This window comes from Chelmon rostratus, chromosome 10 (assembly GCF_017976325.1).
Source record: "Chelmon rostratus isolate fCheRos1 chromosome 10, fCheRos1.pri, whole genome shotgun sequence".
In the NCBI taxonomy this organism is placed as follows: domain Eukaryota; kingdom Metazoa; phylum Chordata; class Actinopteri; order Chaetodontiformes; family Chaetodontidae; genus Chelmon; species Chelmon rostratus.
In genome coordinates, this window is record NC_055667.1 from 6,248,970 (window position 1) to 6,358,276 (window position 109,307).

The 109,307-nt window shown below is 43.5% G+C and overlaps 7 protein-coding genes across 10 annotated transcripts; 6 read left to right on the plus strand and 1 right to left on the minus strand.

Moving 5' to 3' along the window:
* The first annotated feature begins 2,654 nt into the window (after positions 1 to 2,654).
* epha2b (eph receptor A2 b) lies at positions 2,655 to 26,551 on the plus strand. 2 transcript variants are annotated; one of them, XM_041946805.1, is made up of 17 exons: positions 2,655 to 2,807; positions 3,487 to 3,566; positions 5,116 to 5,764; positions 17,241 to 17,396; positions 17,653 to 18,003; positions 18,230 to 18,360; positions 18,586 to 18,757; positions 18,857 to 18,956; positions 19,652 to 19,707; positions 19,789 to 19,914; positions 20,597 to 20,794; positions 20,908 to 20,969; positions 21,126 to 21,335; positions 21,483 to 21,632; positions 21,759 to 21,952; positions 23,052 to 23,207; positions 24,693 to 26,551. In XM_041946805.1, exons 1-17 carry the CDS (start codon positions 2,723 to 2,725, stop codon positions 24,799 to 24,801), a joined length of 2,985 nt encoding a protein of 994 aa, XP_041802739.1. In that variant the 5' UTR covers positions 2,655 to 2,722; the 3' UTR covers positions 24,802 to 26,551. The 2 variants fall into 2 exon arrangements, with proteins under 2 accessions (XP_041802739.1, XP_041802741.1); XM_041946807.1 differs by having other exon boundaries at positions 20,597 to 20,782.
* A 10,458-nt stretch (positions 26,552 to 37,009) lies between these two features.
* Positions 37,010 to 46,791, plus strand: fam131c (family with sequence similarity 131 member C). Its single transcript, XM_041946698.1, has 6 exons — positions 37,010 to 37,089; positions 38,709 to 38,782; positions 40,297 to 40,381; positions 44,973 to 45,209; positions 45,502 to 45,591; positions 46,535 to 46,791. Exons 1-6 carry the CDS (start codon positions 37,059 to 37,061, stop codon positions 46,789 to 46,791), a joined length of 774 nt encoding a protein of 257 aa, XP_041802632.1. The 5' UTR covers positions 37,010 to 37,058.
* Positions 46,792 to 50,055: 3,264 nt separating this feature from the next.
* clcnk (chloride channel K) lies at positions 50,056 to 64,614 on the minus strand. Its single transcript, XM_041946784.1, has 19 exons — positions 64,467 to 64,614; positions 63,296 to 63,427; positions 63,013 to 63,141; positions 61,397 to 61,536; positions 61,205 to 61,282; positions 60,397 to 60,472; positions 60,032 to 60,157; positions 59,128 to 59,212; positions 58,757 to 58,858; positions 58,132 to 58,216; positions 56,997 to 57,143; positions 56,225 to 56,294; positions 56,015 to 56,125; positions 55,549 to 55,765; positions 52,754 to 52,887; positions 52,028 to 52,098; positions 51,495 to 51,575; positions 50,373 to 50,459; positions 50,056 to 50,094 (listed from the first exon to the last, which is right to left on the minus strand). Exons 1-19 carry the CDS (start codon positions 64,612 to 64,614, stop codon positions 50,056 to 50,058), a joined length of 2,058 nt encoding a protein of 685 aa, XP_041802718.1.
* A 6,033-nt stretch (positions 64,615 to 70,647) lies between these two features.
* On the plus strand, positions 70,648 to 74,467 carry hspb7 (heat shock protein family, member 7 (cardiovascular)). The gene is made up of 3 exons (XM_041946340.1): positions 70,648 to 71,034; positions 73,585 to 73,709; positions 73,825 to 74,467. Exons 1-3 carry the CDS (start codon positions 70,740 to 70,742, stop codon positions 74,002 to 74,004), a joined length of 600 nt encoding a protein of 199 aa, XP_041802274.1. The 5' UTR covers positions 70,648 to 70,739; the 3' UTR covers positions 74,005 to 74,467.
* Positions 74,468 to 75,328: 861 nt separating this feature from the next.
* Positions 75,329 to 84,189, plus strand: zbtb17 (zinc finger and BTB domain containing 17). 2 transcript variants are annotated; one of them, XM_041945739.1, is made up of 15 exons: positions 75,329 to 75,467; positions 76,558 to 76,823; positions 76,978 to 77,157; positions 77,712 to 78,038; positions 78,623 to 78,712; positions 79,049 to 79,347; positions 79,702 to 79,844; positions 79,954 to 80,254; positions 80,463 to 80,550; positions 81,166 to 81,282; positions 81,417 to 81,537; positions 81,677 to 81,807; positions 81,981 to 82,244; positions 82,425 to 82,514; positions 82,875 to 84,189. In XM_041945739.1, the coding sequence occupies exons 2-15, from the start codon at positions 76,619 to 76,621 to the stop codon at positions 83,309 to 83,311; spliced, it is 2,793 nt and encodes a 930-aa protein (XP_041801673.1). In that variant the 5' UTR covers positions 75,329 to 75,467; positions 76,558 to 76,618; the 3' UTR covers positions 83,312 to 84,189. The 2 variants fall into 2 exon arrangements, with proteins under 2 accessions (XP_041801673.1, XP_041801674.1); XM_041945740.1 differs by having other exon boundaries at positions 77,715 to 78,038.
* Positions 84,190 to 84,568: 379 nt separating this feature from the next.
* ddost (dolichyl-diphosphooligosaccharide--protein glycosyltransferase subunit (non-catalytic)) lies at positions 84,569 to 88,834 on the plus strand. Its single transcript, XM_041946261.1, has 11 exons — positions 84,569 to 84,815; positions 85,567 to 85,677; positions 85,783 to 85,869; positions 85,955 to 86,058; positions 86,165 to 86,259; positions 86,413 to 86,506; positions 86,702 to 86,850; positions 87,319 to 87,466; positions 87,604 to 87,724; positions 87,829 to 87,935; positions 88,185 to 88,834. Exons 1-11 carry the CDS (start codon positions 84,581 to 84,583, stop codon positions 88,332 to 88,334), a joined length of 1,401 nt encoding a protein of 466 aa, XP_041802195.1. The 5' UTR covers positions 84,569 to 84,580; the 3' UTR covers positions 88,335 to 88,834.
* Positions 88,835 to 89,433: 599 nt separating this feature from the next.
* On the plus strand, positions 89,434 to 106,798 carry plekhm2 (pleckstrin homology domain containing, family M (with RUN domain) member 2). Of its 2 annotated transcripts, XM_041945915.1 has the most exons (20): positions 89,434 to 89,997; positions 92,193 to 92,299; positions 92,515 to 92,624; positions 92,741 to 92,840; positions 92,959 to 93,046; positions 93,141 to 93,315; positions 95,603 to 95,662; positions 97,189 to 97,471; positions 97,572 to 98,378; positions 98,459 to 98,528; positions 99,058 to 99,148; positions 99,496 to 99,560; positions 99,760 to 99,848; positions 100,125 to 100,257; positions 100,622 to 100,812; positions 101,431 to 101,496; positions 101,647 to 101,806; positions 101,977 to 102,156; positions 103,174 to 103,290; positions 103,447 to 106,798. In XM_041945915.1, the coding sequence occupies exons 1-20, from the start codon at positions 89,938 to 89,940 to the stop codon at positions 103,582 to 103,584; spliced, it is 3,090 nt and encodes a 1,029-aa protein (XP_041801849.1). In that variant the 5' UTR covers positions 89,434 to 89,937; the 3' UTR covers positions 103,585 to 106,798. The 2 variants fall into 2 exon arrangements, with proteins under 2 accessions (XP_041801849.1, XP_041801850.1); XM_041945916.1 differs by lacking the exon at positions 95,603 to 95,662.
* Positions 106,799 to 109,307: the final 2,509 nt, after the last annotated feature.

Below are 109,307 nucleotides of genomic sequence, written 5' to 3' on the forward strand. Positions count from 1 at the left end.
GGCCTGGGCCACACTTGCTGCACTGAGTGTGTGTGTGTGTGTGTGTGTGTGCGTGCGTGAACAATGGCCCTGCTGTTTGCCCATCAGCCACTGCTGCTGTAGTTGCCTTACACCTGTGCTTGGCAGCCCTCCCATTACCCAACCCCTCCAACACACACATACATAACCCCAATCTACCCCCCATACACCAGCACCTCCTAGTCCTCAACCACACACCCCAGTCCACTTTAGTTCTCAGTTTACATCCTGCATTAGCTTTTAGTGCCACACTACAAAGAACAATGCATATTCAAGAGGCTTACGAGGTCGGATAGTGCACATGTGGCCCCTCGGGCGCGTCTTATCGCTTCATATCAAAATGGGAAAGGGACGATATGAAAGGTTTCTTCTTTCCCCTGCTCGACCACGCTCCACCCCACTTGTACCATCATCACCCGAACCCATAACCGAGCAGACCCTCCCTAACTGAGGACGAGGTGTGAGACAGTGAAGGGAATGTGAGGACGGCTGTGGAGGCGAGAGTGGGCGGGTGCGTGGTTAGATTTTAGGGGGTTCAAAAGCTCCCAGAGAGCTGTGGCGTTCTTCTGTGGTTTGAGGGGGCCTTTGTGAAACTGGAGCCCCCTGAAGGCGTGGGGGGAGGAAGGGAGGGTGCAGGGTGTGGGGGGATACAGCCCCTGCCGGCAGAAGCCCACCTCTTTTCCCGCAGTGTCAGCGTCACAGGTGTGTGAACGACAATGCATGTGTGTGTTTGGGAGAGAGACCCATGTCCAATCAATGACACACTGTATTGTAATCATCTATTGTGGGGACAAGGCTGGTGCTCAAAGGTAAACACCACTGGGAATAAACTCTTAGGAACCAGGTACAACCCTCTTGCTGGAGCGATGCATTCAGTTATCTGCAGCATGGGGGGGTGGGGTATTGGAAAGCAAGATGTAAAGGGCTGCACAGCACTTATCGTTTCCATAGCTGTTGCTCAACATTTGCCATAGTAACACTGAGCAACAAAGAGTGAAAGTAAGTCAGATAAAGCCTGACAGTGAATTCCACTCTGCACCAGTTGCTAGGTAAAGGACTTTTCTTAATTCCCCATATTCATACTGGACTCCCCCGCTCCTGCTCCCACATACCTCCCGAGGCTGAAAAACCAGATTAAACTTTTTTTTGTTCATAACTTGACCACTGTCTATCTACAGGACTGGCAGGGTGCAACATTTCTGGGATGCTTCCCATAAATTATGACGGGTTATCAGTAGGCCAGCTGTACTCTTGAATTCTGGTATTCAGAGTTGCTATTATGCTTATATGAATACATCTCTCTCCGCCTGTCACAGTGATTCTGCCTCTGTACGTGGGGATGCTCAGAACAAAGCGATGTCAAGTAAAGCAGCTCCCACTGCTTTTCCCTCCTCAGGCCCATTCAACGTGGCAAACAATTCCAAATCAATATCTCCATGCAAATGATACCGCTGCCCTACATGCTGGTTGATAGCCAGGTAGGCAAAACTGTAACCAGCGTTACGGTGCCTTCATGCGCCCTCTGTAAACTCCAACTCTTTCAGATTTAAGGAGGGGACCTGTAACTTTTCAGTTTGCACTTAAAAGTTACATAGGAAGAAATATAGTTATTAACATTATTATTATTATTGGAGTGAACGATGAATATTTTAGAAAAGATGATGAAAAATATCCATCACAGTTTCAAAATTCCCAAAAAAGATGTCTTGTAAATGCTGTTCTTCATTTACTGTGATGCAAAATGAGGGAAAAACAGCAAATTCTCACGTTTCAGGAACTAGGACCAGCAAGGGTTTGATATTTTTGGTTTTAAAAATTAACAAATTACGAAAATTGCTAATTTAATCTGGGTTAAGCAATGACAAAGTACTGGCCTTCTTATCAGTGGTGAATAGTAACTTTGTAACACAAGTACTGTACTTCAGTACAGTTTTAGGTTCTACTACTTGATTTCCATTTTGTGCCACTTTAGGCTACTTCTACTACTTTGCGTTTAAGAGGGAAATATTGTACTTTTGCTCTGCTACATAGGCCTATATCTGATGACTTAAGTTACAAGTTATTTTCCTGATTTTACACAAAGATATCTGATTGGGGTATAAAATATGATGCAAATCAAACCACCCAACAATATATAAAGCAGTTCAAATCAACTTGCCCTTCATTGTCCGCTTCATACTACTCTTACAAAGCTGCAACTGTATTGATAACTTGATTTAATCTAATTATAATAATGAAAAAACACTCACAGGAGCCATTTATCTGCAGAATGAGTACTTTTAGTATATTAGTATAACTTTTAGCTTTATGCTCAATAGATGCGCATCAGCGACCTGGAATTTAAACTTGTACATCTGAGTCATGCCCGTTCTCAATGTGCGAGAATATTTCCGACGGTCCGTGAAAGCTGCAAAGGTTTCTCATGCGCCACCATCCCCCCTCCACCCCCGCCCCTGAACACACACACACACACACACACACACACGCACGCACGCACATACACGCACATACACGCACACGCACACGCACACACACACACACACACACACACATAGATTCCAGTAGGCGGAGTCCGTGACGCGCTGGCCCGTTTGTGAATGAGCTGCAGAGAGTAGAGCGCTCACCTCTCAGAGCGGAGTCCCAGCCAAGCCCAGGAGCGGAGAGAGAGCCAGAGAGGGAGAGAGAGGAAGGAAAAGTTCGCCAAATGGATTTCTTTGCTGGAGTCAGACCTCTGTTATTTTCATATGTACTTATTAATGGCATACTAATTACATTGCAGACTAAAGAAGGTGAGTGTGTTTTTGAAATGATTCCCATAAGCTGTTTATCTGTCCTGTGTAAGTTTATTGGGGAGAAGCACGCGTGCCATGCGGGCACCAACTTTAAGAAATGTTAACCCCTGGAAACACACTGTCTCACTCTCATGAGAGTCTTAAATCGTATTTAATGAAAACGCGTTAATTGTAAGATAGAGTTTCTGGTTGAATTTGCATATTTAATAAGCAATCATCCGTTTTGAGAGTGACCCCTGCGGGTGCGCGGCTCTAAACTTTCTAACGCCAGCAGGTGAATTCTGCAGATAGTTTGTCAGTGCTATGCTGTCTGCAAAGCGTGGATCACTGTGGATTTTTTAAATGCCTTTTCAACTGTGCATAGTGTTTTTATTTAATAGAAATCAGTTTGACATTCCCATACTCAAAGTGGCCAATAAAACTAACTCTAAAGACTTTTTAAAGAGTTTTGAACAACTTTTTTTTTTTTTTTTAAGAAGTTGTTAGTTTTGTTAGATTAGATATTCACTGTAACCCTGTCAGCTTTTGGGTTATTCTTCAGCTAATTTAAAATCAGCCATTTATAAATATTTGTGTTTTTTAGATGACGTCCATTAATTCCCAGTCAAAGTGAGTCTCCTCTGATGAGTTTAATGGTTTGGTCTCATGTACTGATGGTGTTCTCATGTCTCCACAGAGGTGCTTTTGGACATGAGGGCCACAGGAGGTGAACTGGGCTGGCTGACATGGCCTTTAGATCAGGGGGACAAGCCCGGGGTGAGTATCGCTCCAGCTTCTCCTCCAGCTCCCACGTTTCAACTTGGAATCCGCCGCAGGATAAATGTGCACGGAGAAAAAGTACAGGCAGGGAGCTGAGCCGCGTGCAGGAATATTTGACCATTTGACTTGTGTGGTTGGCTGTTAAGTGGGCCTGGTGTGCGTACAAGTCAGGTTTCTGCACAATCAGGCAGTTAGAGCCTAATGGTTGCTTGAGTATGGAAGTGAGAAGGAGTTGTAGGATAGCAGCAGTTGCCTGCAGAGCATGTCTGGGCTACACCAAAGCTTAGGCAGACAGAATAGCTGCTAGCTCTGAACTGGGAATACTTGTGGCCTCTTGCGGTTTCAAGGCTTCAGCTCCAGAATTGTATGTTACAGAGCAATTAACTTTTAAAGTTTGCAGCATGTGGTACCTCTTTTTAGAGGGGGAGGGGTTTTAGATGGAGCCAGCCAGTCAGAGCTACCTTTTCCTTAAACCATTTCTACATTTAGAGATGCGTCAAGAGAATATTGCACCTAAGTGCTGCGGTTGTCTCTGTCCCAGTACACAGGAGGTATGTGTGCCGTCTCTCATATCGTGGTTTCAAAGTAGTTGACCAGTCAGGCTCATGCAAATTCACAGTAAATAGCCTCATTTCATGTGCTGATGACTCAAAGGCATGTGCAGGCGTGCTGCTCACAGTGGCTCACCCAACTTCCTCTAAGAGAGGTTTCACTGCTTAAATAATCACTTTGACACTTAAGTTTCACTAAGAAGAATCAGGCGTTAAATATAAATATATACATGTATTGAGGGTTGTTGGAAACATTTTTATGGTGCACACTTTCTCCCACCCTTCTGATAAGTATTATTAGAAGTTTTAAAGGCCCCTTATAAAAAATGTCCACCAGCTGTTTAATAGAGGTGTCGGTTCTGCTGTTATACGTCAAGCTTATGCGCGGAGGCACAGTCAGCCAACAAAGCACATTCCTTTAATTAATAGCACAGCGGCTACTTGCAGAGAGCAAACCACAGGATCTGCCCCCTGTGGGGCCAGTTGTTCCTCAAGAGGCAAAGTTATGTTAAAACACGCTGTCAATTTTTTTAGAAATATTTGCGGCAACATTTAGTATGCAAGCTTCAACACTGTTTGGGGAAGATGCCAACAGCAGCATCGGCATGTGAAAGACCGAACTGGAAATCGTTTGGTATCTTTGAAATGTCAGAAATGCTTTCTCACATAAAGTATGTGAGGTTTGCAGCGTTTCATGCTGTAAAGGCTCATAAAGTGGAGTCCTCCATGTTGCAGAAATGTGTTATTTCTGTGAATGATAGTTAAAACATTCACGGGGAGTAATTAGCGACATGAGGAACCGTGGGTTCCCCTGCACACAGACTGTTTTTGTTTCGAGGTTCAGATTACAGTGGTTGGACCTTCATGTGAAGTTCTATGGTGCCCTTTTATTTTTGCCTGCGTTATAGTCTTGGCTCAGCTCAGTGTGCGCTGGGACTGTCCAGGGGTCAGTGTTTGTACCTCTAACCTTGCTGGTTTGTGTGGTTCCGTTTCAGTGGGAGGTCGTCCAGAGGACCCTGAACGGCTCTCAGCTCTATACCTACTCTGTCTGCAACGTTGGAGAACGTGAGCAGGACAACTGGCTGCGCACCACCTTTATCCAGCGGCGTCCATCAGCTTCGCGGGTTTTCGTTGAACTCCAGTTTATCGTGCGCGACTGCAACTCCTTTGACGGCGCCTCGCTGACCTGCAAGGAAACCTTCAACCTCTTCACGTCTGAGTCGGACGCGGACGTGGGCACGACCTTCCGCAAGGGCCAGTTTAAGAAAGTGGCCACCATAGCGCCTGACGAGATCACCAGCAAAAATGAACTACGCATCAACACGGAGACAAGAGTGGTGGAGAACCTGTCCCGCAAAGGCTTCTACTTGGCTTTTCAAGACATCGGGGCCTGCATCGCTCTCCTCTCTGTCAGGGTCTACTACAAAACTTGCCCAGCCACGGTGAAGAGCCTTGCGTCGTTTCCTGAGACCGTGGCCGGAGGCGAGAACCAGGCGCTGAGGGAAGTGAGCGGGGTGTGCGTGGATAACGCTGTCAGCGAGGAGTTGCCTCGCATCTACTGCACTGTGGATGGGGAGTGGGTGGTACCAGTTGGACAGTGCCAGTGCAAGCCAGGCTATGAAGAAGTGGAAGACGCGTGTCAAGGTAAGGGCGTGCTCCTGAATCTGTGGTATTTGTAAAGGTCTTTCTGCCTCCAGGCACCTCGACCTGTCTTGGTGTAAACCCAGGATGCAGTTCCCATGAGTGTGATTAAAACGACCATTTGACGTGAGTCACCATTTACCTTCATCTGACTTGCCATGGGTTGTAAAACAGGTCGATATGACAGACTGCGGATATTTATCATAGGTGTTATTATCATTGCTTAGTGGAATTCTCCCCTTGGCTAACATGGCTCTTCTGCAATGGAAGGAATGCTCAGGCCTACTTGTACATGTCCTGGCATCATCCCTGACCTTGAACCGATACCTGTAAAATTAGGAAACATGCTTCTGAGTTTCAGCTATGATTTCGAGATGTACAGCTCTGTTTGCAGTTTGCACAAGCCACGATCATTCGCTTGTGTCATAAAATGAGACACCCCTTATGTCATCAAGGCTGAAGCTGGGCAGCGAGGACAGTTTTCAGTGCGGAGGAGCTCACATTCACGTGTCTCAAAAGCTAAATTTACCGTACACGTCTTCCAAACGCCCTTTGTAGCACAAAACGATGCCTACAAATCATCTTTATGGTGTTTTCTTTTTTGCCGCAGTCATGACTAACTTTGTAACCACATATTTAAGAAGCTGTTAATGAATATCATGTCATGTCACGCTCAAACACTTCGCCTTTCACAACACTCAGTTTATAACTTGCAGCCTGTTGCATCAGGTGATTTCCTTCTCTCTCATTATCATCTGCTCTCTTATCTTGATATGGGTGTGCTGCGTTGTCCAACCATAACTCAGTACTTTGACTTTGTAGCTGTGGTGTAGTTGTGTTTTTAAGACCTGCAAAGAAGGCTTTTATTGTTGTGGGAAGGGCTGTCACAGGGACTAAAAGTGATCAAAGCAGCCAGGGGGGCTACTGTACTGTGATGGATTAGCATCTTCAAGGCCGGTGGGGGGGCAAAGGGAGGAGGCAGGAGGAAGCTTCTGAGCCTCACTGACTTTGTTCATCTCAAGCATCACAGAAAACAGAGGCCCTCCTCTTGTGAGCGGGCATGCCGACGACATGTTTCCCCGTCTGCTTCTGCGTCCATCTCTCCGTCTTCCCCCCTCCACTTTCGCGAATTTGCTGAGCCTCAGCTTTGGGCTGCATTGTCTGTCTCCAGAAGTGTATGTGAATATACAACACAGGCTGGCATGCGAGGGCCTGTTGAGATCTGTTCCATGACAGAACTCCTAAAGGCTCCCATCTGCCCGGAGCACTCTTCCTCCTCCTCCTGCTTCTTCTGCAACTCTTGTTTGCGCACACGCACGCACACATGCATGACCTGAAACACACACACACAGGTATGAATGCCCTTGATCCCACTATGGAACACACACCTTGGACCGCAGTTGTAAATCCACATGCAGCCTGCCTATAATGGATTCGCTTTCCCACTTAGTTTCCCTCCCATTGGCAACAAACCGATAAAAGCGATGAAGTTTTCTGTCAGTACATCATTTTTAGCTGCGGGAAAGTGCCAGGTGAGATGATTAGGGAGCAGGCGGAGGAGGAGAGGCAGGAAGGAATGAAAGAAAAGTCATACAAAAGCCTCGGAGAGGCTGTGTTTAGTAGAGGGGTGTGATTTTAAAACAGAGAGAGGTGAGGAATGGAATGTAAAGGTAGGAGAACAATGAAGCGCTGTGTTTCCCCGTGAGTCCGGAGGAGCCCACCTCCACCTCCACCTCCTCTTCCCCTTTGGTTGGTACATTCCTGATCAGTTTGCCGAGGAGGAGCCTCTCCCAACATTACTCCAGACCTGTGGAATTCCCAAGGGGGGGAAGAGCAGCTCCAGGTCAGGCCCTCACATAAAAATGACCAAACAAAGAAAAACCCCCCAAAAACCACGAGATGAAGTCAAATGAGAGGTCGGAAGACGCACGAGGGCAGTTGTAGATGAAGGTGGAAATGAATCACAGGGTAGCAGCGCGGGGCCAAGATGAATGGTTCGAAGGGCTTAAAGCGGAATCTCATCCAGACACACAGTTAATCATTCTCCCCACTTCTTTCCTGCTCTGTGTGCCGTTCGGGGACAAGCCACAAAACTTCAATTGTGGTGTTTTTTCTTACTTAGGTTGAGAGTTTCCATGTTCAGTGATGTGTTCACTCAGTTTTATGGCTCCTCGGCCCGGTGGGACCTGTTAAAGTAGAGATCTCTGACTTTATCTGGTTTCTGTCTGCGTCTCCTCATCAGAGCTCGCCGCCGTGGTGTTTTTGGCTTAGAGATCACTCGTCCGTCAAACTGGGTTTCTAGGATCTTTTTTTTTTTTTTCTTTAAACTCCCCGTTGAGGTTTCTGTAGGTGGCGTGTGGCGCTCTTCTCTCGGAGGCCGTCATTGCTCATTTTAACTACAGAGTCCGTCTTTTGGACAAACAAACTCTAAAGATAAAATGCATCACTTCCCGTGCCGCAGAAGAACCTACCACAGTGTTTAGAGGAGCAAATGTAAAAGCTTTTATTGACTGGTTGTAAATCATATCAGTCGGCAGTAGTGAGTTACAAAACGGGTTTTGGTTTTTTATGAAAGCATCACAGGCCGCTATAAAAGGAAATAATTTTGGCTCTCAAAATAAATGAGCATCAGTCATAAAGTGCATCGGAAACAGAGTAAGCACAGTGGAAGCTGCTCTCAGGAGTTACGTTCATCACCACATTCCTGACAAGACTGATGAGGGCCCGGTGAAGACTGTCTCTGTGTTTTTTGTCAATTTAATGACTTTCTTGTTTATACTCTTTTTGCTGTCTGTTCCTCCCCTACCCTCTCTTAGTGTGCCGGCCCCACACTAGAGGATAATTGGGCAGATTTTGGGGCTGAGCCGCCCCTCCCGACAATCATGAGGGTGTTGCTGACTCGAGGCTGGTCTGAACAGATTATCTGGCCAAACGATTCTGTAGCGTGAGGCGTTTTCAGACGTAGTCTTAATGATACCAACTGGATCAGAGTCTCCCTGGTTCCAAATCGAATGCGTTTGATATGTGCGACTTGAACTACAAGCGATGGTAGCCAGTGAGAGCGCTAACCGGGAAGCATCACCAACCTGAATGTTAACACTAAAACTTTACTCCCAGCTCACCTCCGGCTCGCACTGCAAAATGTGTAAGCCGTGCTGATTCCGCCTTCTCGGCCGCGACTCCATCCTTTTTAACCTCTTGTTTTCCGTCGGAAAACGCAGCGCACACAAGTGCAACGAGCTGACGACGACAGTCTGCCTCCATGTTTGTTTTTTTCCTTAAGTCGTGTTTGATCTCACGGGTTTCTGTGAAGTTCCCGGAATCGACACTCTGAAATCACTGAGTAAACACCGAGTGTGTGGTCCTGCGTCTTCACTGAATCATCTGCCGTGTGCGTTCTTACGATTAAAATATTAAAAATCAGCTAAATCTCCCGTTAAGTCTGGGGCCTCCCATGTTTTTTGAAATCAGTCAAGATTTGAAAGTCACCTAGTGTTCACCAGGCATTGTGCAGCACTCAATGCTCATTATTAGTAAAAGTTCAAAATGCTACCTCAGTGAAATCACAGGAGTATTACCATTAAATTATACTCAAATTTAATGGCTCCTATCAGTGTTATAAAATTACATACATTATGTTATCATTATTAACATACAGTATGAGCAGCATTTAAATGTTGGTTGAGGTGGACATGATTTCATATATAAGTAATTAAATCTATACAATGCGTCATATTTATAAATGTATATATTTTGTGTGAAAAACCGTAATGCTAACTGTATTAGTTCAGTGCTTACTGGAAAGTCGTGCAGCAGGAGCACACAGCAGCATGAAGTGGAAAGTACAAGTAACCCAGACCTTTGCTTCAGCACAGTGATTGCGTTCATATAATTAGCCACTTTCCATGACTGACATTTGATAACAAAGAAGTATACTCAGTAATTGAGAATAATAAAAAAAGCATGCACCTGCTTTCCATCAGGACGCCGTGCTTTTGGTCTACTCAGTGACAAAATAAACATCCTTATTTTACATTCTGGAAAAAAATCGTAACTTTTTTGCAATTAAGCAATTGGCTGTTAAATCAACAGCAGCGCTGTGGGTTTCCACTTGTGACTCACTGTTGACACTGACAGAGTTTTCCTCCATTCCCTATCACGCCCTTCCTTACCCATAATCCTCCCTGGCACAATAGAACAGCATACCGCGTGTCACCCCACAAAGGACCACAGGCTGCCCCGGCTGGTCCTCGGGATTGTGCTCAACCGTCCAGGTCCGCACCTCAGCAGCGGCTCTAAAGCCTCAACAAATATGGCTTAATCCCGCATCATGGTTTTTCCACAGGGTCGTATATAAAAAGGGAGACGCTGTGTGGAATATGTGGACTGCTGAGGGCCGTTTTGGTGTCTTGGCAAAAATGGCATCCTGGTGGAACAACTGTCCACTGAGTTCCAGTAAAGTTATTATTCCTCTCGCCAAAGAGGTTCCAGTAAACTATTTTCTTTCTCCCCCTCCCTCCCTCTCATACGTGTCTCTAAACTCATCCTCAGCTGATGTAACAAACAGTTGGTGACTAAGTTGTAGTTGTGTGACTGAGCGCTGTGGTGAGTGATTTGTATGGGTAGTAATTGACTTGGGTGTGTTTGTGCTTTTTAAGTGAAGTAACTACTGGTTCTGCATGCTTTTTTGCCTTTGTGCAGTCTCTTTTGCCATCCTCTACCTCTCTCCCCACATCCTGCCTGTCCCTGAAGAGGCCTTCTATTTTAGCCTCAACTTTCCGCATGTCCTCTTGGATTTATTTGATAGTTTCTTATCTCAGCACATGATTCCCATCGCCGTTCTACCATTTTTCATGCCGTTTACTGAAGAGTCGTACACTGTTGCGCAAGCTGTCCCAAGTATAACAAACCGACAAACAAAAAGTTTTTGTTGTGTTCTTGTTGTGCGTGGAATCACAGAGCGACTGTTATTTTTGGCTGGTGTGGAGGTCATGAATACGACACCAATAGAGTTTAAACATCCCGTTTCACACGGCCCTGATGGGACTATTTAGACTGTGTACAGTTCTCCTCTTTCTCACTGGTAAATACATTTGTCCACGACTGACTCGTAAAGATAAATAGAGACTCAATTTGAACAATGCCGCCAATCAGAGAGTTTTTAGTGGAGAGGGAGAGAAAAACAACTGGTCCTGTTCACATAGTGATTAGGGCATAAACATCTGGTGAAGGTGAAACGTAAACTTCAGCTGTCAGTTTGTTTTTGTCTGTGAACCTTATAATGGAAGCTGGGATTTGGAATGATGATTGTTCACTTGGAAATACATCCGACAGGCAGATTGAGATCAAGTGGTTCCTGGTCAGTCGCCTTTAAATCAGCTTGTACCTGGAGCCAACTGGTTCCTCATAATCACCCCGTCCGTACCTTTTAAGAGCACAGTCTTGTGCAATTTCAGCTTATCTGATGGGGAGTATACAAAGAGACAGGAACACAGCACCGCACATCAGGATCTCAAGGTTTTGATTTAGTTGGCTTACGGTGGATTTCACATAATGAAATCATCTCAATCCTGCAGGATAATCCCCACACTGAAATTTTATGCTCTGCCGAATATCCTCGGCTCTTGATCCCTGGAGCCAGTCTGGGAAATGAAAAAAAAAAGTTGTAAGTCGCCGACTTACTCGGACAGCGCTGCTCATTTAGATGCACGGTCTGGCTTTAACCTCTCTTTTTCTTCCTCGGCTCTCAAAAGCCATCGTGATTACTTTGAATTTGCGGATTCCTCAGATCTCGTGCCAAGGTAACGTCTGCCTAGCGGGCTGAACTTGAGGGAGTTGGTTAGATAATGGGGGGACTCTGAAGGCACTTTCAAGTGGTGTCATGCACCGTCTTGTTGGGCCACGTTCGGAGTGCACAGAGCACTCGCAATTACTGTGAACAAGATGACAGGAAATGTCGAGATCGGGCGGCTCCTGTGGCTCTTTAATGTGGATCAGAGCAAATCGCACCGTCGTGGTTAAAAAAGTGCGATCGGTGTGATGGGCGAGCCTTCGAGGTGTCAGACTGCGTAGGACACACTTAATATCGACTACCTTGTGGATGCATTACGCACTGACAATAATGATTTTTGGGCGATTGTTGAGCGACATGTTAACATAAACCCACAGGTGGTTTTCTTGTTAGCATATACGGTAGCAAGAGTGACAAATAAAATAATGTGATGGCAGCCAAACATTTTCAGCTTTAGCACAAAATTGATTTAAAGCTGCAGTAACTAGTATATTTATTCATCTATTTTTGGCGAGTTGACAACAGAACATTCAGATAAGGTCACTCGTCCAGGAGACACAAAGCAACGTATGTGTTTAGTCTGAGATTTGTTAAGGGTCACGTGGTGAACTTCCAGCATTCACTCTTCTTTCAGCTCTTGTTTGGCCTCCACCAAAAATGAACTTCCAAGATGTTAAATGTCTTCAGCTAGCTGCTAACGAATTTGCGAGCTGCTAATGAGAGCACTGTTTTTTTTTTCCGGAAAGCTGAAACAGAGTGTGAAAAGAGTCCAAAAGCTGAGGGGACGTTGTGGAAAAGCTGCTAGTGACACGTTTCCCATTACACATAATTTCATGTATTGAAATCATAAAAAGTACTGGTTAGTGCAGCTTTAACCTGGTGTTGGTTTCTTCAAATTGAATTGTGCTTAAATGCAGTCTCCTAATTTAGTTTCTAAATGTCTGCCATTAGTCAAATAACTGTGTGTTGGTTGTGGTGGGGAAGTTGGGACATATTTCCTCTTGGTGACATTCCTGAGCCTGGAGTCTGTGTGTGTGTGTGTGTGTGTGTGTGTGTGTGTGTGTGTTGTGTTGTGTTGGGGGAGTCCGGAGCAATGTGAAGCACATTGTATTGTACTGCTGGTGTGTGAGGTCAGCACTTTCCTTCCCCCATGTCAGTCACCCCCCCAGCACCGCAGCACAACGCCACCCACCCACCCTTCACTGCTAACAGGACGAGCCCGCAGCGGAAACCGGAGGTCACCTAATCCCTCGGTGACTCCCCGACCCGTTGGCTCAGGGCTTTCTATTGTCACTCCACGCTGAGCGGCCGCGCTCAGCCACTTTCTATTTTGTAGTCCTGCCTGATAAGTCATTTTGTTTATTGGTGCATTTGGTCCCATTTTGGCCCCTTCCCCTAACCAGGAAGCAGACGGCTGCCGGCATCCAGCGTGTGACATGTTGGCTCGCCGTAGCGTAGTAAAACGGTGTTGTGTTTGCCACCTGGCAGGCTGGATTTGACCAGCAACATGGAGAAATGCGGCCAAATGATCATGACTGTGGTCCGGCGGAGGCCTCAGAAAGCTGCGACTTTCATGTCAGCCAGGATTGGTTTCCTCAAAGTATCGGCTTTGCTTTAGACCAGAAACCTTTGAGCCTCCTTGACTCCACTTTGCACTCGCTGCATCTGTCCTGCTGTCGGTGAGTGTGAGTGGACAGAGGGAGTGAGAGGAGAAAGGGGATCAGGGTATTTATTGTGTTGGTTAACGACCCCAGATGAAAGCCTGAGTGCAATTGTAAAACAGATGTAATGCCCTTACAGCTGCTCCATTGGTCAGCTAATCCTTTTGACTAATGGCTACCCCCCTCCCACACGCACACACTTCCATCAGCCCCTACACCTTTACTGCCCCCTGCACCCCACCTCCCCTCCTCTACCTCAGTGACCCCTGACTCATGTTACCGGCTCACCTCCCCCATCAGAGACCTCCATTGTTCCACCACAACCCGACTCCCCCAAAATGCTAATGACATGTTGTCACTCTGCATACAAACAAAATGACATGACATATTGCAATTACGGGTCTGACCAGCTCTGGAATGAAAATGGGGGGGTTGGGAGGAGAAGTGAAGTAGATGAGGGCACGGACAAAGTGAGGACTCACTTGGCTCCAGATACATTTGGGGAGCTGCCCCGATAAGGATCTAGACATTGTACTTATTTCTTACAGATTTATTTTTCCAAGATGTTTTTCATTCACTGGCCATACTTCTGAATTTAACCTCCCTGCTCATGAGACGAACCACCGTCTTCTGCTGCAACTCCTTCACCCTCCTCCTCCTCCTCCTCCTCCTCCTCCTCCTCACTGTGAGCATGTGTTTGTTTTACTTGGCCACTGACTCCCTGTAAGCTATACACAGTTTAACTCACAACTACCCTGAGGCAGACATGACCTTTCTGCCTTTTTAAAGCCCAGCGCCGAATTGGACTGTGGGCCCCCCCCCCTCCACTTACTCCTCCGGTCCTGAGGCCGATTTCTGCTGTCGAGCCACCATGTTACCCCATTCATCCATCTATCCGATCATGCATTCATCACTCGGCTATCTCATCCATCTTAACTTCTGCCGACAGACCGGAGGGGGGGTGCCTTGGGGGGCTCCCACTCCAGAGCCACTCGGGCTCCCAGAATGTAACAGGCCCCTGCACTCACTCTCAATAAACAAACACAGAGCCACTCAAGGCACACAGGGCCTCTCAAATGACAAACAGCTCTGTGCTCTGTAGCAATAGGGAGGGAGAAAATGGCTTTTCTAAGTTTGTCAGATGTTTCAACTCAGAAGAGCCTGAGAGACTTTTGTTTATGAGAGGGAAAGCAAGCCCCCCCTTTGGTTTTAGTGCCCACGTACGTGTCGGGTTAACACATTGCGGCTTCCTTTACAGTTATTCTGCCTCTGGACTGTGGTAGTCGCAGCACTGGTTCTTCATTTGGTCACGCTCCCCCAGTGTGTTTCCATGCTTTGATTGGCTGCTTTAGGAAGGAAGGCTGCATCAGCCTCACACTTCCTGCTTCCTGTTGTGTCCAGCAACAATCCAAAGTCCCCCTCCACCTTCTCCATGAAACCAAGAGGTTTCCTTTCACCGGACTTGCTCTTTTGTCGAGGAATCCTCTTATTAAATACCTCAGCAGAGAGTCATCTAGGTTCCTTTACTGTCACTGTGACTCATAAGTTGGAGAGACACAAACTCCTTCACCTTTGTAACAGAGAGCTGAGGCTGAAAATGAAGCAGCAACAGGCCTCCTGTTGGGTGGTGTGCACTGGAATGCTTCTTGATTATAGAGGCGGCTCACAGTGTAAGGCCATCATCTCCGCAGACCTGACCACGATGCATTGCAGCCTGAGCTGTTGCGCCAAAAAGAGGCTAGTCCTCCTCTATTCAGTTGCCATGTGGCATTTCGGCTATTCCCATCTGCAGTGCCTGTGTGTGTGTATGTTTTTTCTTTCAGCACTTGAATGGCATGGCATTCTCCTTGCCTGCTGGTCAGTGGTGAATAGCAATGTTAATGGGTTAGCTGGGAGCCTTTTTAGTGAGGTCTGGGAGGAGAGGAAGGAGGGGAGGAAGGAATTTGAGGATTACGAGGAGGAGAGGTAGGGGTATGAATTGGGGTTTGGGGCAGCAGCTGTTCCCCCTTCTCAATGGAAGAGTTCGCCCTGGCCTGTCTCTTTTCTTTCTCCTCTCTTTTCTTCAGTCCTCAGCAGGATACAGTATTCCTCTCTTTCTTTCTTGAACCTTCTGTTCCGCCATAGCACCTCTCTTCTGCCTCGCCCAACCTCTGCCTCATCTGCGTTAATGAGTAGCAGTGAAACAGCTGGACGAGGCGGAGGGGAGATGCTGTCTTGAGGGGAGGATTGAGCAGCATGCAAGCCTATTGGACAAACATGCAAATTCTTCTGGTGGCGAGTACGTTTCTGTCCACCATTGTTGTCATTCTTTTCAGTTAATGCACACCTCTCCGCTGCAGCTCCGCCGCATCTTGGTGAGCCGCGGCAGAAAAAAGCTGAATGGAGTCTAAGAGAAACTCACGGCCAGTCGAGTACGTAAATCCCCTTGATTTGACTGAAATGGAGCCGGAGATGTGTGCTTTCCGTCCTGTGTGTGGTCACTTGTGGCTTCCAAATGAGTTTCATTCAAGTGAACCGCAGTGAGGGGCAGCCATAGAGCCAGACAGTATCTCTGAGTGAATCTGATATTGTCTTTGTCCTTGGCTCTGCTTTTCAACTCGCCCCCGCTGGAACCTGACATCAAAACTGCGTGTTTGCCTTTGACTGACTGTTTCGTTGCTTCGCCACGGTCACTGGCATGAACTTCAATCTCTCGCACATGCTTTATTTCAGTTGGCCATCGTGTCCTCTTTCTACCTTGTCTGATTGTACTCTTGCCATACTCGTCTTCATTTCCATTCCTTCTTTTCTCTCTTGCGTCTTTCTCTTCTGCTGTCCTTTGGCCCACAAGTCGGCTCTCATTTACATTGTCAACATCTCATGACATCTGTCATGAGCTATTTAAACGCTCCAGGCAAATGACTTGGAGGAAGGAAGGAGGTGTATGTGTATGTTTATATACGTGTGTCTGTGTGTGTGTGTGTGTGTGTGTGTATGCGTGTTGCTGAATTGACTTGGCAGAAGGACATGAACAGGTGACAGGCAGCAGACATAATCCCTCTTCTGATGTCAGATTTACCCATGTGTCCACGGGTGTGCTTCGCATACATGTACGTGTATTTTGTGCATACATATGGGTGTGGGTAAATGTGTACAGTGCATACATGAACGTGTGTGTGTGTGTGTGTGTGTGTGTGCATGTGTGTGTGTGTGTGTGCAGATGAAAGTGTGATGGTGTGAGGACATGAGCAGCAGCCGTTGGAATGCTCCTGCAGAGTTAAAGGGGGGGTGTCTCATTTTCACGCTCCTTCATGGCGCGCTCTCTCCAAAATTTCACACCATATTAAGTTCATGTTTCACCACTGCTATGCACAGCTGGATCCTCTACCTGTATTTCTTTATCCCAAGCTGGACGTGTGAAATTAGGTGTCATCTTATCTCGGCGATACTGTTTCAGAAGTCTCCTGTGGGTGTCTGATAGAAAAAATACACATGATTGTTGAGTGTGAATGGATGCTCTTCTTTGGGCTGCTTCGCTTCTATTTCTTAGTGCTTTTCTTGATTTTTGTTGCCTGTTTTTCTGGCTGTTTTGGAATGTGGCCGGACTGGTTGTGTTTGTTGGGAAAGAGACAGTAAGAAAGCAGCAACAGGGAGGGGGGTTGGTGGTTGAAACAGCAAGGAGTAGGAGTGCCGCTCAGGCAGGGAGTCTACGTTCCTGTTGCAGGGTTGGGCCCATGTGAGCAGCGACTCTGCTGGAATGGACAGTGTTGCAATGAGCAGAGTCAACACTGTGCAGAGCCGTGGCTCTGTTTTCCCTCCCATATCTCTGTCACTTGTCCAAATCTGACCTTCAGCCTTGACATAATAACGTGTCCACTCAACCTTTCTGTGTTGCGTGCAAGGTGAAAAGTTCACAGCATTACGGATCTTTGGCAGAGGCTTGAATGAGCCAGAGGAACTGGCTGTGCACTGTGTCATACGGGATATTGCCTGAAGTCACTACCGTCCTCGCTCACCTGCTCATGCAAATGTCTTTTTGTGTTTGCAGAATGTCAGGCTGGCTTCTTCAAAGCAGCAGCATCCGGTGACAAGTGTGAACCGTGTCCTGCAAACACCCAGAGGCTGGACTCTGGAGCTTTGTTTTGTCCCTGCATGAACGGCTTCTACCGGGCCCCAACCGACCCCCCTACTGGACCCTGCTCAGGTAACAAGTCCCCTTGATGTCTACCTTGAACCTTGCAATAAGAAAATTTGGAAATATTAGCTGTTAGTGACCTTAACCCTGCCATGTAACATCATTTCCATGTGTGACTTTTGTAGTGTGACCTCAGAAAGTGACTTTTGTTTGAACCTTACTGGGTTTTCAGGGATGAACTATTGTTCTGCTCCTCTACATTTTGCATCCTGTGGTCTTCTTTCTGTCTAACATCTCATATCCTTTCTCAACCTGTGTTCATCAGGCCTCCCCTCTGCCCCACGAGACCTGGTGGCCACCACCAATGCAGGAAAGCTCCTCCTCTCGTGGAGCCCGCCTGAAGACACCGGAGGTCGGACAGACATCACGTACAGTGTTGAATGCCAGCGCTGCGAGGGACTTGTGTGCCAGTCCTGTGGAGAGAAAATACGCTACGAGCCAGCCAGCGCGGGCCTTATCGACACCAAGGTTTTGGTGAGCGAGTTGGATGCTCACCTAAACTACACCTTCACCGTGGAGGCACACAGCGGCGTGTCGGTGTTCACCGATCAGGCAGTGGCACGGGCTAGTAGACCACCATCCACCAGCGCTCTGACGACATCTCTGCTCTACACAGGTGAGTGCTGCTGATATGAGGCAGTGGAGGGATGTTATCTGTGCTGCAGTAATGACAGATCCTATCTGTCAGGCAATGACAGCCCTGCAAGGTGAGTGCAGTGGCACCCCTGCACAAATGAAATGAACTCTCAGATTAATAATAGAGAGTGCAGCCACATTTTTTGTATGTTTGGAGATTTTCACATGCCAAAGATACTGAAGTATTCTGTACCCTCTGTCCTCAGATCCCCCGAAGATTACCACAATGCGACTGGTTGAGAGGACCTCCACAAGCTTGTCCCTTTCCTGGGATGTGTCGCCCCGACCACGGGCCCAACCCCGGCCCATCCGCTATGAACTCACCTACCGCAAGAAGGTGCGTCATTCTAGTTTTTTCTGTCATGTCTTATTCTGCATTTACTACAGCACGAGTTTAAAGATATTTAAGATAAATAAGCTCACAGCTCCTGATCTGATCATCATCTTGAGTTAAACATATATTTCATCAGCAAAGACGTCAAACTTCAACATAAATGCTAAAACTGAATCTGTGGCTTCCATCTTTAACAGTAACATTGCTTCTTTTTATTGACTCTTCCAGGATGATAACCTGGATGTGACTACCTACATCGTGCTCATACAGGAGAAGAATTCTGCGCAGATCAGCGACCTGGCCCCGGGCACAGCCTACCTGTTCAGAGTGCAGGCCCTGAGCAGCGATGGCAGCCCCGGAGGCTCCAGCATGGAGGAGCAGTTTGAGACCTTGCTGGAAGGTACAGAGCCGAATCACCACGGAAAAAGTTTCACATCCTTTGTTCGAGAGTGGGATTTCTCTGATGTGTGCCTATGTTTTCTTTACTTGCCTTTTCAAGAGCGCCTTACTCAGAACAACACAGCAGTCATCTTCGGCGCAGCAGTTGGAGGAGCGGCCATGTTGTTCATAGTGATCGTGGTCCTGTTCCTACGCAGACGGTCAGTAGCCGCCCCCTCTGCTGCTCTCCCTGCCTGTCTGTCCTGTTAATCAGTCAGAATACACCCTCCTTCACCAGCTTCCTCTCTCATTCTTTTGCCTTTCCTTTGTGGGGCCTCCACATGGCCTTTGCATTCACTCTGTCCTCACCTCTCTCTTTCTTTCTTCCTTTAGCCAACTTTCTCTTTCTCTTTATCTGGATCTGTGTCCCAGCACTCGCTAGGGAGGAATTTGTGTTGAATGCGCCTTGTCATTGCTCAGTGGTTATATTCTAGTGAGTGTTGGGGCCTTTGAAAGGAAATTGGTCCAGGGTGTTACATTGTTGGTGATAAGAGGCGCTTAGTTCCCTCTGTACCAGACCACAGGCACTTTGTAAAGGTGACCTCGGCCTGTGCTGTGGCAGACTGTAGCCCGTCTGTCCACCTCCCTCCCGCCTGCTTGTCTGTCTTTCAGTCTTTAAATCGGCTTGGCAAACACAGTCTATCGTCAGCTTTTATCAAAAGGCCGCTTCGTATGAATGGACACATTGCACCAGTGTCGGTATCCTTTTGAAAGCTTTAGGACATCTTGAAAAATGGCTACAAAGGTTGCTATGTGCTATTGATATTAAAGCAGGCAAATGATATAAAGACAAAAGTTCATTTGCTCTTTGAAAGTGGGATATTAATTTGTGGATGGGTTTTATCTTTATATTTAGGAAAAGAAACTCTCACACCCGCCAAGGACCAGAGGACACTTACTTCTCCAGCTCAGGTAGACAAAAAAAAAACTCTCATCTCTTTATTTCACTTTAGTTTATTCAATTCTTAACAGTTTTCTTCCTTTTTCTCACAGAGCAACTGAAGCCTCTGAAGACCTACGTGGATCCACATACATACGAGGACCCCAACACAGCCGTCCTGAAGTTTGCCACTGAAATCCACCCCAGCCACATAACCAAACAGAAAGTCATTGGAGCTGGTGAGTGACAGCTCTGCTGAGACAATCTGCTGTGGGGCTTAACGCCGAGATGTTGAAAGATTTTTCCAATCCCCAAATTCGCTGTTTATATTGTGCCTTTTCCACAGCTTAACGGGCTGACTGACAGTGGTTACTTTAGTGAGATTAGCATCTATCTGGCTGAGTTCTCACACAACAAGTTGAGACATTTTTTTGTGTGGCAACTCTTGGCTGTGGGATCTATGTGTTTTGGCTCAAGCTGACACGAACAATTACACAAAGCAAGTGTTGCAGAAACAGCGCTTTGGAAGGATATCAGAGCACCTTCGCGGCCCTGCCCAGATCTTTCATACATGATACGTTTTTTCAAGCACCTCCACCTTTACCCTTTGAACCGACATCCACCCCCCTTCCCTAGTTCCCACGATTGTGCCCCCCACCCCCGTCTCCTAATGTGACAGCTGATTCTCATGCTTCTACACCACAGGCCATCCACCAGTTATACAACATAGGCTCTGTCTCAACACCCAGCCAAGACACACCTCTGTGAGAGAGCCTCAGGCAAAACAGCCACAGACACTTCCTTATTTTCCCTCTGTTGCAAACCCCCTGCAGCTAGAAACCTGAGAACACGTACCAAACGCTCACACGTCTGATATCCCTTTTCTAATTTCATACTCCCATTGATGTTGCTTTTCTGCAGGGGAGTTTGGTGAGGTGTACCGTGGTATTCTGAAGGCGCCGGGGAGGAAGGAGGTGGCAGTGGCTATCAAGACGCTGAAGCCAGGCTACACAGAGAAACAGAGGCAGGACTTCCTAAGCGAGGCCTCCATCATGGGCCAGTTCTCCCACCAGAACATCATTCGTCTGGAGGGGGTGGTCACCAAATGTAAGGACTTCTGTGAGTTTTGTTTGGGATTCTTTTTTTAAAAAAAAACTTTTTTCACTATTTTCTTTCATGTTTTGGACCAGGTCAGGCACATAATTTGTTCTTTTTTGTGTGTGTGTGTGCAGTCCAACATGCCATGATTGTGACTGAATACATGGAGAATGGAGCACTGGACAGGTACCTTAGGGTAAGTTCACCACACACCATTTTTTCAGATGTAAATGTCTCTGGTCTAACTTCCATGATCTAGAACTTCTTCAGGGCCATGGTCTCTATCTTATGATTTTGTTCTGTACTCTCATGTCTGTTTCTTTTTGTCTTGTGTTCCGTTTTCACCCATCAGGACCACGATGGCGAGTTCGCCGCCTTCCAGCTGGTAGGCATGCTGCGTGGCATCGCTGCAGGCATGAAGTACCTCTCTGACATGAGCTACGTCCACCGTGACCTAGCTGCCCGCAACATCCTCGTCAACAACACCCTGGAGTGTAAAGTGTCAGACTTTGGCCTGTCACGGGTGCTGGAGGATGATCCCGAGGGGACGTACACCACAAGCGTAAGTAAATATGGGACCTGTTAGCTTGAGCAAAAAAGATTCGCTTGAGGTGCAGCTGATATCTAGGGGCAGCAATGTCAGTTTTAAGATTCTTGAGTCCTTTTTTTGTTCCTCTGTCTCTAACTTGAATTTTTTTTGCCTGAACAGGGAGGTAAGATCCCCATCCGTTGGACAGCTCCAGAGGCAATAGCATACAGGAAGTTCACTTCAGCTAGTGATGTGTGGAGTTTTGGCATCGTCATGTGGGAGGTCATGGCCTTTGGTGAAAGGCCTTACTGGGACATGAGCAACCATGAGGTAAGTTTCAGTGATTACACAAAGTTTACAGATTGCACTTTGTCGTTAGAGCCAGCCTAACTGTAAATTCTTATGGTAAACGTACCAGCGACAGAAAGTCTAATTACTCACCTGAAAACTTTGCAGGTGATGAAGGCTATCAATGAGGCTTTTAGACTACCGGCGCCGATGGACTGTCCCTCAGCCGTTTACCAGCTGATGTTGCAGTGCTGGCTCCAGGATCGCTCCAAGAGACCCCGCTTTGGAGACATTGTCAACCTGCTGGACAAGCTGCTGCGGAGCCCCGACTCCCTGAAGACCATCGCAGACTTTGACCCACGGTAAGATTCATGTACACGCCTCTTTCTCCAGAACTGATAATTCAGTAGCTGCCACTATCAGCAAGTTCTTGGACATTCTTGGGAACAACCCTGTAATCAGACTTCTTGCAGACTCTTTTTTTTCCAATATAAACTCTATTTTCGGTGTCACTTCTTGTAGCTTCTCTCTCAGTTCCCCCTCTGGTTGACGTTATCTGCTTATGCAGCACCAAACCCTGATAGTATGCACCCAAAGTCCTGTGGTCTCCTTTAAGACGTGGAACTTTTCTCAATTTTAGAAAGAGCTCTGTTAGCCTAAAGAAAAAAACAGCAGCATTTTGAAGAGTGACCACATTCTTACTTAGGTCACTAAAAGAAAGACTGAAGACTGGACTGCAGTAAGACCTGACTTTGACGATCTAAAGACTTGAGACAGACAACAATCAAAGAGACAGAGAAAGGGGTATGGCATGCAGGCAGCAATCAAACCAGGAGCATTGTATTAATATTTCACACCTCAGACTTGTCTCATTTGACTTGAAACTTGAATTTGTCTGACTTGGGACGTGACTTGGACATTTCTTGATCAACTTGAAACTTCACTTGGACTCCTGGTTGGCCTACGGCCTGAATTGGACTTGTTTCAACTCTCTGGAGACTTGACCTGGACCTGCTTCAAAACACTTAAACACAGCTCTGGCAGCAGCTCTGCGTTTACTCTGAGTTATAAAGGGGCTGTGTGTTTTGGGGTTGTTTGGGGAAGAAAGGCGAATGGCTTTAAGATGTTCTACTTAAACCATTAAACTGACATACTGACACCTTGCCTGCCAGGTTAATGTGTGTGCAATCTTGGCAGGGGATTACTAGAGCTCTGTTGTTCGTGATCATGTGCATGAATGAATATTTTCCCTTTTGTGAGGGAGCATTAAAGCCAGAAAGGGTGAGAAAGGACAAAAGGCTGCGGTGCTTGTATCTTAATCGGCTCTCGCCCTGACTGATCCAACTGGTTTTTGTCACTAACTGGTTTCCTGCACAGTAATTACAGTCCTCAATCATCTGCCTTTGTTGTGGGAAAGCCTGTTGATTATTATCATTTGGATCTACTTTTCTTTGCTTGCAGCGTATCCATCCGCCTGCCCAGCACCAGCGGCTCAGACGGTTCCCCCTTCAGGTCGGTGTCTGAGTGGCTGGAGTCCATCAAGATGAGTCAGTACAGTGAGAACTTCACCTGCGCTGGGGTCGTCACCATGGACCAGGTCCTGCAGATGAAGAATGAGTAAGTGGGATGTGATTTCACATTTGGTTACACCACATAATAAGTTTAGATTTATTTATTTTATTGACTTGTGAAGTATGTTTTTGGCAAAGAAGAAAAACATGTTGTCAAATTAGGCCGTGAATTAAACCAACATGTTGCACAAGGATGTTTTTCCTCCCAATGCGAGGTCTGTTATGAACTTCCCTCTAGCAGTTTATGCATTTGTTTTCCTAAAAATGTTGCTTTTTAACAGCCATCTGAATAGTTTGCGCACAATATAATCTCCAACCTCAGTTACAACTTGAGAAATGTTTGAGATGGAAAAAGTAATGAAGGGAAGGAGAAGGAGTGGGCTCATTTGTGGTAGGCTGGCGGTGGTGGCTTGTGGTCGCTGCAGTCCTTATTCTTCTTTCCTCCCTTCGTTCTTTTCTCTCATCCCTCCCTTCACCCACACACACTAGCCGCCCCGGGCAGCACTTTTGCTAGAGCCCCCGAAAACCACCAGTTTTGCCTGGTAAGGGCAAAGGCCTTCTGTGGCTTCTTCAACATTAAAGGAGGGAAGGAAGAGGAGAGAATAGTGTGTGGAGCAGGAGAAACTAGAGGAGATTAAGGAACTGAACTAGATGGATGAGAGCTGAAGCCCCATACTCGGCACATTTGTACTTCTAGAAAGATTGAAGAGGTGCGCTCAGAATGTACCCCCTGAACCTATCACAGGGTAGTTTAAGGCAATTGGATCTTCTCAGTGTGTACGAGTGCTAAGGGGGCAATTTAATGAAATCGACTCAACCTTTGGACAAAAAAAGACTTAGTGAAGCACATTATATAAGGTTGTTTTGGGGCAATAACGAGGGCCAGAGATTTTCCTAACCGCACGACCAGCCAAAAGGAACCCCCTCCCCTCCTCTGCCATAATACACGTATCTCGTTTGGTCTCAGCTTGTGATTTGGGAAGATGGGCAGACTGTAAAGCAGACGACAAACCCTTTTGAAGTATTTGTCATACAGAATGGTGTGATTTCATGGCCCCACGTTTCCATCTCAGGGCATCTGGTAGCACTCTTGCAAAACCAGCAGTTATTTACAACCCACCCTCTGCTTGCCAGACAAGTGATTCATGGTCAACAGGGAGAATCCTCGTTAAGTAATTAAGGCTGTAATTAAGGCTTTGACTTGAGACTGCTGTGTTGCAGGGCTTTTGCAGGTTTGCATCATGTGCTCATGAAGAGCGAAACCCCCAGTGTTTTCCTTTAATGTCAAAGATAAATTGAAACCTCAGCACATTGCTGACTTGGAACACACCCCACCTTGCTGCATTGGTTTAGCAGTGACACTAAGCATGAATGGAGTCAGCTGGCGTTTTGTCGCGTTTGATGAGTGAGTGATGAGTACTACAAGGCTTGGGAGGCAGGAAGGATGTGCGAATGTGAAGTGTTGGAATGAGGCCAAAGTGTAAACCCACGTGTAGCTCCTCTTATATCCTGTCATGTGTTTCTTTTCCAGGGATATTAAGAACATCGGGGTGAGGCTGCCTGGCCATTTGAAAAGAATTGCCTACAGCATCTTGGGTTTAAAGGACCAGACCAGCACCCTGAGTGTGTTTGCAGTGTGATCGTGACAACGAAGGGAATTAAATTCGGGCACTGAAGCAGGCAGCCCTTTGAACTCTAAGCTGAGCTGGAGCGAAACTGCAGGGACGGCTTTGGATCGGCAGGACCAAGAGAACTGTGCCATCCTTCGAGGCCGACTGAATGAGACTGACTTACTGTACATTTTTCATTTCTTCATCTTATCCACACGGGAATTGAACAAATATACAATAGATGTATCAAGTAGACTCTGTATATTTAGATATCTATTTTTATTATCTATGTCTTCAGATTCAACTCATTGCTCATTGCTCATGTGCATTTATCATTTGTTTTCTTCATTTCGCATTCCTGCTTCATAAAAATCAGCAAACAAGCCAGTCCTTTATCAAACAAACAAGGGATGCACAGTAAGTGTGATAGTATGGGGGCAGTGGAGTCCAGCCCTGGCTCAGCGTTCTGTTGGTGCTGATGTCACAGCGTCCGTCTTTAATTGGCACTTTGGTCCGTTTCCTGTTAGGCCAATTAGGACGGAGAGTCGAGAGGGCTGAAATGAGCTTGAGCTGGCCAAAAGTTGAAGAGATGGTGTTGCTTGAGTGCATAAACACGGATGGACTTGGTGTTGTTTCTGGCCTTCTGCTGGCTCTATGCAGAAATTAAGCTATAATCATATAAGTGATGTTATATGAAAAAAGAGAGGATATACTGTATATGAGGTACTCTGTGTATACTTTTTTGTTTCCTCATGTTTGGGCAATTACCAAAAACATTGGGATTAAAACCTATAATGTAGCACTTGGATCAGAGAAACTCATCATCTTGGTTTGTCTCAGAATTGCAAGAAAACGGCTGTTATACTCAAAATCCTGAACAAGATGAAATGCTATCAGAGTGAGAAACTGCGTGAATGAAACTAGAATGCAATTCATCTGTTTGTAGCATGTCAGTAATGAAGAGGGGGGAGGGTGACGTTTGCCAAAATGCAAATGCCCTGAAAAAAAAAAGTTTTAATGATGATGAGTCTTGTTGTGGTTGAGATGATTTCATACTTAATAATAGTTTGGTTTGCAATTTCAGTGTCTCATTTAGTTTTGTAGAAGCTAGACAAATATTCCTGCATATATCCGTTGGTTGGAGTAACATGTTGACGGGATGAAACTATATGCTTTGACAATTTAGTGCCTGACTTGTCCCAGACATTCAAAGACATATTAAAGTGCCTGTCTGTGGAACATTAGCGGGAGGTCGCTTGTAAAGAAGCAGCTCTCCGGTGTAGTGAGAAGTATATAGTGGACAGTTTTCCCAGTGCTCTTAATTGATGACTGCAAATCATTGTGTTACTGATGTACACCTTCCTTTACTTGAATTTTTACTGTATTTTCAAATGTATCTATGATTCTATTGTAGCTGATAGCTCCATCTTTGGAAAAGGGATTTTTTTTTATTGTTTTTACTCTGGTTTACTGGCTGCAATTACATTTAAACACACTTTGTATGATTTCACTATTCACCATTTTACCAAACTGATTATTTTTCTAAATTCCCATCTTTTTCACATACAAAGCAATGTCTCCTACTTCTGCTGCCTTTCCAAACTTTTAGAGACTTCCTTCATCAAAGAGCAAACTCCTTCCTTTTTGCCTGTTGTTTTATACTGTATTTAATAGCCTATTTATTTTTTACTTTTATTTATTTATACTGATGAACACTGAGCTGGGATTATAATTGAAGGTTGTTCTCTCATTCTCAACAATAAAGAAAAGCTCTAATGTCCCTCTTGTACTCCTGAATTATTCAGACCTGAGATTGCCTTCCTTGCTTCTGTGGATCATAAAGTAACCCTAAACTGAATTTGGCAGCGCCCGCTGGATGATTGACACAAAACAGAGCAGAGGAATGCTTTATTTGTTTTAAACAGTGCCAGGATGTTTATGCTTCCACCTGGATATCCTTATAATGCTGCTGGATTACCTGTGATAAACATGCGAGCGCACACACACACACACACACACACACACACACACACACACACACACTCCCACAAGCAGATACTGTACTCTCATCACCATTTCTCTCTCAGCAACTACTGAGGACATTTTATTAGATTTGTGTTGTCTAATCAAATCAACCAGATATTAAACCGTGAGATAAAAGTAAACCTGAGCAGCTCAAATTTAGCTCTGATGTTTGTATGTAATAAACAGAGATCACACTGTCATCTGCCATTTGATTACTCTTGCCTTGGGAAATAAGCCGCTGCGTGACACCACATTTTCTTCTCCCATGAACTCTTCTGTTGTGTCACAGCAGAAGTCAGATGTCAGAAATTCTGCCTTCCGTCTCAGAAAAATACAGCGGAACGACCCTTTGCATTGGAATCTGGAGTAGTAAGGACAAGAAATGTGAATTTTTCACAGATGCAGTTATCCATAAGGCATAAATACTGTCCCACACACCTCACTACATTGCATTTCTTCAATATAATGACTTTAATATCATGTTTTCATATGCTCATAAGCATAATCACAATCCTTAACGTCTAAATGCTGTTTCAGCATTGCATGACCACAGATCTATCAAAACACTTGTGTGGTACATTGTTACAGCTTTCATAGTTTGAGGGATAATGGGTGTTTTTCACTGGAGATGTTATGACCTGGTAGCCAAAACTACACAAATAAACCAGAGTTGCAATAAACTGGAATCATCCTTTAAATCTCGTGGATTTCCACTGGAGCTTGGGATGTGTTAGCAGTCAGTCCAACCCAGATCCCTAAACTTAACCCCCACATGAACAGCCCTGACGTGACGCCCACTCCCCTCATTACTTACATTTGCATACCAACCAGGGGTCAGAGGTCAGACATTTTATTTGGCAGCTTCAAATGTCTGACCTTGAGTGGAATGTAGAGTTGTGTTGGGCGAGCAGGAGAGCGTGTAAATGTCCTCATCTAATGTTGCGTTAGCAGCATGTTGCATCAGTTAACTGTTCAGATTGCAAGGCTTGCACCTGCTGAGGGCAAGAATGCAAATAAAACGCAATAAAATGTGAAGGTTCATGTCAGAGAATTCAGGCAAGTCCAAACATGCCCAACGCTCACTCTGTGCCTCACCTTGACGGATCCACGTCGCCTTATCTCACTCGCTCTGACCTTGCAGTGGCAGGGAAGTCCCTGGCGCCGCGCGTTTTGAAAATTATCAGCTTTGGTTGATTGATGCGAGTGACAAAGCCCTAAATGCATTCCTAAGATAAGAGTCACACACTAGAAAGAGCAGTGTCAATATTTAGGTATTGAATTAATCTGCGGGTCAACAGAGAAGCAGTAGGAGAAAGCCCAATGCAGAGGGAGCATGGGAACTTGGATCTGACACTAAGTCCCTCATGAGTCTTTGTCCTTGACTTCCAGCTGGCTGTGTGTTGTTACCTCTGTGAAACCAAAGGGATGCCTCGAAATAGTCCCAGCTTTGTGTGGCCACTGTAAACTGAGAAAGTCTTTCACCATTTTCCATCTGCATCCATCCATTCCCTCAGCGTTTCACAGCGTGATGGATTTTTTTCCTCTCCCTCCATCCACGATGGAAAAAGAGGAGCAGCGCCGCACCGTTGAGCTGCTGACTGTACTGGTTGGATTTATGCAAATCCACGTCTGAGTGCGTCCATACTGGCTGCTGGAGGAGCTTGGTTTATGTCCCTGTCGTCAGCTGTGATGTGATTATCCTCGCTCTGCGGGGGCTGAATGTGTGGAAGTTTGTGTCTTGTCATTAGGACTGTAAATGACAGGGATGCATGGAGGGACAGAGAAAGAGCGGGGGGAGAGTGAGGCCTGGTGGTGTGGGTGGGGGTGGAGGGGGTGAGCTGGAGATTTGAGCCGTACCAGGGCTTTACTGCAGGCCACAATAGCATGTGTGGTGATTGTGTTGAAGGCTTGGCGTCCAGGGCCCGAGCCTCCCCCCGTGGACTGTTGTGTGTGGGGGCCGCGGCTTTCGCTTTCAGAGCTTTTCCCCTCCTTCTTGTGGCTTGTTAGATGTCTTTGTTCTCAGGGCGAAGGTCAATTTGAAAAGAAATAAGGAAGAAGGAAAACATTACCATGGCACTGTTCATGTATGACCTCTCCCTATACCACCGCCCTTCCATCTTTTTTTGTTTTATGCTCTCCTGGCAGCTCTCAGTGTCATGCGCGGATTCGAAAACCGGCAACGCTGAGGAATTTACATCCTCGCTAATTTTAGCAATGGGTTCCTGACCAGAAAACACATCCTCCAATTTCTGTCTATATTGGTCTCCCTGCGTCTTTCCGCTGCCGTTTCTCTCACCAGCGCTCCAGGGCTTTTGCAGATTATTCTGCTCCCTAAGTCTCCTCCAAGAATTTTCCTATTTTCACTCCATTCTCAGCTAAAAGATTTTACATGTCCTCAAACAAGATTACACTCTGAGTGCTGCCAAAGCTTCTCTCCAGGTTTAATCCATGTAAAAGCAAACTAAGCTCCTGGAACTAAATGCGTTAATGAACGCTAATGAATAGGACAGCGAGGAGCAAATAATTACTCCCAGCATCTTGCCTTCCTCAAACTGTGCTGCAGAGATCTGTTTGGTTTCAGTGCCAGGCGACACGAGGGCGAGTGGAGAGCAGAAACATGAGCCGCTGTTGACACGAGTCTCGTCCTTCTGCAGACTCGTTGTATATTTTGAAACGCCGGCCTAATTCACTCCACATTCCCGCTAATGACGCCGCTGATGTCACTCAACACATAAGAATTGTCGCTGATCCGGTCTTTACAAGAGCTCATAAACATCTCAGTGCTGCTGCTCCAAAGGTGCTTTTCTGGCTGCTGTTGTTTTCAGGAAGGTTTTGTTGAGAAAGAGACTCATCACGCTGGACCAGCAGAGACCGGCTTTACCTTCCTGGTTCTTAACACATCAAACCTAAAATCCTACTGTTGGTCTAAAAGGTCTGGTCCTGCAGACAGCAGGGTTGACAGTGCTACAGAACAAAAGACGTCATGTAGCTTATATTTCAGGAGTGTATTGAGGGCTGAACATATGGGAAGCAAGAAAAACACATGTTGTTGAATTTTATTTTTATTGTGTTGAATTTTTATGGAGACATGGTAGGTTATCTGAACATACAGCATGCCATGCTGTAAATAAGACAGACTGCAGGACTAAATGGACATTAAAGTGGATGCAGCTTCAACTAAAGCAGCTAGAGGCAGGCACAAGACAAACACTGAAAATGGTCTCTGTAACCGCAACATTAACATTAAAAACAGTTTAACCCAATCGATTCGATTGAATTTGCAAATAAAATTAAGTAGTACAATTGCAGCAGTAAAAGCAGAGAGAATATTTATGTGTGCAGGGTATTATATTGTCATATAATTGTGGTGCAAGTAGTCAGACAGGCTATAGTTCAGTTATTTGAGGTAATTAGGTATGAAGTGACCAGTAAAAGATACAATACCATGCTGTGTAAATACTCCACTACAAGAAAAAGCCCTGCATTCAAAAACCTGAAGTAAAGCTGAAGTAAATGTAGCAAAATCAGCAAAATGTACTCAGAGTATCACACGTAAAAGTATCCATTATGCAGGAAAACGGCCCCTGTCTATGTACTGTTTGGTAGTTTAATCTGCAGCAATGCATCATATTTTATAAGATCATCACGTTTGTAGTTTCACAGTCCTGTAAGAACTTTTCATGAGCACAGAAACAACAGCCTGTTTTCTGCTCTGTGATGCGTTTTCCAGTAAGAGTTAATTGTTTATTTAGTTGAAGGAGTCGGAGAAATTTCTCAACTCATAAAGGAACACTTAATTCTGTGGTTTATTAGAGAAAATCAGGACCACCAGACGCCTGTATATCCCCGAATCATCAGTGTCAACTACTGGCCAAGTATGTTGACACATGCAAGGAATTTGGCTCCGGTTGTCACTAGCTTTTCAAATGCTTTTACACAGAGAGCTGAAAACGAATGTGCAGGAAGACTTAAATGCATGCAGCTGAACACAGAGGGGCTAAACAAAGATAAAGCATACATAAACATATACATAAACACATGGCTGTTATCTTCAGGTAAACAAAACATACAGTTCCTACAGTATTTACAGCTTCTGCATACTGTACTACTACTACTGTACTAGCAGTGCAGAGTGCATGGCAGTGAAAAGAATGGTGATAAATATAAATTATTTTGATAATTGATTCATCAGCATCTCTAGCTTTCGGACTGTTGAATGATAAGTCAGTCAGAGATCTTTTGGAGGCACCATCTAGAGGACATCAGTGGTACTGCAACTTAAGTCAACCAGCTTTACAGCCACTGTGGTGGTTTTTTCTATATAAATGTTTTCTGGAGCATAGTGACGTTCACTTTTAACTGTATGGGTGGTACTGCATGTCCTGGACTGGTCCATAAACGTGCATCACATTACATTTAATTAAATGTTTTGCTTTTTTCTTTCAAAAGAACAAACAAAAGGTAACATTTTAACAACAACAAACTTCCCATAAATAAGAAAAAGACACGAAAGCACTGCCATTATTCTATTTCTCTTGCACAGCAGGATGTGTCTCTCTCTCTACGACTTTATGGCTCTTTTTTCTGCAGAGCTATTCTTTCTCTCAGGGCCCCCCTCTCTGAATTTCCGCCTGTCTGCATATGTTTTGGAGGCCATTAATCGTCCCCTGTGCAACATGCACCCCAGCAGATAATTACAGTCATTAAACCAATTAGGGAGCACATGGAGGGGAGGCATCAGTCAGGCCCCGAGGCCTCCCACTCCTGTTCTTCTCTACCAGGACGGCCGAGGTGGTCTGCTGAAACTCTGGCAAAGCCTTGAATAAAGCAGGGAGTGAATTACTTCAGCCCAGCTCTGGATTAATGCAATTTCCTGTTGGTGTAGCCTTGAGAGACCTTGCCAACTTTGCTGCAGGGCAAGTAACAAGAGCCATTAGCCAGCAAAAGTCCTCCCCATTTTCACATCCTTTTTTTTTGCAGGCTGAAGCAGCCATTTAGGTTGGTGTCATCAAAATATGTTTTCCTCAGAGCTAAGCTGGCTATTTCGGTGCTTCTGCGGCACAACACAGAGAAAGGAGAAAAAGAGATCAGAAGTGGCAGGAAAGGGAGGGAAGAGTGGTCAATCTGCAGACAGTGGTTTTCAGCTCGTTCAGCCTGTCATGTGATTCTAGGGCTAATATTATGGTTTCATTGTGCCTGACACAGTGGGAGTTCTGGCAGAAGGAGGCCATAACACACAATACATACAACTGTGATTACTTAGTTATTGAGACAAATGGCACTGAGACTCCCGCTCATCGTCCACATGTGCAGGCAAAGCCACAGAAAGTCCCTCGCACTTCCTCAGAAAGTCTCACAAGTTTAGTCATGCTGGACAACAAACTGTCCTCCCTTGTTTCGGCGAGATATTTCCCAGCATTCTTCATGTTGTGCTTGGCAAGTGCGTCTCTGAACTCTGCAATGAAAAGCAAAAGTGAAAGCCAGCAAAGAACAAGGGGCTCCACAGAGGTTGTCTCTGCTTACTTATGAATGACAAGTAAAAGTGAAGTGTAGATCTTGTAATGACTCCAGAATACATAAACAAAGAAAAACATATCAAATCCTGCAGGTTGGAGATAAGCTCCTGACGAGCACATTCCGCTCCAAACAGGCCAGAACTTCTACCTACAAATTCATGCTCAGCTTTTTCCACAGGCGCTCGGATTGAAGCAACGATGGCGAGAAACTAAACCACCTCCTCCATGGAGGTGTGCAGTTCTTCACTTTCCTTCCAAAAGTTAGCTGTGAAGACTGAAACCATTCTCATGTCTATTCATTAAGCACAGAGCTGGACCTGGGAGAAGATTAGCCTAGCTTAGCATTAAGACCGGGAGCGAGGGGAAACTGTAAGCTTGACTTTCTGCACAGTTCTACAGAGCTCACTAATGAACACATTTTCAGCTGCTAGCTTAGCTGTTGTAACTGGAGGCAATGAATAAACTGTTTGTCAAGAAATAGTTCATCTTACTGCTGTACAAGTGCTATAAAATTCAAAGCAGTGACTTGTGAATTTATGGATTAATGCCTAGCATGACAGAACTTTTTTCTTTAAAATAGTTGCATGTGATTGGTCTGTGGAGCCTGAGGTACAGAAGGAAATATCCTCAGTCATTTAAATCTTACCAGAAAATGAATACTAAAGCTGCTTTGGAAACAAACTTCTATTCATTTTCAGTGGTGCACCTCTAAAAACTTTATTTTACTGATACATGTTTTTACACTTCAAATTTGCATAGAAAATCTGACACCAGAGAGTTTTTTCTCCAGACATTTTGACTTGCCATAGCAGGAAAAGCAGGTGAAACAAATAACACGAGCGATGGCTCGGTTCCAGCACGTGTCCCCGTGAGCCAGCAGGCACAGTACCAGGAGGCTGGAATTGGCTCACCTGAATGGAATGCAGTCGTGTTTAATGTTATCAATTACACCTGTGTTTTTCCTGCTTTGACAGGCTCTGCTGTGAAAAAGGTCCACCAGCAGCTGAGCCTGAATCGAATCGTTCAGAGTTTCGTCCTATCAGGTTACGGTTTGCCAGTCACATGAGCCAAGCATCTGATCTATAAATACGAGCGGGAGGACTATCTTTGCTAACCTGAATCTTCAAGTTTGGCTTTTGATGTTTGAATTCAATCGAACATATGAGCAACTTGAACACGGCGATAGTGGTTAAATTCTGTTGCTTTCAGTTTACAATAATATTTTTGCAAGATTTAAAATATCAGCATTACAACTTTTATTTGCTTTCATTGTGAGATGGCCACTTTGGATACAAAACAGAACAGCAGCCCTCCAAAAGTACCAAAAGCTCCAAGGTCTTTGATCTCAGTTTCCTATTTTATTTCTAAGGCTTTTGCTATTTGCCAGACAAGCCTTCATCAGAGCCTCATCTGGGCTGATTTTGTTGCATGTGATCCTACAACCTCAAGTGGAGCTACTGCAGCCAAACCATGTTGAGTTTTCATATAAAACCTTTGACTCTTGTTCTGCTTGAGGAGCTGAATTTTCCTCAGCTCCCCCTGACCGACAGCAGAGGACTGTGCTGGGCAGCTCCGAGTGTGAATGCGAAGCAGGGTGGTTCTATAAAAAGCATGGTGGTCTGTCAGCTTGACCTTGTGAGACGTTTAAAATATACCTCAAAGTAAGTTTCTTTCCATCAAATGTTACTTGCTTCAAAGTGGGAAATTCCCACATTAACACAGACTGCAACAAAGAGAAGTTAAATTTCCCCAGAAGCAGGTTCGTTACCGTTTTGTGCAATTAGAGAATCAAAGCAATCACTCTTGTACTCCATCATAACTTGACAGTATAAAATGAAACCATCGTTTCATGTATGATGTGCAAACAAATGGCAAAATTTGAGAATCCAGTATTGAAAGGCATCCAGCTCCCTCTTTGCCTTGAGGGACCACAGAAATGATTGTTGCTGAATGTCTGTGGCTTCCCAATGAGGAGCATCACAGCGTATGTGTGTATGGGGATGTTAAACATTCCTCCTGTTCCCTTTGCTCTCTCCAACTACTGGGCAGAAGCCCACATTCGCATCTAATCAAGTTCATTTAGTTTGACAGAACATCTGAACCGACCAGAGATCCAGTCACACATATGGAACATGAGAGAGGCAGTTTTGCAGACAGTTATATGTAAGAACTGCACGCAAGGGCAAAAAGGATTGGCAGGGTCGAGACATGTTGAGGGATTACAGCCTGGAGACGTGAATATCTATGAATATTAACGGAGTCAACTTTTCTGCAACATGCGAGATGAGATGCAGAACTCGACCCTTGGTGGATTACAGAAGACTTTCTCCTGGTGGACTGAATTATTGATGAGACACTTTTCCTCTGCACTCACAAACCCTCCTGTGCCTTGTTTGGTTTGGCAATACATGGATCAGACACATGTGCAAGGTTGTGCCATTGCTTTCCAAGACATGCATGGGATATGTGCGCTTACAACTGTTGCACTTTTGCCTTTTAACCACAAGAGGTCAGACTGCTCCTAACCAGCCCTCTCCTATGTCATGATGAGGATTGCAACTCAACATGTGCCTCAGGGACCTGAAAGAGTCTCTGAAAAGGTTTCAGAGATCATCAGGAATATTCCAGTGGGATTTCATGATTCCTTAGAGGGGTGATGGAGTTCCTTGAGCTTTCTTGGGGTTTTTAGGGTCCCCAAAGTGTGTAACTGAACATTTTGTAGCCGTCCCAGAGGGCATTCATTGCTCCTTAAAGAAGTTCCAGGGTCACTTAAGGGCTTTCCAGGGAGTTTCCAGATGCCCCAAGGTTCTTCAAGTGGATTCCTGTTTTTTGTCTGTTGTCCAATGTTCCTTTAGGGGGACTCAAGGGATCACTGGGGGAACCCTGTTTCTTGAAGTTGCTCTATGTTGGCTTCAGTAGGGTTTCTTGAGGAGATTTCAGGAACTCCAGTAGTTCTTGATGAAGTTTTGGCCTTTTAAGAGTTTTTTTTTAGGGTGTTTTCATGGAGTCCCTGGGGTCCATTAGTTTCTTCAGGGAGTTCCTCAATTTCTGGGACAGGGTTTAATGAGCCTTTCAGAAAACCAACAAGGGACCACCTCCAGAAACCCATGGACCCCTATAAAGCAGCCTGATACACTGTTAATGACCCCTGAAAAGACATCAGAGCTAACTCCCCATGTAGGCTTCCTTGTGACCTTTAAAGCCCTAGAGTATGGAGGGTCTATGGATGGTTTGTATTGGTCTCCTTGTGCTCTTAATGTGAAAATAATTAGTGGCTAACTTAGTTTTTGCTGTACAAGAGGACACATGTGGGTATTGTGAGGAGAAGTGTTGAAATTAAGAGTATATTTATTTATTCCAAGGGCACATAGAGGGGAAAAGTACTCTTAATCAACACACTGCACGGCTCCTTCTGATGGAGCAGAGATTTCTTTGAATGTTGTCAGCGTGTGGTGTCTGGCTGACTCTATCAGAGCCATCGTCCCCATCCAACCATCAAATAATGCTTCTTCCCCGTCTTCCTCTTTACAATTAGTCTGTAGAAAAGCTTTAAAAATCATGAAGCGGCTTGGTTGCCATGGCAACAACATTTTCCCCACAGCGGAGGCAAGGGGCTGTTGGAGCAGGTGGTGTCAGCAAAGTCCTGCTTACGTTACTCCAGCATTCGCAGCAGGAAGACAAACAGGGACATGTAGGGTCATGGAAGGAACAGTGTGTCTGATTGTTTCATTACAGGTGTGTGTGCGTGTGTGTGTGTGTGTGTGCGTGTGTGTGTGTGCGTGTGACAAGGCAAACAAGGTCAGGGGAGCTACAGCATGCTGTGTAAAAAGGTTTGAATGTGTGTGTTATCAAGTTTATATGTCTAAGTTTTACTGAATAAGTGAAAACTCAAGATTGGGCAGAAATATCATTAAAAATCAATCAAAATCTGTTTGAAAAATTTTAATAATTTCTTCTCAGATTTGCTTGACACATTTGCTGAAATGCTTGACACACAGCAGTTGTTCTCGTACTATTCCCTCTGTGAACTTTTACTGTAATCTCAGTAGTGCACGAGTGTGCTAGATTAGATTATCTATTCCAGTAAATGTGGCTGGGTTTCAAAATGTGTTTGTAGTACAGAAAAGTAGGAGCGTACTCTATGTTGAATATGCATTGAATATATTCGGTGCAATGATGGTGCCCAGTGATACGCTGTATATTAGTAGTAGCGAGTAGACATGGTTGTTTACTGCAAAACAAGGTTTTGAGCTGTTTCGATGTATTGAAATAAAACTAAAATATTCAACATATAGCTCTGTCATCAAACCCTCCATTCACAGTGAGTCTCCTATATACAGTGGGATGGAGAAGAAGAACAGAGTGGGAGGAGAACAGAAGAAATAGAAGGGAGGGGATTCAAAATCGTCAGCAAACAGGCATTCATGCTTTCTCCCCGATTTTCTCTCTCTCTCTCTCTCTCTCTCTCTCTCTCTCTCTCCCCCTCCCCATACTTTGTCTGAGTCGCTCTCTCACCTCTCTCCTCCTATACAGAGAAGTCAGCCAATGCATCAGCCGGCATCTGCTCTCTTACTTCACCCCCCCCCCCCACCCCACCCCCGCCTCACTTTTCTCTGCTCCTCTGCCGACTGATACGTCTGCCTCTTTTTTCTCCCCTTCCTTCCTCCCCTTCTTCCTCTCCTTCACCCACTCCTCATCCTCCAGCCGCCATGGTGAACAGATAACCTGCCCGGCCGTCCTGACACCATGGGTGCCTGCTTCTGCAAAGGTCACAAAGGTCAGTGCCCGAGTCCACCTGTCTGTGTGTCCGAGTGTGTGTGTGTGTGTGTGTCTGACAGCTGGATGGACGTGCAGGATGAGCTGACAGCTGCCGACTGGCACACGAGGAGCCGGACTGTTTCAGAAAGTTACATCACGCTTTTGAGGGACAGCTGTTTGTGTGAGAATGTACTGAAGACATCTCCGAGGTGTCGACAGCAGAGATGGGGGTAAAAAAAAACCCCCACCTGAATTATATTTTTAGCCTGATTCAGAATGTGATGTGAATCCATCATGGGAGTGATGAGTATGAAAAGTGTGCAAATTCTGTCATGAAAGCATTCATCCGAAAACTTATTTTCATCCTTGATCTGTGTGAGTCTGTGGAGACTGCTTAGGAAACAAGACTTGGGGGCGGGAGGTTGATGAGAGGGATTGTGAGGATCAGCGGAGGACAGTGGTGGCTTTAGGATATGACCGCTCCATCTGAAGCTCACATCCAACTTGTCGTGACTTGAAGATGTGACTTGGGTTGCAATTTTCTCTGTAATATTTGCTCTCTGTCACTGCTTTGGGTGGAAATAAGGTGGGTTTGTTGCGGTGTTGCTGTCTGGATAACGTGACGGTGCCTCGGCTGGCAGCAGGGCCTCTTTCAGGACAAACACAAGTGCTAAATCTGTGCAGCCAAAACAGAAGATCTAATGAAATAAAAAGTTGTTTCTGAGGTGCGCCTGCTTTCTGTGATACCTCCAAACAACAATCCACTTGTTATTTTGTCAGCGCATGACATTTAACATCAGGTCGGATTCTCACACATTATTTCCAGCCTGAATCTGTGATGTATTTGTGAGACAATGTAGGCTATTGTTCGGGAAAGGTCCCTTTTAGCAAGGTGGAGGTTTTTGAGTGAAACGCTTTCAAGCTGGGAAGAAAGAAGGGAGGCAGATGTGTGGCTCCAGACAAACAGATAAGAGAACAGCGGGAGTGTGTACGTGCGTGCACGTGCGTGTGTGTGTGTATGTGTGTGTGAGAGAGAGAGAGAGCGAAAAGAGAGACAGCCAGGGTGGGACTAAACCCCACAGGGACAGTGGATTGGTCAGGAATCATGATGGGTTTCTTGACCTGCTAATAACATCTGATGAGGCCAGAGACCAGATACAGCCCTGTGCACCAGCGTGTGTGTCTCTGTGCGTGTGTGTGTTGGTGACCGTGACTTAAGTGAATGGAAGGGTATCACTTGCCTCCTGTTGCTGTAGCGTTTCTATAGCGACAGCCAATAGTCTTGACGACATCTCCCAGGGGAAACCCCAAGTGTGTGTTTGTATTGCTTTGTGTACAGTACATGTGTGTGTGTGAGTGTGTGTCCACTGGCCTTTCTAATAATGTTAATTATCCATTGCTCTGGACTGCACTTCATTTCCTCTTGTCGTTCATATGAACCTCATCTCCATCAATTATAAAGCAAATATGCGGAGAAGCTCCGGTTAAAGGATGCAAGAAGATTCAATCCTCTCTCTCTCTCTCTCACTCTCTCATCCAACATGTATGAGCCTCGCTGCCAACACACACACACGTCAACACACACAAAGGAAACTCACACGCATAGAGCATCAATAACACAAGTGTGTTTCCCCACAGAGCTCCACCGTCCCATGACAGCTCAGCAGGACCGCACTGGGGAGGGTCAGGAGGGTCAGCCGTCCTCCGTCCAGGTGATTAAAAGCCCTCACCTTTGCCTTGTAGGCCTGGGAAAAAAAAACCAAAACTGTCTGCCTTCCTGATCCCATTAGAGATTTGGGTGAAGTGACCCTGTTTGTCGACACAGTCCTGCTGATCGCATACAAGTGAAACAAGAATAATATTTAAGGGTCCTCATTACCGTCTCATCTCAAAATGATCTGGAGACTCCTAACAAAAACAGCATGGCTTGGATTTTGCCTGTAATTAAGCTAATTATCTGCCTATGAAATGTTTATTACACGATGAGATGTACAGCAGGACGATCGGCTCCATTTTATTTCACACAGCCGGGCTCCATCATGCTCTCTATGCAGGCGTCTGCAGTGAAAGTTCCTGCTTTTTACCAAGATGATTAAAAATCCAGAGGCTTTCTCTATATTTGTGTATTTTAAATATCAACATGAATGTTACCAGCATTTTACAAATTCTTAAATACTACACATTCAGGCTACTTCAAACAGAATTTATGTTTTGTTTTTGTTTTCTACTGTTCTGAAAAAAAAGCTATTTTCAAAGAATTTCAAATAAACCGAATGTTAACCAGCCAGACAATGTTTCCATGGTTACAGATATTAAATAATGATTGTAAAACAGTTACTGAAGAATAATTTCATTTGTTTAGTAACAAAAACTGTTTCTGAGATGGAAACACGAAGGAATTCAAAAGATCTCTCGGTTTTGACCACACATTTGGCAACGAAGCAGCAGTCTATTATGTGAAAAACAGAGACTGCATTAATTTGCCGAAGAGAATGTTTGGTTTTCGTACTCAATTTAGTTCCACGTGACTTTTAAGCAGATATTGATCGGCCCTCAAACTCAATTTTTTGAGGCCCGATCAACCATGTCCCATGCACTTATATGCATGTGCTTACTTAATGTGCTCTCTTTGCTTGTAACACATGGAAAGATGAAGAATATTAAACCAAGAGAAATCTGTCTTAAGTGCAGTTCCCCTTTCCATACTGATTGCAGCTACTTGCAGCTCAATACCATTCAGGTTTGAGCTTAAAATACCCGACTTTGATCGCAGTTCATTCAGTCTGAGTGTGCATGCTGAAGGATTTCCATAAATACTGGCTGTTATTGTCATTATCACCATTTTTCCTTGAGAGAAAAAAAAGCAGTAAATGTGTGGATTGAGTCATCACAGACAAGATGTGATTGCTGGAGGATGCATGCAAATGTGCCTCTGTGTGTGTGCTGCACAGTACGTGTGTATGTGCTGCTTTTTCGTGTGGAAACCTCATGCTGGAGTTTTGTCGGCTGAAAACATCACACAAAGGGTTACCTTCTCCTCTGGGGTATGAAAAATCTCTTTAGCATGTGAAACTCATTCAAAACCCACAGGAAATGACACAAAGGCAGTGTCGACAAGCTAAAATTAAGCTATTTTCTTTGTTCCCACTGGAAATCCAAGCTTATCACCTCCCATTAATGATCAAGATGTGCTGTTCTCCCTCTTCTTGTGCATCATGTTGCTCAGGATGGTCAGAATCCCTCCAATGGCAGCGTTGCAGATAAAACCAGCGGCTACGACATCGGCGAGCTGGCCACCTCCTCTTTAGTGGGTGAGATGGACACACAAGCACGCACAAACAACAGGTCTGGTTCATGTTGCGCTTCATTATGAATCAAATGCAGACTGGGAAAAAAGCAAGCTGGGAAATTGCATTAGAAACTGCGGGAGGTTAGTATTATGATTTCCATCTCCTTCATGCCCTCTCCTTCTCACACATGCTATAACACCAATATACCCAGACAGGCATGAGTAAACAATCAGCTACAAGAACACATATTCCTCTTGCTTTTGATTTTATTCTCTACTTTTGAGTGTAGCTTCCTCTTCTCTTCATGTTGGTGTCTCCTGCTCTTTTTCCTCCTCTCTCCCCCATCCTGTGTCTGTCTGCCTCATCACAACCGCTTCCCTCTTTCTACGGGAGGTTAATTATCTGCGTTAATGTGACATGCCTTGCTGAACTTTTCCCAGCGAAAGCTCCTTTACGACCCTGACCGTATAATTATGAATATGTTTGACAAATCCAGACATTCAGGCAGACCGCTAAGAGGCTGACACCTGCTTTGGGAGTGACAGTAGCAGTCCAGGGGGAAAAAAAAGAGAAAGCTTTTTATACTTACTGAGATTTAATTGCTTGTCACTCATCACTTAAATTGGGGAAACAATTTCTGTACAGTTGGGCAGTCACAAAGTGCAGCTGACAACCTAACTGCTCAAATCAGATCACACTGTGCAAACTCAAATATCATTGTACAAATATAATCATATTTAGGAGAATAACATAAAGATGTTATTGCTGCTTTTATTCTTCATGTACGACGCTGTATGATAGATATATGAGGCTGATTTGTTTTTAATTACAGGAAATGGCTAAAGCCCTGCCGGCGGCACCTAGAAACTGAAATGTTTATTATATTCCACAAATGCAAAACTGCTGGACCGAAACAAATGAGTTAATGTTAGAGAGAGTTGTAATGTTACAGCCTCATGCTGGGACTAAACATGCAGAGTTCATGGATTAAAGCATCCTCTGGAGAGGATGACTGTGCTCATTAAATTTCATGGCAGTTAGATTCGACAGGAACTGCTGATGCTAATCTGCCCTGCAGGTGTTGAACAGTAATTTATTTTGCATTGCGCTAGCTGCAGGGATGACAGGGCTGGTCTATCACTTGGCCCACCACTTTGGCAGAACTTGGTTCATAAGTTCATGGTCCCCTGAATTTTCCTCTTGCACCAGCAGCAGGTTGACATTTGTGGCTTTAAGTGAAATGTCTCAGCAGCTGCTGGATAATTGCTATGATATTCATGCCCCCATCAGGATGAACTGCAGCAACAGGTCAGAAATGTCTATTTGTCCAACACTTCATGACTGAATATCTGCAGAATTATATCAATAAATAAATAATTAGCAAATGTTAGCTAAACACAGTAAATTAAGATGATAAAAATGGTAAATAATATACCTGCTTAACAACATTTGATACAGCTGAAATGGTGATATGTGCCGAAAATCTGAGACAACGATTGAACAGTTAGTCAGAATACAAGTTGCCTTACTGCCTTCATTAGTGTTATTTTGTTCATCTAAACTCATCTTATAGAAACTGATCACTTTTAAACACAGTGTTCAGCTCTGTTTTTACTTACTGTTCACTGTGGCAGAAGAACGTGCCATGTTCAAAACCGGGACAACGCCTCTCTGACAGACGCTCGGGAAGATCGTATAATTTTTAGCGCCACAAAACCAGATATCAGCCTGCACAGAGTCTTCTGCTTGGAAACGCTGATTCTGAGTCGAGCATTCTGCTTCGACTGCAAGACATCAGCATGTTAGCATTGTCATTGTAAGCATGTTAGCATGCTGACATTAGCATTTATCTCAAGCCATTCTGTGCTTTAGTATAGCTGTTGTTTTTTCTACCACAGTCGCCACTTCGGCTTTGATTTCTTCCTTGCTGTTTTTTTTCTTTCACTGTTTCAGTCCAATGCTTTGAATCAACACGCGTCACTTGCCAACTGGCGGATTACAGCACTTGTCAATTTCACCCCCTTTAAGGTGTGATTAAATGTTATTTTCTAGAATGATTCCCACGTTGGCGTTTAAATAACTTCGCTCTGGGTGCAGCCCCTGCGGGTTTTATAACACCCCCGTGTTCGTACATCTGTCTGCGTTTGTTCACCCACTCTGTTTCCTCACAACATACAGCAGGGAGTCCAACGTCACATAAAGCGATGCATGTCTGTTCTTCCAGAGTGACTTATTCCTGACTGACTCTGGTTACTTTATTATACGTGTAACTCTGCGTTTATTGTAGCAACGTGATAAAAAAATAATCATTTCTCTCTGTGACTAAATGTGTTGGCAAGCTTAGACGTAGACCTGAGCCCACAGTGAATTATGACCTAACTCCTCAGTTCCCCTCAGCTCTACAGGGTTTTAGTGTCTTTTAGCTCATCGTTTTGGTATTACTGCCTTTACAACAACACTACTTTTGGTTCAGTCTCACTGCTCGTCTCAGTCTCAACCTCGTTTCCAGACACAGAAGAAGTCTGTTTTCAGCGAAACGCTCAGATGACCGTACACTACATGCTGCAACCAAACAGGAGACGGACTACTAGTTAGTGAACATAGTGGAGCATTTAGCAGGAGTTTCCTTTGCCCTCTACAGAGAAGAACACTAGACTTACATTTGCCAGGTGCTGGATGTGTAAACAGGCAGCTGTTAACATCACATCTACCTGTTAACAAGTCAGTCCTATCAACTTTATAAGGTGATAATAAGTCAGAGTTGTGTTTATGGCTTTTTTTTTCTGATGCCCCCAAGTTTCCAAGCAAACAGCTTTTGCAGGTTTAAGCTTCATGCTACAGTCTAACTGAGCAAACTCATGAAAATGTTTTAGTTGTCCACACAGACAATACAAATCAGACCAATAAAAAAAATCCACCATAAGAACAGCATCAGGTCACAGCAGTCAGTAGCCCTGAATTACCAGTGATGTTCAGCCCCCTCAGGAGCTGACAGTGTCTTTAATTCGGTCAGGTAATATGTCAGCCTAATAAGATTTGGCCCTTTTCACACTGTAGTATGGACACAAAGCCCAAAATATCTCATTTGAAAAACAAATGGGATTTTGCTGCTGTGTGCACATACAGTAAAAATCTCTTCCCCCCCCGACAGTCAGACAGAAGAGGGCCTCATAAGAGAGTCGTCACAGTGTAAACACAGGGTGAGACAGCAGTGGGTGTCACACCAACAAAACAGGAGTCTCAAGGTGTTGAGCCCAAATGAAAATAACATGTCGTGATATTTTTCTCAGTTTCAATTACAGCACGCTGCCAACTCTCCTGGCTCCGTCTTTTATTTAACTGTGTTCGTTCTGCTCCTCGCTTCTCTCGTCTTATGAGCTTGCCAGCCTGTCCTCCTCTCCTCCTCGTCTTGACATTGTTCTGCCTTTTCTCTTTAACTTATCCTAACCTTTCCTCCTTGTTCTCTTTCTCTGCCTTTTCAACCTTTCCTGTTTTGTCCTTTCACATCTCCTGTTCTGCAATATGACCTCGGTTTACTGTCACTGTCACTTCAATTCTTCATTTCCCTGGACCTTTCTACCCTTGTCTCATGTGATTAAAACAAATGATGGCTCATTGTAGTTTTGCCCAGTGATATTACAGGTTATGAAGGAAGTAATGAGGAGTGACTTGAAAAGTTTTTACCTAAAATCTCAGAACTAAAAAAAACTTGTTGAATGCTTAATTATTAAGAAATGTTAAGAAAAAAGACGACTGCTCAGAAAGTCAATGGAGGAACACAGAAATCAGGTGTGTACAGAAACTTGCTTCACTGTCTGTATACCTACATTATGCGCTGGCAGGACTCAGTTATGTGCAGAACGGCTTAGAAATAAAAAGTATTACTCTGCAGTAATTCAGAGGATTGAAGGACTTACAACTGACATGCAGTTTCTTCACAGACTTGTGACTTGACCTTCACCCCAAGGACCTCAAAACGAGTCTTAATGAGGCTCCTACTTAAACCAATAGAGGCTGAAATGACGATGATGTGTTGTGTCATTATTAATCAATTGAAATTTTAATTATTGTAAACTGTGAGAGAAAATAATAATAAGTTCTTTATTTTCATCAAGTTACAGTAAGATTTTTAATTAAGTTTCCATGCAAGTGAGTTCCACAGAGTACTGTGGAAGTGATGTCAGTAAGAAACACCAATTTTGTACCGTTTCTCCAAAATTACCTTGGGTGCTGTTACGCTCTCATTTTCAATCTTCTCCGATTTGTTTTCTCTGGAGCTCGACATCAGAAGGCAGCAGCAGAAATAACTCTTTCATGCTTCAGGTTATGATAATCAGCCTTAAATGTTCACCTTCAAAGCCTGAATGAATGTAATATTTCTTCTGAAGTATACTTCTCTCCCTCTACGTGCCTCCTTTTTCCATTTCTGTATCCCTGCCTCTCACTTTGGCATTTATTTGCCCTTCTCTTCCTTTCTGTCACTTTTATCTTTTCCTGAATTGAGTCGTTCTCTACTTCCACACTCTCTGTATATCCCATCTTCTCAGCCTGGCTTCCTTTTATCTAATCCACTTTATCAAGATGTTTCTCTCTTTCTCCTCACCTTCTTTAGGTCTGGTGGCCACGATAAAGGAGCATATTACCAAGCCGACGGCGATGGCCCAGGGCCGAGTTGCTCACCTGATTGAGTGGAAGGGTTGGGGTGGAGGCGGCGAGGCCAGGGGAGGTTGGAACGGGGCCTGGGGTAAAGGAGGTGGAGGCTGGGGGGGCATGGGGGCCGAGCTGCAGGAGGATGAACAATTCTACTCCCAAATGACGGACGAGATAAAGGAAGCTCGCTTTGCTGCAGGTGAGACAGAGGGATGAATCTAACTCAAGAAAAACAAGATGTGGTCAGTGGAGATGAAGTGGCGCTCTGGTCCCTCTGGACACGGCGTCGTGTCCATCTGGCTCGCGCCGAGGGAGCGTCTACAAAAATCGATAGCCCTGCCGACCTCCCATGACAGTGACTCAAAGCTAGTGCACTGATTCGATTTCCCCCAGTTTGAGACGGTGGTAGGCTGAACAAAACACAACGGGGGGGGGGGGGTACTTCTGTGAAAGGCGACATGAAATGAGTCTGTGTGCCTTGTGTCTCACAGGAGTGGCAGAGCAGTTCGCCCTGGCTGAGGCAGCCATGAATGTGTGGTCCATGAACGACAGCTTCGAGCAGCCCTCCACCAGCTTGCAAGGTTTGATCGTGTGAAAGGGTCACAAGTCTAAAATTTATCTTTCATTGTTAACTATTACTAACTATTTAAACAACAAGGTAGTGAGGCATTTCTGCTGCTCTGTCCTGGTTTGGCTGCTTATGATCCCAAAGCCCTTATTTAACCTATAAGTCTTATCTTTAATGTTCATGATGGATTATTGAGACATTAGAGAGTAGACATCAGTGATTTTATATATGATATGCAAATGTGTAATATTGTAATTAAATTGTAGCTGACTCCTTATTTATTGAAAGTTTGGTAAATGCACTATTTTGACCATTTCTGCCTATCATACTGTCAAAGTCCAAACAGTAGCTGGACAACTATACATTCAGCATTTAGATTAGACACTTGTTTCAGCACAGCCAGTCAACATGCTGAGGTGTCAGCTGGCTAAAGGCTTGCAAGTCGTAAATACAGGAATGTTTCTCATGCTTTATTGGTTTCCCACAAGTCCCAAACAATATAGTTGCCTGAAGCAACAGTCTTTTTCATTGTACATTTTCAAACGGCTGTGTTAATAAGCTGGTGGCAAAATTATGTGTGTGTCAACTGAACAACTAAAGAAATTTTTATATATTGTACATTTAAGTTCCACCTGTGAAGGAAATTCTCAGTATTTCATTCTTTCAGTCTTTGCACATATGCTCCTCGTGAATTGACATTTCCATACAGAAGTAGCTTTCCAAAAATACAGAAAAGCAGCTCGTTCAAACTAATGGCACATTTCTTTTCATCCAATTCAAGCACTGAGTGCATGTTTCTATCATATACCTCTCTCTCTATATATATATATATATATCTACAACCTGAGAAGACTCAGCAGTCACTGTTGTATTTGCATAGTTCATGTTTTCAGTGTTTCCAAGAAGCAGCCAGTATTAGTATTTTGACGACTAATACTGCTATTGTCCCTCCTCAGCCACACAAAGCCACTTCTTGTCTCAGTTCCTGCTGGACGCCGGGAGCGTCAGTGTTCCCCAGCACCTGTACAGCATCCACGCCCAGGCATACGGTGACAGCAGGGCGGCCCACCTGGTGGACTCCATTTCCCCGATGTCCAGCGCTCAGCAGGACAGAGATCGTCCCTTTGCGGACAGAAGCGCTGCGACTGCAGAGGCTGCCGTCCGACACGTAGACAGCAGCTCGCTCTCAGAGGATGACGTTTTTTATAACTAGGCTTAACGGGAAGACAAGCCAGCAATCTCGATGGCGACCTCTAAAGTGAACCTCGCTGAGAGGACTTGAGCCTCAACCACCAGCAATGACTGATACAAGAAATCAAGGCAGGCATCTGCGAGACATCTCAAGAGACAATTCTTCAAATGGATGGTCGGGAAGGTGTAAGCACCTTGTCTTCAGATACAAAGATTCAATCTGTATTTTCTCCCTGGTTGAGGCATATGCTTTTGTGAATGTACATAGTTCCCCGGTTACCTTGAATTTTTTTATTCAGTGTATATTAAACTCTTTCATATTACGTGTAGAACTGGACTGTGAAGAGTCAAACGACACTGGTGTAAATATCTTGTCAAAAGGCATCAGTTTTAAGACATGTGCTGTAAAACTTTGTCCAGCTCTGTTGTCGATCCTGTTTTCTTTCTCACTGATTAAATGAACAGATGAATTTGGTTGAGGGACAATAACGTGACGGCAGTCTGAGGAGAGAAAATGTCTCGAAGGAAAACAGAAAATGTGAAGTTCTTTGAGATTTCTCATCCGAGTCTAGGAAGAAGAACGAGTGTGTTGTAAAGAGCCAATTATCTGTCTGAGCCCCATCTATGATTAGCTATTATTCACACTTTCTCGTCTGAAAGCAACGGGTGCAGAGGAGCGGTGCAGAGAGGAGACGAGTGTAGACAAACAGAAAGGGGGAAGGACACAGGAAGTGTCAGTGTGCACGTGGCTGGTGTGTATTTGTGCATGCATGTCAGCTGTGTGTTGAGAGAGATGGTTGGAGAAAGGAGGTGTTAGTGTTAGCACAAAAAGAAGCCGTACCGTGTGGTGCGCCGTGGCTCTCTCCCCCTTTTGTTATCTCTGAATGGCGTTCAGTTGATTTGAAAAACCAAAAACAGCAACAAAAAGCACGGCTAGAATGATCACACAAACAAAACCCTTCAGCAGAACAGTCAGCTGATTCGAGGTTTAATTAGTTGCACGGTACAACGAAAATGTGACTCAGTAGAAAAGTGACACATAACAGTATCCAACTGGACAGTTAGACTCTGACAAGCTGCAAGTTATCACAGTGTTGTGTTAGTGCAAATGTACATGCATGAAGGCAGAATGTTTGATTTATCAAACTCAATATAGTGTCTGAAGACAACAGGAAACCAGAAACTAATCCAAACTGGAGCTGCTCTTCAGAAGTGGGACCAGATTAGAGTTCTGTCGCCTCGAGACAACTAAGAAATAGTTTCAAATTTTCTTGGAGAATTGTTTTTTGTCACTTCCTTAAATTAATGACAAATAGGTGTTATTTATCAAACAATTACTTAAAGGATAATTCCAGTTTAATAAAACTGTAAAGTCTGGCGTAGTGATGATCTCAACAACTACTCTGGCAAGTATGACGTTCATGACTGATAAAAATAAAGAACCAAAGCTGTAAAAAAAAACCTGTCCTTCAAAGCTACAATGTTTACAATATGGCTGGAATTTTAATTCAAAATGTTCAAAAAATTAATATTATCAAAATAACGTGAAGAAGAAACAGTTCTGACATTATATCTGTGCAATGTGTTGCAGAGATATCTACTGAAGTCAGCATGCTAACCAGCTAGCTGTGGCTAGCACTCTAATCTTTTTTTAGTCTAGTAAATAAACAAAATAAAGTCACAAAAAGACAAGAAAGGAAATATCCTTACACCAAATTTCCTTATTAAACAAATAAATACAACCGTACACCTTCTGTATTATTTTTACGTAACTAAGACAAGCTTAATTCCACAGAAACAAAACCAAACTAGTCAAAACTGGCTTATCTCTCCACTGTTAAAGCAGTCGCCACTTCTGGTTTGTCTCTGTGAGTTAGACGAAAAAGAAATTATTTTGGCTCTAGACGCTGCTGATGCCGAGCTTGCCGTCACTTCTCTCATGCTTCGCGCCTCTCCTGTCCAGGCGTGCCGGGTCTTCATCGTCCCCGGACTCAGAGTCCTGGTCGGAGTCGCTGATCACCTCGACACTTCTTACCCTGTTGTCAAACTGGCGTCTGTGGGTCTCGGAGGCTCTTTTTGGTCCTGATCCAGCCGCGTTCACTGGGAGGCTGCTGAGCCCAGTTTCGTTACCTATGATGTAAACACCAACAATCCTCCTGTGCTGTGAGCTCTCAGTCGGGCCACACTCAAATCAGCTAATAGCGCCAGTCGCGGCTAACTGAGCTTTGTTTTAGGTTCAACTAACAACACAAGCCATTCTTTTTATTTTAATTTGTGATGTTTATTTTATGATTTACATTTTAACAATCACACCAGCACTCACAAGAACGTGGACTGCAATCAAGATTTGATTAAGCTCAGCAGGAACCTTGTTACCAAGGCAACTCTTGATATATCCTTGACCCGAATGTGAGACCTCACTCAACATTTTACCTGAAAGCCACTATGAGCATAATTTTAGTATTGACACGGTCTATGTGTTGCTCTTCGGGGGGGTGTTGAGGCGAGCACTGCTGTATGTGACGTTGTATTTTTTAATCCTACCACTGGGGGGCATCAAAGCCTGGAATTTTAAAATTCAACACATAGTGACTTGGGACTCCATTTGAGGTGGTTGTTGCAATACGGTAAAGTATAATTCAGAGAAATCGTACGGTTAAATACTGACCACTAGCCATTTGCCTAAAGCTGCTGGTGCAACTTCGTCAAACCAGACAGTATGGGCGTGATGAATATGTGATGGTTGACTTATCTCAAGGACGTTTCAAGTGTTGAAATGGTCTCCTTAGCATACTGAAATGAATAGAAACCAATGGCTGAATGGTGGTTAACAGTCACCGTGGCGCTGACTTTGAAGAGAAGTCAACAAATACTGAGTCTGTGTGGTTTAGCAGGAGAAACACACCAGCAGGGTTACATTGTGTTAATTGGTGTACAAACTGTTTTACAGGCTTACATCCCCACTGGATGTTATTCTCGGCAGACACACTTTTAATAATGCCGTGTCACGAAGTGCAGATCACTGAACGAGATAGTGTGTAATCTCCTCTATGGATGAAATGCCGCTAATTACAATAAGAGGCAAAACAATAAGCTCTGATAAATGTTTATCATAGGAGCCTCCAGCTAATGACGGTTTTGTTTGTGCACAAATGTTGTTATGCTCAGGGAATGAAGAAGTGATGTCGTTGTTAGAGCCAGGCTTACGTTACAGTTAATCAGACAGAGATGGATTCACGTTTGCTTCAAAAAGGTCAAGGTGTGCTTATTTCCTGTGTGTTGCTGCTTAGATGTCTTTGGCCAGGTCCTCTATTATTCTCTTCATCTGGAGGAGGAAATGGAGAAAGAAATTGGGAGGGAGGGAGCGAGGCAGGGGGGGAAGGAGAGAAAGAGACTGCTGTGAATCTGTAAGTAGCCATTTTTCCTCCTACACCCTGCATAATGTTATCAAATCCATATAGGGACATGAGAAGTGCATATGGACCAGACAAACACCCACAGAGGAATGTAACAAGCTGCAGTGTCGTTAAGAAAATATTGAAGATTATATTTGTAAGTGTTGATGAGTCTAAATACACATATTATATTACAAACACTTCTTACCTCTGGCCATGTGATGAGCCCGACCAGCCTTCCCCTGTCTGCCACAAACACTGTCTGGCCTCCAACCAGACTCAGGACACTGTGGGCCTGTGACAACGCAGACAAAACTGGATTTGAAGCATAACATATTGGTCATGATTTTGGAAATACAAACCTCATTCACTTCCTGTTTGAGAGTTAGATGAGATGATGTAAATCTCATGCTATAAAACCTGCAATAATGCAAATATGTTGTGAACACACACCGACATGTCATCACCTTTTAAGTCAATAAGGAAAGCTTGTTAGGAAACAGTTGCCTGTTTCCACATCCAGCAGTTACGGAGCAGCGTTATCATTCATTTGGAGTCGTGTTTGTGACCAATATTCACTCTCTTTTACCTCTGTTTTTGGTCTCTACCATCTCCTTGAGGGAGATATCTGGTGATTCTTTAGCTGCTAAATGCCCCACCGCGTTCACCAGCTGGTCCCCAGGTGCTCAGCAGGTAATGAACAGTGGCTTTTTAGAGCTTATTTGCTGAAAAAAGCTACCTGCTGAGGCCAAAAACAATGCTAGGAGAGCTGTGGGGGTCAACCAGTAAACCCGTACCAGTACTCCGAGTACTCAGACAAGCTCAGTAAAACAGAGATTGCTCAGTAATTCTCTGTAGGTTCATCACTACAAGTGATTCCTCTCACACAGTCACATTGTTTGATAAATTGATATTGAACAAATAATCATGTCCACTTGAACAGAGCTGGAGTCAGGACGTGGTTAGCCTAGACTGGACTGGAGCATGCTCTGCAGTTCTTATGGAGATGACATCGACAGCCTCACGCACTGCATCACGGACTACATAAACTTCTGTGTGACTCGGAGGGTACGGTGCTTTTCCAACAACCACACCTGGGTCACCCCTGATCTCAAAGCCCTCCTGAACCAGAAGAAAAGTGCTTTTAACTCAGAGGACAGAGAGGAGCAGAAAAGAGTCCAGCGTGAGCTACAATGGAGGATCAGGCGGGCCATGCGGGGTAACAATCATCTCATCTAAGTCTGAAAAAGGAAGTGAATAACAGTATTTCCCAAAGTGTTGATTTTTTCCTTTCAAGTCAGCTGTGTGACATTTCCCAAAGTCTCCCTACCTCCTGAACCGTGCTGTGGGGCGATAACAGGACAGAGGTGGGGTAAATGCAGCAGACCTCATCCAGATGTTTATCCAGCGTCTGCACAGAGCAGCACAAAGATCTTCACGTTTGTATGGATTTTCTGTCAGGTGCATGCTTGTCGTGGAGTAGCGTTCAGTATTATTCGAGAAATTACGATTCACAGTGGTTTGTGTTGCCTGAAAAAATGACTTCCAGACTTGGTCTAGTGCATCCTTGGATGTTATTTGAAACTACAATCCCATAAATTGGTTTTCTAAAAGCATTTTTGATAAGTAGCTGAAGTATATAACTAGATAATGATTTGAAATGGATGTCAGCTGTCATAAACTGAGCTTGTGTCAGCCAGCTGTCCTGTCTGTACATCCTGCTCCTGCCTTCTCTCACGCAGCTGTTTTACATTCAGCCAGTGTTGAACAGAGTGTAAAGACATGACCTGCCTGTTAAACAGCATTAGAGAATTCACTCGTCCTTCTTCTGAACCTGCTGCTCCCGACTTACTCCATCCTTACCTCAGTCTTGCTGTGACGCAGGAACTTCAGCAGCTCCGACCGGAGGACAAACCCCAGTAAAATCAGCGACTCTTCAGCAGAGGAGAGGAGAGGAAATCAATTTTCTTTGCCACAGTCTGTGCTGCAGTTTAGCGTGTGTGCTGTCGAGTGAGCTGTGAATTGTCAGCAAACACAACATTTCATGTGATTGTGATTGCCGCTCTGAGCTGAAAGGCTCAGCCGGCCAATTGACTATTTTCTAACACTTGTCCAACACATTCTCACTCCCAACTCGTCACATGCGGACGCTTGGTCAGGACCCTGTGGCATCACTGTTTAAGGCACTGGGTACCTCTTTAGATTTGTTTATCAACCAAAATTCATGCTAAATGCGTACCCAGTGCCTTAAAAAGTGATGCTGAGGGTTCCCGATCAAGCGTCTATATGTGTGAGTTGGGAGTAAGAAGGGATTGACTCAGTTCCTTTCACACAGCTGAATTTCCACAGCTTTCAAAGTGGTTACAATTTTCCATCATTTCTCTCATCACGTTCATCCTTTTCTCTTCAGTGGCTCTCTGTGGTGTCATAGCTATGTTTTTCACCAGAATGTATCTGATGTTTTCTTAAGGATCCTGCTGACTTTGTGCCTATGTCCTTAAATATATCTTATTTTTTTGTGAGACAAAATATGACTCCTTAGCCAGAGCTTTGGGGTAAAAAAACTTTCAGATATCTTTGTGTGCGCACCATGTGAGTCCACCACAGGGATTTGTGTTTCAGTGCTGTTGTTGACAGCGTGCTGAACCTCCACTGGCCCAGCTGTCTTCCGAAGCTGCACTGATTTCGCTCCCAAAACCTGTCCGACAGGCGTGGAGGGAAGCCTGCGAAAGAGATGAACCAAGTCACACCTGGAACAAAAGCAGCTGCGGTTACATGAAATGATAAATGTCAGCGAGTTTATCTCGGTGAATTTATTCATCTACGGTGGGCCAAAAGGTGAAAGATTGGGCCAAAAGATCAAAGAGCACTTTTTATTTTCAAAACTATTCTCTGGATGTGAGGATTTACAAAGTGAATGGTTTGGTCTGAGGGTGGTAACAAAGAGGATGTGACATGTTTGTCACATCAGCTACTGACAGAGGTAGAACAGTTAAACTGCAGGTGCTGCTGTTGAAGTTGGGTCAAAGTGCACCCGACCAGTTCCAGGCAGGCTGACAATAAAGCCCATCAGATGGGCCCATCACCACTTTCAGTGTTTCTCTTTTCAAGCAATCAGCAGTAGATGCCAAAAGCAAAATCAACAGCCTGAAAATCCATGACGATAAGTGGCGGGTTATCAACCACCATTGCACTGTGCAATAGTAAAGAAAGTAAACTCAAGACAAGTGTGTCATCACTTCAAGGCACACCTTCTACTGGGTAGCCTTGTTGTAATGGAGAAGCAAATCCCTGCCGCACTTTGCCACTTTGAACCGGCACACGTGTATGGAAGACAGCCACTGGAGTGCATTTTCCTGCTGCCAACACATTCAAACCAGCACTGAAGCGTTTTGTTCTTCCAAAGAGACTCTGGAAATCATTTTCACATAATTTAAGCTGTCTGGCAGACAATAAGATGAGTGAGTTTGTCAGAACGCTGTCAACATGGAGCTGTTGGTAGCGTAACAACGACTTGATTTCTATCTAAACATATCAGTCGGGGCTGAAATCCAGTCTGAGTGAGAGAGAGATGTGGAAGAACAACCCTCAGTGGGGCTGCTACAGAACCGCTATCACCAGTATGGAGAAATCTTTTCCTTGGCATTTTACATCTAGATCATATTTTTCAGGACACTCCTGTGTCACAGTTCTCTACAGTCAGACCTGCAGCCACAAAGGGAATGAGTCAGCTCTTGATTTATATCTTCAATCAGCGCTTTCCAGGAGTATTTACTCACAGTGGAATGTCTGGTGAGGAAAATGACTGATCACGATTCAAAATGTCAAGGTCTCCCCTTGACACCTCATCAGTGACGCCTGCAGATTATTAACCCGGACGGTTGCGCTGAGAACTATCCCAACGTGGGGGACGTTTTCATCATAGCTTGTGGTCTATCGTACAAAAGACCACACAGAGGAAGGACGACGTGTTGAGTACATATTCTTACATGTCCATTTACACTTCACATTTGGATGTGGTAATAGAAAAAAAACAATCGACGTAAGTGAATCTTCTGGCAGGCGTACTGTCTGGAAACACCACTGAAAACATGAATTTCTGCAAGATGCTTAACAGGTTCCACAATCTGTTCTCAATAAGTGTCCCCATGTAATGCAATTTTTTTCCCTGCAACAGAGAGTTTTCCTCCCTTGGAACACAAATTGAGAATAACAGATTCGTGGGTGGTTGATGGGGTTCTTGATCAATACCAGTGACTCAGCCATTACTTGGCAGGCTGCTGAGATTTCTGGCTGCTAAAAAATCACAAAATCCATCCTTCTCGTTCTACTTGCATTGCTGCTGTGAGTTAACATCAGGTACCACAAGACTTTTCAGGCTACGAGGTTAAACAGACTTTATTTTGTTTATTCTGTTGTGAAAATTTAATTGCTGTATGTCAACTATGCGCCACTGAGACCCACTTAAGGGAATAAGAAGTGCGTAGAGTGTATGTGTCGTTACCATTAGTAGCTAAAAGAACATACATTTTAGCCTGGGAGTTGCTTAAAGAATGGACATGTTACTTAAATCCAAATGATGATATCTATCTATCTATCTATCTATCTATCTATCTTAACATGCAGACACTTGATCTTAAAATGCCAGTGCTTACTGCAGGTATGTAAACTGAAGGATGTTAGCAAGTTAACGTGTGTGCAATGCAGTGTTCATGTTGGATGGAAACAAGGACCGTGCTGCTTGGGAATTCTTAATCAATGAACTGCCAGATTTTGGATTATTTAGTGTTATTTTTGATTTTCAGAGCTACTGTCTGTTCCTCCTTCAAAAAATGCTCATGCTCTATTATCTTCTCACATAGGGTTTGCTCAAGTCCCTGAATGCTCAACTGGAGCTGACGACCTCGAACAGTGTTTGTTGGTATATAGCGTTCAGTCAGTGGTTTACTGGGGAAACATGGAACATTTTAATGTCTGTGCTCTCATTATTTAACAGCTGACCACAGCGGTGATCATCTCAAACTTAATGTACAACTCAGATTCCCCCAAAAAGTTGCTATGCTGTGCAAAATGGAAAAAAAACCAGAATGCAATCATGATCCAGACAGGTGATTTTGGAGCGTTCCACAACTTTTGTTGCCCCTGTCCAAACTTGTTTGAAACATGTTGCTGCATTCAATTAAGAATAAGCAGATTTCTACAAAAATCAGTGAAGTTGACAAGGTCAGACATTAAATATGTTGTCTTTGTGCTGTTTTCAGTTGAGTATATTTAATAAACAATTAGCAAATGATCACATTCTGTTTCATTTATGTCTTATACAGCGTCCCAACTTTTTTGGGGTCGTGTTCTTTCAATGAGTCTGAGACTTTGTTTTTACTTACTGGGGGCTTGCCTTCGTCAGAGAGGGCAGGTGTGGGAGCCTCTTGCTGATGGAGAGCGCATCATAGAAAGATGGGTGGTGCCCAGAGCGAGCCACAGCATTGGCCAGCAGAGTGGCGAGGAGGACGGGAACTGCGTGGCTGAACTGGCCAGTTAACTCCACAGCCAGGAGAGCTGGGGACAAGGTGTGTGTCACAGCCCCAGAGAAGGCTGCTGCACCTACAATGCATAAACCACATCAAGGCAGGCTTGTGTACTAAACTACAGTAAGTACTAGTATTTTGAGGAAAATATTAGTAAAAAATAATTAAAAAAAAAAATTAGGTCATGGCAGATTTAGTGCAAAAATGAGAAGTGGCTTACCAAAACTCGGTTAAGGTTCATGAGAGAAGAGAGAGTTCAAACCCTGCAGATATACAGTCAAGACTACATGTCAACAGCAAAAAGCTATTGGTCAGGTTTTTGTACCAGCAAGTGCATAGCCCCCAGGATTTACAGAAGCCCACTGCTCATCTGTCGTCAGTGCAGAGGAAGACACATAAGCTACTCCTTCTCCAAGCAAACGTCCCAAAGCTGCCCCTGGAAAACAGAAGTTTGTATTTCACGTGGAAATTCAAACATTTGCCATTTACCGTATCCTGCAAACCAAGGTTGCCAAAGTCCTTTCCCTTCACTCACCGTAGACGAACACTGGCATGAAGTATCCAGCTGGCAGAGGCAGCGTGCAGGCGAGGACCAGCATCCACATCTCCAAACCAACAACAGGGACACAGACTGTCAAATCCCTCCTTGGCATCTGAACAGCCACAGCTCTACTAGCACATGCAGCACAGCAGATGAGTCACTGTCAGTGTTTGCAGTGCTCTCAAATCGATTATGCACTAATACATAAATATTGAACCATGCCCATTTACATGTCGCATTTGCATGTGGTAATGGGAGAAAAAAACGGCAAGCAGATCTTCCTACACGGGTCCTGGAGAAGTGAATTTCTCACGGGGCTTCATGCATTGCAGAAGCAAGAAGAGGAATGCAAAAATGTTCACATATGCTGCTATTTTTTTCTGCAACAGTTAGCAAGGTTTTCCTTTAACTTGGACTACAAATGAGAAGAATAGACACGTGGGTGGCTCTTGATCAATACCAGTGACTCAGCCATTACTTTGCCGGCTGCTGAGATTTCTAGCTTCTAAAAATCCATCCCTCCACATGCAGTGTTGCTATGAGTAAGCATCAGGTACCACTAGACATTTGAGCCAGACAGGTTGAACAGCCTTTAGCTCGCTTACTCTGCTATGAAAGTGTCAATTACTGTATGTTAATTATGGGCCACTGTGACCCAAGGGAGCAAGAGGAGTGAATGGCTGAGCTTGGCGCCTTGTTAAGATTCCTGATGGATATCAGCGCAGAGATAAAATACTTCTTAATTGGGCTTTTCCACTGTGAGTACCTTCATGAGCAGAAAGACAGTCAAAGACATGTAGACAGGACTCCCTGATGAGCTCCACTCCAACAAAAGCTGAGCAGAGGCATTGTGGGATTGTGAGCTCCACTGCCTGCTGTCCAGTAAAGAGGCGAGGAGCTGCTTCATGGTGTGCTGTGAAAGAGATGGCAGCCATTCAGAGTGCTGTGTCGACACCAGACAGACCAGAATGAAACAAAGGGTGAACGTTAAAGGACAAGGCTGTCGTTCTTTATTTTTCATACGAGTATTCGAGTCTTTGGCTATGCTAGCAGCCCTGCGAGACTGCACTGAGGCACATGCTAGCATTACGTATGTGTTAGTTTAGCATGCTGGCATGCTAACACTCACTAATTAGCATTAAACAAAAAGAACAACTGAAGCCAAAGCAACAAACAAGACTGACATTGCCACCATTAGCCACTCAGCTAGCTATAAAGCTAAGTCATTTCCTAAAACAGTGGCGCTGTAGATTCTGAATCAGCTCTCACATCTTTAATTTTTTTTTAGCAGTTCAGTAGTTTGGTGCTCATTGTCAGCTATTTCCTCAGTTGGTAAAAACGATCAATCAGAGTTTTGTAAAAAGGACTGAATGTAATCTGTCTAATGGGTCGTCAATCACAGATTGGATTGACACAGCTGAACATGTTGCTGCAAGTTAATTCTCAGAAATACAAACTGTTAAGTTTACATATCTTAGATTGATGTGAAAAACTGCTCCTGAACATTGACAATGATGCTCGGATGGACACATGACTGATGACTGAGGCCAAAGAAAAAGAAAAGGGCTAACATGTAAACAGTGTCAGAATGAATGAATGAACCTGTTATCAGTCATTTTTGGCAAATGTTAGTCAAGCAGGAGTGAATAGTACATTTGTTTGGGACTCTTTTCTGCTGTGGATTAATACACATCTGTTGTTCTAGTGAGTATTTGTGGTAGTTTGTCTTGGTCTTCCCTTGGGACTTTACCAATAAGAAAAATATAGAATATTTCCAGCCATATCCTTCATATCCGCACAATCTGTGATCCATGCACCATAATCAAGTTATATACCCATCAATTATGTATGTATATCCACAAAAGTTACATACTGAGCCTTTAAGCTTTGTTTGTTCCCACCTTAGAAGCCATATATTGACCAGCAGAGTGGGGAAACGTCAGAGATGCCAGGAGGAAGGCCACCATGCCTGAGTACAGACCCTTCCTGCAGAGAGGTATTCACATATGCTATAATTGTACTCATTTAGGTCGTTCCAGTTTAAATTTAAACACATTTTAACAGGGTAACTGCTCTCTGTGACCTCATCAGAATAAACATGAGCACTCGGGCTGCTCTGGTCTTTTTCAGATCTGCAAAGGTTTACAGTTTTTTTTTTCTGTTTCTGCTTGAATAAAGAAAACAGTTAAATGAGCAACAGATTTTCCAATTTGTTTTGGAGTAAGATCACTAGGGTGTCTTTAAACTGTTTAATATGGGTTGAAAGGCCATGCAAAGTCATTGAGCATATTTTGCGCTTTATGTAATCTATTGTGCTATTTTTAAAGCAGTTTATATAGTTGCATAACAGTATGGTAAACTGGATTATCCTTGCAGAAACACACCATGATTTGGGACATTGTTTCAACAATCTGCATGAATCGATGCTCCACTCAAAATCTACAGTATCTCATTAGTCTGTCTTACTCAGCAGATGACTCATCGCCGCATCACAATCTGCCTTACATATTTTAAAAGAGCTCTCACTCTGTCGTCAGCATCCTGATGAAGATTGAGTTTGTTTTGCTGAACTGAAGGATCCAGCGATGGCAGAAGAGATAGAAGCAGCTCACAGCTCCACACAGCAACCTGTTTCCAGACAGAAAGCAGACAAGAGGCTTATTTTAACCCAGGCAGCGGAAGTCATTAGAGTTGGGGAAGCGATGAGGAGGCCAGGAAATGATTGGCATGTGAAAAACAACACTATGGATGCTAATTAGATTAGGGAGAAAACACAGAAGTGGTCAGAAAGTTTTCATTGTGACTGAATGAATATGATGATGAATATGAATACCAAATGTCAGTTTTTATTTGTATGAGGACTTGTTTAACATGCAGATCCTGTCAAAAATACTTACCCCAGGAAAGCAAACAGCAGAATCTCCAGTGGGTAGAAAGGTAAACCAGTGGGGAAATTAGTTTTGAACAAGGCCTGAATAGTCTCTGTGGACACAAAACAAGTTGGAGTCATCCCTCTGATTTCTCCCACAGCCATTCAAATCTAATCTTCCCTCACTTTTTTGTATTGGTTTTTAATGAAATTTACAGTCTGTCATCTTGAATGATTCTGCTAATTCTGCCAATGCTGCTGTTTCCCGTCACTGTCATGGCAGATAGCTACCAACATCACTGACAAGTCAACAAGTATGAGATTTACTTTGAAATAAAATGCATTTTGTCAGTCTACCTTGAAATGTGACATTCTCACAGCAGAAAGTGCTTAAACCAAACTCAGTTTTAAAAAATGCCTTTTAATTAGACCATGCTCATTAGCAACCATATAGAGAGAGAATAAAACACAACATTAGACCTTTTACAAAATGTTTGGTTCGTCTTTTAAATTCAGCATGTACAGTATATGGCCAAAAGTATGTAGACACACAACATTGCAGTTACAAGCGGTGTTGTGTGAACATTTCATTCCAAAACGGGCATACAACTCCCACTCTTCTGGGAGGGCTGGTTACAAACAGGAAGCACACTATTTCTAAAATATAACTGTATACCTCAGCATAATGATTTCCCATTATTTGAATGAAGGGTCCTGACCAAACCATGAAAAACAGCCCCCGGACCTAAAATATGTGGACAATGGTGTCATACATATTTGTGGCATATAGTGAAGGTGCTGAAATCCACATTTTTTCCTTTGTCCTTTTACTGGGTTTGTGGCCTTTCCCTAGTTTGTGGTGTCTGGGACTCTAAATGAAACTTCTCCTTGTTGACCATGAGGGGGCGAGTGCTGATCAGGGCCTTCATTACCTCCATCTCCACTCCAGACCGAGAACAGGCGGAAGGTCAGCGCCCCACAAGTAGCTGAGAAGAAGCATGGGCAGTAATGCCTCAGGGCAAAGTGAGAACACATCACCTCCACACTGAACAAAACACCTACAGGAGCAGACGAGGGGGGGCGGGAAACAACAGAAATAATTGAGATGAGTGTAAGGAAGTAACTTTAGACAAAACAGAAAAAAGGAGCACAAATTAAAAATATATATATATTCCCTACATATGAGGCTAAAATCATATAAAAAGGAAATGTAAAAATATGAATATATCTCAAGTGCAGGAAACAGATAAATAGAAATTACGGGCTCCTAATGCTGAACCTGTACTTCCTGTCTCACCGCTGATGGGAGCTCCGAAGCAGCTGGCTACCCCTACTGCAGCGGCTACAACCAGCATTTCTCCAGCAGCCTCCTCCTGGAAGAGAAATATGCTGTAAAGTGCTGTCTCTGTTTAGCTCTCTGTGTTCTTCAGACAATAACAATATAATGCATAATGATTTTCATCCACACTCAGCATGGTACTGGTAATAGTGCGTGTTTTTAATCGAGTGCTGTACACAGCCACAAATTCAAAGTACTGAGTGTTTTCCATTTTTATGCAACTTTTATACTTCTACTCCACTACAACTCAGTAGCTAATATTGTACATTTTACTCCACAGCATTTGTCTGACAGCTTTAATTAGTGGTTACTTTTCCGATTACAATTAACAGAGTGAACTTTAATGCTCAACATTAGCTTGACAGTAATTTGGAGTCATGTTATAAGGCAACATCTCCTTTTTGTTTTGGTTTCCACTGTCTCCTGGACAGAATTATACGGCTCTTGCTGCTAAATGCTTTGCTCTGTTCACCAGCTGGTTGCTAACTTTGTCTGTCTGCTGATAGCTGCTGGGCAGGTAGTGTGGGTTTTGATTGCTGAAAACAGCTGTTTGCTTCTGAGGGGAACAGCAAAGTTTGGTGATAATTCTTTGTGGGTTTGCCACTATACTAAACATATTACACAGTTGACCCATTGTTAATGTAAATATATTGATTGGGACAACTTTAAGATTTACTGTAAAGGTTTTTGATAATTGCACAAGTAGAAATAAGGGTAAAGTCCTTAAACGTTTCACTACATTTGAATGACTTTACTGTGGTTTTACCTTCTTACTGGCTTGGATAAGAGTGCAGAGTTTGCTCAGGTAGGCTCCAGCCATGGTGGAAAGATGCACAAACGGACCCTTTAACAAATACACAAAGCTTTTCATATATAATAGGGAAGCAGACAACACACAACTTTAAAGAAAAGCTACATATTTTCTAATTACAATCGGGTATACTGAGACGTCTCTCACCACTTTGCCCAGGAAAATGGTGCTGCCAGCTGCCAGTGTACAGATAAGGCCCAGGAACTTGGTAAACATATTAGTGAGAGACAAGTAATGAGGCATTTCAATACCAGCCAGCATGGTTCTCACCTCTGGAATCCCAGAGCCTGATGGGAAATTAAGCAACCGGACAACAATTTTGAAAGTCACAGAGGTACTGTACTAAAGCAATCAAGTTTCTCAGAAGCTATTCTCAGTAAACACACGGACTGATTTCAGAATAATTGAATAGCAGGTAAGGAGATGACAAAGACTGTGGGATTTCAAGGACAATCAGCACAAAACAGACGAAAATGAAGCATAACTTAGTTTGTGATTGGTAGGGTTATGTAGTCATAACCACACATCATGTTTCCAGGCTTTAGGATGCTTCTTTGGGGAAATTCGTCACATATCAAACACATTTCCCCTTTCTGGGTTCATCTGAAAGCTTTGGCAGTAACAGAAAAGTGTCACAAGGAGGCCATAAAGCAGCGGCGTATACACATGCTTTCAGGGGCAGAGGCCATAACATGAAGCTGACAGGGGCGAGGGGGTAATGTCCTGTGACAGACAGGGTGCTTGGGGCAGAAAGGGTCAGGGAGAGTGAGGTCTGCTCTGGTAGAGCTATCATATCACACCAAGCCTTCTCCAATACCAGCAGCAGCATTGAGATCCCTGCTTCCAGGACTTTTCCTGTAAGTATGATACAATCATAGTTGACTTTTCATGCTGTACATCTTCCTTTACCACTCACTGAATTTGAAAGAGCATATCACACTTGACTTTTTCTCAGTGCCATTTCCTTTAGATAGGAAAAAAGTTGGTTCTTAAAGAAACTGAGAAAAAAATCAAAATGCACAGTAAAATAGGTCTCTGTTCCTCATCTCATCTTTTTCAAGAGTACTTAGAGCCGAGCACCAAGGATGGAAAGCTGTTACCTGAGACGGTTCGCTGATCTAATCGATTGTTTGTTCAGGTTCTAGCCTATAGATATATATATATACACAAAACAGTGCCATCCATAATTTCACTTACATTTTTGCTATTCCATGTAGCCTAGCCAGCTAGCATTTGTTTCTACTTGTATGGTTTTAAATCAACAAACTAGAAGGAAAACACTGAGTCTACATTCAGTAGTAAAAAACAAATACTTAACCGTGCAGTAACCACGGTAACCAGCACAACACTGACACACCTTTTAAGTTGCTATTACAACCTTGTTAGTTGCCTATGAAGGCCTTCACATTAGCTTTTTTACTGTTCTGTTTGTGTCCAGTTGACCCCAAAATTGTGTGAGCCTAATATTCACTCTTCTTAGTGCTGGTCTCCATCAACTCCCGAGGGAAATATCTGGCTCTTTAGCAGCTGGCTTGATGTCAACTTGTGATATGCATTAGTTGAGGGATTCAGTTGTAGTCAACTCAGTAAATTCAGTAAAGTCAAAGCCATTCATAGCTTACTTGCCATTTAACAAAAAACATAACCATAACGTTACTTCTGGCGTTAGAGTAGCTGTCCTTGGAAAATTGACTTCAAAACCCAAACTCCAACCTGAGATTTTGTTTTGCATCCTGCAAGATACTAACTGCTGCAGGACAGACCTGTGGAGAAGGGACAGATGTTGTGCGAGAACGATGATGCGACCGCACACAGGCATGCTGGGTAAAGAGTCCAGCAGAAGAACTGCAGCAGACTGTTGCCTTCCAGCTTCATGTAAAGCCACTGGTGAGCTACAAGTGGAGTCAAAGAGAGAGGCATGAGTAATCTGTGTCCATTGCTCACTCAGACTGTATCCTGTAAATCAATGTGTGTGTGTGTGTGTGTTTGTGTGTGTGTGTGTGTGTGTGTGTGTGTGTGTGCGCGTGTGTGTGCGTGTGTGTGTACCTCTCAGCAGCTTTGTTACACTGAGGTCCATGAGGAAGCTGAGGATGGCAGTGAAAATGCCTAGAGCAGCAAAGCCATACCACTCCATTCCACACACTGTTCCCAAACAACATGTCAGCTTCAACAGCCACTCTGCGGACACAAAAATGTGGCTTAGCCTTAAGTTTGGGTCTCATTTTGAGGCCACAAAACTTCCATTAAATATAATTTATGGAGACTCTAAGAGGAAAGATGTTTTTTTTCTGGATTACAGCTGATGTTAAAATACAGAGTTTGTAAGACACACACTGGCTGCTAAACCATCTCTACACCTCTAAAAGCCCTTTTCTACTGTAAGAATGTACAGACAACAGACACAAAATCACAATTTTGCTGTTGCATCCGTATTGAAAGGGACAGTTGATACGGTAAGAACAATGGAGATGCTTGTTGAATAACAAAATGAAAATATCCAGGCCTTCATCAGTATGGGTGGAAGAGGCGAGAGGGAGCTAGAGTCAGAGGTTAGAGATGAAATAGCAGACCAGAAGATTTCTCAGCGTCTGGCAGAAATGGGCATACCCAGCAGGGGGTATTGAGCGTGAAAGAACATGTAAGAAAATCAATATGAGCACCACACTTCTTCCATTGTTCTGTCCTACAGCTGCTTACTTCACAGCTGGTTCAGCTTTTGCCTTTTTGTACTCTATGTATAAGCAGAAATTAGTTTGTAGCCGCACAAGGTTCTTTAAAGGTTATAGGTTGTTAAGTTCACGTAGTGGAAAAGGGCCCCAAGGATCCTCACTTGGAATGTGGTTAGATGCATATAATGATAGGATACAGAGAAATTATAGATACTAATGTATCTATGTATGAACAGATAAGGAATATTAACAAAAAATAAATCTCTGACAGTCTATCAGTATTGAGGAAAACAGTCACAATCTGACTCCAGTTGCTCTTAATGCAGAAATGAATATTTCAAAAGAATTTTAATATTATAATAGCACACTGTGTGTGTTGTCCTTGAACTCAGACTCTCTCTCAGATCTTTTATAGACTTTAATTAAGGTGAAACAAAGCTCTTCTTGCGTGATGCATGATGCAGATTGGCTTTGAAATACAGTAGCTACTCTATGAGCCATTGATCAGTATTGATCACATTCTAATGTTTTCCCCCGCTCAGTCTGACCTTTGACAGTTGCACGGGTCCGTCGGCATGGTTTCACTGGATCAGCGAGGAGCAGACTCTCATAATGGGATGTCGCTGATTGATTTTCTCGCTCCCAGTTGTTCAGTCTGACGGTTTCACTCCCTGGAGCCTCGTCCAGGCTCTTCATTTTGTCTTGAAATGTTAGTGTTACTGTGAGTTTAATGCAGTCTCAAACAAACGCAGAGGCTCAGTGAGGATAAATAACAAATTAATGCACTGATGAATTCTTGCTATAGCAAAATACAAATAGAAGACAGGCAGACTTACCTTCTTGTTGCATCTGTCCGAATGGTTGTGTGTGTGTGTGCATGTAGTTTACAGGTGTACCAGTACCACCACTGACCTCTGTTAAGGTATTAGCATAGAAGTACTGGAGCAGTCACGGCTGAAAGGGTAGCTTATATTAACTCTTAGGAGGAACATTAGTAGGTGCCCTTCATATGTCTTGGTTGCAGAAATGCAATGTGAGAGACATTTTCATGCTGCTTAGCTTTTTAATAGGTTTTTGGTGATATCATCAAATGTAGTGCAGAAAACAATTAATCTCATGAAACCTGTTCCAGCCTAATACTGTATAATCCCATGAATGTTAACATGAGCTATAACAACTTGTACTACTGGTGATCATAATGATAATGCATCTTTTTTTAGCCGATATATTAAAGTTACACATTTTCCAAGTTCACAAAGGAACTTTCATGCTGAATAATACTTTGACATTCACCTACATTTTGTAATAATTCTCTGTTAACAGATATGGCAGGATGCTACGCAGTAAGATACAACAATGTGACAGAGATTAAATAAAGGTCAGTACAGACATTTAAAATCAAATCGATGAGAAACCGAGTCACCCTCAAAACCTTGGAACGGTCAGAGAAGGAAAATAAGCAGTGAAAAATGTGGCTTGGCAGCTAACTGATGTCTGAAAAGTCTGAATTATGGTTTATGGTCATTATGCTGATCTGTCCTCATGAGAGCTCATTTTACAGCTCAAATAATTATGAACATGTCATTTCCGTGACCTTCCTTATGTAAATGATTGGCTCCAAAGACGCCCATCTGTATCCTCTAATGTCCGACACACAGAAAATCAAGGTTTTGTAACTGAAATCAAGCAGCCTGCTCAAAGTCAAGGTAATCATTGGTCAGATCGTAGAACACTGCATACACACAAACACACACACAGAGTGTGTGTGCGAGAGAGAGAGAGAGCCATTAAATTAGGCCTTGGTTAATGTTTATTTTCCTAAGTTCCACCTTGCACCTGGCGCCAGCGCTTGAGCTATTATTGAAATTTGAAATCTGCATGCTGTCAGTCACACTCACATACACTATGCAAGTGTATAGACATAAAGACTGCACTCCTCAGTATAAAAACGTGTTGCCATGGGAACAGCACACCAAGGCGACCAGAGAACCAGACAGGAGGTTATTTTGCTCTCATAACAATCATCATTGCTTGAGAAGGCGCTCCTCAGGCAAATTACAGGCAAATCAAATTATGTAATGCAGTAACCAAATCCCAAAAGTGAATATGAATATATTTACAAATCACGTTAAATCAAGTTGAATGTCCTCTTTTGTTTATTCAAAGGAATCTGTCATTTTCCTTATGGAGCAGTGCAAGATCCACACAAAATACAAAACTACTGTTTAACTATTCATTAGCTGAGACTTTAAAATGTTCTGAGAACAATAATTCATGGAGTGAAGGGAAACAAACAGCAATTGGCTTGATTTTATAAATTAGACTTATAATTTTACACAGTTGATTTATCATTTAGAACAACTCGAGGCTATGTCAGCCCAATGGGTTGTACCACAGCATGTAAACCAAACATGCTGCTGTTGTGTACTCTATATTTGTTCATTTAGTCTCGTAATAGCTTGTGTATAGTAGCAACAGTAACTTCAGCGGCAGGAAACTATTTTCTATGTTTGATACGTAATGGAATTATAGTCATCAGTGTATAAGGAAAGATTCATAAAAAAATGTGCCAGACTCTAAATTTTACTTGACATTGCAAGTATAGAAATTGACAGATGTTAAAATGTGTAAAATATAGCCAGAATATTAGCTTAAAACATTTAAAAAATGAACTGACATTATCAACTGAATGAGAAGTAACAGTTCTGATGTCACGTCGAATACGTCCAGGTATTGTATTGTGTGTGTGTGACAGATACTGCTGACGCTAGCATGATGGTCAGATAGCCCCAGTCAGCTAACAGGGCCACTAGCTGCAGGGCTAACTGAACTAACTAGCTAACGGCAGCTAGTAGCTACAGCCAAAGTTAGCTACAGCAAAGTGAGCAGCAGTTGGCGGTGACTCTGGTGATATGCCGCCCACCGCGACCTTCAACAGGCGGCCATTTCTTAAACATCAACTGTATGCTAAACACCAAACATCAGACAAAGTTAGCAGCTATAGCAACATTCATCACATGGCCAGAAACAACTCCAAATGAATGTTAACATTGCTCCATGCCTGAATGTTGTCATGGGTGATTTTATACAAATTTACGAGGTGATAGTATGTTAGATGTAATGTCTTCAGCTTGTTCTGCTGCCCCCAAGTGGCCTTAAAAATGAATTAATGCAGCTTTAAAGGAAAACGTTTCATTATTTTTTCCCCGGCTAAATGACCAGACTAGACAAAAAAGATATTAAAGTATCATCTTTGTCAGTCTCAATAGGACACAATATGAAATTAAACAGTTTCCATTTGTTTGCTTTGTCTGTCACTCGATTGACAGTTGCATAACTTTTACAAAAAATAAGGCAAAGCACTGGAAAACAAATAGACTATTTAATTATTTGTACTCATTTTTGTATTTTTTGGAGGGTTTCCATGCGAAGGTCAAGGTCAGTGAAGCCACTGAATTGAGCCCTGAGCCTTAGTGGCTTGTTATTCATGAATATCTGTATAACTACATTTGCTACAAAGCTTAGTTATTAAAGTAAGTTGGATGCAGTGAGCCGACCTTCCAGCTCAGCCAGTCGCTGTGGGATTGGTCCCTCTGTCTGCAACATTATGCAACAGTTGAGACACACACAACCCAGCCACAGGACGTGTGTGTGCGTGTGTGTGCGTGCGTGCGTGTCAGAGTTCAGTGTGGGCAGATAGGAATGCACACACAAACACATACATGTAGAGGTGACTCAATGTCACTGGTGAGACTGCTGAGATTACAGTCAACTGGATCAGACTGACACATTTCTTCCTCCCACTCTGTTGTCATTCTCATTCGTCATTCTTATAATTCCTGTGCTCCCTGATGTTATTATTAGGAATATTTCATTGTGTTGATTTATTGCTGAATCTGATGTTTCTCTCTCCTTTTTAAAAAGGAGAGACTCCATCTTTTGAGCTGAACTTAATTGCAGGATAAACACGATTTGTCCTGGTTACAACCTCACAGGACAACAGTGTTGATGTGTATCGCCATTCACTTGAACCTATTTGAATCCTTGAAGGTGGCAATCACAGTTGAAATAAGATCGTTTTTTTTGAAGTTGTTAAGGTGGTATGATCGATTAAGCTTTCCAGCACACACCTCTTAGATGTTATTATCAAGAACTCCTTTGCATCCCAACAACCAAATAGAAATTATAAGAGGATTGTGTGTATTCTGCCACAGCCCCAAAGCTCTGGAACAAGCTCTCCATTGTTCCCAACCAAACTGTATTTGTACAAAGCGAGAGGATGTGGACAAGCCTGCTTTATCTCTCTGTGATATACTTTCATACATCAGGAACACATATTTTAGTCTTCATGGGTGAGAGATTATTCTGCTGTTTGTGCACTATTATTCAGTGTTTTCAGATGTTCTCAAAAGCTCCCCTTTAAATGATCATTCACCTAAACTGGAAAAACCTCTGCACCAATTTATTCATGATTTTACGTAATGAGCTATTCCAGACATGTACAAATGCGTGACAAGTATCATTTCAGCAACATACATTATAAATATTAGTTAGAAGAATCCCATTGTCTGTCCATTTAAATGCACTTAACTTTCCTTTCTAGAGTTTATAGGTAACCACTGCTACATATAACTTCATCTTTCAGACTGTGACAATGCTGTTCTGTCTTGATATTGTTGATTATTCGGGCTTGGACAGAGAGAGAGGCAGTTTCCAGGTGTCTTGAGTACAACAAACATCACTGTTGGCTCTCTCCGGTGTTTTCCACCTCCTCCCATCCTTTTTTCTCTGTTTATTCATCTCTTCATGATGTCAGTGTGTCTCTATCACCACTCCATCTGACACCGACTGATCTTTGTCCAACTCTCGTCTTCCCACTCATCAGTCCTCATCCCCAGTGGAGGCTCTGGAGCAGCAGCCTGCTCAGGCAGGACTCTTCACTGGTTCCTGGTTGAGGATTTCATTGCAACAGGAGTGCTGATGGAATGAGGCTGGAACAATGTGTGATAAGTTCAACCAAAGAGTGATGTTTCAGATTGTTTAATTTGATGTACATTTTCAGTGAGCTCCTGAAAAGCCAGAGGAAGTGAAACTGTTCTGTGTTTGACAGTAAATAAAGGCAAAGATTAGAAAAAAGTTGAAAAATGCAAAAAATATTATTAAGAGAAAGAGCAAAAACAGAATTTGTCAGAAATGTTTAATTTCTATTACTTTCAATCTTATCAAGCATCTCATGACCCCTTAATTTTATCTTGTGACCCTGCTCGGGTCTCAGCACGCCAGGTTGACAACCCCTGATTTTGATAAATGACTTTTCATTTCACTGTGTGATAAACCAGAAAACAGGGATCAGTTTGGCCTTTCTAATGCTAAGACATGCCAAAGAAAACATGATTGAGAAATGAATACATAAAATGATCAACATCATTGACATTTCGTAACACATCTTGCAGACTACCACTAGCTTTGGTCTCTATGACAACTCCATCACAGGTGCAAAACACTGTCTGGTAAAATAAAAGGCCAGAACGAACAAACAGTATTACTGCTGTTACTAGGGAGGGGAGGAGGCTGTGTGTGCTCCCTGGCAGGGAGGTGGTGAGTTGCTGGGCTGGATTTAGACTTTCAGCAGGGGTCTCTGAGCCCTGCACTGATAAGACAGGAAGCACGTATCACTGATATGCTGGGCAACCTTCAAATATGGCTTCAAAACTAAAGATGACAACCTTAAAGTGAGTTTCATTTCAAGCGGACTGCCTTGAAGTTCAATTTCAGGATACCTTTGATGGCAGATATTTGATGTTCTGGACTGAGGTTGTGGTGCCAGTCAATAAACCAGTGATGTGTCATATGTGTCACATTCAGGTCATCATAGACAGCTGACTGAAAAGACAATGCAGAAGTCAAAAACGTAATGTCAATGAGCCCATAAATGGATTGTAATGGATTAGCTGTCAGCGGCACTGACTGGAGGGGAAAGCAGTGACTGTTTTCTAATCACGATGGGCTGTGCTCTCCATGCAGATATTAATAGCCACAAAGCAATGTCACTACTAAGTCCCCTGCTCCCGCTGACGGCTTTGTTTTCAAGCACATTCTTTCCATCTTTGTTTTGCTCTCAACTTACCCTCTGAGATAAGAGGCAGGGTCCCTTTTTCACTTTTCTGCTCACTTTCCTCTCACCATCCAGCTCAGCTCAGCGGGAGAAAACAGCGTTTTCCATTCGGTGTTGTGTGATCCAAGGTTTAACATATTCATTTAACAAACAGATGACTTGCAGCGGGATTTCAGTTATGGGGCAAAAATCTCCAATGAGATGAAACCATGCTTGTGAAAACACTGGATGCTGTGTAATTTAATATTAAAAAAGCAGAAGAAACAGGCCGATGGAGCAAGAGAGTGCAGGAAAATTAAAGAGAGGAGAGGGAAGCTATTTCAGGGATAGCGTATGTGAAATGACAACTGTTGCCCCCCCTCACCCCCCTGCCCTTTCTCTACCTCTCTCTATCAAATCCCCCTCTCTCTCCTGCTCTTAACCTCAGGGCCTTCAATGCCCAGAACTTTTCCAACCACAGACCCTTCTGTCCATCGCTCTGTGCCTCTCATGATAAATATAGAACACTGTTACCCCTTCCCAATGAGCTGTGACACACGTGTGCACCACCCAACCACGCGTGGGACCATACGGTATTTAAGAGCCAAGGGTTGGTGGCTGCAGGAGAGTGGGACAATAAGCGATTTCCCCTAACAAGAAGAAGCAAAACAAATAGACAGATAAGGCAGGAAAGGAAGACAGAAGAGCTGCGTATATATTTTCTTGCATGTTAAGCCTCTGGAAGACTCCCAGAGCAGCCACAAGAAGAAGAATCAGCTCTCTCCGCCTCCCTCTTCCCTCCCTTCACACTCCTCCTCTGTCTCACCCGCACTCTCAGCCATCCATGAGTGTGACCAACTCCTCAGCCTATCGATCGGAGCGTAGTTTCCACCAGACTTCATCCTCATCCTCGTCCTCGTCCTCGTCCTCTGGTAACCCATACATGGAGAAGAGCCGGGGACTGTTCACTGAGGACTTTGGCTCCTTCATGAGGCCTGGGAGCGACGCCTTGGGGTTTTCCAGTAAGTTGGAAGCAATTTCAGGCCTCTGTTACTCATTTTGTATACAAAAGTGGTTTAAAAATGATAGCAACAGCAAGCTGAAGTGACAGCTTTGACTGTAATGTACATTTATGTGTGCACTTGGAAGGGATTTGTTTGGTAGTGTGGTATTTTTCTGCATAATGTGGTGATTAAACATGTCCAAGGTGACAGGTCAGAGGAAGGAAACAACAGCCAGGACTGAGTCCACTCTGGTGCAGTTAATGTGTAGAATAATGTGTTTCTAAGCAGGATAGTAGCCATGGTGCTGTTTGATAGAAAGACTAAAGTGTAAAAAAAGGTGAAAAGATAAGAGATGCACACAAGAGAACACACACTCAGAGTCTTAGACTTAAACTGAGACACTGCTTCAGCTTTCTCTTCCAGATTTGTCAGGCACATACACACTGAGGTCAGTAGACATTTCACTTTCCAGTGCCTGGTTCATCTTCTAGCTCAGTAATGTGTGGAGAGGGTGTGAGCTGTTCTGTATCACTTCAGTGTTGGCGCATGTGAATGTTTGACATCTGAACTTTAAATGGGCTCCACTGAGTCCATATGGTCCGTGATCAGGGCCAGAGCAGTACTGCTTTGGAGCCATGGTTGGTATCCCATAGGTGCAGCAAAGAAGCCTAAGGGTGGGTGCAGCTAATGGGAAAGCAAGGCGCACACACACTCACGCACAGACACACACATGTATGCACGCATGCAAGCCAGGGAATGCTGGACAGACTGCCAGCACTGTGACTTCACACACTGAGTATCTGGAATGACGCCTGCATAAGGAATGACCAGATGGTTACCCGGTGACCAGTGTACACACCAATACATACACACACACACTTGGAATGATGTCATACGATCAAACGAAGCTGTATATGTGAAGTCAGAGCTAATCTCACACACACACACACACACACACACACACATTTCCATGTGTGTGATGTAACGTGTTACCATGTTCTTCACTGAGCTATGACTCATCGAGGCCACACAGTCATCACTGACCGGACAATGACCATGTTCCTCTACTGTCTCCTGTTACTGTTTGCTGCTGCCGTGAACCTGTTTTCCCATACAGATCATTAGAGCTGCACTAATCGATATTTTTCATATTAACAATGTATCAACACGTGCATTGAAAAAGGTGTCGCTCATAGTGTCAAACTCACAGAGAATTATCACCCGACTCTGCAGCTCTCCTCAGCCATGCAACACTTTTTAGCCTCTTTAAGCTAATTGTTTTGGTTTCACGCCCCCCAAACTCCACCCTAATCGACTCCATCTTTCAGCAACAGGCAGCAGTTCTTTTCAGTGAAATGTCTCCGATAAATCTGTTAGTATACCTGCCCAGCACCACACAGCAGACAAAAACAGAGAAGAAGGAGAATACTGAAATCACGTCGTCTGAACTGCGATCTGCCTCTCTGTAGTACTGTGTGCAATAACAACATACAGCCACATGGCTGTGATGCTGGCTCCTACCAATGTTATAACCGCAGAGAGCGTAATCATAACAGTTTTTTGTTCCACAACTATAAAAGTACATTCAGCATTGTCTGCGTCATTTACTTCCAGATATCTAGCAATAAATAGTTGAGCCACTGTCAGCTGGATGTTAAGTGTTTAACTTCTGACTAAGCAAAGTTGGTCATTGGAGAAAGGTTACAGACAGGTTGTCATTTATTCTTGATTATTACATTTTCTCTTCTTTTTAACAGGTTGTAATGAAAACTATTTTGTTCAGAAAAGACACGTTATGCTAAACAGACTGGTCAGCAACAAATACACTGGTAGACACGTCACATCTCATGTTTTCAGTGATGTGAATAATTCAGCAAATTTTATTATATGTTTGTTTGCTGTGCAATCAAAATAATTTGCAAAACATGTACACCTGCAGATTATTCTGTTGGTCTGTGTTTATTCTGCCAAAAGCCACTTTCACATTGTCATACAAGAATTCCTACATGGAATTCAGACATAATTAATTTTATTACTTAAACCTGTGGTTTTGTTTTCTATTGGGACTTATCAAAATATCTTCAGTGAAAAGGGCCTATTGGCTAAATCATGGTTTTAAGAGAATATTTTTTAAAATGTTTGTCTTTCAAAATGCACAGAGCAAGATCAGCTTAGCCTCTGCAGAAAGCTTAAAATCTCAGCTGCCTCTGGGGGCACAGAGAAGTCACCGCTGATCAGCTCACAGAAAACAAGGAGCTTCAATGATGTTAGCTTTCAGCATGGATTCCACACCGTTCAACAGGATGGTGAAGAAATGGAACGCCCAAATGAAAATAACTGAAAATGTTTCAGCACATGAACACATGTGTCACTGATCCTCAATGAAACACCTGCAGGGACTGGAATGATTGCCAGCCCACAATTATCAGACCAGGAGGACTTGAGTTTACCCTCAGCATAAATGAACACGAAATGAAAATTAATTGGCAGAGAGGAGAAATCTACTCAGTGTACACACACGCTTCCTCCTGTGGTCTAACGTCTTTTCTCATCTTGTTGTGGGCTTAGGTGGAGCTGGAAATATCAAGGCTCTCGGGGATTCATACCAGTTCACAGTTGATGTGCGAGACTTCTCCCCCGAAGACGTCATCGTCACCACTTCCAACAACCAGATCGAAGTTCATGCAGAGAAGGTGGGCGGCCCTCGTTCGGGTTCTGAGTCTCGCCGCGACAGGGCCTTGAGATGTAGCTATCAATAGTTCTGCAGTCACGATACGTAAAGTCATTGCTATTATTCTGTCTTTACAGTTGGCCCAGGATGGTTCAGTGATGAACACTTTCACGCACAAGTGCCAACTACCCGAGGATGTGGACCCCACCTCAGTGACGTCATCACTGGGCGCCGAGGGGACCCTAACAGTCAAGGCACGGCGACACCCGGCCAAACACGAGCTCGTACAGACCTTCCGCACGGAGATCAAGATCTAGATAGGGACCCGCTTCCTCGTCACAAACCTCTCACCTTTTTGTGTTTTTATGCAACTTTCTCCATTTCCTGTCTCCACTCAAACCATTCTACTTCAAACACTCAGAGAGTTGGCACTGTGCCGAGTTCTCCCTCCATGACTGCAACAACGGCTGCTCATCACTCCTCACTACTACTGCACATTTAAATTCTGAGTTAGCTCACCATACACCATAGCAGTATGTCACACCTGCACATAGCATTTGAGACACAGGGGCTTGGACGTGTACAGCATGTGGACAAAGACACACAAACACACACAAAGAAATAAACTGAGCACTCACTCCTGCCCTCTAACACAGGCCTAAAACTGAAGACTCACCTCTGAAATTAATGGTTGTCACGTTAATAATAATTTATTGTATATTATTAATTGTGTGAATAAAATTCTCCTGCTTTGACAATAAACATGTTGATGGGTTTTTTTAATGGAGGTATGGCATGGGTAAGTTGTATTTATTAAAGCTATGGGCATGGAGTTTGGGAAGAGAGCTGTTTTTTTTCAGAAGTATCACTGTCTTCATTTAATAGGCTGATCAATAAATAACTCATTATGAAAGTACTGATTGATCTTTCATAATGATGAATGACGAACTGACGATTCACCATATATCCACGTAAAGAGGAAAAATAAGACAAACAGGCATAAAGGTGGGTTGGCACAAGAAATTCACAGCAACAGAAATTAGTTTCAAAATCAATACGAAACAGTAGCATTCAGTTTCTGTACAGAGGACGGAGGGTGCTTCTATTCACTCTTTTGTCTCTGGAGGCATTTATGAGACATCTATCCTGTTTTCATGTGAAAAGAATTTCAAAGGTGCTATTCACTATTCAAGAAAAATGATTTAGAATCCTTTGTTATGTGGCTATAATTTATACCACAGGCTGTGGCCCTTGGATTTTAATGTGTTTCTCCTGGAGGAAGGCCACATAATGAAAAACACATTACATGATTTATAATGTTTCGTTGTAAGAAGCCTTGAAATGAACACTCGTTATGTCCCCTGGGGTGCTTTGGAGGTGATTCTGTATCATTATTTCTAAAAGACATGGACCTGCAGACTTCACGATTGATACTACTACTTTAAGAACATCTTATGTGTTGCTGTTGATTGCGTTTTCCACCGACATGGATGTACAGAACTTCTTCAATAGTATGGATACAACGTAGCGCGAGCCTATTGCACCACCACGCGGCCATCACCGGAACAGCATGTGTTCACACTGCGCGTGCTCCTGTGATACATCCGGCCGGTCCCTATCAATCGATCAGAGAGAGGAAGATGGTGGTGGATGGAGTTAGCGGGGCAAGATCGATCACCGAAAAACTCGATTGGGTTTGTTTTTCCTAACCGAGTCAAATACTTCGTAAGACGGCCTGGTCAAGCGGTTTGAACCCAGAGAGAAGAGGCGACACAAGGAGGTAATTCAGGAGTTAGTTTCTGTTAAAATGGCGCTTGTACGAATCGCAAAGCGCGAGCTAGCTGCGAAAACAAGAAGGGATGAAAGTAGGCCCGACTCATCGTTCCGCCATCTTGTCCCTTGGCTACATGCATGTCAAGGCACGCTAAATTAATCCCTGATAACAAAGCTACAAGGATGGAGGAAGTCTAATCGATGTGTTGCACTGTCAAACCAAACTGACAAAACTTTTAGAGAAGCTAAATATTCATATTCAAATACCAGATATCTTTATTCCTGTTTATTTATTTATTCCTGTATTTTGTGCCTGTCAATTGCATCGTTATCAGGACGTCAGATGCAGCTAAAGTCTAGTGTCTTTCTGTCGAATGCGCCACTTCGTAGTTTAGTTAGCTTTATATTAGCTGACCGTATTTTTTTTTTATTTTAATTATTGTTTTTTCGTAGTTTGGGGTTTAACTGCTAATGTAGGAAAATGAGCCTGATATGTAACGTTTGACCCGTGAATGCCATTCACTAACAATACAACACAAGTCAAACACACTTTCTACAAAAAACAAATTAACAGAATATTTGTTTAACTTTGTAACGTTATTAACGCTAATCAAGACATGTCCCAGTACGAATGAAAGGATAAAGTGTATTGATAAGAACCGTCGGCCTGACGTTGTTATGTTACATTACATGCAAACTGAACTGCAGGATGGAGTTATGTAATATATAGCAGTGTAAGCATATAACACATATTAAGTAAATGGAAAAAGGAGATAAAAAAACAATTCATTAAAAATCTTGTTTACAGTTTTTCTTTGTTTTTCTCTACACTGCTAGTCTGTGTTCTGTGTCATATTACACACTCACACCTCACACCCTGGCTAGCTGTGGTCAGTCATTGAATAATTCATAACATGAGATAGTTTGACTGTGCTCAGGGAGGAGACACAGTCATATCAGAGGTGATCAACACTGATTGATTGACAGTTTTTTATTAAAGGCCAATGAATGTCATTGCCAGAGTAAAAACAAACTCCAGCTTACCCTCAGCCTTTTGGGCCTCTCCTCATGTGTCGTATGTGACCTCTTGTGTTCAGCGCTCCACAGGGCCTGTTCCTGCCTGCCAGCCTCTCCCGCCGTCCTCGAGCCTTCAGGACGATGGAGTTTCCCTGGCACAGCGGGAAGGTTCTGGAGCAGCTTAATCGCCAGCGCAAGCAGGGCCTGCTGTGTGACTGCACCTTTGTTGTGGACGGGGTGGACTTCAAGGCCCACAAAGCTGTGCTGGCGGCATGTAGCATCTACTTCCGCACCCTCTTCCTGGACCAGAAAGATGTGGTGCATCTGGACATAAGCAATGCAGCGGGTGGGTTCCCATCAGCCTGTGGACACGTTTCAAGTTATTTATCTAATTTGTTTTGGCATTTTCATCTTCCAGTGCTCTGGAACTTTGCTTAAATAATAGTAAACGTACCAGAACTGACTGCTGCTGACCATACCTGTTGTGTTGTTGATTGCAGGTTTGGGTCAGGTCCTAGACTTTATGTACACAGCCAAGCTGAGTTTAAGTCCGCAGAATGTAGAAGACGTGCTGGCTGTTGCCAACTTTCTACAGATGCAAGAAATTGTAAATGCATGCTGTGCGTACCAGTCAATGGCAAATCCAACTCCATCCCTCATAACCCTGGATTTCGCTGTTGGTGAGTCCAGTTTTCACGTGGCTTTGTCAGCTGTTTCAACATAGGACTGCAGTAAATACTCAGTTTAATTATTTTTATAATCATTGCATCAATCCTCTTTACATTTTCATTTATGTACCTTTTTAAATTAAGTCACTGTCCTCCGTTTAATCGCCTGTGCCCTCAATTTTACAAGAGATGAACCAGGTCAACCATTTGTTGCTGGTGTAGAAAGGGCCAGATGAGGTTAACAACATTTATGGTAGTTGACTGTTGTTATATTGAACTCATATGAACCTTTTATTAAAATTAACATTTGGTAAAGTGTTTCACTGATTGGAGGATTATGAATTTGAAACGAATTTGACATTTTGTGCATGTTTTTATTTTTCATTTTTGCTGTTTATGCTCAACCTTAATTTCATTGTGATTCACATTCAGTATTTTAATTAAATTATAGTCATTGCAGTCCAAATATGAAATGTGGAGCCTGATATCTAATCTTTAAAAGTGCAATCCAGTACAATATTCTATTAAAACAAATAAACATTTTCGATTTTTTTTTAACCAACCAGAAGACAAACCGAGTGGCGGAGAGCAGAGAGAGGAACAAGAGAGCCAGCTGGCAGAAGTGGCATCACAACCGGACGAGAGTCCCCCTAGCACCGCCACAGAGGATAAAGAGCCCACAAATCAGGAAAACTTAAAGGAAAACATCTCTACTGAAACACAACAGACTGTTTCTCAGCCCAACCCCTCCAGAACCCACTCAGGCCGAGGACGACCCCCCAAAACCGCCCCCCTTTCTGCTCAAAAGAAGATATCTATAAAGAAGGAGGAAGAAAGTGCTCAAGATGTGCCTGCATTTCAGGACGACCCCTCTGACACTGACTACACGCCCAGTAAATACACACAACAATCATTAAAAAAACCCAAAAAACTGTGTTTACCAACAACAGCTTTATAATGTGTTCCTGAACCCATAGAGTAATCTCCTTCATACAATCATGTGTTCACAAAGTGGTGAACCTCGCTCCATCCTCGCTGTGATCCACTGAGTCTTTCCAGGATGCTCCTTTCATACCCAATCATGATACTATCACCTGTTACAAATCAACCTGTTTACCTGTGGAATGATCCAAACAGGTGTTTTGGAGCGTTCCACAACTTTCCCAGTCTTTTGATGTTCCTGTCCCAACTTGTTTGAAACGTGTTGCTGCATCACAGTCAGAATAAGCAGATATTTACAAAAATCAATGAAGTTGATGAGGTCAAACACTAAATCTGTTGTCTACGTGCTTTTTTCACATGAAAAAAGGATTAGAAAGTGCATTCTGTTTGACACAGTGTCCCAACTTTTTTGTGTCCGGACATTTATAAATCAGAAGTGTCGCAGCTCCACATGATGCATTACAGTGTGTGTAACAAGTGTTAACCCTTTTTATCTGACCGATAAACGAATAGATATTTCCTCTTTTGTTTACAGAATCACAGTTGAAACCTGCCGGTAGCTCGTCCTACATGAGCTCTCGGGGGAGAAGAATCAGGAAACCTCCTCGGAGAAACTTCCCACCTGGTGAGCAGGTTGCACTGGTTTGCTCTGCGGTATTAACCCAAAAAAAAAAGCAGCACTCTTGTCTCAGGTTTGCACTGGTTGTGGAGTTTGTTGAGTATCGTCATACAGGGACATACTCCAGACAGGATAAAGTCAAGAATCGTAAACAGAGCTGGTGTTTGTATTCTGGTGTTTCTCTTTTAGTCTAACATTCAATTCCAGGTATCAGAGACAGGCTTACTGTTTTAAAAGTGGCATTCTGAAACCTGCAGACACTTTGCTATTATAGTAATTGCACTTCCCAGTCAAGACTCCAGACAGTGTTTGTTTTCAACAGCTTTATTGTTGCCTCTGTAGACAATGACTCAGAGGATGAAGGCACATCAAAGACAAAAGCTGGGAAGAAGGCGACGGAGCCGGCGGAAGTGGCCAGAGAACAGGAGGAGGACTCTGGGGAGGCCGGCGATGGGGAAGCTGATGATGATGATGATGATGATGATGAAGAAGAGGAGGCTGGAGAGGAAGACGGCGAGGTTAGCCAGCAGATGGGAGGAGTCGATTGGAGCAGCGAGGGAGAGGGCAGACAAACCTCATCAGCGTCTATGAGCAGCCGATCCGAGTCCAAACCTTATAGCTCCGTGACGCACGAATGTGAGGTGAGACATGTCAGTCCAGGAAGAGTTTTGGGTTCACATTAAGACTTAATGCTGTCTTTAGCTAGTACATGAAAGATAATATCTTTTTGCTACACGCTGTGGAATAGCACTGCTCATCACTGTCCCAGCTGTAACAGCACCAGGCACACGCAGCCGTTTTGCCTGATGCATTCTGCAGATGCATTAAAGCTAATGTATATTCGTCAAATATTGGTTATGTCAGTGATGCAGGGAGCTCTCATGCAAATCCCAGTGAGGCAGAGGCATGCCAATGTTGGTTACGGTCACATACAGATCTTATGCATTAAATGCTTGCGTCAGCTCATTTATCAGGACATGTTTTGTTCTTTCCAGGACTGTGGGAAGAAATTCACACACACTGGTAATTTCAAGAGACACATGCGTATTCACACAGGAGAGAAGCCGTTCAGCTGCCGGGACTGCAACAAGGCTTTCTCTGACCCTGCAGCCTGTAAAGCCCACGAGAAAACACACAGGTGAATGACACACCTTGGTTTAGTTTACCTGCGCTGCTTTTTACTGACACCTGCTTACTGAGCTCTGTCAGGTTTGTGTCTTAAAATTGAGCGTCTCATTGCTTCCCAGCCCTCTGAAGCCGTACTCCTGCTTGACCTGTGGAAAGAGCTACAGACAGATCAGCCTGCTCAACCTGCACCGCAAACGGCACACGGGCGAGGCGCGGTACAGCTGCGAAGTGTGCGGTAAGCTCTTCACCACGTCTGGCAACCTGAAGCGCCACCAGCTGGTGCACAGCGGCGAGAAGCCGTACCACTGCGACTACTGCGAGAAGGCCTTCTCCGACCCCACCGCCAAGATGAGACACCTGGAGACGCACGACACAGAGAAGGGCAACAAGTGTCCACACTGTGACAAACGCTTCAACCAGGTAACAGCATGTTCTGTGGAGAAACAGCAGCTTTCTGTATAAAACATGACATTAAAATGTAATATTTTATTATACCACACCATCAGAAACTGTACAACAAACATGATTCTATGATTTCAGATTTTTTGGAAAATGTTATAATGTCTTTAACTGTAAAAAAGTTATATTGAGCATGTCGACCTGTTGCCTGCTGTTGTGTTGCCTTTAGGTGGGAAATCTGAAGGCTCACTTAAAAATCCACATCACAGACGGGCCTCTCAAGTGTAAGGAGTGTGGCAAACAGTTTACCACGACAGGTAAGGAAACAGTATGAACCACATGTTTTCTTAACCTGTGTTTTGAAGCTGACATTCTTACTGAAACAAGTGAACCCCGCTCAGCTTACCCACAAATTCACCCAAACTCTCTTAAACGTGATGATTTGCTGCTTCTCTCTCTTTTATTCAACAGGCGAATTGATGATGAAAATCATTATCAGCTGCCACCCCACTGTTGTTACTTGATTTCAGTTTAAGTCAGAAAATTGTGACAGTGATGTTAACACAGTGATACTGAGCGCCAAGTAGTTGGTCATACAAGCTCCTTCTATATGTGAGCGAAATACCTGACATGTAGAAGACAGTCACCTGGAACTCAGACGGAGCTTCAACTTTAAATGTGCTGATCCCTGAAATATGAGCTGTCTCACATAATCACCTCCCGACCTTTTAGTTATTTAAATGTTGTTCTGACCATTCAAAAGAATGCCGTAATATATACAGTGACACCCATTAGTCAGATAGTATTTTTATCTGGAGCACACACCAACTGCTTTTAGCTTGTGTGCATGTTTCCTGATGTTGACCTCTGTAGCTGTGTCTTTGATTTGAGGGATTTGGCCTAACCTTTGTGTGGGTCCATTTCCCTTGCAGGAAATCTGAAGAGACACCTGCGCGTTCACAGTGGGGAGAAACCGTACATCTGTGTGCACTGTCAGAGAGCTTTCAGTGACCCTGGAGCTCTGCAGCGGCATGAACGCATCCACACAGGTACTCCCATGACATTCAGACAGGCTATTGAATGGCTATTGTGATGTGAACATTTTCACATTTTTTCAATCTGAAACGCCACACGAATATTATCACAATCCCAACATGGTCAGACTGTAATTCATGTTTTCCAGGAGAGAAGCCCTGTGTCTGTCTCATCTGTGGCAAGGCCTTCACCCAGGCCAGCTCACTCATCGCTCACGTCCGCCAGCACACTGGAGAGAAGCCCTATGTGTGTGATCGTTGCGGCAAAAGGTCAGCAAACAGATAGTCAGTGCTGTAACAGATGTTTTTTCCTTGTTTTGTAATTTTTGTGAACTGACCCTTTCAATGCAATGCCAGTGTGAATGTTGGAAGCTAGCAGAGATTGTATACCATGCCTCTCTCTGCACAGGTTTGTGCAGTCCAGCCAACTGGCCAATCACATTCGGCATCACGACAATGTCCGGCCCCACAAGTGTCAGATGTGCAACAAGGCTTTTGTTAATGTGGGAGACCTGTCGAAGCACATTATCATTCACACAGGTAAGGACAAAATTAGTTCTCAAATGATCGTGGGCCTTCGTGGTGATGGAGGAAATAGAGATACAGGCTTTCTCCTGTTGTTAATATTCCTCTACATCCAGCGGGGCTCACAGCTTTGACCCTTTAACCTTCAGCTGATGCTTTTTCTCCTTCTCTGCGTCCTGCGCTCTCAGGGGAGAAGCCTTTCCTGTGCGATAAATGCGGCCGAGGGTTCAACCGGGTGGACAATCTGCGCTCCCACGTCAAGACCGTTCACCACGGCAAGGCCGGCATGAAGCGGCTGGTGGTAGCTGGAGGCAGCACAGACGAGGGAGCTGATGGATGCGCAGGGGCATCCACATCTGACAGCGAGATCAACATAGTTACTGTCACCACGGAGGACATTGTCACCCTGGCAACCGAGGCCCTGGCAGCCAGTGCTGTAGCTCAGCTGACAGGTCAGACAGCAAGGCCAAGCTCAGTGATGTGGGGGGATGTCAAAATCCTGGGCTAGGACCTGTGACAAATGCTGCAGATAGCACCCTGAACTAGTGCAGATGATAAAAGAAGCATGAGGATGAAGGGCTTAGCAAGGGATGGGTGTTTTTTTTTTAACTTTGTGTCATGTTTGTTTACAGTAGTACCAGTGGCTGCTTCAGTGTCTGCAGATGAGACGGAGGCTTTGAAAGCAGAAATCACCAAGGCAGTAGAGAAAGTGCAAGAAGCAGGTAAGACTGCAGTGAAGTCACTTGGCAATAAATATTGACATCTGTATTTGAATAACATCATAGCATCAAAAGCCATACAAACAGTGGGGCCAGGCACAAAAACCGACTCAGCAATGAATGCATCCTAAACTCTCAATACAGCTTTGCCCTTAACATTAACTTTTTTGAATATCAAACTCATAATTATGCACAACATACAGTACTTTACATTCCCAGCATTAGTTTTGTTTTCTTTTTCATTTCTCCCAACCCATGTCTGATACCCTGTTATCACTGAATGCCACAGAGGCTGTAACTTTAAAGGTAACACAGTATGAGAAATAACAGCTTGCTTTTTGTCAACTCTTTTTCTGCTTCCAGACCCCAACACCCAGATCTTGTACGCTTGTGACTCATGTGGTGATAAATTCTTGGACGCCAGCTCCCTAGCCCAACACGTACGCATCCACACAGCTCAGGCCTTGGTCATGTTTCAGGCAGATTCCGACTTCTACCAGTACACCACGGCCACCGCCGCCGAGGGGGATTCTGCCACAACGTGGCAACCCACAACCGAGCAGGTCATCCAGGAAGAACTTATCTTCCGTGCCCCGGAGGGAGAGGGGGATGCAGAAGGAGGGATGGTGGGGGAGACACAAGCACGAGAGGAAGAGTCAGGAGCGGTGATTCATGTGGAGGGGAGGGAGGCTGGTGAGGTGGAAACCCACACTGAGCTCCCCGCAGAGGGAAGGGATGAAGCTGCAGCAGAGGTAGAGGAGGAACAAGAAGAGGCGATGGAATGTGAAAGTGAGGCGTAGTAGAGCAGATACGTAAAGAGTGTATGAAATATTGCTTGTAACAGAACTCTATTTGGTACAGGAGAAGGAAATAGAAGAAATGAAGTGAGCTGATGCCAAGATGTTAAAAATAAATCTATACTGGATTCATGACTTGGGACACTTTTTAAACAACTTTGTCTGAGGAGGTATGGTTGTAAGTCATGTCTTTGCCAGTCATAATTCCAGGAAACAAGATCAGATCCAGTGATATTATTGGGAATTCCTTCAGAGATGGATATACTACTTTGTATAGTTTGTTATTTTTAGACTGAAATGCAGGACTGTGCATTGTCCTTTTTCTGTCTTACCTAATCTAACTTAAAGAAAGACCTCTGTGTTGAGATATGTACATTTTCCTTAAACAGTCAACAATATTTTATTGTACTTAGTTGAAGTATTTTCATGAAAAGCACATTATAAAGAGAGTATCTACATGAAAATGTGGGGATACTAAAAATGTATTTTGGGGGGGGGGGGGTACGTAATTATTACCTCCTAGTTTTCCAGAAGTGGGATGTCATACATTCATGTACTGGCAAACATTTAAATGCTGTGCATGTATGATATTTGTATATGTGTTATGTGTCCTCTAAAAAGTCTTAATACCTCTGATAAAAGATAAAAAGAAATGTGTGTGGTGATGACAAGCTGGACAACAATTCTCAGTTTCACCTTGATAGGATACCAGCTTTTTTCTGGTATTGCATTTAACTGGTCACATTGGTGTGTGGGCTGCTCCCTGTCACCAGTGGTTTATGTCATTATTTTGTCTTCTTATATTAACACTTGCAAGTAACATTCTGCTTAGACTCACTGTTATTCATCATCTGATCATAAAGAACCATCCCGCAGTCTGACCAGCCTTGTGTTGTGCTGTTATTTTTCTAGAAACAATGTGCTGTGACTTGTTTCCTGACATTTTACATTAATTACTGGCAACCTCACTTCATCTCTTAAAATAAACATCCACAAAATATCTGGACATTTTAAGTCATGTTGGGACTTCAACTCAACTCATAATAAAGTAATGGAATTACCACTTTTGGTTATGATTATTCAATAAACACGGTAGGTATTTTCATTCCAATCCTTTGACTTGTATTCTTCCGTGATTGTTAGTCTTATAATAAAGCTCTCATCTCATTGGCGGAGTGGCAGTCAGTGCGACGCGTTCCTCTCTGTGATTGGCTGGATCTCGGGGTCAAAGTTAAGTCGACTACTAACGCTGACGTCTACTTCTGCAGCAAAATGGCGTCGTTGACAGCAGACGTGCGGACGAACCGGTCCAGTTCTTTATCATTGTCCAAAAGACGAACCGGACCGATGACACAAAGGAGATTCAGACTATTGGACAACAATGTCCTTTTGCTCCTTTCGTTTGCGTCGATGTTGCACTGTGCTTTGGCTGACGGTAAAACGTTAGTTCTGCTGGACAACCTCAACATCAGAGACACCCATTCAATCTTCTTCCGCAGTTTGGCAGGTCAGTACGAGATTCGTACTTTTTTCAACCAGAAATGCTTTCCTTTGTACTGTTATAGACCCCACTGTATTGCTAGCAGGTCTCTGGTAGGGAATGTAGACCGTTTAGAACGTGAGAATTGTGCTTCATGTAGCGCAGCAAGGCTGCTAACGTTAGCCTAGCAGCATTATGTTTGCTGTGTCTCTCCAAATTTCATTCAAGCATCTGGCAGTTTAATGTTTCTAACTAAATAATGGGTGTATTTGCGCATCGTAAAGCTACCGTACACTGCACTGAGTCGATACTGGGCCACTCTTTATTTCGGCATACTTATACTACACTTAATAGTTCATAATTTGATGTGTCTTTATATTTCATAATGAACTTACCAGTCACCTTCAACCAAAGATTCAATTAAAGTCACACTCTATACAATTAGAATAACTTACTTGAATATATATACATATTAGCATGTTATTTTGAATTATTGCTTCACTGGCTACTGTACTGTAAATGGGCTTGCCAGTATCTCCCCAGCTACTTGGGTTATAAGATTTACTAGCAGGTACACTGTAGTGGGGAAACCCATTTTCCCGCTTGGGCAATAGACTTTAACATCTTTAACATCAACAATAGTCTTAATAAGAGGCATGTATACCATACATAGACAGCTGTGGGATGCAGTGCATTGCCACCTTGTTCAAGTTACTGCAAAATGCATGAAAGTGTGTCAATGTTTTAGTGCCACTGATAATGTATCTCTCCTCTTCAGATCGTGGCTTTGACATCACATTCAAGACAGCAGATGATCCCTCCCTGTCTCTGATCAAATACGGCCAGTTCCTGTATGACCATTTAATCATCTTTTCACCATCAGTTGAGGGTAACTTTCACACACTTAATTCAAAGTCAAGTTAATAATTGAATGCCTTGTTTGTCCTGTTGAAACAATCTTTAAAAAATCATTTATTTTTTTGGTCATCTGCAGACTTTGGAGGAAACATCAATGTGGAGACGATCACATCCTTCATCGATGGTGGAGGCAACGTCCTGGTTGCTGCCAGTTCAGATATTGGTCAGTTGCTTTCCAACAGTTTTGCTGTAATATTATATAAAATGCCATAATTATCCTGTATTAATACTCTTCTTCTGTTACACAGGTGACCCTCTGAGGGAGCTGGGCAGTGAGTGCGGGATTGAGTTTGATGAAGAAAAGACTGCTGTCATTGACCATCACAACTATGACGTGTCTGACCCTGGAGAGGTAAACAGAAGTCTGTTCAGACAGCAGGCACATCCAGTTTCACCAATCCAGTCTTTAGAGCTGACACTCCCCGTTGTTGCTTACAAGTGATCCTTCTTGTTTCCAGCACACCCTGATTGTTGCTGATCCAGAGAACCTGCTGAAAGCTCCGACTATTGTCGGCAAACCCACCAGTAAACCTGTTTTATTCAAGGGTGTTGGGTAAGTATATCATTGCACTTCTCCACCCTAATACTCAGTATGCTGATGCTGGTGATATTCCAAAACAGCAAAAAAGACTTTCACCCACTGTTTTGCTTGATTTTGTTTACACATTTTAAATAATTATTAATTATAATATGCTAATAATTACAGCATGGTGGCAGACCCAGACAACCCTCTTGTCTTGGACATCCTTACTGGCTCTTCTACCTCCTACTCCTTTTTCCCTGACAGACCCATCTCTCAGGTAAAGTAACTGAACATAACAATTACAGGAGAAACAATCCACATACTACAATGATCCTTCTATGTCCTGAGCTATTAGGATTTGTTGAAGCTCTGTCATAGAAGGCCTAATATTGTCTGAATAAAAAAGAACACGAGGTTTAACATCATTTGCTTTGTCTCTAACTAATCCTTTTTTCTCTCTCTCTCTCTCCAGTACCCCCATGCTGTTGGCAAGAACACCCTGCTGATCGCCGGCCTTCAGGCCAGAAACAATGCCAGAGTGGTTTTCAGTGGCTCCCTGGACTTCTTCAGCGACGCCTACTTCAACTCTGCTGTGCAGAAGGCCACGCCTGGCTCCCAGAGGTAGTTTTCACTGTTCATCTCATCTCTCGTGTTTTTGTCTCATGGATCCTATTACAGCTTCCTGTTACTGGATCAAAGCTCAGGTAATCTGTCATAGATAAAATTAGTGACATTCTGGTTGATTTAAGTTATGTATTTGTCATGTGAACAGCTGTTCTGTTACTACTCAACAATGTTAAATACTATGATAAATATATGTGCATACAACTGTTGAGCACTTACTGGTGCAGTCATGGTACGGAGGATTTGGCAAAAAACTCTGATGTTTTGGGGTTGGCTGCTGACAGCTGATTTTTATTTTTTTTCTTGTCGTTAGTAAATTTACTCTTACAGACAAATGGTAAAATATTGATCAATCCTACTGCAGAATCTGTAATGACAGAAGCTGCATCCCATCAGAGGTGGACGACTCTCATGTTTGGTCGCATATGGTTGAAACACTCCTCTTCTTGCGGTCGTCTTTGTTAGGCACCAGCAGACGGGGAACATGGAGCTGGCTGAGGCTCTGTCTCGCTGGGTGTTCAAGGAGGCTGGAGTCCTCAGGGTGGGAGCTGTTACCCATCATCCTGTTGGAGAGACCACTCCCCCTGCAGCGTACACCATCACCGACCTTGTGGTGAGTTTAAAGTTTCAGTGACCCGTGTGAACAGTCATCACCCTGAAGATGTTTGTCTTCTGTGTTGGCCTGAATGAGAGGCTGTTTATTTTAACTTGTACATTATATCTCAGTGAGTGTGAAACTTTCCCACACAGGAGTACAGCATTGTCATTGAGATGTTGTCAGAGGGCCACTGGGTGCCCTTTGACGGAGATGATATTCAGCTGGAGTTTGTGAGGATCGATCCCTTCGTCAGGACGTATCTCAAGAAAAATGGTATGTTGCTGTGGTTACAGAACATATGCAATAGCAAATAATTAAATTTAATAAATGCTTACAACCTCAATGTATCTATAAATGCTTTGTCGTCTACCTTGTAGGAGGTAAATATAGCGTCCAGTTCAAGCTGCCTGATGTGTACGGAGTTTTCCAATTCAAGGTGGACTACAACCGACTGGGATACACACATCTCTACTCCTCTACTCAGGCAAGTTAATCAGGATTACTTTACTTCACACAGCTGGTATAGTTGCTGTATGGAGATCTCTGTATATGGAAAGCGACAAATGAAAATGTAAGAACTGAAATACTAGAGATTCAATCATTTAGAGTATATTTACCTTTGTTAATTCATGTGAATAGATTTGTACCTTGGTGTTTGTTTTCTGAGTACTGTTGCTTGGAACTGGTTCCTCTTACTTAAAATGCTAACTTTTATTTTGTTTCTCTATTACAGGTGTCTGTTCGTCCCCTGCAGCACACTCAGTATGAGCGCTTCATCCCCTCAGCCTACCCTTACTATGCCAGTGTCTTCTCCATGATGGCAGGACTCTTTGTCTTCAGCATTGTCTTCCTGCACATGAAAGAGAAGGAGAAGTCAGACTGATGCAGAGAAACAACAGGGAAGGGATTAAAAGATAATAGAATTGAACTTGGTGTGAAGAGTTGAAATTGAATGTCTTAAATCTTCACACAGGGACTTGGACTGCAGTCTTCTGTAAAAAATACAGTATCTCTTCGGTTATTGGGACACTCAACTACAACTAACAGGGGTCTGGAAGCCAAAAAGGGGTGCTGACTGTAATGCAGTGGTTGGATTTTTTTTTTTTTTCCCCACTTCTTTTTCTCAAAGTCCTGTAAATGTTCTGAAGTCAGTCTGCGTTTGTACAAAGTTGCTTTGCATTTGATACAAGTATTTCCAAAGTAGAGCACTTACCTTGGAACATGAAAAAAATCCATATTAAAATTTGACCCATGTTTTCTCAGTCTGGAAAGGTTATTGTGGTGACTAAATGCACTGAATATGCCAACTGTTCATTTGTATTTGATAAGACTGTCATGTGTTTCCAAAAAAGTTGGAATCATCTGAATAAAATATTGACATTCCACTCATTCCTGTCCTGTCTGTGACATGACATAATATTGTTATGATTTATTTAACAGACCTAATGGATGGTGTTTTGTCCTGGAAAATGCGTAGTTAGTACGTAGAGTGTTTTGCGCCGAACTCAGTGTAAATTTATGGCCATCTAAGTCTGCAGCATCTTTGCAAAAAGCGAGACGTGCATAACATGACTCAAATAATATTCATAAACTACCGGTCACTTGCCATAAATCCTACCCTGTAATATAAGTGCCAAAGAAAGGTCCAACTTCTACAGACTGTTTTAGCCTCCTTCCCGTGATTCTGGTGCATGCAGTCACTGAATGAGACCGACAGTGTGAAGCAATTCAAAAAGCAGATTTATTTATGAGTACGTTAAAACATGGAGCCTTGCACGCGCGCCGATTTCAGAAGTTAGTTCTCATTTTTTCAAGTCGAGTCAAATTTCACGATATACTACGTTTGTGCACAAACAAGCCAAAAAAAAACTTTGAATTGTCAAATTTCTGAACGTTGTTCGGCCCATATACTCCTCCCACGAATAGGGCGTTCTGAGGGAGTGACGTGACCCACTGACTGCGGGAGTTCACACTCAGAGCTGTCGGGTTAGCACACAAAGTAACCCGGGTATCCGTGACTTTGATGTAGTTGGTTATATAAGTAAATACGCTAAAAGGTAACTTAAAGTAGGTGACAGTAGCTAACCGTAATGAACCGTAGAGAAACGAAATTGCTGCTGAAAGTTATCTGTGTTGGACTCTAAAACTTGTAAGCCGCCCTCAGCCTGAGTCTAGCGCTGAGAAGTCAAGCGGCTGCAGCTAACGCGAAGCTAGCCAAACGCTACTTGGTTAACCGGATCCGCTGACAGAGGTTGTCTTCTCCTGCTGCTTGTTAGACGTTAATATGATGGCTGTGAACTAGCGGTGCCGTCACATTCAGTGTATACAACTGACAGCCAAAGCTGTGTCGTTAGTTTAGCAGCCAGCTGCGTTGGAGGACAAGATAATGATAGCTAGCTTATGCGGGCGGCGTTAGCTTTAGCAAAACAAGAGCTCTGCTGAAGGAGTCAGCTGACAGTCTGCTGTAAGCTGCCAACAGACCAGTGATGGATCAGCTGAAAGTAAAGGATCGCATATTGGAAAACATCTCCCTCTCTGTCAAGAAGGTAAGCGCTGTCCGGTTGGTCAGTCCACATAAATACTGTCATGGAATTTATTTTTCACATGCTTGAATAACTGTAGCTAGGATAGGTCATCTTTTGTCCGCCAAGGAGGGCAACTTTCAAGTCGGGGGAACATTACCAGCCCGCCGTCATGGAAGGGCCTTGCCCTTACGGATAGAAACTCTTCCCTACAATCTGACAGTTCACCTTATGTTTTACAGCTGCAGCTTTCGGTTGTCATGTTCTAGTTTCTGTTTTTGTCCATGGTGGACAATAGTGGCACCAAGCCCCCCCCCCAACTCACCCGCGTTTCCTCACTGCCGCATGTGTTGTAAACACACCTGCAACCACACCGCTGGCACATAGTTGCAACATTAGGGTTATCCAATACATCTTTGTTCCGAATTACCATTGCAGTTATGAAATATGTAAGGGTTTTTTGGTTAAACCATGCATGTTGTTGTGAAAGTACCTTCCTAATGACAGCAGTGCATCCTCTTCCTCCTCTCCCTCCTCTCCCTGCATGCTTGTATGTTCTCTTTCCACAAACGTGCATTTCAGTTTTTCTGTTGCATGGGCTCTCTCATTTTTCTGTCAGTTATCTTCCATTAAGAGTCTACCAGTCCCATAATCAGATGATTGCTTTGGAAAGCCCTTAGTATGTTTAAAGCAGTGAACCCAGTAGTATTTATTTCTCAGCTTCCATTCTATTATTCCACATTGATCTACGTTTTTACTCCAATTAGCTTGTTTATCTCTTTATTGTAGAACAGTGAAAGTACTCATGAATGGTAGGCCTCATGCTTCCAAGACAGTGTGCAGAGTTTACCTCAGACAAACATTGCTTAGTCATGTGAAGATAGTCACAGGATGTAAATTCACTTTCTTTGGGTTACAGTCCTCAAAGCTGCTCGGGCCTACACATGCGTCGGTCATGCCTCAGTGTCTCAACACCCTGTACTGGGGTTAAGCTCAAGTAGATTCTGCAGGTCACTGTAGGATAGTGGACCACAGTGAAATATACTTTGCGTCATCTTCATCAACAAATGGTACTTTTCAGTAAACGCCTGCAGCTAACATTGCACTTTGTATGTGTTGGTATACTGCAGTGTAATTCATTCAGAGTTAAATTTTTAGTTTAAGTTTAAGTTAAAGAATGACTATAATGATAGATGTGGCGCCGTTTCATCACTCATTTAATCCACATCAGTTGAACAATGTGGGAATTGTGACCTCTAAATACATAGTCCCCTGATTTGAGGGGACCAAAAATACTTGGTTGCACATCCTGTACAATCATATTTGACTGGCTTAAGCCTCCAACCCACAGACATCAGCAGGCACTTGTTCTCTTCCCTGTTGATGCTCTGTCGCTCTCCGTGCTGCAGCCATGTTCCCTTACTGCTTGCCTCATGTGCTTCTTGCCTTCAGTCTGGTCTTCAGCAGTAAAATTCCAATACAAGGAGTCCCCACACGCTGGGGCCACAGCAGTAAAACTCATTCTTCGTTGGATTTAGGTCAGGAACATTCCACTGCTTGGCACTAAATTCTTTGGTTCTGTTGACTGTATGTTACACTGTAGGATCTTTGTCCTGCTGTACTCCCCTAAACCTTGATGATCATCAGTGTTCCCTCCATATTAATGTGAAAACCACTAAGCTTCCTTAATGCCAAGTGTCTGCAATGCTAAAACAAGGAAATGACTTGATCATCAGGTTAGAAATTCACTACAGCCCAAAATGAACTCCATTGCTTGGCTTGTTTGTGTTACAGTAAATTCATAATTGCCAGTTTGGCATGCTTGGTGAGAACTCTTTCACCAGCTTCCTCCAAGAGCATTCAACATGCCAGGTTGGCTGAACAGTATAATGACCTAGTAGAGGTAACCATGTACCCAGCATGCTGCATCCTGCACAAACAGTAAATTGCCACCAAGGTTTTAAACTGCAGCTGGTTTCAAGTATATGCAACATAAAGAATAAATGTTCCTCTCTAAGTCCATGTCCTAATGGATCCAACCTCACTGTCAGGAATCATTTTAAAGGTCTGCCCTCTCTGATGATTTAAATACAATCCGCGATTTGAAAGTTAAAAATAAGTTTTTCAGAAATAGTAGCAGCTTTGTAACTGGAATTGGAGTTAAAATTGCCATGTCCCCAGCAACACAAATGGTAGAGAAACCATGACTCTCTCTACAGTTGCAGAGTTACTTTGCAGCCTGTGAAGATGAGACCCCAGCCATCCGAAATCACGACCGGGTCCTGCAGCGCCTCTGTGAACACCTTGACCATGCTCTGCTGTACGGGTAAGAGGCTGCTGTAAATTTTACACTGGAAAGCAGGAAAGGCGCACAGTGCAAATTGTGATCTGATTTGTTTTTGTTGGTCATGCAAGAATTCCTGTAATAAATCCTGTTGTTCTTGATTTTCAGCATATGTACAAGCCTCATGTTTCTTCATGTTAACCATCAAAACACACATGCTTATGTATTATTATTCACAATGATTTTGTACGTTGCAGGCTGCAGGACATCTCCTCAGGCTACTGGGTCCTGGTCCTTCACTTCACCAGAAGAGAGGCTGTCCGTCAGATAGATGAGCTTCAGCATATAGCAACCAATCTTGGTCGAAGTGAGACACCCCTGTCACACAGTCAAACACACTTGCGTGCAGAGTACTTAGGGGGCACTGTATAAGTTCAGTGTTCAGTGGGTTGTTTGCTTAGAAAAGATCTCTTTTCTGTGTAGGTCGTGCATGGTTGTACCTTGCACTGAGTGAGAGCTCTTTAGAGAGCTATCTGCGCCTCTTCCAGGAGAACCAGGCATTACTACAGAAGTATTATTTCAAGTAAGTCATCTGATCTAACATGTTGAAGTTGTCGTTATATGCTAGAAAACAAATGGATAAGCTCAGGTATTTTTGTGGTAAGTGTTTGTCTGTGACAGCTGATTTTCTTCTCTGCCAGGAATGCACTGGTCTGCAGTCATGACCACCTCACGCTCTTCCTCACGCTGGTCTCCGGCCTGGAGTTCATTCGCTTTGATCTGGAGCTGGTTAGCGCACATTCTATTACAATATCAAGAGAAATTCATCTCCTAAATGTTAGCAGCGTGTCTGTATTGTTCCTGTTGGCTCCTGCTGTTTCAGGACGTGCCCTATCTGGACGTGGCCCCCTACATGCCAGAATACTACAAACCCCACAACCTGCTGGATTTTGAGGAAAGACTGCCCAGCTCAGACAGCTTATCTCTGCACTCTTTCACCTCCCTCACCTCCACCAACCTGGAGTGGGATGACAGCGCCATAGCCCCCTCCAGTGAAGGTAAGCAGTAGTAATGTCCTGATCCCAATCCAAGTCCTTTCTCATTGGGCCCGTTCCAGTGCTTATATTTATCTAAATGTTGCTTAAATACATATCTGACGCATTGAGATAACAGCTGTAGGCTTCTAAATTTGGCCCACCTTATTTTTCCACATGCTTCTTGATCCACATTCTCAAGGTCCTGATTCAGAACACTGATAAGCTTGAATTGATATGATATCAGTGTAATGAACTGATATGAAGAAAGCCAAACTGGGAGCATGACTCCTCAAATTTACAACTCAAAACAATCAGCCAGAGAGAAGGCGTATCTCTCTGTTTGTATTGTTGGGACTACGGAGGCACTTGAGGGTTGTACAGTGGTGAAACAGTCTTCGGCTGAGTAAAAACACCGGCTTGCAGAGAGCGCACACACCTGACAACAGCCAATTTTACCTTTGGACCAACAAAAGTGCCGGTTAAAAACGAGAAGCTGCTAACTGAATCATTCCGGGTGTCAGAACAGACACAATCACCAGTGTGAACAAATTGTTTTTCACATTCACACCACGGCTGTCAACAAATTTTCTAAGTTCGAAATCATACTTGCATTGTAAAAACATCCGTACATTTGATAAGGAAAAGTAGTATTCAGTTGTCTCTCCTGTCACAAAGTCAGGTGAAAACAATTCCTGAGTTAGATGTGAAAATACTCCGGCTCTACACATCATTGACGTTGTTTTTCTGATGTCCATCCCCCTGATTCAATGAATTAAGAGTGTATTTCTATATAACTCATCTAGAGTTAGTGATCTTTCGAACATCTTTACCAGTATATCATCATCATCAGTATTGAACTAGAGCACTGCCTTGCACCATCAATGTACATCCACTAAAAATGTCTCTTTTGTCACTGACAGGCTCAGATTGTTGTATTAAGTGTCTGACAAGAGTCTGGAAAGGATCCCCACAGAGATACATTTTTGTTAAAGAGTAATATCTGTTTTGTTTGCCCCGAAACAGCTGTTATATCGCTCTCACCAAAGCCACCAGACACCATTCACAGAAACATTTTATCATGTGTTCAGACACGGCAAAACCGAAATAAGACTTAACAAAACTCGGTTCGTCTTTTCACTGTTCCAACAATCATCACTAACTCTGGATTGATTGAAATAAACTCTTAATTCACCAAATTGGGGAGAGAAAACATGGGCATCAGAGCAGCAGCGGGGGGGAAACGGCCAGAATATGTTCACATCTACATTTCCACATCTTCATAGACTTCATGTCTGACTTCAACAGATTTCCCGTGTTCAAAAAAAGAAAAAAAAAAGCAGTAATTACAGGATAATAGAAGCTGGTTTTGTGACTCCTGTGTGTCATGCATGGTTTCAGTGTAGCCAGCGTGGCGGTGCTGCTTTTTCTCTCACATATTAATTTTCACGAATTTCATCGAATACATGGATTTTTTTTTTACAATTCAAATATAGTTTCCAATTCAGAATATTAATTGACAGCCCTAATTACCACACACTGATTTTAACTGCATATGTAGCAAAGTATAGTGTAGTGTAGAGGCTGGATGATGTGGAAAAAACATAGTAAAGATACTGATCCATTAAAATATGATCCTTAGGATTGGCTGAACGCACTGATTTTCTCAGATGTTTGATCCCTTGCTTCACTTCTTCACACAGACCAACTAGTTTGACAATCCTTTGGACGCATACTGACTTTGAATTCTGAATCATCGTTGGCTCCCCTTTAATTTAACCCCATCAGATATTTAGTTTCACTTCTATGTGCTGCTGTGTCTTGAAATGCCTCTGATCTGGACACTGTGGACTCTTGCTGAACGGCAGCTTTTTTTATTTTTGGATTTATGATGTGATCAGGCACCACTGGAGTGAAAGTATACACTGCACTGGCACAAATTCATACAGCGATGTCAAGCTAATGGCATGTTGAAGCAGAAGGTGGATTGATTTTTGCAGACTCCCGTGACTCACGAATACCAGAGTGCATTTTATCGAATGGATCACTTGGCGTGCAGAGGCTCATGGTTACAGAATGTTCTCACTGGGGTGATTGCAGCACTCAGTGAATGCTTCCCCATTGCTCTCCACGAAGGACTGACTCAGTTTTCCTGTTTTAGTTCCCCTGTCTTATTTTTCCTCCCCCATCATTTATGTTATTTCGTATTTGCCATATGTCATGTTATTTTTCTGTTTCTGTGCCATTGTCTCAATCTCCTCTCTCCACTCCATCTCTCTCTAATGCTGAATGTTATCCCTCCTTTTTTTAGATTATGATTTCGGTGACATCTTCCCCGTGTTGCAGTCATTGCCAAGTGCAGACTGGGAAGGTGGGACATTGGTCAACCCCTCCCCTTCCCACTTTTCCATCCCTCCCTCCCTCCCTCCTACCTGGCATGGCCGTCCCACAGTTTGTGCTTAATGCATGCAGGGTATTCGGGCCAGTAATGGACATGTTAATATGTTAAATACAGTTAGCTGGTGCAAAAGACTGCTGATTAAAGGTAATGAAAACAAACATTATCAAGGGACATAAATAAAAGTGCTTTGACTTTTGGGGATGGCTTCATTTAGACAGCATGTGGATTTGGCTTTAAAGGTGCGTGGCGACTGTGAGTACTGTATAGCTGGATTTGATGAAGATTAAATAGGACGCCAGTAGCTTAATTTCTTATTGTACACACATCTGTGTTTGCCATTATAGGACAAGGTACTCCTAAACCTCCCCATGAAGCATGAGGGTTGATGTAGCAGAAAGCCTTCTTTTGCCACACATTTGTATTTTGATTTCCAGTAAAATACGACAGTGCTCAAACATTTTTAGTAAAGCTTTTTCTGAATGCTAACTGAGTTAAATTAACTAACAAGGAAATGAACAAGGTGTTATCATACACAATAAACTGACAGGTGAGTTTGGGAAGAAGCAGAGTGCTTTGGCTCACTGGGAAATTCAGTGTTGGGGGGTTTATGGAACTATCATCTGTCATGTTCTGCATGTGTTACTCATCTGGGCAATGATCCCACTGCTCACTCTGCCTTATTATTTACCACAGCAAGATAAATGCCTGATGTAACTGGTACTCACCATGTTCCGTCAGCCTCTATTACATTGTGTTATCTGTTTGTCTGGTGTATCGTTTCTCGTTTCTTTGTAATGTCTTCCTGTTTGATATGTGGCACTGGCCTGGGTCAGCTCAACTGGAGTGTGAGTGTGTTCCTACAGCATCTGTTTGCAGTAAGCTGCTCTGTGCATGGTGAACATGCACACGTCTGTCGTCTTGGTTGACTATTCAATTCATGGTCTAAATTTTAATTTGTAAAAAAAATCATGTTCAGTCTACATAATGATTCATCCCAATGCATACAAAAAAGGCTCATTCCTGCAAACAGTATTCTTTAAATATTTGTTAATGACCCATCTCTAGCTGCAGAAGTAATGCCTGACTGAGGCCTGTGCCACTGGAAAGAAAGCTCCTGCCTGTGTACCTACTGGATGTCTTCTGCATCGCGTTTTGTGCCTCTCTGACCCTGCCAAAGAACTACAAACAGCTCTGCAGCCCCTAACATTTATTTGTGTGCGAAGCTGATTAAGAAATACACAAGTTTTTGTGTAATTGTCTTGTTGGTCAACTTTCTATCTGTGATGAAAACAAAGTAAATCTTCCAGAATGTGTATTAATAGAAACAACTCTACTCTACTTACTCTATATTTTCTACAGTCTAACTTTTTAATTAAATGTTTATTACAGAACGTACCGACAAGACTATGCCAAAAACTCAGTGTATTTCTTGTGTGTGTTCTGTGTTGCTGAGTGCTGCTTGTTATATTAACTCCTAGCCTTTGATTTCATGTTAGAGGGTGACCTGACCGACCAGGCGAGCTGCCCGCGATCCAGTGGCTCTGATCCCCAGACAGTCATCAGCGACACAGTGGTCCTCTCCGCCGGCACTATCAAAGTGAAGGCAGCGGCTCATCCAAACAGCCCCACGTCCAGACACAACCCCTTCAACGAGGATTCAGACACCAATACCACCAACACCTCAGCCGACGTCACTCCGGTTCACGTTGCAAGCCGCCACAGCGTCACCACCAATGGAGATGACATGGAGAATGCTAACAATGACCTGGAGGTCATCAGGTACAGTAGCTACAGTTTCTGTCTTGTAGGCTCACATTTGATCTGTTAATCAAATGGAATTAGGGTGGAGGCACTGTTTCTAACCATTCTGGTCCTCCAGGATGGCCAGACGAAGGAAACCTGCCAAGAAGCGACGAATGAAGGGCTCTACAGATTCCAGCGGCAGCATCCACAACTCTGCCTCCTCTGAGCACATGGACCTGGACAACAGCCTCCTGGGTTCAGAGGACGTGGATTCGTTAAACTGCACTGTAATTCAGCTGGATGCCGACGCTGAGTCGAGGAGAAGCAGGGTGGGATCGGAGGTTGTGGAGGAAGGAGATGAGGACGGAGTGGAAGGCCTCCTGCGGCTCCCAGAGATGACGGACACCTCCATGGACACAGTGGGCCAGCCCCTCCGTGATGTCATGGACCGCCTCAACGGAGTTCTGGATAGAGAGGGGGCTTGGGAGCACTCAGAGGAGTTGGGAGGGACAAACAACGGAGGCTGTGGCCAGGGCCCGGAGCCTCCTGCACAGCAGCCCTTTCGAGAGGATTCAGGGGGCGAGCCACCTGACCGAGCCCCAGGAGAGACGTCTGTCTCCTCTCTGGCCACAAGCCCCAATTTCCTGCAGGCCTCTCCTGCACCTACAGACTTATGCTGCTTTACCCCCATCAGTCCAGACTCTGCTCCCTCGGGTGGTGGCCACAATGACTCTACAGAGCATAGCCAGTCGCAGACTCTTTCAGGTGGCCTTGAAGATGAAGGAGAGGCAAAGACGGCAGCAGGACAGGAGCCAGACATGAAGACTGGGGAGGAGGACTCAGAAGAAGTTCAGGAAAAAGACAAGAAAGCATTAACTGAGGAAGCAGATCTGCAAGAGGAGAAGCTCAGTCCCTCAGAAAGTTCTCATCCTGCAGAGTTCAAGTAAGGAGTTTCTACAAAATGGGTTTTTCTTTTACTTTTGTTTAAAGTGTGTCTAATGTTGTTCATTATTCATATTTCAGGGTGGACAACAATCACTTGCTTCTTCTCATGATTCACGTGTTCAGAGAGAATGAGGAGCAGCTCTTCAAGGTGAAGACAGACAGATTCATTATTCTTACTTTGTTCTTTATATTCTTTGGACAAAATGTGAATGTATGTGCTTAGTATTTGTTTAAGGGCTCAGCCGTAACCTGAGCAGTTGAATGATAAAATCTAGACAAGTAAGTCAGTACAGTGATGTCACGGCCTTTTAACAAGCAGAAATATCGATTTGATTATCTCAAAACGGATCGTTTTGGTTTTGCCTGACTCGTTTTAACATTGAAGATGTGGTTTGGAGGCTGCTGTTCAGAGGAAGTGTTGCAAGGCTCAGTTTGCCAATTGCCTTCCAACTGCTTCTGCTCAGGTTGTAGTAATTTGTAGGTGTCAGTTGTTTAAAAACGAAACACTATTAGCTTCTAAGAAGATTGCTTTGGTGTGTGATAAATGATGATGAGGCAACACTGTGCTGCAGTCTGCTGTCCAGTTGTCAGAACCCATCACTAGTGACTAGAACAATTTGAGACAAGTGAATATGGAAGTTGCCAGCATGTGAAAGAAATTATCTTTTTCTTTCCAGATGGTGAGAATGACTACAGGCCATATGGAGGGGGACCTGCAGCCCCTTTACCTGCTGCTGACCGACTGTTACATTTACCTGCTTAGGAAGGGTAAGTGGCTAAACACCCAGCATGCATTGGCTTTATTTGTTAGTAAGGGTTGGAACAGCGCAGTCATAAGTTGGGACACTGTTATATTGGTATTGGGAGTCACAATAAGGGAAGCAAGCATGGATCTGCTAATTCCAACCTTTAGGGAATAAAGTTTGACCAGTGTCCACCTGTACTAGCAACCTTGAGCGTTTGGGTTTCTGGAAGTTTCTACAATCGTAATTGTCCCATAAGAGCTACATAAGTTTGAGGAATACATTTAAAAAGGGCTTTTCTGTAGGCAGAAAACACACTACAGTACTTGTGTTCACTGCATGTCTTAGTTGTAAGTTTGTTTTCCTCCACAGGTGCAGCAGAGAAGCCCTACACAGTAGAAGATGCTGTTTCTTATAATGAATTGGACTATCTTTCAGTAAGTGTGATCCACAACATGGGTTTGCCATTTTCTGCCATGTGCAGTGCTTCATTGACACAGATCACCACCACCATCGTTAAATCTGCAGTCTTCTGGGTCCTCAGTGTGATCCGTGTAGAGTTAATGACATGATATGTCTGACCCATGTAGACTCGATGTGACCGCTAACAAAGTTAGTAATGGTGTTTTCCTTTAGGTGGGCCTGGACCAACAGACTGTGATGGTGATTTGCACCAACAGACGAAGAAAATTCCTATTGGACACAGCTGACGCTTCTCTGACTTGGTGAGTGTACCTCATGTTTCTTTATACTCTTGACTCCACACTGGATCAAATCCAAAGACTGAATAGCTGAACTGCTCCAGGCATCCAGCATTAATTGCCACCATCTTTGTGTCCGCATGCAAAGAGCCAGCATGCACACCTCTAAAGCCTGTAATACTCATATGAATATCTGCAATCTTTTACGTCAGGAATATTGACATCGAGCTTTATAGAAAAAATTGAATGATTGATAGTCTCTCCTGTGACCTCATCCCATCTATCCTTCTTCACTTACAGCTGGTTCTTGTCTGTGCTCAAGTCAGCCATGGTGAAGGGTTGTCGTGAGCCTCCTTACCCCCCTGTTCTGACCGACGCTACAATGGAAAAACTGGCTCTCACTAAGTTTGTCTCCCAGGAATCTCAGTGTGAGGTAAAGACATGTTGTTTTGCTTGAAACTGCAGTGGAAGAACAGAATCATTTTGGAAAATCTGTAAGACAAGACATTTGTTGTCACAACTCATAGCCAATATCTGTCAGACTGTAACACTGACAGATGCACAGCATTTTATTTTCTCCATGCATTTGACACTAGCCAGAAAAATGACACAACTAAATTAAATTATATTCAATTCAATTTGTATGCTGTACATCTGAAAACTGTGATAAACCCAACTCAAGTCTGTGAGTGTAGATTTCTTTGGGAGTCTCTGCATATAAGGTTCTTTTTCCATCTCTCCAACTCTTTGGCCATCTTTCAATGCAGTGGTAAACTGACACTTGCCTGTTTCTCCAGGTGTCTGAAGTGTCTATAAAGCTGTATTCACTGGTCCACTGGGAGGATCCCATGGATATGAGTTTCTCGACCCAGGGTGGCCCCCCAATGGCTGGAGTAACTTTCAGCACCAAGGAGGGGACTCTGCAGTACCGGTCTGGAACCACCTACCTGGGCAAAGAGCTGTGGAAAAGCTGCTACCTGTGCCTCAGGTACGGGCAGGTGACACACATCAGTACCCCTTTCAGCTGGAATCAGTGTGCTACTTTACCAAAAGTTGGCAGGGGTCCATATAACACACTGTCTGTCTGTCATGTTACTTCCAATTGTAATGTCTATCGTATGTAAGACTGATATCTAATGTTGTATTCCTGAAAAACTATTTTGAGTGTTGAAGAAATGTGCATCAGACTTACTGCAATCCCCAGAACCTGCTTCACTACTTCACAGTTTAACTTTAGTTACAAATGGCAAAAATAATGGAAGTTATGTTTTCTTTGGCTTTCACTCCTTTCACCATCTGCTGTTGTCAGACATAACGACAACCTGAGCTCTGTCCAGCAGGTTTCCTGCCAATGTGTCCACAGGTCTTTCCTATTACATTAGCAACAGTAACAGTTATCCCTTGCAATGAATGGCTTAATGATGGCCAGTGGTGGCCCTTAGAGGGTCAACCTGCCCAGAATGGTTTAAAACAATTGTGTGACTGACATTGGCATCATTACAGATCAATGCATGCTGTAAAGCACATAATGTATTATAAATGTAATATTTATGTAATATACGCTTCAGGCTAGGTGAATATAAATATATGTCCTGTTTTCTTGCAGCAATGGAATTCTGTACCTGTATGCAGAAAGGACTGATGTGACGCCTCTGCTGTCAGTCACTATGGGGTAAGCTTCAACTGGCTGAAAGTCCTTTTTCCCTACAGACATTTTGACCTGTCACAGTAGGAAAGCACAGGTATTAACAACCCAAATGGCCCAGTAAGCCATGACAGCCATCATTCATTTTATTATTTACATTTGTGATTTGTGAAACAGAGGAGAGCACTGTGGAGGCTGCCGTCGCTCAAACAGCACAGAGCGTCCTCACGCCTTCCAGGTCATCCTGACAGACCGGCCTCCACTGGAGCTCAGCGCCAACAATGAGCAAGACATGGCCGACTGGATGCAGCTGCTCTGCCAGTCTGTCTCCAAAGGGGTCAGGAGTTGTACAGTGCTTAGATCATGTGTTTAGCAAACATTTGTTTTACATTTCTAACACTGCATGTATCTCAACGTTTTGAATTAATGCAAAATGTCAGTATGGATTCTTATGGGCCCCATTCATGTCAGCAAGGTATAATTAAACTATAATCACTTTTTCTGCAGGTCATCCCTCAGGGTGTGGCCCCCACTCCATGTATCCCATGTTGCCTGGTGATGACAGACAGGAAGCTGCTAACCTGCCATCAGGACTGTCAAACCAGCTTCTTCCGTTCGCTGGGCAGCGTCGATATCTGTGATGTCACTGCTGTTAGCGTGGAGGCCGACAAGGAGTACTGTGTCATTGTGAGTGGCCACCTGTTTCACTCCTCTCAGTGTTGGTCCAATATATGGTTTTATATTAGACTTTAGGTAATGTATTTGTTTCTTCAGGTGTCAGCTATGTCCCACACAGTCTTAATGTATTGCATGGTTACTAACATGGAAAGATATCATTTGTAAGGTTTTGCAAACTAGATGCATAACATCACAGATGTTTTCTGCAAACCATTATGTGTCATGTTTTCAAGATTAAGTGAAGGGCTGAAGTAATTCAACTGAAAGATTTTAAAACTTAAAGGGTAACTTTCGTTTTTTACAACCTGGACCTTATTTGCAGCATTAAATACGCCCATTTACTCACCCAGACAACTTTGGTGGCATTTGGAGTCGTTTTGAAGAAATTAGCCCCAGAGGAGCAGCGCGTATATCCGTATAATGCGAGTACTCGGGGCATCCATGCGTAGCCTCTATATAACGCATAATCTGCGGTGAAACTCGTTCATATTCCAATATTTTGTTATGATATGCTGGTGCTATTCCCCTCTGAGCAGGCGGTCGGCTAGGTTAGCTGTAGTTTGGTTCAGCTATGGTTCGTTATTGCGTATTCGTAGCTGACCGCTGCAGAGTCAGCCGTGTTGTTGCTAGCTGCTCGTAGCGCGCAACGTTCGGTAATGACATCATACGGATATACGCGCTGCTCCTCTGGGGCTAATTTCTTCAAAACGACTCCAAATGCCACCAAAGTTGTCTGGGTGAGTAAATGGTCGTATTTGATGCTACAAATAAGGTCCAGGTTGTAAAAAACGAAAGTTATCCTTTAAGACAGCACCAGCTGTGAACTTACCAATGTGAAAAAAGTATATCCACTCCAACCCAGTCATCATTAGCATAAGACACACACATTATTTGCCACGCTGCAGTTTATACTCAACAAACTGTGCTAGCTAACTTGGGGATTAGTAGCATGCATAATTATCTTGTGTTCAGGACCTTTAATGTTAACCATCCTTTTGGGCTTTTTCCCGCTTTGTCCCTCTCTAGGAGTTTGCAGCAGATCGGACTCAGTTCCTTCCTCCATGGGTCTTGTACTTCAGTGGCTCTGAGGAGAGAGATCGACTGCTGGAGGCCTTAGACGACACATGGAAGGCCGTTTTCCAGGTGGGAGGATAAACTGTAATCAGCCATTTAAGGAAAAAATAAGTCATGTTGCAATATTTTATCCCCAAATATCAGCATTCAAAATCTTACGTCTAATTACTGCCACCGGGCGTCCATCTGGATGAACACTCATGTGTGACCTCACTACGTACGCAGGTCGACCTTCCCCACAGAGAGGTGTTGGATCCGTCTGTGCAGAAGCGCTGCAGTGAGGCCCTCGCCCTGATGAGTAGTGCCTGGCAGAGGGCAGACAGTCTGGCCCGAGGCAGAGCCCAGCGTGAACCCTGGTGCTGATGGACACGCGCACATACACACACACACACACACACACACACACACAGACACACAGGCACACACACAGGCACACATGCACACATACCTTTACCTGTGGGTCGCCACTGAGACAGACTGCCAGTTTAACAGTCTGATATAGTTCCAGGAGGGATGGATTTAACTCTGACATTACAGTCCCTGCAAACTGTTCAGAGTTCTGAACTGAAAGACTGAGATGGACCAATCAGATGCGGTTATTGGTTGTTGTACTACACCGTTAGCTCGTGATGCAGCTCTGATGAACTGTTTCTATCAGGAAAACTTCCTGAAGAAGCAGCAACACATGTGGCTCATCACAACGCAGTGATGCAACAGTCAATATTCTCACATGAAATGATATGAACGAACCTCCAGCAGAACACTACGACAGATTTCATTTGATCCGGGTGGTACATTATCAGCCATTATTCCTTTATCAGCTGTTTGAAACAGCAGCAATGCAGAACAAATATGTTGTATCAAGCAAACGTTTGGTGATATTTTGCATGGAGAAAGGAAAAAAAAGCTCTGAAGGAATTGATGATGGAAAAATGTACAACGCACAAACAGTAATTGTGTCATGGGAAGATTTGGAAAGCAACCTTCAATACATGATGCATTCAGGTATATCTCAGTATTTGAATGCACTGAGTTTGAGAATTTTCTCTCTCGCATAGTAAACGTCCGGCTGTTCTCTCCACCTTAAAATGAACACTGATGTGCAGATTTCGTCTTCTAAGCCTTGACTTTAAGATGTAGACTTTAGAAAAATGCATATTTAGTACATTGAGGAAGCTGAATGGAGAGAAAGGCAAGGATCCATGACCAGCAGCTTCCCTGCACAGTGAAATGAGAGAATTGTTCATGTTTTCTTTAAAAGATGAAGCTGGATGCTCCTTATGATAAATATCAAGAAAGCCATACCTGAAGGGGGCAGTTGCTGCTTGCTCACGTCATGAAAAAGTTCACACTATTTGCCTTTCACACACTATAAATCTCTCTCTCTGCTCGCACAACTCACACAGCTGTGTGAAGATAAAAGCCACTTCTTGCTTCCTAACCGTTAAAAGATGTTCTACTGAACCCTGACTCTGGTGCAGTTACAGAGCAAATGTACAGCGCTTGTACAGTATCAACGCATAGTTACTGACGGTTGTCTGTGTGTCGTCTGACGGGACATACCTCCACACTGAATTATCGTCACATTAGCTTAAGAGAATGAGGACCTCGATATGATGAATATGTGGATGTTTAACCCTTGCACTGTTACATGACATGCTCATGCCTGTGTCGTCTGTCTGACGTCTTGCTTTACCAGTTTAAATGTTGTTACTCAGATTGAAAAAAAAAAAAAAATCTTTCAGGAAATGCAACAGACTTGCCTTTTTCTCCACTAGAGACGAGTGGAGGCTTCCATGCGGACTTGCACATTGTTAGTGTTTTTTTAATGGTACCAGTTGTGGTTTTGTGTTAATCATAACATCATGTGCTGTGTTATTTCCATTTTAGACAAAGTGGGGACACTCGTTACTAAATTATTCTATTGAGTGGTGACATTTTAAAGGTATTGTCTCTTGTGTGTGCATTAGCGGACATATAATTCCTTTTAAGTATGGGTGAGAATTGCAGTCCGTCTGAAGAATCCGTTATTGACACGTTGTCTTGGCTTATCCTTTTATTTTTGCATCATACCACTCTACTAAATTAGAACATCCCTCTGTAACAATCATCTTTTAGTGGTGTACGACCATGTTTGAGTTATATAAAGTCCTTAAATAGCTTTTTAACCTAGAGCAAGTGTAGCATCTGTTCTTAGCAGATTAATGCTTTTAAATAGCCTGTAATATCATCCAGTATTAAAGCTTTACCTGGGGAAGAAATAAGAATTAGACCCTCAACCAAACTCCCTTCTAATTGTAGTCAGTTGATGACAGTGCACCTATCACAGTCTGTCTATATAAATTAATCATTAAATTAATTAATATTAATCCTGATTGGAGCACTGCTGCTCTGTCAGCACGTAACAGCTCTCATTGCAATGACAATGTCGCCTTTTTGACAACCTTGACTGGACGAAATGGCCAATTCGTGTGAACGAAATGAAGCACTATTTTTCTTTTGGGTATTTGCCTTACACTGTACACTTAAAACAATCATCTTAGTTTACGTTCTGCTTTCTTTTGATAGACAAGTTGAAATATGTGCTGTATGTAGGGCTGGGTATCAAACCTTAATATACTTATGAAAAGAAAGAAAAAAGAAAGATGTGATTGTATTCAGCAGAGTAAGGTATTAAAAAATGCTGTTTTGTTTAGTTTTTATCAAAACTTGGGTATTGAACAGACAGCAGTATCAAAAAACTTCAAATGATACCCAGCCTTATCCATATGTCACTTCAGCATTAACCAGTGCTTTAAGCCTCTCTAAGTGCCACTTGGTCTCACTCATTTTCAGCTCTTTTACAAAGAAAGCTCTCAGGTGAAAAAGGTACGTCACATCCAAAACTTTAAGACTCACCATGTGTTTTTTTTCTTTTTATTGCTGCTGTTTTGTCTCATTCAATATTTTTTTAAATCCCTTTTTTTCTATTTTGGTTCCTCCCATGTTGCGTGCAGCATTATGAAGTTATTTTGCGCACATGGAGAAGACTGCAAAGTAATATGATATGTTGGAAAATGTTTTATATAAAAGTCCTTCAATAATTCAGTGGGTTCTAAAATAGGATTGGTGGCTGTGTAGTTGAAATCTTCCCCCTCTGTCGATTATTTAAGGCCTTTTTGACCAGGGAGAACACACTTGCAATAGTTGGACTTACTTGAAATGTTTGTGGGATTATCAAGAAAAAATTAACTGCTAAAAGTTGTGCCCTTTGAAGTGTATATGGAGAAAAAGCTAAAACTTTTTGAGCTGTGTTATGAATGTGAGACATTGCTGGCCAATGATGGATGACATCTTCCAAGTGATGCATTGTGAAGACGCGCTTTTTGGTTTTGTTTATTAATGTATACTGCATGTAATATTTGTATTATGTTTAGTGGTTTTATTGAATTGTAAATAGGGCACTAATCAAATATAACAAACTGTACACTCACACATAAAGACGTGCATGTCCAGAAGGTTTTATACCGGTAATGAATGTACAAACAAAGCTTTGTGACTGGATAGCGTAACTGAATAAACTGAAATGAAAACCATGGCTCCTGTGGTGTACCACTTTCTCTGCGTTTAATATCTACTATTCTGTTATAGGTTAAACCAGTGAAATGCTGCATGCTGAAAACACCTGGACAGTCATGTTAGAGCAGGGACAGAAGAGTCACAGGTAAGAGAGCGATTGTTGCAAAAAGTTTCGTCCCTGCTGCGTTCTGTACTTTAAATCCTCAGTGTAAAGCATGTCAGAGCACAAAAACCTCAAACAAAACCATTAAGCAGTCACGACTGGAAAGCCTTGTTTTCCAACCAAAAAAAAAAGCAAATGACGCATTTTTAGATGAACTTTGTCCATCCCTGTGTCCTCTGCGCATTGTTGCAGTTCCTCCCAGTGACCAGTAGAGGTCATATGTGAATGCGGCTGTTTTTCATGGTTTGAAGACGTCGCCTTAGTTCTGATTAATCTCAGTGCTGCAGCATGCAATCATATTTCAGGAGGTTGTGAGCTTCCAACTTTGTGGCAACAGTTTGGCCCTTTTTTGCTCAAACAAGCCAACACATCAGTGTACAAAGCCAGGTCTATAAAGAAATGGCTTTGTGGAAAGTCTTCCTTGATGGCTGACAGTAGCATATCGATGGCCATAGTTGTAGAATTAGACGTACACATGTCAACCTAATGATCATATGCACATCCACATACTTTTGTCCATGTAGTATGTTTTTTAAAGGGACAGTTGCAGATGTAACAGGCTGTATGGTGACATCCCATGTTGGTCTTCTTAACTGCGGTGAAGCAAATCAAATCTCTCCAGCCGTCTCCTTTGGGTTTGATCATATACGTTTGAGTTCCCCTCACAAATACTCCAGAGGCCTCAGCTGCAGGTAGCGAAAGCAAGGCTTCTCAAGGATCGTTGAGTTAACTTTATGGCCGTCACAGCTGATGATGTTTGCTATCAGCTACATCCCACACAGCACAGAGCAGTTTATGTTCGCTGGCGTTATTGATTATCTTTTGGTAGTTGCTAGGGCAACAAGTTACCACTGGTCTTGTTCAGATGCATTTTTATTATTTTGGTAGCATAATAATGTCACCTTGGGTGTACTTGTGCTGTTACCATGGTTTCAACGAGCCATTAGTCTGCTCCCTGTCTGTATTGCTTTCTCTGCACAGAGAGGATTATAGGAAAGTGTTTTCTGACTTTCAATGAGAGCTGAAAAAATGGCTGATGGTTGACAAAGCATTTCAAGAGCTCTACAAAGGGAGGGAGGAAAAGGCACATTGATTCCCGGCAGGAGTGGAAATTCAGGAAGAGGACGACGCAGCAGGAGGCATAATCAGACTGTTTAAAATGCAGTGTGAGGTTTACGGAGACCACGAGATGAGATGCAGTGCTTACAGAAAACAGTGCTGAAGGTGCCTGGCCTGTTCTAAGCACAAACCACACGTAGTGGAACGTGTAATCACCGAATGACTCGGCAAAGGCTAGAAAGATTAAGTCAAGGAGGAGAAACACTTGTCAGATCAATAAAAAGATGGAGGAGAAGTCGGATAGCGTGGGTTGAGTCCCTTCGGGAGGTGCAAAGGAAACATTAGAGTTGGAGTAAATTAAATGAAGACAGTCTCAGCTGTGGCTCTAGAACAGGAGCAGCTTCTCCAAGACCATTTAACCAAAGCCAGTATTCAGGAGGGAAGGAAGAGCAAGGGACATTATTAGTGCTCCTCTGTCAGTGATGATTATTAAACACTGTCTGATCAGGTCATGCTGTGTTTCTGTAGAGTCATCTCCGTCCCCCTCCAAAATAAACGTGATCTAAGAGTGCAGGATTCAATGCTATACTTTAGTTTGGGGGCTTGGGGGACAGATTTAAAAAATAATGTAAAGTAAATTATGTTCAAAGACAAGAGCAGAGGCCAGAATATCCTTATTTGTAGTCTACCCTCTTGTGTGGGTCAGGCCCCAAAAACACTGTATCCTACCCTTCCCATAAAACAACTCTGTGTCTCCCATTAGACCCTGCTGGTCCTCATCTTTCAAACTCTGTGCCCCTGCAGGCACTCCACCAAAAAGCCCACTCTGAGATAACCCTGGTGACATCATCATGTGGGAAATAGGTGGACTGCTCCTTAAATTTGGTGGCCATTTTTTTCGTAAGAGAAAGTTCAAAAGTAAATTAAAGTATTTCATATATTCTAGGTGACAGTTATCACTGTTGTTAATATTTCAGTGTCTGTAGTGTTACAGAACAAAAATGTTTGAAACTGCAGGTTGACTGAGATGACCGGTCAAATGTTGCCTTCATGTGCAGTTGTCTATGCTGGAGAAATCAGTCCCGTAATTGGTTGTAGTTGATGAATCCAATGCTGTTTTGCAGTGGACTCTGGTCTATATACTGGTACTTAAACCACACTCTGCCTCCCCTCATTTACTCGCTTTCACTTTCTTATGCAATTTTAATACCTTGCTATCTGTTAGCCCTCCACTTTGCTGGCACACCATGTTACGTAGTTCGTCTAATTTAAGTAACAGAATAGAATAATAATAATAAAAGAAGAA

Coding starts and splice junctions, on each gene's coding strand:
- epha2b (XM_041946805.1), top strand. CDS start 2,723: ATGGATTTCTTTGCTGGAGTCAGACCTCTGTTATTTTCATATGTACTT. Junction 3,567..5,115: donor ATCAGGGGGACAAGCCCGGG/GTGAGTATCGCT, acceptor GTTCCGTTTCAG/TGGGAGGTCGTCCAGAGGAC. Junction 21,336..21,482: donor AGGGGACGTACACCACAAGC/GTAAGTAAATAT, acceptor TTGCCTGAACAG/GGAGGTAAGATCCCCATCCG.
- fam131c (XM_041946698.1), top strand. CDS start 37,059: ATGGGTGCCTGCTTCTGCAAAGGTCACAAAG. Junction 40,382..44,972: donor GGCCACCTCCTCTTTAGTGG/GTGAGATGGACA, acceptor CACCTTCTTTAG/GTCTGGTGGCCACGATAAAG. Junction 45,592..46,534: donor GCCCTCCACCAGCTTGCAAG/GTTTGATCGTGT, acceptor GTCCCTCCTCAG/CCACACAAAGCCACTTCTTG.
- clcnk (XM_041946784.1), bottom strand. CDS start 64,614: ATGAAGAGCCTGGACGAGGCTCCAGGGAGTGAAACCGTCAGACTGAAC. Junction 60,473..61,204: donor TTATCCAAGCCAGTAAGAAG/GTAAAACCACAG, acceptor TTTCTCTTCCAG/GAGGAGGCTGCTGGAGAAAT. Junction 51,576..52,027: donor TGCGTCACAGCAAGACTGAG/GTAAGGATGGAG, acceptor TGCTCTGTGCAG/ACGCTGGATAAACATCTGGA.
- hspb7 (XM_041946340.1), top strand. CDS start 70,740: ATGTTAAGCCTCTGGAAGACTCCCAGAGCAGCCACAAGAAGAAGAATC. Junction 71,035..73,584: donor CGACGCCTTGGGGTTTTCCA/GTAAGTTGGAAG, acceptor TTGTGGGCTTAG/GTGGAGCTGGAAATATCAAG. Junction 73,710..73,824: donor TCGAAGTTCATGCAGAGAAG/GTGGGCGGCCCT, acceptor CTGTCTTTACAG/TTGGCCCAGGATGGTTCAGT.
- zbtb17 (XM_041945739.1), top strand. CDS start 76,619: ATGGAGTTTCCCTGGCACAGCGGGAAGGTTCTGGAGCAGCTTAATCGC. Junction 81,283..81,416: donor GCATGAACGCATCCACACAG/GTACTCCCATGA, acceptor CATGTTTTCCAG/GAGAGAAGCCCTGTGTCTGT. Junction 82,245..82,424: donor TGCTGTAGCTCAGCTGACAG/GTCAGACAGCAA, acceptor GTTTGTTTACAG/TAGTACCAGTGGCTGCTTCA.
- ddost (XM_041946261.1), top strand. CDS start 84,581: ATGGCGTCGTTGACAGCAGACGTGCGGACGAACCGGTCCAGTTCTTTA. Junction 85,678..85,782: donor CTTTTCACCATCAGTTGAGG/GTAACTTTCACA, acceptor GGTCATCTGCAG/ACTTTGGAGGAAACATCAAT. Junction 87,936..88,184: donor ATCTCTACTCCTCTACTCAG/GCAAGTTAATCA, acceptor TCTCTATTACAG/GTGTCTGTTCGTCCCCTGCA.
- plekhm2 (XM_041945915.1), top strand. CDS start 89,938: ATGGATCAGCTGAAAGTAAAGGATCGCATATTGGAAAACATCTCCCTC. Junction 92,300..92,514: donor GACCATGCTCTGCTGTACGG/GTAAGAGGCTGC, acceptor TGTACGTTGCAG/GCTGCAGGACATCTCCTCAG. Junction 97,472..97,571: donor AATGACCTGGAGGTCATCAG/GTACAGTAGCTA, acceptor CTGGTCCTCCAG/GATGGCCAGACGAAGGAAAC.